At 48.8% G+C, this 136,374-nt stretch overlaps 1 protein-coding gene across 1 annotated transcript; it reads left to right on the top strand.

Annotated features, from left to right (window-relative positions):
* Window positions 1–5,131: 5,131 nt before the first annotated feature.
* LOC122540108 (junctional adhesion molecule-like) lies at window positions 5,132–82,777 on the top strand. The gene is made up of 5 exons (XM_087991020.1): window positions 5,132–5,257; window positions 14,536–14,889; window positions 62,283–62,621; window positions 77,206–77,341; window positions 82,401–82,777. The coding sequence occupies exons 1-4, from the start codon at window positions 5,206–5,208 to the stop codon at window positions 77,328–77,330; spliced, it is 870 nt and encodes a 289-aa protein (XP_087847146.1). The 5' UTR covers window positions 5,132–5,205; the 3' UTR covers window positions 77,331–77,341; window positions 82,401–82,777.
* Window positions 82,778–136,374: the final 53,597 nt, after the last annotated feature.

Raw genomic sequence — 136,374 nt, forward strand, 5'->3', positions numbered from 1 at the left:
ACGGGGAGAATGTGCAAACTCCACACAGTCAGTCGCCCGAGGCTGGAATCGAACCTGCCACCCGTGCCACCCGTAATCTGACAATTATCAAGATGTTTGGCTCATGCCGAGGAAACTGATACTGTTTCTAAATTAATGGGCAAGTAGGTGCAGCTTCCAAGCAGGCAGCCTTACACCCCAACCGTCTGATCCTATTGGATACCCAGCAAATCCCAGTTAGACATAGTATTGGGCCGGGTGTGCCAGACCTGGGGAAGGTACAGGAATCACGGGGGGAGGCCCTGCTGAAGAGCTCAGACTATGGCGTCAAATAGGGTACTCCCTCAATACTCAAACCAGAAGGTGGGTGACCCCTACTAGATTAGTTTGTGTTCCTTCTTTGCTGCTAGTTTAATTGATTATGTGTATTTTGTATACACTTGGACAAGGGGGAAATGGATTATATGTTATTAAAATGGACACTCTGCACCTCCAACCTTGTTGTGAATGACCCTTTCAGGTCCTTCTCACCACCTCAACTGCTGCTGAGGTCACCGAACCTTCTGTCTGGGGTCGTCTTCATCATTGCAAGCTCATCAGGCGAGCTCCTTGCAAGGGGAGAGATGATAAAGATCAAATTTGCCCTGCTGTGTGGACTTGGCATTGCCAGCATTGGTGCACAAGAGGGGACAGTTTACCTGTTGCGATCCTGAGCAAACAGAGACTGTGTACCAACTATGCCAGGGAGATGTTCTTATATACCAAGAAACTGACTCCTTTGACGTGTGGAACAATACCCAGGATGGTTGTCGTGGTGGTCAACTACATCAACAAGATCGAACAGTCCATTTTGGGCGGCACGGTGGCACAGTTGTGAGCACTGCTGCCTCACAGCGCCAGAGACCTGGGTTCAATTCCCGCCTCAGGCGACTGACTGTGTGGAGTTTGCACATTCTCCCCGTGTCTGCGTGGGTTTCCTCCGGGTGCTCTGGTTTCCTCCCACAGTCCAAAGATGTGCAGGTTAGGTGAATTGGCCATGCTAAATTGCCCGTAGTGTTAGGTGCAGGGGTATATGTAGGGGAATGGGTCTGGGTGGGTACGCTTCGGCGGGTCGGTGTGGACTTGTTGGGCCGAAGGGCCTGTTTCCACACTGTAAGTAATCTAATCTAATCTAATTTACAGAACAAGCCCCCATGGTCTTTACCCTGTGAAGGTGTTATGTGTCAGTTTGATTCCAGTTGTACTATGGGTAACCTTGGTAAGCCTTGCCCCCATTCACATGGACCACACCATAAAAGAGAAGGACGCGAAATATTATCCTTCACTAACAATTTGTTTCTCGGAAGGTCATAATAGAATATTTGGTGAGGAGGAAGTGGTTTATTACGCCGTTACTTCAGCAAAAGAGTCTCTGACCCCTTTTATCCCCCAAATCCTAATATGGTGATATGGAACGGCTCTAAAACATTTACAGAAAATAGTATTTCTTTTGATTATTATTTATCCCCACCTGCTACTTGCTTATGGACTTCCTCCAATAAATCTGGGATAATCTATCCGAATTGCTACAATGGCAAAGGATGGGGGTGCACTTATGTAAAAGTATCTAAGACTACCCCCTGTGCTATGATAAAGTATACCAGTCATCACTGCTTCTCTGAAAGACTTCACATCTCATGCGAATGCCTGAAGGAAAAATGTGTCTCTATTAATGCTGGTAGTCAAACCCCTTGGGGGGTGGATAACAACACCCACCTTCATTATGAAACCCCTAATGGCACCGATGTCTACCCAATTACGGGATGGGTGGAACCATGCTGGGATAATAACCACATCCCTTATAAGGAGATGCACCTCATTCAATTAGATGATTTTCACCCTCAGCGCCCAGGACCAACCTGTGTAATCATGGACTATCCACATACTCCAGGAAGTCACAAAGATCAGCCTGCTTCTTATTGGGAAGGTCCCTCTATTATCTATACTAAACCTGGTCAAAATAAAGCACCTAACTACCTTATCTTGAATAAGGTAAGTATTCCTCGTGCTGTAACTGTAGGAACACTTTTTCCAACCACTGTTCCCTGTCCAATTATTTGGCAACAAGATTGGAATTTCCCTGTCAAATGTTCATTCTCTCCTGAGTTTTGCACAGAATGAAAAATCCAAAGGCTTTGCATAAAAGTCAGACCCACTCTTCGGGATATGCAGCTCTTAGTGTTTTTTTCTCTAGGAGGAGCTGCAGGATTAATTCATCATCAAAACTGTAATTATATCGTTTGTGGTCTCACCCTTTTGGGTAATGAGTCAACTGCTGCTTTATCGGAAATTAGGGACATGTTTCAGAATTGCGCCTATTTACCCAAAACCACTATGCTCTCGATTACATACTTGTGAAGAAAGGTGGAGTCTGCCCTATAGTCAAAGGAAAATGCATCATGGGGGTCACTGATCTTATCGAAAACATCACTAGACATACTGATAACATTCACACTTCTGTCAACCCGAATGAATGAAGGTGCAGGATGGGTAGACTGGGGCTTTGGTTCATGGTACAACTGGCCAATCAATATGGCTATGTATGCTGCTATTGTTTTAGTTGGTCTTTTTGTTGGTATTTCTATTAGAATCATAGAATCATTGAATCCCTAGAGTGTGGAAACAGGCCATTCGGCCCAACAAAACCACACCGATCATCCAAACAGCAACCCACCCAGACCCATTCCCTTATCCTATTACTCTACATTTAGCCCTGACCAATGTACCCAACCAACACATCCCTGAACGTGATGGGAAATTTATTATGGCCAACTCACCCCTCCTGCACATCCCCGGATCTTGGGAGGAAACCGGCGCACCCAGAGGAAACCCACACAGACAGCTGCCCAAGGCTTGAATCAAATCTGTGTCCCTGGCAGCGTGAGGCAGCAGCGCTAACCACTGAGCCACAGTGCCACTGTGAAAAACACCCATGCCACCTTTGGCTCTGAATAAATCTTACAGCAATGGAGTTGAACAGGAAAATTGTGGCCACGATGAAGATGCAGTCTGTTTGTCCAGGATGCTTTAACAATTCCTACTACATGGTCAGCTGATGTTGGGTTTTACCACTGAAAAGCTTCATTTGCTGTGTTATCCCATGCACCTCCTGTGACACTAAATTTTAATTGTAATAGCGTGGGAACCAGTCCAAAGGGCAGTAGAGTAGAAGGAGTGCCCACTTTCTGTGCTATCATTGTGAATGGAGGGCCATGATTAAAATTCTGCCCAAACAGTGAATCTTGTGTGTTTCCGTGACCTTTGCCTGTCTCAGTACCAGGTGGACCCTTAAGCAGTTCAGACACTTGCCCCATGAAATGTACTTCTGTTTATATCATGTTGGTAGCCTTAGTACTACCTATGAGACAGAATCTTGCTGAGGTAATGGGGACCTCACCTACTAGTGACAGACCCCTGCTGCCTCTCTTCAGGAAGGCCCACTGAATCACAAGATACTCGAACAATGATGAACCTACTGTTGGGTTTTCCCCTAGTGTCAAGATCCCAAAGTCTCGCCTACTGAAAGCGACCAGCCAATCAGAAGTGATAGCTCTTATGCTCACCACAGGCTCGGCCATGCCTGCTGCAGATAAAACACCCACCAGAATCTCAGGATTGTCAAACAACACACGCCACAGGTAATATTGGAAAGTGGAAGGATTTTTGCAGGATGCAGGTTGGGGACAATATGGGATAGAGGACTCAGCAAGAGGAGAAAGGCATTGACTCTCAGTGGACCTTCCATCCCAGGTCCAATCCCTCGATCAGACACTTTGATCAAGGTCACAAGCTAGCCAGACAATTTCAGCTTTTAAAACCAGTACCAGTTGGATGAGGCCCTTGCATTCTCATTAACTGGCCAATAAAAAGCCTCAATTAACAGTAAGGTCAACCATTTGTCTTTCAACCTAGAATGTAATTCCAGTGGAGGCAGTAAAGTGACTGAGCTCATGAAAGCCACCAATCCTCCCTATTCATTGACCTTTCCGACTATAAGAGTTCCCTTAGATATATAAAGGGCAAAAGTGAGGCAAAAGTGGACATTGGGCTGCTGGAAAATGATGCTGGAGAGATAGTAGTGGGGAACAAGGAAATGGCTGAGGAGCTGAATAATTATTTTGCTTCAGTGTTCACGATGGAAGACACAAGTAATATCCCAAAAATTCAAGAGAGTGAGGGGGCAGAGCTGAATGTAGTGGCCATCACTCAGGAGAAGGTGCTGGGAAACCTGAACAAAGATCAGAAGAATTCACCAAAGGTCATCAGACAGCACCTTCCAAACCCATGACCACTTCCATTGAGAAGGACAAGGGCAGCAGATACATAGGAACACCACCCCCTTGCAAGTTCCCTCCAAGCCACTCCCCATCCCGACTTGGAAATATATCACCGTTCCATCACTGCCAATGGGTCAGATTCCTGGAATTCCCTCCCCAAGGGCATTGTGGGTCAACCCACAGCACATGGACTGCAGCGGGTCAAGAAGGCAGCTCACCCCCACCTTCACAAGGGGCAACTAGGGACGGGGAATAACTGCTGGACCCAGCCAGTGACCTTCGTGGCCCTTGTAAATAAAACACATTGTTGTGGTTCTGGAGATCCATACAGGTTAGACCAATACATTGCCTTCTTTAAATGACACAAGGGATCCAGATGGGAGTTTACAACAGCAACAACACTTTCATGGTCATCCTTAAACCTCTCATTCCAGATTTTAATAGATTGGAATTCCACGACCTGGAATGGTGAGGTTTGAACTCAGATTCATGGGTGTCTGGATTAGGAATCTACTGTTTATACCAGGACACCTTGCCCAGTGTAACAGGATGTTAATGTGACAGGAACCCAGTGATGGAACGATGTCTCCGTGACCATTCCTGACCCTGCCTGATCCTCACACACTCAGTAACACAGGATGTATGATCTCGAAGAGTAACATGGACACCAACTCATTTTATCTCCAACCTAAGGGCAGCTGCAGGCCTATGATTGAGCATTGATATTTCAAAGAATTCAAAGAGTCTGTAACATCTTTCTTCCCTTTAATAGTTCCTTCCTCTTCCTGCAGTTCTGTGAAAACACAGAAACATTACACCATCGGATCTGACTCTGCCTCTGCTACATTTGTTGGTGAGATTTCTCTCCTGTGAAGTGCAGCAGCTAGACTGACAGGATTGTTACCCTGGAATGATGTGCAGAGTGCTCTGGGTGATAGTGCTGTCCCTCTGTGTCGCTCTGGGTGAGTATGGGCTTCAGTTTAGTGAGGGAGCTGTCATGGGTCTAGTTCATTAACAATGCGAAGCCACAGATGTACAGCAGGAACTGGGTGTTTATCAGGCAGTTAATTCCAGTATCTGTTCAATCCGGTTCAACCATTCCCTGTTTGTGCTGTCTATCCAAGAGTGGCATTCAGACCTGACCTTTATTCTAAACCTCGAATGCTTCAGTGTCAACTCACAGGGTTTATTGTGGCCCTTTGTCAAATTATTACTTGGTTATTATTCGACTGTGGGATGTGGGAGTCGCTGGCTGGGCCAGACTTTGTTGCCCGTCCCTAGTTGCCCCTTGTGAAGGTGGGGGTGAGCTGCCTTCTTGAATCCCTGCTGTGGGTTGACCCACAATGCCCTTAGGGAGGGAATTCCAGGATTCTGACCCAGTGGCAGTGATGGAATGGTGATATATTTCCAAGTCGGGATGGGGAGTGGAGGGGAACTTGCAGGGTGTGGTGGTCCCATGTATCTGCTGCCCCTGTCCTTCTCGATGGAAGTGGCTGTGGGATTGGAAGGTGGGTCATGAACGATGGTTAGGACTCAGCTGTCAGACAATCCCACAGTTGATGTGGTTGGTTCTTTCCTGACAGAGGGTTGAGCAGATCAGTCAGGCACAATCTCCACTTTCTGAATCCACAGTGAGTGCAGTAGGAACAGGGCGGCTACTGACAGTCAATGGGTCACTGTGGGACCACCCAGGAGACTAAAGCTGGATCCAGGGTGATTCTTCACACACCATCACTGGAACCGATATTCTGTCTTTTATCTCAGCACTTTGTGTGATCTGAGTGGGCACCAACTGGCTGTCACATTTTCCAACTGCTCAATCAATACTTCACTTAAAAAGCAACAGCAAAGGTCTTCAAAGCTTCCTCAGGATGTGAATGGTGCTATTTAAATGCAATGTACTGTGGAGACTGGTATTGACGGTCAGTTCCAGTATTGCCCACAATTGTAAACAGATGTGTTTGTGACAGGTTAGTGTGGAGTGGGTCCAGCAACGTCCTCTCTCTCTCACTTTCTCTCTTCATGAAGGTGATTCTGAAAGACAGGATTGATATGTATTTGGATTAGGGATAGTGTGAGGGAAATCGTTTCTCACAAACTTGGTTGAGTTTTTTGAGTAGGTATTGAACATGGAATATTTCAGCGCAGTACAGGCCCTTCAGCCCTCGATGTCACACCAACCTGTGAATCCAATCTGAAGCCCATCTAACCCTCACTATTCCATGTTCATCCATATATTTATCCAATGACCATTTAAATGCCCTTCAAGTTGGCGAGTCTATTACTGCTGCAGGCAGGCCATTCCACACCCCGACTACTCTCTGAGGAAAGAAACTACCTTTGACCTCTGTCCTATATCTATCACCCCTCAATTTAAAGCTATGCCCCCTCATGCTCGCCATCACCATCCGAGGAAAAAGGCTCTCCCTGTCCACCCGATCTAACCCTCTGATTATCTTATATGCCTCAATTAAGTCACCTCTCAACCTTCTTGTTTCCAACAAAAACAACCTCAAGTCACTCAGCCTTTCCTTGTAAGATCTTCCCTCCATACCAGGCAACATCCCAGTAAATCTCCTCTGAACCCTTTCCAAAGCTTCCACATCTTTCCAATAATGCATTGACCATAACTGTACAAATACTCCAAGTGCGGTCGCCCAGAGTTTTGTACAGCTGCAGTATGATCTCATGGTTCCAGAACTCAATCCCTCTACCAATAACAGCTAACACACTGTATGCCTTCTTAACAACCCTATCAACCTGGGTGGCAACTCTCAGGGATCTATGTCCCTGGACACCGAGATCTCTCTGCTCAGTTACACTGCCAAGAACCATTCCATTAGCCCAGTACTCTGTATTCCTGTTACTCCTTCCAAAGTGAATCACCTCACACTTTTCCACATTAAACTCCATTTGCCACCTCTCAGCTCTGCAGCTTATCTATGTACCTCTGTAACCTACACCATCCTTCCTCACTATCCACAACTCTGCCGACTTTAGTGTAATCTGCAAATTTACTAAACCACCCTTCTCTGCCCTCATCCAGATCATTTATAAAAATGACAAACAGCTGTGGCCCCAAAACAGATCCTTGCGGGACCCCCATAAGTCCCTGAACTCCAGGATGAACATTTCCCATCAACCACCACCTTCTGTCTTCTTTCAGCTAGCCAATTTCTGGTCCAAACAGCTAAATCACCCCCCCATCTCATGCCTCAGTATTTTGTGCAATAACCTACCATGGGGAACCTTATCAAACACCTTACTGAAATCCATATCAACCACTTTACCCTCATCCACCTGTTTTGTCACCTTCTCAAAGGACTCAATAGGGTTTGTGAGGCACAACATTCTCTTCCCAAAACCGTGTTGACCATTCCTAATCAATTCTTCCTCTCTTGATGATTATAAATCCGATCTCTTATAATCCTTTTCCAACACCTTACCTACAACCGAAGTAAAGCTCACTGATCTATAATTACCAGGGTTGTCTCTCCTCCCCTTCTTAAACAAGGGAACAACATTTGCTATCCTCTAGTCTTCTGGCACTATTCCTGTAGACAATGATGACATAAAGATCAAAGCCAAAGGCTCAGCAATCACCTCCCTGGCTTCCCAGAGAATCCGAGGATAAATCCCATCCAGCCCAGGGAATTTATCTATTTTCACACTTCCCAGAGTTTCTAACACCTTCTCCTTGTGAACCACAATCCCATCTCGTCTAATAGCCTGTATCTCAGGAGTCTTCTCAATAATATTGTCTTTTTCCAGTGTGAATACTGATGAAAAATATTCATTTAACGTTTCCCCTATCTCCACTGACTCCATGCACACCTTCCTATTCTAATCTTACTCTAGTCTTTCTTTAATTCCTGATATGCCTGTAGAAAGCTTTAGGGTTTTCCTTGATCCTCTCCACCAATGACTTCTCAAGACCCTTCCTGGCTTTCCTTAGCTCTCTCTTTAGGTCTTTCCTGCCTAACTTGTAACTCTCAAGTGCCCGAACTGAGCCATCACATCTCATCCTAACATAAGCCTCTTCTTCCTCTTGACAAGTGATTCAACTTCCTCAGTAAACCCCTGCTCCCTTGCGTGACCACTTCCTTCCTGCCTGACAGGCACATGCTTATCAAGGACACGCAGTAGCTGTTCCACATTTCTATTGTGCCTGTCCCCTGCAGTTTAGTTCCCCATCCCATGCATCCTAAATCTTGCCCTAATCACATTGCAATTGTCTTTCCCCCAGCTCTCACCCTTGCCCTGTGGTATATACCTCTCCCTTTCCACCTCGACAGTAAACGTAACCAAATTGTGGTCTATCTCGCCAAAGTGCTCACCTACATCCAAATCTAATATCTGGCCAAGTTCATTCCCCAGTACCAAATCCAAGCTGGCCTCACCCCTTGTTGGCCTGGCTACATACTGTATCAGAAAAAAAAACCCTCCTGCACACATTGGACAAAGACTGACCCATCTAAAGTACTCGAACTATCGTATTCCCAGTCAATATTTGGAAGTAACCAAGAGGATTGATGAACACAGAGCAGTAGACATTGTTTACTTAGAGACAGTGATGTCTGCAGATGCTGGAGATCAGGGTTGAGAGTGTGTTGTGGGAAAAGCACAGCAGGTCAGGCAGCATCCGAGGATCAGGAAAATCGACCTTTCGGGCCAGACCCCTTCATCAGGAATGAGGCGAGAATGTTTACTTGGAGTTCAGTAAAGCCTTTGACAAGGTTCCACATGCCAGGCTAATTAGTAAAATTAGATCACATGGGATTCAGGGTGAGCTTGGCAATTGGGTACGAAATAGACTTGACGGTAGGAGACAGAGGGTCATGGTGAAGGGTTGTTTTTCAGACTGGAGGCCTGTGACCAGCGGTGTACCACAGGGGTCAGTGCTGGGCCCACCATTGGTTGTCGTTATATCAATGATTTAGATGAGAATACAAAAGGCATGGTTAGTCAGTTTGTGGGTGACACGGAGACTGACGCTGTAGTGGATACTGGAGAAGATTATGGGCGGCACGGTGGCACAGTGGTTAGCACTGTTGCCTCACAGCGCCAGAGACCTGGGTTCTCTTCCCGCCTCAGGCGACTGACTGTGTGGAGTTTGCACATTCTGCCCGTGTCTGCGTGGGTTTCCTCCGGGTGCTCCGGTTTCCTCCCACAGTCCAAAGATGTGCAGGGCCAGGTGAATTGCCCGTAGTGTTAGGTATGGGGTAAATGTAGGGGTATGGGTGGGTTCGCTTCGGCGGGTCGGTGTGGACTTGTTGGGCCGAAGGGCCTGTTTCCACACTGTAATGTAATATGTAATATATAATTATCACAGATTACAGGGAGATCTTGATCAATTGGGTCCATGGGCTGAAGTGTGGGAGATGGAGTTTAATTTGGGTAAACGAGGGGTATTCCATTTTGATAAAACAAACCAGGGGAGGGATTATACAATTAAAAACAGGGCCTTGGGTAGTGTTGTTCGACAGAGACCATTGGGCTCTGATATGTAATTCTTGGATGTTTGCGTCACATAGAGACAGGGTGGTTAAGAAGGAGGTTAGTGCACTTGCCTTTATTGCTCAGACCCTTGTGTATAGGAGCTGGGGTGTCATGTGGCGGTTGTACAGGACATTGGTGAGACCTCTTCTGGAATATTGTGCCCAGTTCTGGTCACCCAGTTCTAGGAAGTTCATTGTTAAATTGGAGAGGGTTCAGAAAAGGTTTCCCAGGATATTGTCAGGCACGGTGGCTTTGAGTGATAAAGAGAGGCTGGATAGGCTGGGACTTTTTACACTTGAGTGTAGGAGGCCGAGGGGTGACCTGACAGAGGGGTATAATATCACGAGGGGTATACACAGCATGAACAGTAAAAGCCATTCCCCTGGGGTGAGGGAGTTTCACGAGTGAGGGATATACTTGTAAGGTGAGATTTAAGATTTTTAAAATTTAAGAAAGACTTGAGTGGCATCTTTTACCCACAGAGGATGGGGGGGAGGTAGGGGGGAGTGGGGGAGTCGTGTGTGGAATGAACTCCCTGGGGAAGTGATGGATATGGGTACACTTACAACATTCAGCAGGCATTGAGACAAGGACATGAATAAGAAATGTTTCAGAGGGATATGGATCAGGAGCAGACAGATGGGACTAGTTTAGTTTGGGATTGTGTTGGCATGGACTGATTGGACAAAACGTCTGGTTTCGTGCTGTATGACACTTTCTCTCTCCTCTCTCTCTCTGTCAGTCTGTCTCTCTTTCTCACTCTCTCTCCACCCTCTCTCCCGCTCCTCTCTCTCTCACTTTCTGTCTCTCTCTTTCTCTCGATCTCTCTCTCTCACACACACACACACTCTCCCTCTCTCTCTGTCTCTCTCTCTGTCTCTCTCTCTCTGTCTGTCTCTCTCTCACTCTCTCTCTCACTCTCACTCACTCTCTCTCTGTCTCTCTCTCACTCTCTCCCCCCTCTCTCTCTCCCCCTCTCTCTCTCTCCCCCCTCTCTCTCCACCCTCTCTCTCTCTCCCCCTCTCTCTCTCCCCCCTCTCTCTTTCCCCACCTCTCTCTCTCACCCCTCACTCTCTCTCCACCCTCTCTCTCTCCCCCCTCTCTCTCTCCACTCTCTCTCTTCCCCCCTCCCTCTCTCTCCCCTCCTCTCTCTCTCCACCCTCTCTCTCCACCCTCTCTCTCTCCACCCTCTCTCTCTATCCCCCCTCTCTCTCTCCCCCCTCTCTCTCCCCTCCTCTCTCTCCCCCCCTCTCTCTCCCCTCTTTCTCTCTCTCCCCATCTCTCTCTCTCTCCCCCCTCTCTCTCTCTCCCCCCTCCCCCTCCTCTCTCTCTCTCTCCCCCCATCTCTCTCTCCCCCCTCTCTCTCTCCCCTCTCTCTCTCCCCATCTCTCTCTCTCCTCTCTCTCCCCATCTCTCTCTCTCTCTCCCCATCTCTCTCTCTCTCCCCTCTCTCTCTCCCCATCTCTCTCTCTCCTCTCTCTCTCTCCCCATCTCTCTCTCTCTCCCCCATCTCTCTCTCTCTCCCCTCTCTCTCTCTCCCCATCTCTCTCTCCTCTCTCTCTCTCCCCCCATCTCTCTCTCTCTCCTGTCTCTCTCTCTCCCCATCTCTCTCTCTCTCCCCCATCTCTCTCTCTCTCCCCTCTCTCTCTCTCCCCATCTCTCTCTCTCCTCTCTCTCTCCCCATCTCTCTCTCTCTCTCCCCATCTCTCTCTCTCTCTCCCCATCTCTCTCTCTCCTCTCTCTCTCCCCCCATCTCTCTCTCTCTCTCCTGTCTCTCTCTCTCCCTCTCTCTCTCCCTCTCTGTCTTGTCTGTCTCTCTCTCCCTCTCTGTCTCCCACCTCCATAACCAGCGCTCCTCAAACATTCCAGAAGATTCCCCTTGCCTCGGAATCTACTCAGTCACCATTATCCATGCGGCTGATGCAGCTGCTATCCCCACGCTGATTGATGATGTCACTTACGCCCCCCATCATGGCCACTCCCACAACCGCTTCCGCCCCTCACAATTCCTCATGCATCACATGTGACATCACTTCCGCCTCTCACATCATCGCTGATGTCACATGCTCGGTGACTTCCGCCACCCCTACTGCTGTGGTCACCACCACTTCCGCCCCCACCAGCGCCACTCACCTGCATTCTGCTGACACGCCCCCCACAGACCCCACTGTCACTATCCCCACCCCCCAGAACCCCAAGGGGAACACTACCCCTGCTCATGACTCTACCCCCATTCCCCCCACCATCAGACCCACTCCAGGTACTGGCTCCGACCCCACTCCCAGCTCTACACCCACACCAGCTCCCAGCTCCCAGCCCTGCCGAGTTTTCACTATCCCCCAGACCTCCCCCTCACTGAGGACGAACGATCAGTCCTCAGCAAAGGACTCACCTTCATCCCCCTCCGTCCACGCATCAATGAATTTAATACACGCCGTGACATCGAACACTTCTTCCGTCGCCTCCGCCTCCGAGCTTACTTTTACAATCAGGGCCCCCGCCCACCTTCCGAGGACCCCTTCGCCCACCTCCAACACACCACATCCACCTGGACACCCCGCGCTGGCCTATTACCTGCCCTCGACCTCTTCATTTCCAACTGCTGCCGGGCCATTAACCGCCTCAACCTGTCTACCTCCCTCCCCCACTCCAACCTCTCACCCTCACAACGCGCAGCCCTCCAATCCCTCTGCTCCAATCCCAACCTCACCATCAAGCCAGCGGATAAAGGGGGCGCAGTGGTAGTCTGGCGCACTGACCTCTACACCGCTGAAGCCAAACATCAACTCGAGGACACCTCTTCCTACTGCCCCCTCGACCATGACCCCACCCCCCATCACCAAACCATCATCTCCCAGACCATACAGAACCTCATCACCTCAGGAGATCTCCCACCCACAGCTTCCAACCTCATAATCCAGGAACCCCACACTGCCCGGTTCTACCTCCTTCCCAAGATCCACAAGCCTGACCACCCTGGCCGATCCATTGTCTCAGCATGCTCCTGCCCCACTGAACTCATCTCTACCTACCTCGACACTGTCCTATCCCCCCTAGTCCAGGAACTCCCCACAGACGTTCGAGACACCACCCACGCCCTCCACCTCCTCCAAGACTTCCGTTTCCCCGGCCCCCAACGCCTCATCTTCACCATGGATATCCAATCCCTCTACACCTCCATCCGCCATGACCAGTGCCTCCAAGCCCTCTGTTTTTTCCTCTCCAGACATCCCCAACAGTACCCTTCCACCCGACACTCTCATTTGTTTGGTCGAACTGGTCCTCACCCTTAACAATTTCTCCTTCGAATCCTCCCACTTCCTCCAGACCAAAGGGGTAGCCATGGGCACACGTATGGGCCCCAGCTATGCCTGTCTCTTTGTTGGCTACGTAGAGCAGTTGATCTTCCGTAATTACACCGGCACCACTCCCCACCTCTTCCTCTGCTACATTGATGACTGCATTGGTGCCACCTTGTGCTCCCGCGAGGAGTGTTGAGCATTTCATCAACTTCACCAACACATTGCACCCTGACCTTAAATTTACCTGGACCACCCCTGACACCTCCCTCCCCCTCCTGGACCTCTCCAGCTCCATTAATGATGACCGACTTGACACTGACATGTTTTACAAACCCACCAACTCCCACAGCTACCTGGATTACACCTCTTCTCACCCTACCTCTTGCAAAAATGCCATCCCGTATTCCCAATTCCTCCGCCTCCGCCGTATCTGCTCCCAGGATGACCAGTTCCACCACAGAACACACCAGATGGCCTCCTTCTTTAGAGACCGCAATTTCCCTTCCCACGTGGTTAAAGATGCCCTCCAACGCATCTCGTCCACATCCCGCACCTCCGCCCTCAGACCCCAACCCTCCAAACGCCTCTGGTGCTCACCTTCCACCCTACCAACCTTCGCATAAACCAAATCATCCGCCGACATTTCCGCCACCTCCAAACAGACCCCACCACCAGGGATATATTTCCCTCCCCACCCCTTTCCGCCTTCCGCAAAGACCGCTCCCTCCGTGACTATCTGGTCAGGTCCACGCCCCCCTACTACCCACCCTCCCGTCCTGGCACTTTCCCCCTCATCTTCCGCCTCGGAACACTTCAACCCCAGGGCATCAATGTGGACTTCAACAGTTTCCTTATTTCCCCTTGCCCCACCTCACCCTAGTTCCAAACTTCCAGCCCGCACCGACCCCATGACTTGTCCGGACTTGTCCTACCTGCCTATATCCTTTTCCACCTATCCACTCCACCCTCTCCTCCCTGACCTATCACCTTCATCCCCTCCCCCACTCACCCATTGTACTCTATGCTACTTTCCCCCACCCCCACCCTCCTCTAGCTTATCTCTCCACGCTTAAGTCTCACTGCCTTTTTTACTGATGAAGGGCTTTTGCCCGAAACGTCGATTTCGAAGCTCCTTGGATGCTGCCTGAACTGCTGTGCTCTTCCAGCACCACTAATCCAGTGATAGGGGGAGTTATGGGATAGTTCTGTCACGATGGGATGAATGGCCTCTTTCTGTGCCTGAAGTAGCCAGTGTCACTGTTAGCTCAAAGATAAAAGCTCCCGTTGTGGGGCAGTGAGGGAGGGGCAGGGGGAGGGGGAGGCAGCTGATTGGTCGTCAGCCTCATGGAGAGACAGGAGGTTTGATGAAACTCTCTCAGAAATTCCTGTCGGCTGACTGGCTGCTTTCCCTGTTTTATTCTCATGTTTAAATCCCTCAGGAATGATGACAAACCCAAAGGTTATTCTCAATCCGAGTCTAATCAGGGTCGCAGCGGGCAGCTCAGTGCAGTTACAATGTGCTATCGTAAATGGCAGTGTGCAACACATTGGTGTAACGTGGAATAAGGCGACATCAGCTTCCAGCCCTGAGATCCTGACACATTCCCAATCGGATGGGGTTACCAAAGGTCACAGCAACAAAAAGAAATTCCAATCTTTCAGAGATCTCAACTATAACAGCTACATTCTCACCATCAAAGACATAGAGAGAAGCGACAATGGCCAGTATTATTGTGACATTGTTGGAAAGAACATGACCGAAAACAGACAGAGGATTGATGTAATGGTACAAGGTAAGGGATCTTTATATCAGATTTTACACTCACTCTCCTCTGGAGATCTGCTGCTCAGCACTGGGTCAGTTACATTGCATTGGGGATCTGTCAGATATCACTGGATCATTTACACTGACTGCCCTGGGAATCTGTCAGATATCACTGGATCATTTACACTGACTGCCCTGGGAATCTGTCAGATATCACTGGATCATTTACACTGACTGCCCTGGGAATCTGTCAGATATCACTGGATCATTTACACTGACTGCCTGGGAATCTGTCAGACATCACTGGATCATGTCAGATATCACTGGATCATTTACACTGACTGCCCTGGGAATCTGTCAGATATCACTGGATCATTTACACTGACTGCACTGGGGAATTTGTCAGATATCACTGGATCATTTACACTGACTGCCCTGGGGAAACTGTCTGATATCACTGGATCATTTAGACTGACTGTCCTGGGGAATCTGTCAGATATCACTGGATCATTTACACTGACTGCTCCGGGAATCTGTCAGATATCACTGGATCATTTACACTGACTGCTCCAGAAATTTGTCAGACATCACTGGATCATTTACACTGACTGCCCTGGGAATCTGTCAGATATCTCTGGATCATTTAGACTGACTGCTCTGATAATCTGTCAGATATCACTGGATCATTTACACTGACTGCTCTGGGAATCTGTCAGATATCACTGGATCATCTACACTGACTGCTCTGGAAATTTGTCAGATATCTTTGGATCAGTTAGACTGACTGCTCTGATAATCTGTCAGATATCACTGGATCATTTACACTGACTGCTCTGGGATTCTGTCAGATATCACTGGATCATTTACACTGACTGCTCTGGGAATCTGTCAGATATCACTGGATCAGTTACTCTGACTGCCCTGGAAATCTGTCAGACATCACTGGATCATGACAGATATCACTGGATCATTTAGACCGACTGCCCAGGGAATCTGTCCAATATCACTGGATCATTCACACTGACTGCCCTGGGAATCTGTCAGACATCACTGGATCATGTCAGATATCACTGGATCATTTGGACTGACTGCCCAGGGAATCTGTCAGATATCACTAGATCATTGAGGCTGACTGCTCTGATAATCTGTTCGATATCACTGGATCATTTAGACTGACTGCTCCGGGAATCTGTCTGATATCACCGGATCATTCACACTGACTGCCCTGGGAATCTGTCAGACATCACTGGATCATGTCAGATATCACTGGATCATTTAGACTGACTGCCCAGGGAATCTGACAGATATCACTGGATCAGTGAGGCTAACTGCTCTGATAAACTGTTCGATATCACTGGATCATTTAGACTGACTGCTCCGGGAATCTGTCTGATATCACTGGATCATTTACACTGACTGCTCCGGGAATCTGTCTGATATCACTGGATCATTTACACTGACTGCCGTGGGAATCTGTCTGATATCACTGGATCATTTACACTGAATGCCCTGGGGAATCTGTCAGATATCACTGGATCATTTACACTGACTGCTCCGGGAATCTGTCAGATATCACTGGATCATTTACACTGACTGCTCTGGGAATCTGTCAGATATCACTGGATCATTTACACTGACTGCCCTGGGGAAACTGTCTGATATCACTGGATCATTTACACTGACTGCCCTGGGGAAACTGTCTGTTATCACTGGAACATTTAGACTGACTGCTCTGATAATCTGTTAGATATCACTGGATCATTTACACTGACTGCTCTGGGAATCTGTCAGACATCACTGGATCATCTACACTGACTGCTCTGGAAATTTGTCAGATATCTCTGGATCATTTAGACTGACTGCTCTGATAATCTGTCAGATATCACTGGATCATTTACACTGACTGCCCTGGGGAATCTGTCAGATATCACTGGATCATTTACACAGACTGCTCCGGGAATCTGTCAGATATCACTGGATCATTTACACTGACTGCTCTGGGAATCTGTCAGATATCACTGGATCATTTACACTGACTGCACCGGGGAATTTGTCAGATATCACTGGATCATTTACACTGACTGCCCTGGGGAAACTGTCTGATATCACTGGATCATTTAGACTGACTGCTCTGATAATCTGTCAGATATCACTGGATCATTTACACTGACTGCTCTGGGAATCTGTCAGATATCACTGGATCATTTACACTGACTGCACCGGGGAATTTGTCAGATATCACTGGATCATTTACACTGACTGCCCTGGGGAAACTGTCTGATATCACTGGATCATTTAGACTGACTGCTCTGATAATCTGTCAGATATCACTGGATCATTTACACAGACTGCTCTGGGAATTTGTCAGATATCTCTGGATCATTTAGACTGACTGCTCTGATAATCTGTCAGATATCACTGGATCAGTTGCACTGACTGCTCCGGGAATCTGTCAGATATCACTGGATCATTTACACTGACTTCTCTGGGAATCTGTCAGACATCACTGGATCATTTACACTGACTGCTCCGGGAATCTGTCTGATATCACTGGATAATTTACACTGACTGCTCTGGGAAATTTGTCAGACATCACTGGATCATTTACACTGACTGCCCTGGGAATCTGTCAGATATCACTGGATCATTTAGACTGACTGCTCTGGGGAATCTGTCAGTTATCACTGGATCATTCACACTGACTGCCCTGGGAATCTGTCAGACATCACTGGATCATGTCAGATATCACTGGTTCATTTAGACTGACTGCCCAGGGAATCTGTCAGATATCTCTGGATCATTTAGACTGACTACTCTGATAATCTGTTAGATATCACTGGATCATTTACACTGACTGCTCCGGGAATCTGTCAGATATCACTGGATCATTTACACTGACTGCTCTGGGAATCTGTCAGATATCACTGGATCATTTACACTGACTGCTCTGGGAATCTGTCAGATATCACTGGATCATTTGCACTGACTGCTCCGGGAATCTGTCAGATATCACTGGATCGTTTACACTGACTTCTCCGGGAATCTGTCAGATATCACTAGATCAGTTACACTGACTGCTTCGGGAAACTGTCCGATATCACTGGATCAATCACACTGACTGCCCTGGGAATCTTTCAGACATCAGTGGATCATGTCAGATATCACTGGTTCATTTAGACAGACTGCCCAGGGAATCTGTCAGATATCTATGGATCATTTAGACTGACTACTCTGATAATCTGTTAGATATCACTGGATCATTTACACTGACTGCTCCGGGAATCTGTCAGATATCACTGGATCATTTACACTGACTGCTCCGGGAATCTGTCAGATATCACTGGATCGTTTACACTGACTGCTCCGGGAATCTGTCAGATATCACTGGAACATTTAGACTGACTGCTCTGATAATCTGTTAGATATCACTGGATCATTTACACTGACTGCTCTGGGAATCTGTCAGATATCACTGGATCATTTAGACTGACTGCCCAGGGAATCTGTCAGATATCACTGGATCATTGAGGCTGACTGCTCTGATAATCTGTTTGATATCACTGGATCATTTAGACTGACTGCTCCGGGAATCTGTCTGATAACACTGGATCATTTACACTGACTGCCCTGGGGAATCTGTCAGATATCACTGGATCATTTACACTGACTGCTCCGGGAATCTGTCAGATATCACTGGATCATTTAGACTGACTGCCCTGGGGAAACTGTCTGATATCACTGGAACATTTAGACTGACTGCTCTAATAATCTGTTAGATATCACTGGATCATTTACACTGACTGCTCTGGGAATCTGTCAGATATCACTGGATCATCTACACTGACTGCTCTGGGAATCTGTCAGAATTCACTGGATCATTTACACTGACTGCTCCGGGAATCTGTCAGATATCACTGGATCATTTACATTGACTGCTCTGGGAATCTGTCAGATATCACTGGATCATTTACACTGACTGCCGTGGGGAAACTGTCTGATATCACTGGAACATTTAGACTGACTGCTCTAATAATCTGTTAGATATCACTGGATCATTTACACTGACTGCTCTGGGAATCTGTCAGATATCACTGGATCATCTACACTGACTGCTCTGGGAATCTGTCAGAATTCACTGGATCATTTACACTGACTGCTCCGGGAATCTGTCAGATATCACTGGATCATTTACATTGACTGCTCTGGGAATCTGTCAGACATCACTGGATCATTTACACTGACTGCCCTGGGGAAACTGTCTGATATCACTGGATCATTTAGACTGACTGCTCTGATAATCTGTTAGATATCACTGGATCATTTACACGACTGCTCTGGGAATCTGTCAGATATCACTGGATCATCTACACTGACTGCTCCGGAAATTTGTCAGATATCTCTGGATCATTTAGACTGACTGCTCTGATAATCTGTCAGATATCACTGGATCATTTACACTGACTGCTCCGGGAATCTGTCAGATATCACTGGATCATTTACACTGACTGCTCTGGGAATCTGTCAGATATCACTGGATCATTTACACTGACTGCACCGGGGAATTTGTCAGATATCACTGGATCATTTACACTGACTGCCCTGGGGAAACTGTCTGATATCACTGGATCATTTAGACTGACTGCTCTGATAATCTGTCAGATATCACTGGATCATTTACACTGACTGCTCTGGGAATCTGTCAGATATCACTGGATCATTTACACTGACTGCACCGGGGAATTTGTCAGATATCACTGGATCATTTACACTGACTGCCCTGGGGAAACTGTCTGATATCACTGGATCATTTAGACTGACTGTTCTGATAATCTGTCAGATATCACTGGATCATTTACACAGACTGCTCTGGGAATTTGTCAGATATCTCTGGATCATTTAGACTGACTGCTCTGATAATCTGTCAGATATCACTGGATCAGTTGCACTGACTGCTCCGGGAATCTGTCAGATATCACTGGATCATTTACACTGACTTCTCTGGGAATCTGTCAGACATCACTGGATCATTTACACTGACTGCTCCGGGAATCTGTCTGATATCACTGGATAATTTACACTGACTGCTCTGGGAAATTTGTCAGACATCACTGGATCATTTACACTGACTGCCCTGGGAATCTGTCAGATATCACTGGATCATTTAGACTGACTGCTCTGGGGAATCTGTCAGTTATCACTGGATCATTCACACTGACTGCCCTGGGAATCTGTCAGACATCACTGGATCATGTCAGATATCACTGGTTCATTTAGACTGACTGCCCAGGGAATCTGTCAGATATCTCTGGATCATTTAGACTGACTACTCTGATAATCTGTTAGATATCACTGGATCATTTACACTGACTGCTCCGGGAATCTGTCAGATATCACTGGATCATTTACACTGACTGCTCTGGGAATCTGTCAGATATCACTGGATCATTTACACTGACTGCTCTGGGAATCTGTCAGATATCACTGGATCATTTGCACTGACTGCTCCGGGAATCTGTCAGATATCACTGGATCGTTTACACTGACTTCTCCGGGAATCTGTCAGATATCACTAGATCAGTTACACTGACTGCTTCGGGAAACTGTCCGATATCACTGGATCAATCACACTGACTGCCCTGGGAATCTTTCAGACATCAGTGGATCATGTCAGATATCACTGGTTCATTTAGACAGACTGCCCAGGGAATCTGTCAGATATCTATGGATCATTTAGACTGACTACTCTGATAATCTGTTAGATATCACTGGATCATTTACACTGACTGCTCCGGGAATCTGTCAGATATCACTGGATCATTTACACTGACTGCTCCGGGAATCTGTCAGATATCACTGGATCGTTTACACTGACTGCTCCGGGAATCTGTCAGATATCACTGGAACATTTAGACTGACTGCTCTGATAATCTGTTAGATATCACTGGATCATTTACACTGACTGCTCTGGGAATCTGTCAGATATCACTGGATCATTTAGACTGACTGCCCAGGGAATCTGTCAGATATCACTGGATCATTGAGGCTGACTGCTCTGATAATCTGTTTGATATCACTGGATCATTTAGACTGACTGCTCCGGGAATCTGTCTGATAACACTGGATCATTTACACTGACTGCCCTGGGGAATCTGTCAGATATCACTGGATCATTTACACTGACTGCTCCGGGAATCTGTCAGATATCACTGGATCATTTAGACTGACTGCCCTGGGGAAACTGTCTGATATCACTGGAACATTTAGACTGACTGCTCTAATAATCTGTTAGATATCACTGGATCATTTACACTGACTGCTCTGGGAATCTGTCAGATATCACTGGATCATCTACACTGACTGCTCTGGGAATCTGTCAGAATTCACTGGATCATTTACACTGACTGCTCCGGGAATCTGTCAGATATCACTGGATCATTTACATTGACTGCTCTGGGAATCTGTCAGATATCACTGGATCATTTACACTGACTGCCGTGGGGAAACTGTCTGATATCACTGGAACATTTAGACTGACTGCTCTAATAATCTGTTAGATATCACTGGATCATTTACACTGACTGCTCTGGGAATCTGTCAGATATCACTGGATCATCTACACTGACTGATCTGGGAATCTGTCAGAATTCACTGGATCATTTACACTGACTGCTCCGGGAATCTGTCAGATATCACTGGATCATTTACATTGACTGCTCTGGGAATCTGTCAGATATCACTGGATCATTTACACTGACTGCCGTGGGGAAACTGTCTGATATCACTGGAACATTTAGACTGACTGCTCTAATAGTCTGTTAGATATCACTGGATCATTTACACTGACTGCTCTGGGAATCTGTCAGATATCACTGGATCATCTACACTGACTGCTCTGGGAATCTGTCAGAATTCACTGGATCATTTACACTGACTGCTCCGGGAATCTGTCAGATATCACTGGATCATTTACATTGACTGCTCTGGGAATCTGTCAGACATCACTGGATCATTTACACTGACTGCCCTGGGGAAACTGTCTGATATCACTGGATCATTTAGACTGACTGCTCTGATAATCTGTTAGATATCACTGGATCATTTACACGACTGCTCTGGGAATCTGTCAGATATCACTGGATCATCTACACTGACTGCTCCGGAAATTTGTCAGATATCTCTGGATCATTTAGACTGACTGCTCTGATAATCTGTCAGATATCACTGGATCATTTACACTGACTGCTCCGGGAATCTGTCAGATATCACTGGATCATTTACACTGACTGCTCTGGGAATCTGTCAGATATCACTGGATCATTTACACTGACTGCACCGGGGAATTTGTCAGATATCACTGGATCATTTACACTGACTGCCCTGGGGAAACTGTCTGATATCACTGGATCATTTAGACTGACTGCTCTGATAATCTGTCAGATATCACTGGATCATTTACACTGACTGCTCTGGGAATCTGTCAGATATCACTGGATCATTTACACTGACTGCACCGGGGAATTTGTCAGATATCACTGGATCATTTACACTGACTGCCCTGGGGAAACTGTCTGATATCACTGGATCATTTAGACTGACTGCTCTGATAATCTGTCAGATATCACTGGATCATTTACACAGACTGCTCTGGGAATTTGTCAGATATCTCTGGATCATTTAGACTGACTGCTCTGATAATCTGTCAGATATCACTGGATCAGTTGCACTGACTGCTCCGGGAATCTGTCAGATATCACTGGATCATTTACACTGACTTCTCTGGGAATCTGTCAGACATCACTGGATCATTTACACTGACTGCTCCGGGAATCTGTCTGATATCACTGGATAATTTACACTGACTGCTCTGGGAAATTTGTCAGACATCACTGGATCATTTACACTGACTGCCCTGGGAATCTGTCAGATATCACTGGATCATTTAGACTGACTGCTCTGGGGAATCTGTCAGTTATCACTGGATCATTCACACTGACTGCCCTGGGAATCTGTCAGACATCACTGGATCATGTCAGATATCACTGGTTCATTTAGACTGACTGCCCAGGGAATCTGTCAGATATCTCTGGATCATTTAGACTGACTACTCTGATAATCTGTTAGATATCACTGGATCATTTACACTGACTGCTCCGGGAATCTGTCAGATATCACTGGATCATTTACACTGACTGCTCTGGGAATCTGTCAGATATCACTGGATCATTTACACTGACTGCTCTGGGAATCTGTCAGATATCACTGGATCATTTGCACTGACTGCTCCGGGAATCTGTCAGATATCACTGGATCGTTTACACTGACTTCTCCGGGAATCTGTCAGATATCACTAGATCAGTTACACTGACTGCTTCGGGAAACTGTCCGATATCACTGGATCAATCACACTGACTGCCCTGGGAATCTTTCAGACATCAGTGGATCATGTCAGATATCACTGGTTCATTTAGACAGACTGCCCAGGGAATCTGTCAGATATCTATGGATCATTTAGACTGACTACTCTGATAATCTGTTAGATATCACTGGATCATTTACACTGACTGCTCCGGGAATCTGTCAGATATCACTGGATCATTTACACTGACTGCTCCGGGAATCTGTCAGATATCACTGGATCGTTTACACTGACTGCTCCGGGAATCTGTCAGATATCACTGGAACATTTAGACTGACTGCTCTGATAATCTGTTAGATATCACTGGATCATTTACACTGACTGCTCTGGGAATCTGTCAGATATCACTGGATCATTTAGACTGACTGCCCAGGGAATCTGTCAGATATCACTGGATCATTGAGGCTGACTGCTCTGATAATCTGTTTGATATCACTGGATCATTTAGACTGACTGCTCCGGGAATCTGTCTGATAACACTGGATCATTTACACTGACTGCCCTGGGGAATCTGTCAGATATCACTGGATCATTTACACTGACTGCTCCGGGAATCTGTCAGATATCACTGGATCATTTACACTGACTGCCCTGGGGAAACTGTCTGATATCACTGGAACATTTAGACTGACTGCTCTAATAATCTGTTAGATATCACTGGATCATTTACACTGACTGCTCTGGGAATCTGTCAGATATCACTGGATCATCTACACTGACTGCTCTGGGAATCTGTCAGAATTCACTGGATCATTTACACTGACTGCTCCGGGAATCTGTCAGATATCACTGGATCATTTACATTGACTGCTCTGGGAATCTGTCAGATATCACTGGATCATTTACACTGACTGCCGTGGGGAAACTGTCTGATATCACTGGAACATTTAGACTGACTGCTCTAATAATCTGTTAGATATCACTGGATCATTTACACTGACTGCTCTGGGAATCTGTCAGATATCACTGGATCATCTACACTGACTGCTCTGGGAATCTGTCAGAATTCACTGGATCATTTACACTGACTGCTCCGGGAATCTGTCAGATATCACTGGATCATTTACATTGACTGCTCTGGGAATCTGTCAGACATCACTGGATCATTTACACTGACTGCCCTGGGGAAACTGTCTGATATCACTGGATCATTTAGACTGACTGCTCTGATAATCTGTTAGATATCACTGGATCATTTACACGACTGCTCTGGGAATCTGTCAGATATCACTGGATCATCTACACTGACTGCTCCGGAAATTTGTCAGATATCTCTGGATCATTTAGACTGACTGCTCTGATAATCTGTCAGATATCACTGGATCATTTACACTGACTGCTCCGGGAATCTGTCAGATATCACTGGATCATTTACACTGACTGCTCTGGGAATCTGTCAGACATCACTGGATCATTTACACGGACTGCTCCGGGAATCTGTCTGATATCACTGGATCATTTACACTGACTGCCCTGGGAATCTGTCAGATATCACTGGATCATTTAGACTGACTGCTCTGGGGAATCTGTCAGATATCACTGGAGCATTTACACTGACTGCCCTGGGAATCTGTCAGACATCACTGGATCATGTCAGATATCACCGGTTCATTTAGACTGACTGCTCTGGGAATCTGTCAGATATCACTGGATCATTTACACTGACTGCCCTGGGGAAACTGTCTGATATCACTGGATCATTTACACTGACTGCCCTGGGGAAACTGTCTGATATCACTGGAACATTTAGACTGACTGCTCTGATAATCTGTTAGATATCACTGGATCATTTACACTGACTGCTCTGGGAATCTGTCAGATATCACTGGATCATTTACACTGACTGCTCCGAGAATCTGTCAGATATCACTGGATCATTTACACTGACTGCTTTGGGAATCTGTCAGATATCACTGGATCATTTACACTGACTGCACTGGGGAATTTGTCAGATATCACTGGATCATTTACACTGACTGCCCTGGGGAAACTGTCTGATATCACTGGATCATTTAGACTGACTGCTTTGATAATCTGTTAGATATCACTGGATCATTTACACTGACTGCTCTGGGAATCTGTCAGATATTTTGAACTTGCAGCGTTGGTTGGTACCTGGGACTTCGATGTTGTGGCTATTACGGAGACATGGCTAGAACAGGGACAGGATTGGCTGTTGCAGGTTCCGGGATTTAAATGTTTTAGTAGGTTTAGAGGTGGGGGTAAAAGAGGGGGAGGTGTGGCATTGCTTGTCAAAGATAGTATTACAGCGGTGGAAAGGACGATGGATGAGGACTTGCCATCTGAGGTAGTTTGGGCTGAGGTTAGGAATAGGAAAGGCGAGGTCACCCTGTTAGGAGTCTTTTACAGGCCTCCTAATAGTCCTAGAACCATTGAAGAAAGGATTGGGAAGGTGATTCAGGAGATGAGTGACAGTAATAGGGTGGTTGTTATGGGGGACTTTAACTTTCCTGATATTGATTGGGAAAGCTATAGCTCAAGTTCGTTAGATGGGTCAGTGTTTGTTCAATGTGTGCAGGAGAGTTTCCTGACACAATATGTAGACAGGCCAACAAGAGGTGAGGCCATACTGGATTTGGTTCTGGGTAACGAACCAGGCCAGGTGTTAGAATTAGAGGTAGGTGAGCACTTTGGGGATAGTGACCATAATTCGGTGATTTTTACACTCGTGATGGAGAGGGATAAGTGTGTACTACAGGGCAAGAATTATAGCTGGGGTAAGGGAAATTATGATGCGGTGAGGCATGACTTAGGATGTGTGGCTTGGAAAAGTAGACTCCAAGGCAAGAGTGTAAATGATATGTGGAACTTGTTCAAGGGGCAACTATTGAGTGTCCTTGATAATTATGTACCGGTCAGGCAGGTAGGAAAGGGTCGTGCGAGGGAGCCGTGGTTTAATAAGGAATTGGAATCCCTTGTTAAATGGAAGAGGGCGGCCTATCTCAAGATGAGACGTGAAGGTTCAATTGGGGCGATTGAGAGTTATAGGGTAGCCAGGAAGGACCTGAAGAGAGAGCTAAAAGCAGCAAGGAGGGGACATGAAAGGTCCTTAGTAGATAGGATTAGGGAAAACCCTAAGGCTTTCTATAGGTATGTTAGGAATAAAAGAATGACTAGGGTAGGAATAGGTCCAGTCAAGGATAGTAGGGGGAAGTTGCGTGTGGAGGCGGAAGAGATTGGGGAGACACTGAATGAATACTTTTCTTCAGTATTCACTCAGGAACAGGGCATTGTTGTCGATGAGAATACTGAGGCACAAATAAGTAGAATGGATGGCTTTGAGGTATGTAGAGAAGAGGTGTTGGAAATCCTGGAAAAGGTGAAAATAGATAAGTCCCCTGGGCCTGATGGCATTTATCCTAGGATTCTCTGGGAAGCAAGGGAGGAGATTGCAGAGCCATTGGCCTTGATTTTTATGTCCTCTTTGTCTACAGGAGTAGTCCCAGAAGACTGGAGGATAGCAAATGTGGTTCCCTTGTTCAAAAAGGGGAGTAGGGATAGCCCTAGTAACTATAGGCCGGTGAGTCTCACTTCTGTTGTGGGCAAAGTCTTAGAGAGAATTGTAAGGGATAGGATTTATGCACATCTAGATAGGAATAATGTGATCAAGGATAGTCAGCATGGTTTTGTGAAGGGCAAGTCGTGCCTCACAAACCTTATTGAATTCTTTGAAAAGGTGACGAAGGAGGTTGATGAGGGGAAAGCGGTAGATGTGGTATATATGGATTTTAGTAAGGCGTTTGATAAGGTTCCCCATGGTAGGCTACTGCAGAAAATACGGAGATATGGCATTGAGGGTGAGTTGGAGGTTTGGATTAGGAATTGGCTGGATGGAAGAAGACAGAGGGTAGTAGTTGATGGCAATGTTTCTTCATGGAGTGCCGTCACTAGCGGTGTTCCGCAAGGATCTGTTTTGGGACCATTGCTGTTTGTCATTTTTATAAATGACCTGGAAGAGGGGTTAGAAGGTTGGGTGAGCAAGTTTGCGGATGACACGAAAGTCGGAGGAGTTGTTGACAGTGAGGAAGCATGTGGCAGGTTACAGCAGGATATAGAGAAGCTGCAGAGCTGGGCAGAAAGGTGGCAGATGGAATTCAATGTAGCTAAGTGCGAGGTGATTCACTTTGGGAAGAATAACAAAAAGATGGGGTACTGGGCTAATGGTCGGATACTTGGTAGTGTGGATGAGCAGAGGGATCTTGGTGTCCATGTACACAGATCTCTGAAAGTTGCCACCCAGGTAAATAGTGCGGTGAGGAAGGCATATGGCGTACTGGCTTTTATTGGTAGAGGAATTGAGTTCCGGAGTCCTGAGGTCATGATGCAGTTGTATAAGACTCTGGTACGGCCGCATCTGGAATATTGTGTGCAGTTTTGGTCGCCATACTATAGGAAGGATGTGGAGGCATTGGAACGGGTGCAGAGGAGGTTTACCAGGATGTTGCCTGGTATGGAAGGAAAATCGTATGAGGAAAGACTGAGGCACTTGGGGCTGTTTTCACTAGAGAAAAGAAGGTTTAGGGGTGACTTGATTGAGGTGTACAAGATGATTAGGGGGTTAGATAGGGTCGACAGTATGAACCTTTTCCCGCGTATTGAGTCGGGTATTACAAGGGGGCATAGCTTTAAATTAAGGGGGAGTAGATATAGGACTGATGTTAGGGGTAGGTTCTTCACTCAGCGAGTCGTTAGTTCATGGAATGCCCTGCCAGTAACAGTGGTGGACTCTCCCTCTTTATGGGCATTTAAGAGGGCATTGGATAGGTATATGGAGGATAGTGGGTTAGTGTAGTTTAGGTGGGCTTGGATCGGCGCAACATCGAGGGCCCAAGGGCCTGTACTGCGCTGTATTCTTCTATGTTCTATGTTCCATGTTCTATATCACTGGATCATCTATACTGACTGCTCCAGACATTTGTCAGATATCTCTGGATCATTTAGACTGACTGCTCTGATAATCTGTCAGATATCACTGGATCATTTACACTGACTGCACCTGGAATCTGTCAGATATCACTGGATCATTTACACTGACTGCTCTGGGAATCTGTCAGATATCACTGGATCATTAACACTGACAGCTCCGGGAATCTGTATGATATCACTGGATCATTTACACTGACTGCCCTGGGAATCTGTCAGACATCACTGGATCATGTCAGATATCACCGGTTCATTTAGACTGACTGCTGTGGGGAATCTCTCAGATATCTCGGGATCATTTTGACTGACTGCTCTGGGAATCTGTCAGATATCACTGGATCATTTACACTGACTGCCCTGGGGAAACTGTCTGATATCACTGGATCATTTACACTGACTGCCCTGGGGAAACTGTCTGATATCACTGGAACATTTAGACTGACTGCTCTGATAATCTGTCAGGTATCACTGGATCATTTACACTGACTGCTCTGGGAATCTGTCAGATATCACTGGATCATTTACACTGACTGCTCCGAGAATCTGTCAGATATCACTGGATCATTTACACTGACTGCTCTGGGAATCTGTCAGATATCACTGGATCATTTACACTGACTGCACTGGGGAATTTGTCAGATATCACTGAATCATTTACACTGACTGCCCTGGGGAAACTGTCTGATATCACTGGATCATTTAGACTGACTGCTCTGATAATCTGTTAGATATCACTGGATCATTTACACTGACTGCTCTGGGAATCTGTCAGATATCACTGGATCATCTACACTGACTGCTCCGGAAATTTGTCAGATGTCTCTGGATCATTTAGACTGACTGCTCTGATAATCTGTCAGATATCACTGGATCATTTACACTGACTGCACCTGGAATCTGTCAGATATCACTGGATCATTTACACTGACTGCTCTGGGAATCTGTCAGACATCACTGGATCATTTACACTGACTGCTCTGGGAATCTGTCAGATATCACTGGATCATTTACACTGACTGCTCTGGGGAATCTGTCAGATATCACTGGATCATGTCAGATATCACTGGTTCATTTACACTGACTGCCCTGGGAATCTGTCAGACATCACTGGATCATGTCAGATATCACTGGTTCATTTACACTGACTGCCCAGGAAATCTGTCAGATATCTCTGGATCATTTAGACTGACTACTCTGATAATCTGTTAGATATCACTGGATCATTTACACTGACTGCTCCTGGAATCTGTCAGATATCACTGGATCATTTACACTGACTGCTCTGGGAATCTGTCAGATATCACTGGATCATTCACACTGACTGCTCCGGGTATCTGTCTGATATCACTGGATCATTTACACTGACTGCTCCGGAAATTTGTCAGACATCACTGGATCATTTACACTGACTGCCCTGGGAATCTGTCAGATATCACTGGATCATGTCAGATATCACTGGTTCATTTACACTGACTGCCCTGGGAATCTGTCAGACATCACTGGATCATGTCAGATATCACTGGATCATCTACACTGACTGCTCCGGAAATTTGTCAGATATCTTTGGCTCATTTAGACTGACTACTCTGATAATCTGTTAGATATCACTGGATCATTTACACTGACTGCTCCGGGAATCTGTCAGATATCACTGGATCATTTACACTGACTGCTCTGGGAATCTGTCAGATATCACTGGATCATTCACACTGACTGCTCCGGGTATCTGTCTGATATCACTGGATCATTTACACTGACTGCTCCGGAAATTTGTCAGACATCACTGGATCATTTACACTGACTGCCCTGGGAATCTGTCAGATATCACTGGATCATTTAGACTGACTGCTCTGGGGAATCTGTCAGATATCACTGGATCATTCGCACTGACTGCCCTGGGAATCTGTCAGACATCACTGGATCATGTCAGATATCACTGGATCATTTAGACTGACTGCCCTGGGAATCTGTCAGATATCACTGGAGCATTTACACTGACTGCCCTGGGAATCTGTCAGACATCACTGGATCATGTCAGATATCACCGGTTCATTTAGACTGACTGCTGTGGGGAATCTGTCAGATATCTCTGGATCATTTTGACTGACTGCTCTGGGAATCTGTCAGATATCACTGGATCATTTACACTGACTGCCCTGGGGAAACTGTCTGATATCACTGGATCATTTACACTGACTGCCCTGGGGAAACTGTCTGATATCACTGGAACATTTAGACTGACTGCTCTGATAATCTGTTAGATATCACTGGATCATTTACACTGACTGCTCTGGGAATCTGTCACATATCACTGGATCATTTACACTGACTGCTCCGAGAATCTGTCAGATATCACTGGATCATTTACACTGACTGCTCTGGGAATCTGTCAGATATCACTGGATCATTTACACTGACTGCACTGGGGAATTTGTCGGATATCACTGGATCATTTACACTGACTGCTCTGGGAATCTGTCAGATATCACTGGATCATTTACACTGACTGCTCTGGGAATCTGTCAGATATCACTGGATCATTAACACTGACAGCTCCGGGAATCTGTATGATATCACTGGATCATTTACACTGACTGCTCCGGAGATTTTCAGACATCACTGGATCATTTACACTGACTGCCCTGGGAATCTGTCAGATATCACTGGAGCATTTACACTGACTGCCCTGGGAATCTGTCAGACATCACTGGATCATGTCAGATATCACCGGTTCATTTAGACTGACTGCTGTGGGGAATCTCTCAGATATCTCTGGATCATTTTGACTGACTGCTCTGGGAATCTGTCAGATATCACTGGATCATTTACACTGACTGCCCTGGGGAAACTGTCTGATATCAGTGGATCATTTACACTGACTGCCCTGGGGAAACTGTCTGATATCACTGGAACATTTAGACTGACTGCTCTGATAATCTGTCAGGTATCACTGGATCATTTACACTGACTGCTCTGGGAATCTGTCAGATATCACTGGATCATTTACACTGACTGCTCCGAGAATCTGTCAGATATCACTGGATCATTTACACTGACTGCTCTGGGAATCTGTCAGATATCACTGGATCATTTACACTGACTGCACTGGGGAATTTGTCAGATATCACTGGATCATTTACACTGACTGCCCTGGGGAAACTGTCTGATATCACTGGATCATTTAGACTGACTGCTCTGATAATCTGTTAGATATCACTGGATCATTTACACTGACTGCTCTGGGAATCTGTCAGATATCACTGGATCATCTACACTGACTGCTCCGGAAAATTGTCAGATATCTCTGGATCATTTAGACTGACTGCTCTGATAATCTGTCAGATATCACTGGATCATTTACACTGACTGCACCTGGAATCTGTCAGATATCACTGGATCATTTACACTGACTGCTCTGGGAATCTGTCAGACATCACTGGATCATTAACACTGACAGCTCCGGGAATCTGTATGATATCACTGGATCATTTACACTGACTGCTCTGGAGATTTGTCAGACATCACTGGATCATTTACACTGACTGCCCTGGGAATCTGTCAGATATCACAGGATCATTTAGACTGACTGCTCTGGGGAATCTGTCAGATATCACTGGATCATGTCAGATATCACTGGTTCATTTACACTGACTGCCCTGGGAATCTGTCAGACATCACTGGATCATGTCAGATATCACTGGTTCATTTACACTGACTGCCCAGGGAATCTGTCAGATATCTCTGGATCATTTAGACTGACTACTCTGATAATCTGTCAGATATCACTGGATCATTTACACTGACTGCTCCGGGAATCTGTCAGATATCACCGAATCATTTACACAGACTGCTCTGGGAATCTGTCAGATATCACTGGATCATTTACACTGACTGCTCTGGGAATCTGTCAGATATCACTGGATCATTTACACTGACTGCTCCGGGAATCTGTCAGATATCACTGGATCATTTACACTGACTGCTCTGGGAATCTGTCAGATATCACTGGATCATTTACACTAACTGGCCAGGGAATCTGTCCGATATCACTGGATCATTCACACTGACTGCCCTGGGAATCTGTCAGACATCACTGGATCATGTCAGATATCACTGGATCATTTACACTGACTGCACTGGGGAATTTGTCAGATATCAGTGGATCATTGAGGCTGACTGCTCTGATAATCTGTTCGATGTCACTGGATCATTTAGACTGACTGCTCCGGAAATCTGTCCGATATAACTGGATCATTTACACTGACTGCCCTGGGAATCTGTCAGATATCACTGGATCATTTACACAGACTGCTCCGGGAATCTGTCTGATATCACTGGATCATTTAGACTGACCGCTCTGATAATCTGTCAGATATCACTGGATCATTTACACAGACTGCTCTGGGAATCTGTCAGATATCACTGGATCATCTACACTGACTGCTCCGGAAATTTGTCAGATATCTTTGGCTCATTTAGACTGACTGCTCTGATAATCTGTCAGACATCACTGGATCATTTACACTGACTGCTCCGGGAATCTGTCAGATATCACTGGATCATTTACACTGACTTCTCTGGGAATCTGTCAGACATCACTGGATCATTTACATTGACTGCTCCGGGAATCTGTCTGATATCACTGGATCATTTACACTGACTGCTCCGGAAATTTGTCAGACATCACTGGATCATTTACACTGACTGCCCTGGGAATCTGTCAGATATCACTGGATCATTTAGACTGACTGCTCTGGGGAATCTGTCAGATATCACTGGATCATTCGCAATGACTGCCCTGGGAATCTGTCAGACATCACTGAATCATGTCAGATATCACTGGATCATTTAGACTGACTGCCCTGGGAATCTGTCAGATATCACTGGATCATTTACACTGACTGCTCCGGGAATCTGTCAGATATCACTGGATCATTTACACAGACTGCTCTGGGAATCTGTCAGATATCACTGGATCATTTACACTGACTGCTCTGGGAATCTGTCAGATATGACTGGATCATTTACACTGACTGCTCCGGGAATCTGTCAGATATCACTGGATCGTTTACACTGACTGCTCCGGGAATCTGTCAGATATCGCTGGATCATTTAGACTAACTGGCCAGGGAATCTGTCCGATATCACTGGATCATTCACACTGACTGCCCTGGGAATCTGTCAGACATCACTGGATCATGTCAGATATCACTGGATCATTTACACTGACTGCACTGGGGAATTTGTCAGATATCACTGGATCATTGAGGCTGACTGCTCTGATAATCTGTTCGATATCACTGGATCATTTAGACTGACTGCTCCGGAAATCTGTCCGATATAACTGGATCATTTACACTGACTGCCCTGGGAATCTGTTAGATATCACTGGATCATTTACACAGACTGCTCCGGGAATCTGTCTGATATCACTGGATCATTTAGACTGACTGCTCTGATAATCTGTCAGATATCACTGGATCATTTACACAGACTGCTCTGGGAATCTGTCAGATATCACTGGATCATCTACACTGACTGCTCCCGAAATTTGTCAGATATCTTTGGCTCATTTAGACTGACTGCTCTGATAATCTGTCAGATATCACTGGATCATTTACACTGACTGCTCCGGGAATCTGTCAGATATCACTGGATCATTTACACTGACTTCTCTGGGAATCTGTCAGATATCACTGGATCATTTACACTGACTGCTCCGGGAATCTGTCTGATATCACTGGATCATTTACACTGACTGCTCCGGAAATTTGTCAGACATCACTGGATCATTTACACTGACTGCCCTGGGAATCTGTCAGATATCACTGGATCATTTAGACTGACTGCTCTGGGGAATCTGTCAGATATCACTGGATCATTCGCACTGACTGCCCTGGGAATCTGTCAGACATCACTGGATCATGTCAGATATCACTGGATCATTTAGACTGACTGCCCTGGGAATCTGTCAGATATCACTGGAGCATTTACACTGACTGCCCTGGGAATCTGTCAGACATCACTGGATCATGTCAGATATCACCGGTTCATTTAGACTGACTGCTGTGGGGAATCTGTCAGATATCTCTGGATCATTTTGACTGACTGCTCTGGGAATCTGTCAGATATCACTGGATCATTTACACTGACTGCCCTGGGGAAATTGTCTGATATCACTGGATCATTTACACTGACTGCCCTGGGGAAACTGTCTGATATCACTGGAACATTTAGACTGACTGCTCTGATAATCTGTTAGATATCACTGGATCATTTACACTGACTGCTCTGGGAATCTGTCAGATATCACTGGATCATTTACACTGACTGCTCCGAGAATCTGTCAGATATCACTGGATCATTCGCAATGACTGCCCTGGGAATCTGTCAGACATCACTGAATCATGTCAGATATCACTGGATCATTTAGACTGACTGCCCTGGGAATCTGTCAGATATCACTGGATCATTTACACTGACTGCTCCGGGAATCTGTCAGATATCACTGGATCATTTACACAGACTGCTCTGGGAATCTGTCAGATATCACTGGATCATTTACACTGACTGCTCTGGGAATCTGTCAGATATGACTGGATCATTTACACTGACTGCTCCGGGAATCTGTCAGATATCACTGGATCGTTTACACTGACTGCTCCGGGAATCTGTCAGATATCGCTGGATCATTTAGACTAACTGGCCAGGGAATCTGTCCGATATCACTGGATCATTCACACTGACTGCCCTGGGAATCTGTCAGACATCACTGGATCATGTCAGATATCACTGGATCATTTACACTGACTGCACTGGGGAATTTGTCAGATATCACTGGATCATTGAGGCTGACTGCTCTGATAATCTGTTCGATATCACTGGATCATTTAGACTGACTGCTCCGGAAATCTGTCCGATATAACTGGATCATTTACACTGACTGCCCTGGGAATCTGTCAGATATCACTGGATCATTTACACAGACTGCTCCGGGAATCTGTCTGATATCACTGGATCATTTAGACTGACTGCTCTGATAATCTGTCAGATATCACTGGATCATTTACACAGACTGCTCTGGGAATCTGTCAGATATCACTGGATCATCTACACTGACTGCTCCGGAAATTTGTCAGATATCTTTGGCTCATTTAGACTGACTGCTCTGATAATCTGTCAGATATCACTGGATCATTTACACTGACTGCTCCGGGAATCTGTCAGATATCACTGGATCATTTACACTGACTTCTCTGGGAATCTGTCAGATATCACTGGATCATTTACACTGACTGCTCCGGGAATCTGTCTGATATCACTGGATCATTTACACTGACTGCTCCGGAAATTTGTCAGACATCACTGGATCATTTACACTGACTGCCCTGGGAATCTGTCAGATATCACTGGATCATTTAGACTGACTGCTCTGGGAATCTGTCAGATATCACTGGATCATTCGCACTGACTGCCCTGGGAATCTGTCAGACATCACTGGATCATGTCAGATATCACTGGATCATTTAGACTGACTGCCCTGGGAATCTGTCAGATATCACTGGAGCATTTACACTGACTGCCCTGGGAATCTGTCAGACATCACTGGATCATGTCAGATATCACCGGTTCATTTAGACTGACTGCTGTGGGGAATCTGTCAGATATCTCTGGATCATTTTGACTGACTGCTCTGGGAATCTGTCAGATATCACTGGATCATTTACACTGACTGCCCTGGGGAAATTGTCTGATATCACTGGATCATTTACACTGACTGCCCTGGGGAAACTGTCTGATATCACTGGAACATTTAGACTGACTGCTCTGATAATCTGTTAGATATCACTGGATCATTTACACTGACTGCTCTGGGAATCTGTCAGATATCACTGGATCATTTACACTGACTGCTCCGAGAATCTGTCAGATATCACTGGATCATTTACACTGACTGCTCTGGGAATCTGTCAGATATCACTGGACCATTTACACTGACTGCACTGGGGAATTTGTCGGATATCACTGGATCATTTACACTGACTGCCCTGGGGAAACTGTCTGATATCACTGGATCATTTAGACTGACTGCTCTGATAATCTGTTAGATATCACTGGATCATTTACACTGACTGCTCTGGGAATCTGTCAGATATCACTGGATCATTTACACTGACTGCTCTGATAATCTGTTAGATATCACTGGATCATTTACACTGACTGCTCTGATAATCTGTCAGATATCACTGGATCATTTACACTGACTGCCCTGGGAATCTGTCAGATATCACTGGATCATTTACACTGACTGCTCTGGGAATCTGTCAGACATCACTGGATCATTAACACTGACAGCTCCGGGAATCTGTATGATATCACTGGATCATTTACACTGACTGCTCCGGAGATTTTCAGACATCACTGGATCATTTACACTGACTGCCCTGGGAATCTGTCAGATATCACTGGAGCATTTACACTGACTGCCCTGGGAATCTGTCAGACATCACTGGATCATGTCAGATATCACCGGTTCATTTAGACTGACTGCTGTGGGGAATCTCTCAGATATCTCTGGATCATTTTGACTGACTGCTCTGGGAATCTGTCAGATATCACTGGATCATTTACACTGACTGCCCTGGGGAAACTGTCTGATATCAGTGGATCATTTACACTGACTGCCCTGGGGAAACTGTCTGATATCACTGGAACATTTAGACTGACTGCTCTGATAATCTGTCAGGTATCACTGGATCATTTACACTGACTGCTCTGGGAATCTGTCAGATATCACTGGATCATTTACACTGACTGCTCCGAGAATCTGTCAGATATCACTGGATCATTTACACTGACTGCACTGGGGAATTTGTCAGATATCACTGGATCATTTACACTGACTGCCCTGGGGAAACTGTCTGATATCAGTGGATCATTTAGACTGACTGCTCTGATAATCTGTTAGATATCACTGGATCATTTACACTGACTGCTCTGGGAATCTGTCAGATATCACTGGATCATCTACACTGACTGCTCCGGAAATTTGTCAGATATCTCTGGATCATTTAGACTGACTGCTCTGATAATCTGTCAGATATCACTGGATCATTTACACTGACTGCACCTGGAATCTGTCAGATATCACTGGATCATTTACACTGACTGCTCTGGGAATCTGTCAGACATCACTGGATCATTAACACTGACAGCTCCGGGAATCTGTCAGATATCACTGGATCATTTACACTTACTGCTCTGGGAATCTGTCAGATATCATTGGATCATTTACACTGACTGCTCCGGGAATCTGTCAGATATCACAGGATCATTTAGACTGACTGCTCTGGGGAATCTGTCAGATATCACTGGATCATGTCAGATATCACTGGTTCATTTACACTGACTGCCCTGGGAATCTGTCAGACATCACTGGATCATGTCAGATATCACTGCTTCATTTACACTGACTGCCCAGGGAATCTGTCAGATATCTCTGGATCATTTAGACTGACTACTCTGATAATCTGTCAGATATCACTGGATCATTTACACTGACTGCTCCGGGAATCTGTCAGATATCACTGGATCATTTACACAGACTGCTCTGGGAATCTGTCAGATATCACTGGATCATTTACACTGACTGCTCTGGGAATCTGTCAGATATCACTGGATCATTTACACTGACTGCTCCGGGAATCTGTCAGATATCACTGGATCGTTTACACTGACTGCTCTGGGAATCTGTCAGATATCACTGGATCATTTACACTAACTGGCCAGGGAATCTGTCCGATATCACTGGATCATTCACACTGACTGCCCTGGGAATCTGTCAGACATCACTGGATCATGTCAGATATCACTGGATCATTTACACTGGCTGCACTGGGGAATTTGTCAGATATCAGTGGATCATTGAGGCTGACTGCTCTGATAATCTGTTCGATATCACTGGATCATTTAGACTGACTGCTCCGGAAATCTGTCCGATATAACTGGATCATTTACACTGACTGCCCTGGGAATCTGTCAGATATCACTGGATCATTTACACAGACTGCTCCGGGAATCTGTCTGATATCACTGGATCATTTAGACTGACTGCTCTGATAATCTGTCAGATATCACTGGATCATTTACACAGACTGCTCTGGGAATCTGTCAGATATCACTGGATCATCTACACTGACTGCTCCGGAAATTTGTCAGATATCTTTGGCTCATTTAGACTGACTGCTCTGATAATCTGTCAGACATCACTGGATCATTTACACTGACTGCTCCGGGAATCTGTCAGATATCACTGGATCATTTACACTGACTTCTCTGGGAATCTGTCAGACATCACTGGATCATTTACACTGACTGCTTCGGGAATCTGTCTGATATCACTGGATCATTTACACTGACTGCTCCGGAAATTTGTCAGACATCACTGGATCATTTACACTGACTGCCCTGGGAATCTGTCAGATATCACTGGATCATTTAGACTGACTGCCCTGGGGAATCTGTCAGATATCACTGGATCATTCGCAATGACTGCCCTGGGAATCTGTCAGACATCACTGAATCATGTCAGATATCACTGGATCATTTAGACTGACTGCCCTGGGAATCTGTCAGATATCACTGGATCATTTACACTGACTGCTCCGGGAATCTGTCAGATATCACTGGATCATTTACACAGACTGCTCTGGGAATCTGTCAGATATCACTGGATCATTTACACTGACTGCTCTGGGAATCTGTCAGATATGACTGGATCATTTACACTGACTGCTCCGGGAATCTGTCAGATATCACTGGATCGTTTACACTGACTGCTCCGGGAATCTGTCAGATATCACTGGATCATTTAGTCTAACTGGCCAGGGAATCTGTCCGATATCACTGGATCATTCACACTGACTGCCCTGGGAATCTGTCAGACATGACTGGATCATGTCAGATATCACTGGATCATTTACACTGACTGCACTGGGGAATTTGTCAGATATCACTGGATCATTGAGGCTGACTGCTCTGATAATCTGTTCGATATCACTGGATCATTTAGACTGACTGCTCCGGAAATCTGTCCGATATAACTGGATCATTTACACTGACTGCCCTGGGAATCTGTCAGATATCACTGGATCATTTACACAGACTGCTCCGGGAATCTGTCTGATATCACTGGATCATTTAGACTGACTGCTCTGATAATCTGTCAGATATCACTGGATCATTTACACAGACTGCTCTGGGAATCTGTCAGATATCACTGGATCATCTACACTGACTGCTCCGGAAATTTGTCAGATATCTTTGGCTCATTTAGACTGACTGCTCTGATAATCTGTCAGACATCACTGGATCATTTACACTGACTGCTCCGGGAATCTGTCAGATATCACTGGATCATTTACACTGACTTCTCTGGGAATCTGTCAGACATCACTGGATCATTTACACTGACTGCTCCGGGTATCTGTCTGATATCACTGGATCATTTACACTGACTGCTCCGGAAATTTGTCAGACATCACTGGATCATTTACACTGACTGCCCTGGGAATCTGTCAGATATCACTGGATCATTTAGACTGACTGCTCTGGGGAATCTGTCAGATATCACTGGATCATTCGCACTGACTGCCCTGGGAATCTGTCAGACATCACTGGATCATGTCAGATATCACTGGATCATTTAGACTGACTGCCCTGGGAATCTGTCAGATATCACTGGAGCATTTACACTGACTGCCCTGGGAATCTGTCAGACATCACTGGATCATGTCAGATATCACCGGTTCATTTAGACTGACTGCTGTGGGGAATCTCTCAGATATCTCTGGATCATTTTGACTGACTGCTCTGGGAATCTGTCAGATATCACTGGATCATTTACACTGACTGCCCTGGGGAAACTGTCTGATATCACTGGATCATTTACACTGACTGCCCTGGGGAAACTGTCTGATATCACTGGAACATTTAGACTGACTGCTCTGATAATCTGTCAGGTATCACTGGATCATTTACACTGACTGCTCTGGGAATCTGTCAGATATCACTGGATCATTTACACTGACTGCTCCGAGAATCTGTCAGATATCACTGGATCATTTACACTGACTGCTCTGGGAATCTGTCAGATATCACTGGATCATTTACACTGACTGCAAAGGGGAATTTGTCAGATATCACTGGATCATTTACACTGACTGCTCCGGGAATCTGTCAGCTATCACTGGTTCATTAACACTGACTGCACTGGGGAATCTGTCAGATATCACTGGATCATTTACACTGACTGCCCTGGGGAAACTGTCTGATATCACTGGAACATTTAGACTGACTGCTCTGATAATCTGTTAGATATCACTGGATCATTTACACTGACTGCTCTGGGAATCTGTCAGATATCACTGGATCATCTACACTGACTGCTCTGGAAATTTGGCAGATATCTCTGGATAATTTACACTGACTGCTCTGATAATCTGTCAGATATCACTGGATCATTTACACTGACTGCTCCGGGAATCTGTCAGATATCACTGGATCATTTACACTGACTGCTCCGGGAATCTGTCAGATATCACTGGATCATTTACACTGACTGCTCTGGGTATCTGTCAGATATCACTGGATCATTTACACAGACTGCACTGGGAATTTGTCAGATATCACTGGATCATTTACACTGACTGCCCTGGGGAAACTGTCTGATATCACTGGATCATTTAGACTGACTGCTCTGATAATCTGTTAGATATCACTGGATCATTTACACTGACTGCTCTGGGAATCTGTCAGATATCACTGGATCATCTACACTGACTGCTCCGGAAATTTGTCAGATATCTCTGGATCATTTAGACTGACTGCTCTGATAATCTGTCAGATATCACTGGATCATTTACACTGACTGCTCCGGGAATCTGTCAGATATCACTGGATCATTTACACTGGCTTCTCTGGGAATCTGTCAGACATCACTGGATCATTTACACTGACTGCTCCGGGAATCTGTCTGATATCACTGGATCATTTACACTGACTGCTCCGGACATTTGTCAGACATCACTGGATCATTTACACTGACTGCCCTGGGAATCTGTCAGATATCACTGGATCATTTAGACTGACTGTCCTGGGAATCTGTCAGACATCACTGGATCATGTCAGATATCACTGGATTATTAACACTGACTGCCCTGGGAATCTGTCAGATATCACTCGATCATTCGCACTGACTGCCCTGGGAATCTGTCAGACATCACTGGATCATGTCAGATATCACTGGATTATTAACACTGACTGCCCTGGGAATCTGTCAGATATCACTCGATCATTTAGACTGACTGCTCTGGGGAATCTGTCAGATATCACTGGATCATTTACACTGACTGCCCTGGGAATCTGTCAGACATCATTGGATCATGTCAGATATCACTGGTTCATTTAGACTGACTGCCCAGGGAATCTGTCAGATATCTCTAGATAATTTAGACTGACTACTCTGATAATCTGTTAGATATCACTGGATCATTTACACTGACTGCTCCGGGAATCTGTCAGATATCACTGGATCATTTACACTGACTGCTCCGGGAATCTGTCAGATATCACTGGATCATTTACACTGGCTGCTCCGGGAATCTGTCAGGTATCACTGGATCAGTTACACTGACTGCTCCGGGTATCTGTCCGATATGACTAGATCATTCACACTGACTGCCCTGGGAATCTGTCAGACATCACTGGAACATGTCAGATATCAGTGGAACATCTACACTGACTGCTCCGGAAATTTGTCAGATATCTCTGGATCATTTAGACTGACTGCTCTGATAATCTGTCAGATATCACTGGATCATTTACACTGACTGCTCCGGGAATCTGTCAGATATCACTGGATCATTTACACTGACTGCTCTGGGAATCTGTCAGACATCACTGGATCATTTACACTGACTGCTCTGGGAATCTGTCAGATATCACTGGATCATTTACACTTACTGCTCTGGGAATCTGTCAGATATCATTGGATCATTTACACTGACTGCTCCGGGAATCTGTCAGATATCACTGGATCGTTTACACTGACTGCTCCGGGAATCTGTCAGATATCACTGGATCAGTTACACTGACTGCTCCGGGAAACTGTCCGATATCACTGGACCATTCACACTGACTGCCCAGGGAATCTTTCAGACATCAGTGGATCATGTCAGATATCACTGGTTCATTTAGACTGACTGCCCAGAGAATCTGTCCGATATCACTGGAACATTTAGACTGACTGCTCTGATAATCTGTTAGATATCACTGGATCATTTACACTGACTGCTCTGGGAATCTGTCAGATATCACTGGATCATTTAGACTGACTGCTCCGGGAATCTGTCTGATAACACTGGATCATTTACACTGACTGCCCTGGGGAATCTGTCAGATATCACTGGATCATTTACACTGACTGCTCCGGGAATCTGTCAGATATCACTGGATCATTTACCCTGACTGCACTGCGGAATCTGTCAGATATCACTGGATCATTTACACTGACTGCCCTGGGGAAACTGTCTGATATCACTGGAACATTTAGACTGACTGCTCTAATAATCTGTTAGATATCACTGGATCATTTACACTGACTGCTCTGGGAATCTGTCAGATATCACTGGATCATCTACACTGACTGCTCTGGAAATTTGTCAGATATCTCTGGATCATTTAGACTGACTGCTCTGATAATCTTTCAGATATCCCTGGATCATTTACACTGACTGCTCTGGGAATCTGTCAGATATCACTGGATCATTTACACTGACTGCACTGGAGAATCTGTCAGATATCACTGGATCATTTACACTGACTGCCCTGGGGAAACTGTCTGATATCACTGGATCATTTACACTGACTGCTCTGGGAATCTGTCAGATATCTCTGGATCATTTACACTGACTGCTCCGAGAATCTGTCAGATATCACTGGATCATTTACACTGACTGCTCTGGGAATCTGTCAGATATCACTGGATCATTTACACTGACTGCACTGGGGAATTTGTCAGATATCACTGGATCATTTACACTGACTGCCCTGGGGAAACTGTCTGATATCACTGGATCATTTAGACTGACTGCTCTGATAATCTGTTAGATATCACTGGATCATTTACACTGACTGCTCTGGGAATCTGTCAGATATCACTGGATCATCTACACTGACTGCTCCGGAAAATTGTCAGATATCTCTGGATCATTTAGACTGACTGCTCTGATAATCTGTCAGACATCACTGGATCATTTACACTGACTGCTCCGGGAATCTGTCAGATATCACTGGATCATTTACACTGACTGCTCTGGGAATCTGTCAGACATCACTGGATCATTTACACTGACTGCTCTGGGAATCTGTCAGATATCACTGGATCATTTACACTTACTGCTCTGGGAATCTGTCAGATATCATTGGATCATTTACACTGACTGCTCCGGGAATCTGTCAGATATCACTGGATCATTTACACTGACTGCTCCGGGAATCTGTCAGACATCACTGGATCATTAACACTGACAGCTCCGGGAATCTGTCAGATATCACAGGATCATTTAGACTGACTGCTCTGGGGAATCTGTCAGATATCACTGGATCATATCAGATATCACTGGTTCATTTACACTGACTGCCCTGGGAATCTGTCAGACATCACTGGATCATGTCAGATATCACTGGTTCATTTACACTGACTGCCCAGGGAATCTGTCAGATATCTCTGGATCATTTAGACTGACTACTCTGATAATCTGTCAGATATCACTGGATCATTTACACTGACTGCTCCGGGAATCTGTCAGATATCACTGGATCATTTACACAGACTGCTCTGGGAATCTGTCAGATATCACTGGATCATTTACACTGACTGCTCTGGGAATCTGTCAGATATCACTGGATCATTTACACTGACTGCTCCGGGAATCTGTCAGATATCACTGGATCATTTACACTGACTGCTCTGGGAATCTGTCAGATATCACTGGATCATTTACACTAACTGGCCAGGGAATCTGTCCGATATCACTGGATCATTCACACTGACTGCCCTGGGAATCTGTCAGACATCACTGGATCATGTCAGATACCACTGGATCATTTACACTGACTGCACTGGGGAATTTGTCAGATATCAGTGGATCATTGAGGCTGACTGCTCTGATAATCTGTTCAATGTCACTGGATCATTTAGACTGACTGCTCCGGAAATCTGTCCGATATAACTGGATCATTTACACTGACTGCCCTGGGAATCTGTCAGATATCACTGGATCATTTACACAGACTGCTCCGGGAATCTGTCTGATATCACTGGATCATTTAGACTGACCGCTCTGATAATCTGTCAGATATCACTGGATCATTTACACAGACTGCTCTGGGAATCTGTCAGATATCACTGGATCATCTACACTGACTGCTCCGGAAATTTGTCAGATATCTTTGGCTCATTTAGACTGACTGCTCTGATAATCTGTCAGACATCACTGGATCATTTACACTGACTGCTCCGGGAATCTGTCAGATATCACTGGATCATTTACACTGACTTCTCTGGGAATCTGTCAGACATCACTGGATCATTTACACTGACTGCTCCGGGAATCTGTCTGATATCACTGGATCATTTACACTGACTGCTCCGGAAATTTGTCAGACATCACTGGATCATTTACACTGACTGCCCTGGGAATCTGTCAGATATCACTGGATCATTTAGACTGACTGCTCTGGGGAATCTGTCAGATATCACTGGATCATTCGCAATGACTGCCCTGGGAATCTGTCAGACATCACTGAATCATGTCAGATATCACTGGATCATTTAGACTGACTGCCCTGGGAATCTGTCAGATATCACTGGATCATTTACACTGACTGCTCCGGGAATCTGTCAGATATCACTGGATCATTTACACAGACTGCTCTGGGAATCTGTCAGATATCACTGGATCATTTACACTGACTGCTCTGGGAATCTGTCAGATATCACTGGATCATTTACACTGACTGCTCCGGGAATCTGTCAGATATCACTGGATCGTTTACACTGACTGCTCCGGGAATCTGTCAGATATCGCTGGATCATTTAGACTAGCTGGCCAGGGAATCTGTCCGATATCACTGGATCATTCACACTGACTGCCCTGGGAATCTGTCAGACATCACTGGATCATGTCAGATATCACTGGATCATTTACACTGACTGCACTGGGGAATTTGTCAGATATCACTGGATCATTGAGGCTGACTGCTCTGATAATCTGTTCGATATCACTGGATCATTTAGACTGACTGCTCCGGAAATCTGTCCGATATAACTGGATCATTTACACTGACTGCCCTGGGAATCTGTCAGATATCACTGGATCATTTACACAGACTGCTCCGGGAATCTGTCTGATATCACTGGATCATTTAGACTGACTGCTCTGATAATCTGTCAGATATCACTGGATCATTTACACAGACTGCTCTGGGAATCTGTCAGATATCACTGGATCATCTACACTGACTGCTCCGGAAATTTGTCAGATATCTTTGGCTCATTTAGACTGACTGCTCTGATAATCTGTCAGATATCACTGGATCATTTACACTGACTGCTCCGGGAATCTGTCAGATATCACTGGATCATTTACACTGACTTCTCTGGGAATCTGTCAGACATCACTGGATCATTTACACTGACTGCTCCGGGAATCTGTCTGATATCACTGGATCATTTACACTGACTGCTCCGGAAATTTGTCAGACATCACTGGATCATTTACACTGACTGCCCTGGGAATCTGTCAGATATCACTGGATCATTTAGACTGACTGCTCTGGGGAATCTGTCAGATATCACTGGATCATTCGCACTGACTGCCCTGGGAATCTGTCAGACATCACTGGATCATGTCAGATATCACTGGATCATTTAGACTGACTGCCCTGGGAATCTGTCAGATATCACTGGAGCATTTACACTGACTGCCCTGGGAATCTGTCAGACATCACTGGATCATGTCAGATATCACCGGTTCATTTAGACTGACTGCTGTGGGGAATCTCTCAGATATCTCTGGATCATTTTGACTGACTGCTCTGGGAATCTGTCAGATATCACTGGATCATTTACACTGACTGCCCTGGGGAAACTGTCTGATATCACTGGATCATTTACACTGACTGCCCTGGGGAAACTGTCTGATATCACTGGAACATTTAGACTGACTGCTCTGATAATCTGTCAGGTATCACTGGATCATTTACACTGACTGCTCTGGGAATCTGTCAGATATCACTGGATCATTTACACTGACTGCTCCGAGAATCTGTCAGATATCACTGGATCATTTACACTGACTGCTCTGGGAATCTGTCAGATATCACTGGATCATTTACACTGACTGCAAAGGGGAATTTGTCAGATATCACTGGATCATTTACACTGACTGCTCCGGGAATCTGTCAGCTATCACTGGTTCATTTACACTGACTGCACTGGGGAATCTGTCAGATATCACTGGATCATTTACACTGACTGCCCTGGGGAAACTGTCTGATATCACTGGAACATTTAGACTGACTGCTCTGATAATCTGTTAGATATCACTGGATCATTTACACTGACTGCTCTGGGAATCTGTCAGATATCACTGGATCATCTACACTGACTGCTCTGGAAATTTGGCAGATATCTCTGGATAATTTACACTGACTGCTCTGATAATCTGTCAGATATCACTGGATCATTTACACTGACTGCTCCGGGAATCTGTCAGATATCACTGGATCATTTACACTGACTGCTCCGGGAATCTGTCAGATATCACTGGATCATTTACACTGACTGCTCTGGGTATCTGTCAGATATCACTGGATCATTTACACTGACTGCACTGGAGAATCTGTCAGATATCATTGGATCATTTACACTGACTGCCCTGGGGAAACTGTCTGATATCACTGGATCATTTAGACTGACTGCTCTGATAATCTGTTAGATATCACTGGATCATTTACACTGACTGCTCTGGGAATCTGTCAGATATCACTGGATCATTTACACTGACTGCTCCGGAAATTTGTCAGATATCTCTGGATCATTTAGACTGACTGCTCTGATAATCTGTCAGATATCACTGGATCATTTACACTGACTGCTCCGGGAATCTGTCAGACATCACTGGATCATTTACACTGGCTTCTCTGGGAATCTGTCAGACATCACTGGATCATTTACACTGACTGCTCCGGGAATCTGTCAGATATCACTGGATCATTTAGACTGACTGCTCTGGGGAATCTGTCAGATATCACTGGATCATTCGCACTGACTGCCCTGGGAATCTGTCAGACATCACTGGATCATGTCAGATATCACTGGATCATTTAGACTGACTGCCCTGGGAATCTGTCAGATATCACTGGAGCATTTACACTGACTGCCCTGGGAATCTGTCTGATATCACTGGATCATTTACACTGACTGCTCCGGACATTTGTCAGACATCACTGGATCATTTACACTGACTGCCCTGGGAATCTGTCAGATATCACTGGATCATTTAGACTGACTGCCCTGGGAATCTGTCAGACATCACTGGATCATTTAGACTGACTGCCCTGGGAATCTGTCAGATATCACTGGATCATTTAGACTGACTGCCCTGGGAATCTGTCAGACATCACTGGATCATTTACACTGACTGCCCTGGGAATCTGTCAGATATCACTGGATCATTTAGACTGACTGCCCTGGGAATCTGTCAGATATCACTGGATCATTTAGACTGACTGCCCTGGGAATCTGTCAGATATCACTGGATCATTTACACTGACTGCCCTGGGAATCTGTCAGACATCACTGGATCATGTCAGATATCACCGGTTCATTTAGACTGACTGCTGTGGGGAATCTCTCAGATATCTCTGGATCATTTTGACTGACTGCTCTGGGAATCTGTCAGATATCACTGGATCATTTACACTGACTGCCCTGGGGAAACTGTCTGATATCACTGGATCATTTACACTGACTGCCCTGGGGAAACTGTCTGATATCACTGGAACATTTAGACTGACTGCTCTGATAATCTGTCAGGTATCACTGGATCATTTACACTGACTGCTCTGGGAATCTGTCAGATATCACTGGATCATTTACACTGACTGCTCCGAGAATCTGTCAGATATCACTGGATCATTTACACTGACTGCTCTGGGAATCTGTCAGATATCACTGGATCATTTACACTGACTGCAAAGGGGAATTTGTCAGATATCACTGGATCATTTACACTGACTGCTCCGGGAATCTGTCAGCTATCACTGGTTCATTTACACTGACTGCACTGGGGAATCTGTCAGATATCACTGGATCATTTACACTGACTGCCCTGGGGAAACTGTCTGATATCACTGGAACATTTAGACTGACTGCTCTGATAATCTGTTAGATATCACTGGATCATTTACACTGACTGCTCTGGGAATCTGTCAGATATCACTGGATCATCTACACTGACTGCTCTGGAAATTTGGCAGATATCTCTGGATAATTTACACTGACTGCTCTGATAATCTGTCAGATATCACTGGATCATTTACACTGACTGCTCCGGGAATCTGTCAGATATCACTGGATCATTTACACTGACTGCTCCGGGAATCTGTCAGATATCACTGGATCATTTACACTGACTGCTCTGGGTATCTGTCAGATATCACTGGATCATTTACACAGACTGCACTGGGAATTTGTCAGATATCACTGGATCATTTACACTGACTGCCCTGGGGAAACTGTCTGATATCACTGGATCATTTAGACTGACTGCTCTGATAATCTGTTAGATATCACTGGATCATTTACACTGACTGCTCTGGGAATCTGTCAGATATCACTGGATCATCTACACTGACTGCTCCGGAAATTTGTCAGATATCTCTGGATCATTTAGACTGACTGCTCTGATAATCTGTCAGATATCACTGGATCATTTACACTGACTGCTCCGGGAATCTGTCAGATATCACTGGATCATTTACACTGGCTTCTCTGGGAATCTGTCAGACATCACTGGATCATTTACACTGACTGCTCCGGGAATCTGTCTGATATCACTGGATCATTTACACTGACTGCTCCGGACATTTGTCAGACATCACTGGATCATTTACACTGACTGCCCTGGGAATCTGTCAGATATCACTGGATCATTTAGACTGACTGCTCTGGGGAATCTGTCAGATATCACTGGATCATTCGCACTGACTGCCCTGGGAATCTGTCAGACATCACTGGATCATGTCAGATATCACTGGATTATTAACACTGACTGCCCTGGGAATCTGTCAGATATCACTCGATCATTTAGACTGACTGCTCTGGGGAATCTGTCAGATATCACTGGATCATTTACACTGACTGCCCTGGGAATCTGTCAGACATCATTGGATCATGTCAGATATCACTGGTTCATTTAGACTGACTGCCCAGGGAATCTGTCAGATATCTCTAGATAATTTAGACTGACTACTCTGATAATCTGTTAGATATCACTGGATCATTTACACTGACTGCTCCGGGAATCTGTCAGATATCACTGGATCATTTACACTGACTGCTCCGGGAATCTGTCAGATATCACTGGATCATTTACACTGACTGCTCCGGGAATCTGTCAGGTATCACTGGATCAGTTACACTGACTGCTCCGGGTATCTGTCCGATATGACTAGATCATTCACACTGACTGCCCTGGGAATCTGTCAGACATCACTGGAACATGTCAGATATCAGTGGAACATCTACACTGACTGCTCCGGAAATTTGTCAGATATCTCTGGATCATTTAGACTGACTGCTCTGATAATCTGTCAGATATCACTGGATCATTTACACTGACTGCTCCGGGAATCTGTCAGATATCACTGGATCATTTACACTGACTGCTCTGGGAATCTGTCAGACATCACTGGATCATTTACACTGACTGCTCTGGGAATCTGTCAGATATCACTGGATCATTTACACTTACTGCTCTGGGAATCTGTCAGATATCATTGGATCATTTACACTGACTGCTCCGGGAATCTGTCAGATATCACTGGATCGTTTACACTGACTGCTCCGGGAATCTGTCAGATATCACTGGATCAGTTACACTGACTGCTCCGGGAAACTGTCCGATATCACTGGACCATTCACACTGACTGCCCAGGGAATCTTTCAGACATCAGTGGATCATGTCAGATATCACTGGTTCATTTAGACTGACTGCCCAGGGAATCTGTCCGATATCACTGGAACATTTAGACTGACTGCTCTGATAATCTGTTAGATATCACTGGATCATTTACACTGACTGCTCTGGGAATCTGTCAGATATCACTGGATCATTTAGACTGACTGCTCCGGGAATCTGTCTGATAACACTGGATCATTTACACTGACTGCCCTGGGGAATCTGTCAGATATCACTGGATCATTTACACTGACTGCTCCGGGAATCTGTCAGATATCACTGGATCATTTACCCTGACTGCACTGCGGAATCTGTCAGATATCACTGGATCATTTACACTGACTGCCCTGGGGAAACTGTCTGATATCACTGGAACATTTAGACTGACTGCTCTAATAATCTGTTAGATATCACTGGATCATTTACACTGACTGCTCTGGGAATCTGTCAGATATCACTGGATCATCTACACTGACTGCTCTGGAAATTTGTCAGATATCTCTGGATCATTTAGACTGACTGCTCTGATAATCTTTCAGATATCCCTGGATCATTTACACTGACTGCTCTGGGAATCTGTCAGATATCACTGGATCATTTACACTGACTGCACTGGAGAATCTGTCAGATATCATTGGATCATTTACACTGACTGCCCTGGGGAAACTGTCTGATATCACTGGATCATTTAGACTGACTGCTCTGATAATCTGTTAGATATCACTGGATCATTTACACTGACTGCTCTGGGAATCTGTCAGATATCACTGGATCATTTACACTGACTGCTCCGGAAATTTGTCAGATATCTCTGGATCATTTAGACTGACTGCTCTGATAATCTGTCAGATATCACTGGATCATTTACACTGACTGCTCCGGGAATCTGTCAGATATCACTGGATCATTTACACTGACTGCTCTGGGAATCTGTCTGATATCACTGGATCATTTACACTTACTGCTCCGGAAATTTGTCAGACATCACTGGATCATTTACACTGACTGCCCTGGGAATCTGTCAGATATCACTGGATCATTTAGACTGACTGCTCTGGGGAAACTGTCAGATATCACTGGATCATTTACACTGACTGCCCTGGGAATCTGTCAGACATCACTGGATCATGTCAGATATCACCGGTTCATTTAGACTGACTGTCCAGGGAATCTGTCAGATATCTCTGGATCATTTAGACTGACTGCTCTGGGAATCTGTCCGATATCACTGGATCATTTACACTGACTGCCCTGGGGAAACTGTCTGATATCACTGGATCATTTACACTGACTGCCCTGGGGAAACTGTCTGATGTCACTGGATCATTGAGGCTGACTGATCTGATAATCTGTTCGATATCACTGGATCATTTAGACTGACTGCTCCGGAAATCTGTCCGGTATAACTGGATCATTTACACTGACTGCCCTGGGAATCTGTCAGATATCACTGGATCATTTAGACTGACTGCCCAGGGAATCTGTCAGATATCACTGGATCATTGAGGCTGACTGCTCTGATAATCTGTTTGATATCACTGGATCATTTAGACTGACTGCTCCGGGAATTTGTCTGATAACACTGGATCATTTACACTGACTGCCCTGGGAAATCTGTCAGATATCACTGGATCATTTACACTGACTGCTCCGGGAATCTGTCAGATATCACTGGATCATTTACACTGACTGCTCTGGGAATCTGTCAGATATCACTGGATCATTTACACTGACTGCACTGGGGAATCTGTCAGATATCACTGGATCACTTACACTGACTGCCCTGGGAAACTGTCTGATATCCCTGGAACATTTGGCTGACTGCTCTGATAATCTGTTAGATATCACTGGATCATTTACACTGACTGCCCTGGGAATCTGTCAGATATCACTGGATCATTTAGACTGACTGCCCAGGGAATCTGTCAGATATCACTGGATCATTGAGGCTGACTGCTCTGATAATCAGTTTGATATCACTGGATCATTTAGACTGACTGCTCCGGGAATCTGTCTGATAACACTGGATCATTTACACTGACTGCCCTGGGGAATCTGTCAGATATCACTGGATCATTTACACTGACTGCTCCGGGAATCTGTCAGCTATCACTGGTTCATTTACACTGACTGCACTGGGGAATCTGTCAGATATCACTGGATCATTTACACTGACTGCCCTGGGGAAACTGTCTGATATCACTGGAACATTTAGACTGACTGCTCTGATAATCTGTTAGATATCACTGGATCATTTACACTGACTGCTCTGGGAATCTGTCAGATATCACTGGATCATCTACACTGACTGCTCTGGAAATTTGGCAGATATCTCTGGATCATTTACACTGACTGCTCTGATAATCTGTCAGATATCACTGGATCATTTACACTGACTGCTCCGGGAATCTGTAAGATATCACTGGATCATTTACACTGACTGCTCTGGGAATCTGTCAGATATCACTGGATCATTTACACTGACTGCTCCGGGAATCTGTCAGATATCACTGGATCATTTACACTGACTGCTCCGGGAATCTGTCAGATATCACTGGATCATTTACACAGACTGCACTGGGAATTTGTCAGATATCACTGGATCATTTACACTGACTGCCCTGGGGAAACTGTCTGATATCACTGGATCATTTAGACTGACTGCTCTGATAATCTGTTAGATATCACTGGATCATTTACACTGACTGCTCTGGGAATCTGTCAGATATCACTGGATCATCTACACTGACTGCTCCGGAAATTTGTCAGATATCTCTGGATCATTTAGACTGACTGCTCTGATAATCTGTCAGATATCACTGGATCATTTACACTGACTGCTCCGGGAATCTGTCAGATATCACTGGATCATTTACACTGACTGCTCTGGGAATCTGTCAGATATCACTGGATCATTTACACTGACTGCTCCGGGAATCTGTCAGATATCACTGGATCATTTACACTGACTGCTCCGGGAATCTGTCAGATATCACTGGATCATTTACACAGACTGCACTGGGAATTTGTCAGATATCACTGGATCATTTACACTGACTGCCCTGGGGAAACTGTCTGATATCACTGGATCATTTAGACTGACTGCTCTGATAATCTGTTAGATATCACTGGATCATTTACACTGACTGCTCTGGGAATCTGTCAGATATCACTGGATCATCTACACTGACTGCTCCGGAAATTTGTCAGATATCTCTGGATCATTTAGACTGACTGCTCTGATAATCTGTCAGATATCACTGGATCATTTACACTGGCTTCTCTGGGAATCTGTCAGACATCACTGGATCATTTACACTGACTGCTCCGGGAATCTGTCTGATATCACTGGATCATTTACACTGACTGCTCCGGACATTTGTCAGATATCACTGGATCATTTACACTGACTGCTCTGGGAATCTGTCAGATATCACTCGATCATTTATACTGACTGCTCTGGGGAATCTGTCAGATATCACTGGATCATTTACACTGACTGCCCTGGGAATCTGTCAGACATCACTGGATCATGTCAGATATCACTGGTTCATTTAGACTGACTGCCCAGGGAATCTGTCAGATATCTCTAGATAATTTAGACTGACTACTCTGATAATCTGTTAGATATCACTGGATCATTTACACTGACTGCTCCGGGAATCTGTCAGATATCACTGGATCATTTACACTGACTGCTCTGGGAATCTGTCAGACATCACTGGATCATTTACACTGACTGCTCCGAGAATCTGTCTGATATCACTGGATCATTTACACTGACTGCTCCGGAAATTTGATAGACATAACTGCATCATTTACACTGACTGCCCTGGGGAATCTGTCAGATATCACTGGATCATTTAGACTGACTGCTCTGGGGAATCTGTCAGATATCACTGATTCATTTAGACTGACTGCCCTGGGAATCTGTCAGACATCACCGGATCATGTCAGATATCACTGGTTCATTTAGACTGACTGCCCAGGGAATCTGTCAGATATCTCTGGATCATTTAGACTGACTACTCTGATAATCTGTTAGATATCACTGGATCATTTACACTGACTGCTCCGGGAATCTGTCAGATATCACTGGATCATTTACACTGACTGCTCCGGGAATCTGTCAGATATCACTGGATCAGTTACACTGACTGCTCCGGGAATCTGTCCGATATCACTGGATCATTCACACTGACTGCCCTGGGAATCTGTCAGACATCACTGGATCATGTCAAATATCACTGGATCATTTAGACTGACTGCCGAGGGCATCTGTCAGATATCACTGGATCATTGAGGCTGACTGCTCTGATAATCTGTTCGATATCACTGGATCATTTAGACTGACTGCCCCGCGAATCTGTCCGATATCACTATATCATTCACACTGACTGCCCTGGGGAATCTGTCAGATATCACTGGTCCATTTAGACTGACTGCCCAGGGAATCTGTCAGATATCACTGGATCATTGAGGCTGACTGCTCTGATAATCTGTTTGATATCTCTGGATCATTTAGACTGACTGCTCTGGGAATCTGTCAGATAACACTGGATCATTTACACTGACTGCCCTGGGGAATCTGTCAGATATCACTGGAGCATTTACACTGACTGCTCCGGGAATCTGTCAAATATCATTGGATCATTTACACTGACTGCTCTGGGAATCTGTCAGATATCACTGGATCAGTTACACTGACTCCCTGGGGAATCTGTCAGATATCACTGGATCACTTACACTGACTGCCCTGGGGAAACTGTCTGATATCACTGGAACATTTAGACTGACTGCTCTAATAATCTGTTAGATATCACTGGTTCATTTACACTGACTGCTCTGGGAATCTGTCAGATATCACTGGATCATCTACACTGACTGCTCTGGAAATTTGTCAGATATCTCTGGATCATTTAGACTGACTGCTCTGATTATCTGTCAGATATCACTGGATCATTTACACTGACTGCTCCCGGAATCTGTCAGATATCACTGGATCATTTACACTGACTGCTCCGGGAATCTGTCAGGTATCACTGGATCAGTTACACTGACTGCTCCGGTTATCTGTCTGATACCACTGGATCATTCACACTGACTGCCCTGGGAATCTGTCAGACATCACTGGATCATGTCAGATATCACTGGGTCATTTAGACTGACTGCACAGGGAATCTGTCAGATATCACTGGATCATCGAGGCTGACTGCTCTGATAATCTGTTCGATATCACTGGATCATTTAGACTGACTGCTCCTGGAATCTGTCCGATATCACTGGATCATTCACACTGACTGCCCTGGGAATCTGTCAGACATCACTGGATCATGTCAGATATCACTGGATCATTTAGACTGACTGCCCAGGGAATCTGTCAGATATCACTGGATCATTGAGGCTGACTGCTCTGATAATCTGTTTGATATCACTGGATCATTTAGACTGACTGCTCCGGGAATCTGTCTGATAACACTGGATCATTTACACTGACTGCCCTGGGGAATCTGTCTGATATCACTGGATCATTTACACTGACTGCCCTGGGAATCTGTCTGATATCACTGGATCATTTACACTGACTGCCCTGGGGAATCTGTCAAATATCACTGGATCATTTACACTGACTGCACTGGGGAATCTGTCAGATATCACTGGATCATTTACACTGACTGCCCTGGGGAATCTGTTAGATATCACTGGATCATTTAGACTGACTGCTCTGGGGAATCTGTCAGATATCACTGGATCATTTACACTGATTGCCCTGGGGAATCCGTCAGATATCACTGGATCACTTACACTGACTGCCCTGGGGAATCTGTCAGATATCACTGGATCATTCACACTGACTGCCCTGGGAATCTGTCTGATATCACTGGACATTTACACTGACTGCCCTGGGGAATCTGTCAGATATCACTGGATCATTTACACTGACTGCTCCGGGAATCTGTCAGATATCACTGGATCATTTACACTGACTGCTCCGGAAATTTGTCAGATATCTCTGGATCATTTAGACTGACTGCTCTGATAATCTCTCAGATATCACTGTATCATTTATACTGACTGCTCTGGGAATCTGTCAGATACCATTGGATCATTTAGACTGACTGCTCTAATAATCTGTTAGATATCACTGGATCATTTACACTGACTGCCCTGGGGAATCTGTCAGATATCACTGGATCATTTACACTGACTGCTCCAGGAATCTGTCAGATATCACTGGATCATTCACACTGACTGCTCTGATAATCTGTCAGATATCACTGGATCATTTACACTGACTGCCCTGGGGAATCTGTCAGATATCACTGGATCATTTACACTGACTGCCCTGGGGAATCTGTCAGATATCACTGGATCATTTACACTGACTGCTCTGGGAATCTGTCAGATATCACTGGATCATTTACACTGACTGCCCTGGGGAATCTGTCAAATATCACTGGATCATTTATACTGACTGCCCTGGGGAATCTGTCAGATATCACTGGATCATTTACACTTACTGCTCTGATAATCTGTTAGATATCACTGGATCATTTGCACTGACTGTCATAGAGTCATAAGGTCATAGAGATATACAGCACCGAAACTGACCCTTCGGTCCAACCCATCCATGCTGACCAGATATCCCAACCCAATCTAGTCCCACCTGCCAGCACCCGGCCCATATCCTGCCAAACCCTTCCTATTCATATACCCATTCAAATGCCTCTTAAATGTTGTAATTGTACCAGCCTCCACCACATCCTCTGGCAGCTCATTCCATACACGTACCACCCTCTGTGTGAAAAAGTTGCCCCTTCGATCTCTTTTATATCTTTCCTCTCTCACACTAAATCTATTCCCCTGTAGTTCTTGACTTCCCCAGCCCGGGGAAAATACCTTGTCTATTTACCCTATCCATGCCCCTCATAATTTTGTAAACCTCTATAAGGTCACCCCTCATCCTGGTAAATCTTTTCTGAACACTTTCAAGTTTCACAACATCTTTCCGATAGGAAGGAGACCAGAATTGCATGCAATATTCCAACAGTGGCCTGACCAATGTCCTGCACAGCCGCAACATGACCCCCCAACTCCTGTACTCAATACTCTGACCAATAAAGGAAAGCATAACATACACCTTCTTCACTATCCTATCTACCTGCGACTCCACTTTCTCTGAACCCGCTTCCTGATCCCTGTCCCTGATCCCTGATCCCTGATCCCTGACCCTGGTTTCTCTATCCCTGATCCCTGTCCCTGATCCCTGTCCCTGATCCCTCATCCCTGTCCCTGATCCCTGTCCCTGATCCCTGTCCCTGATCCCTCACCCCTGTCCCTGATCCCTGTCCTTGATCCATGTCCCTGATTCCTGTCCCTGATCCCTGATCTCTGTCCTTGATCCCTGTCCCTGATCCCTGTCCCTGATCCCTCATCCCTGTCCTTGATCCCTGTCCCTGATCCCTGTCCCTGATCCCTCATCCGTGTCCTTGATCCCTGTCCCTGATCCCTCATCCCTGTCTCTGATCCCTGTCCCTGACCCCTGTCCCTGATCCCTCATCCCTGTCTCTGATCCCTGTCCCTGACCCCTGACCCCTGATCCCTGATCCCTGATCTCGATCCCTGATCCCTGTCATGATCCCTGCCCCGATCCCTGTCCTTGATCCTTGATCCCTGATCCCTGTCCCTGATCCATGTCCCTGATCCCTGATCCCTGTCTCTGATCCATGTCCCTGATCCCTGATCCTTGATCCCTGATCTCTATCCCTGGTCCCTGATCCCTGTCCCTGATCCCTGATCCCTGTCCCTGATCCCTGTCCCTGACCCCTGATCCGTGACCCCTGAACCCTGTCCCTGACCCCTGATCTCTATCCCTGATCTCTTTCCCTGACCCATCCGTGATCCCTGTCCCTGATCCCTGTCCCTGATCTCTATCCCTGATCCCTGACCCATGATCCCTGATCCATGTCCCTGATCCCTGTCCCTGATCCCTGATCCCTGATCCATGTCCCTGATCCGTCCTTGATCCATGTCCCTGATCCCTGCCCTGATCCCTGATCCTTGATCCCTGATCCCTGATCCATGTCCCTGATCCCTGTCCCTGATCCATGTCCCTGATCCCTGTCCCTGATCCCTGATCCCTGATCCATGTCCCTGATCCCTGTCCCTGATCCCTGATCCCTGTCCATGTCCCTGATCCCTGTCCCTGATCACTGTCCCTGATCCCTGTCCCTGATCCCTGATCCCTGTCCCTGATCACTGTCTCTGATCCCTGATCTCTATCCTTGATCCCTGATCCCTGTCCCTGATCCCTGATCCCTGTCCCTGATCCCTGTCCCTGATCCATGTCCCTGATCACTGTCCCTGATCCCTGATCCCTGTCCCTGATCCCTGATGCCTGTCCTTGATCCTTGATCCGTGATCCCTGACCCCTGATCCCTGATCTCTATCCCTGATACCTGTCCCTGATCTCTGTCCATGACCCATCCCTGATCCCTGATCCCTGCTCACTCACATTCCCATTCCTGTTACCTTTCCCCATCATCAAGCCCCTCTGAAAGCCTTTGCTGATGAATGCATTATAAACCCATAAAAGGATTTGCAGTGGGTTTTAGAAGTGGTGATCTTTTTTAGTGCCTTCCCCTAACGGTGCTACCATAAGCAAGGCTTGTGTCAGTAACTGCCTGTGACTCGTGGTGACAGGATTCCTCAGGGTGGGGAAAGGTTCTGGGGCATTGAGGGGCACATTGCCTCTGGAAAGGGGTGCTGGGAGTCCCTAGTTATTCCCACATGCAGCACACTGCCTTTATTCCCTTCCAGCTCCTCCCGTTTCACTCTGTGATCCCCACCTCCCTCAGACTGAACTGGCCCCAATGCGGACCTCATTCCTTTTGGGAATGACAGCTGAGATTTTAAAGTCCTGCTGACACTTTGAGTGATCAGCCACAGAGAGTCTACGTTCTCTGCCTTCAGAACTTTCACAGCAGCCTGCAAATTTGGGCATTGTTTATTCGGTTTGGTCACTGCCTGAGTGGTCACATCTCACTCAGTGTGAACCTTATAATTCTCAGTAAACCTCTCACGTCAGCTCGGAGACTGGCACATGTGCAACATATTTACCTGCTTCCTTCCTCCTCTTCTGTCACTTTCTCACATAATCTTTCCTTCTCTGTCTAACTTCTCAGTTAACTGCTTGTTTCCTTCATTAGATTAGATTACTTTACAGTGTGGAAACAGGCCCTTCGGCCCAACAAGTCCACACCGACCCGCCGAAGCGCAACCCATGCAGACCCATTCCCCTACATTTACCCCTTCGCCTAACACTCCGAGCAATTTAGCACGGCCAATTCACCTAACTGCACATCTTTGGACTGTGGGAGGAAACCGGAGCACCCGGAGGAAACCCACACAGACACGGGGAGAATGTGCAAACTCCACACAGTCAGTCGCCTGAGGCGGGAATTGAACCCGGGTCTCTGGCGCTGTGAGGCAGCAGTGCTAACCACTGTGCCACTATGCTGCCCACCACGGCAACTTCTCAGTTTCAAACTCTTTCCCCCTTCATTGCTCCAAACAACTGCCTATTGCTGAAGCTTAATGAAGCTTAGAAACACGCTTTCCCAGCTCCCTATCTGTTTCTGCCCAACACTTCACTCCAGCAGACCCCAGGCCTGGTGCTAATTTACTGCGAGACTCAGCTCACTGGGGCCAGTTCTCATTTACATAGTTTCGAAACATCTCTTCCCACTCTTGGCAATCTGTCATGTGTTCCTCTTAACTCACTCGCTGACTTCTGAGGGATAGGAAAAGAGACCAGAGTCACTTCATAAATACTGCTGTCGCACTCAGCAAATACCTGATTCATTTCCAATTACTGAGCAATCCAGCTCCATCATACAAGGTTGGGAGTGAGTTTGTCTTCAGAGCAATGTACAGTCACGTCCCACTGAAGGCCTACCCAGGGACACCAAAACCTACAACATGAACTGCAGCCTTTTACCCAGGTGTTCTTCCCCTGTGTGACTGAGAAAGGACAGGGAGATGACTCAGACTTCAATTCTAAAAATTCTTTTCTTTATTTAACCCCTTTAGGTACCAGTGCACAACATTAAACTTACATTTGGTGCAACATTTACTTCTTCCTTTATCAAACTGAACATCTACATTTAACTCACTTCATTTAATCTCACCCTACTTGAACTTATTTCACATTTAACCCTATCCCTAACATGAACTGGATAGGTTTGGCTGAAATTAAATGCCAGCTGGATTTGTGTGAAGTGGCCAATGTTGCTCTCTGTGTTGATCTCACCTCATGGTCCTTTGCTTTCTCTGATGGTGACTTCAGGGAACACACTTCTCAAATATTGGTCTCGAAGGCTTCCCCTGAGAAAATCTTTCCTTCTGCTAACTTATCTCAGATATCTGCTCCTTTTCCAGAAAGTTCTCTGGCACTCAGACAATGAATCGACCAAACCCTGATCATAATGATCAATCCCAGCCAATGGTGTTCACGGGGGACAACGTTCAGATGTTTCTCCTGAGTAGTAACAGCCACATTCCATATAAGGTAATATGGTGCCAGAATGGCGAGAGACGACCATGACACTTGCCTTATTTGGTCAACACAAGAAACAACACATCACAGCACAGCCTCACTGCAGATCTAACCAAGGTCAGAGTTTAAACTAGCTTGACCTAAATTCCCAGCATGCTTGATTGGAGCTCTGAACCATTTCTACTGCTGGCCCCATGACCACACATTCCCACTGACCCTCAATGATCTTTCACCCAATTATTAAACAAGAACCTATCCACCTCTGAGTCATAGAGTCATACAGTCTGACAACACAGAGACAGGCCCTTCGGCCCAAACTGGTCCATGCTGACCAAAGTGTCCATCCACGCTAACCCCATTCCCCTGCACTTGGCCCAGATCCGTTCCTATCCATGTATTTGTCCAAATGCCTTTTAAATGTTGTTAATGTACCCACCTCAATGACGTCCACTGGCAGCTCATTCCATATGAGTCCCACCCTCTGTGTAAACAGGTTACCCCTCAGGTTCCCTTTTATTCTTTCCCCTCCAACATAAACTGATGTCCTCTAGTCCCTGGGAAAAAGACTCTGCTTTAACAATATCCAAGGAATCTGCTTCCACCATCTTGCCAGGAAAAGACTTCCAAAAATTCACAATCCTGTGAGAGAAAGGATTTTGCCTAATCTCTGTTTACAAAGAGTGACCCCTGAGTTTTAATCAGTGACCTCTAGTTCTAGATTCTCCCAAAAAGGGGAACAGGCTCCTCCCCTCCACCTTGGAGATTTCTCCTGATCTTTTATATTTTCATTAACGTACCTCTTACTCTTTTAATGTCTTTACAATTCCACAGCTAATGTTCCTGACTCAATACTCTGTAGCTAATGCTCCTGACGAGTTAATCCACAATTAATACTCCTGGCCAATTACTCCCCAGTTAATGCCCCTGCCCAATTACCCCACAGTGAATACTCCCGGTTAGTTACTCTTCAGTTAATGCTCCTGGCTAATTACTTTACAGCTCATGGTCCAGTTTAAATCCTGATCATTGATGGTTTTATTTTGTGAAACAGTAAGGCGAGGTTGAAGCAACTTTCTGTGACAGTCTTACAGATTATTCTTGTTTTTAAATACTGTGCCTGAGCTCAACGGACCATCCCTTTAAACAGGCCCAATGCTGCTTTCTGGATCTGATCTTTCGATTTGTTTCTGTTCCAGGTGAAAGATTTGCTGTGCTCACTCAGACCCCGATACTGAATGTCAGAGTGGGTCAAACCGCCCAGTTACACTGCTCTATGCAGGATATCGATTTGGGAGTGAGTGATGTGCACTGGTACCGACGCAGTCCGACAGGTTATCAAAGGATTGTGACACACCGTGTGGATGGAGATTTGTTAGTGAATAAAGATTTTCAGGGCCGTTTTAATTCGATCAGAAATAACACCGGTCTTGTTGTCACACTAACAATCACAAACAGTCAGCCTGAAGATGCGACTGTGTATTACTGTACAGTGTGGTCCAATGTGTACGGGACAGGGACCCAGCTGAATATCATCAGTAAGTACGTTTTATCGCTTAGTGTGTGCGGGTGTCTGTGTGTGTGGGTGTCTGTGTGTGTGTGTGTGTGTGCGGGTGTCTGTGTGTGTGTGTGTGTGTGTCTGTGTGTGTGTGTGTGTGTGTGTGCACATATGTGTGTATATGTGCGGGTGTGTGTGCGTAAGTGCGGGTGCGCGAGCATATATGTGTGTGTGTGCGTGCGTGCAGGTGCGCGTGCATATATGTGTGTGTGTGCGCGTGTGCGGGTACCTGTGCATGTATGTATGTGTGCGTGCGCGTGCATCTATGCCTGTGTGCGGGTGCGCGTGCATGTATATGTCTGTGTGTGAGCGTGTGCGTGTGTGCGCGTGCGCGTGCATATATGTGTGCGTGTGTGCGGGTGCATACATGTGTGTGTGTGTGCGGGTGCGCGTGCATATGCGTGTGTGCGCGTGAGCGTGCGTGCGGGTGCGCGTGCATATATGTGTGTGTGCGCATTTGCGTGCATGCGGGTGCATATTTGTGTGTGTGTGCGCGTGTGCGTGTGTGCGGGTACGGATGCATATATGTGTGTGTGTGCACGTGTGCGTGCGGGTGCGCGTGCATATATGTGTGTGTGCGCGTGTGCGTGCGGGTGCACATGCATATATAAGTGTGTGTGCACGTGAGCGTATGTGCGGGTGCGCGTGCATACATGTGTGTGTGTGCGCGTGCATATGTGTGTGTGTATGGGTGCGCGTGCATATGTGTGTGTGCGTGCGTGCAGGTGCATATATGTCTGTGTGCGTGTGTGCGGGTGTGCGTGCATATATGTGTGTCTGCGCGTGTGCGTGTGTGTGGGTGCGCGTGCATATACGTGTGTGTGCGTGTGGGTGCGCGTGCATATATGTGCGTGTTTGCGGGTGCGCGTGCATATATGTGTGTGTGTGCGCGTGTGCGTGGGTGCGCATGCATATATATGTGTGTGTGTGCGCGTGTGCATGTGTGCTGGTGCGCGTGCATATGTGTGTGTGCGTGCGTGCAGGTGCATATATGTCTGTGTGCGTGTGCGCGGGTGTGCGTGCATATATGTGTGTGAGTGCGTGTGTGCCTGTTTGCGGGTGCGCGTGCATATGTGTGCGTGGGTGCGCATGCATATATATGTGTGTGTGTGCGCGTGTGCATGTGTGCGGGTGCGCGTGCATATATGTGTGTGTGTGCGTGCGGGTGCATATATGTGTGTGTTTGAGCGCGTGTGCGTGTGTGCGGGTACGCATGCATATGTGTGTGTGTGCGCATGTGCGTGCGTGCGGGTGCATATATGTGTGTGCGGGTGTGCTTGCATATATGTGTGTGTGTGCGTGTGCGTGGGTGCGCGTGCATATATGCGGGTGCGCGTGCATATATGTGTGTATGTGCGCGTGTGCATGCGTGCGGGTGCATATATGTGTGTGGGCGTGTGTGCGTGCGTGCGGGTGCACGTGCATATATGTATGTGTCTGCGCGTGTGCGTGTGTGTGGGTGCGCGTGCATATACGTGTGTGTTCGTGCGGGTGCGCGTGCATATATGTGTGTGTGTGCGGGTGCGCATGCATATATGTGTGTGTGTGCGCGTGTGCGTGGGTGCGCATGCATATATATGTGTGTGTGTGCGCGTGTGCATGTGTGCTGGTGCGCGTGCATATATGTGTGTGTGTGCGTGCGGGTGCATATATGTGTGTGTTTGAGCGCGTATGCGTGTGTGCGGGTACGCGTGCATATGTGTGTGTGTGCGTGTGTGCGGGTGCACGTGCATATATGTGTGTGTGTGCGCGTGTGCGAGCGTGCGGGTGCGCGTGCATATATGTGTGTGTGCGCATGTGCGTGTGTGCAGGTGCATATATGTGTGTGTGTGCGCGTGTGCGTGTGTGCAGGTGCGCATGCATATATGTGTGTGTGTGCGCGTGTGCGTGCATATATGTGTGTGTGTGCACGTGTGCGTGCGTGCAGGTGTGCGTGCATATAAGTGTGTGTGTGCGTGCGGGTGCACGTGCATATATGTGTGTGTGTGTGCGTGCGCGTGTGTGTGACTCTGTGAGTGTGAGTGTGCTCCCCCACTCACCCATTGTACTCTATGCTACTTTCTCCCCACCCCCACCCTCCTCTAGCTTATCTCTCCACGCTTCAGGCTCACTGCCTTTATTCCTGATGAAGGGCTTTTGCCCGAAACGTCGATTTTGCTGCTCGTTGGATGCTGCCTGACCTGCTGTGCTCTTCCAGTACCACTAATCCAGAATCTGGTTTCCAGCATCGGCAGTCATGGTTTTTACCCACTGGGGAGATGGGTCTCAGTGCAGCACATTGGCTTTGGAAGACCATTGGGGAGCTGTGTCCTGGTGCAGCACGTTGGTATTGGGAAGGCCATTGGGGAGCTGGGTAACAGTGCAGCACGTTGGCATTGGGAAGGCCTTGGGATAGCTGTCTGTCTGCAGCACATTGGCATTGGGAAAGCCATTGGGGAGCTGGGTCTCATTGCAGCACGTTGGCTTTGGGAAGGCCATTGGGGAGCTGGGTCTCATTGCAGCACGTTGGCATTGGGAAGGCATTGGGGAAATGGGTCTTCCTGCAGCACATTGGCTTTGGGAAGGCCATTGGGGAGCAGGGTCTCACTGCAGCACATTGGCTTTGGAAAGGCTATTGGGTAGTTGGGTCTCAGTGCTGCAAGTTGGCATTGGGAAGGCCATTGGGTCTCACTGCAGCACATTGGCTTTGAGAAGGCCATTGGGTAGATGGGTCTCAGTGCAGCACGTTGGCATTGGGAAGGCCATTGGGGAGCTGGGTTTCCCTCCAGCACATTGGCTTTGGGAAGGCCATTGGGGAGATGGGTATCGGTGCAGCACATTGGCATTGGAAATCTGTGTCCTGGTGCAACACGTTGGCATTGGGGCGGCCATTGGGGAGCTGGATCTAGCTGCAGCACATTGGCATTGGGAAGGCCATTGGGGAGCAGGGTCTCACTGCAGCACATTGGCATTGGTAAGGCCATTGGGGAGCTACGTCCTGGTGCAGCACATTGGTATTGGGAAGGACATTGGGGAGCTGGGTCATGGTGCAGTACATTGGCATTGGGAAGGCCATTGGAGAGCTGGGTCTCAGTGCATCACATTAGCATTGGGAAGGCCATTGGGTGGATGGGTATCGTTGCAACACTTTGGCATTAGGAAGCCCATTAGGGAGCTGGGTCCTGGTGCAGAACGTTGGCATTGGTAAGGCTATTGGATAGTTGGGTCTCAATGCAGCAAGTTTGCATTGGGAAGGCCATTGGGCAGCTGGGTCTCCCTCCAGCACATTGGCTTTGGAAAGGCCTTTGGGTAGATGGGTCTCAGTGCAGCACATTGGCTTGGGAAGGCCATTGGGGAGCTGTGTCGCACTGCAGAACGTTGGCTTTGGGAAGGCCATTGGGGAGATGGGTCTCCCTGCATCACATTGGCTTTGGGGAGCTGGTTCTAGGTGCAGCATATTGGCTTTGGGAAGGCCAAAGGGGAACTGGGTCTCAGTGCTGCACATTCACAATCGGAAGGCCAATGGGGAGCTATGTATCGGTGCAGCAAATTGGCTTTGGGGAGTTGTGTCCTGGTGCAACACATTGGCATTGGGGAGGCCATTGGGGAGATGGGTCTCCCTGCAGCGCGTTGGCTTTGGGAAGGCCATTGGGGAGCTGGGTCTCAGTGCAGCACGTCGGCATTGGGAATGCCATTGGGGAGCTGTGTCTCACTGCAGCACCTGAGCATTGGGAAGGCCTTTGGGTAGCTGTCTCACTGCAGCAGATTGGCATCAAGAAGGCTTTTGGGTAGCTGTCTCACTGCAGCACATTGGCATTGGTAAAGCCATTGGGGAGCTGGATCTCACTGCAGCACATTGGCTTTGGGAAGGCCATTGGGGAGATGGGTCTCCCTGCAGCACGTTGGCTTTGGGAAAGCTATTGGGGAGATGGGTCTCACTGCAGCACATTGGCTTTGGGAAGGCCATTGGGGAGCTGGGTCTCAGTGCAGCACGTCGGCATTGGGAATGCCATTGGGGAGCTGTGTCTCACTGCAGCACCTGAGCATTGTGAAGACCTTTGGGTAGCTGTCTCACTGCAGCACATTGGCTTTGGGAAGGCTATTAGGTAGTTGGGTCTCAGTGCAGCAAGTTGACATTGGGAATGCCATTGTGGAGCTGGGTCTCCATCCAGCACATTGACATTGGGAAGGCCATTGGGGAGCTGGGTCTCCCTGCAGCACATTGGCTTTGGGAAGGCCATTGGGGAGATGGGTCTCCTGCAGCACGTTGGCTTTGGGAAGGCTATTGGGGAGCAGGGTCTCACTGCAGCATGTTGGCTTTGGGAAGGTTATTGGGTAGCTGGATCTCCCTGCAGCACATTGGCTTTGGGAAGGCTATTGGGTAGCTGGGTCTCCCTGCAGCACATTGGCATTGAGAAGGGCTTTGGGTAGATCTGTCTCAGTGCAGCACGTTGGCATTGGGGAGCTGGGTCGAGCTGCAGCATATTGGCATTGGGAAGGCCCATTGGGTAGCTGGGTCTCCCTGCAGCACATTGGCATTGAGAAGGGCTTTGGGTAGATCTGTCTCAGTGCAGCACGTTGGCCTTGGGGAGCTGGGTCTCAGTGCAGCACGTTGTCAATCGGAAGGCCATTGGGGAGCTGGGTATCGGTGCAGCACGTTGGCTTTGGGAAGGCCATTGGAGAGATGGGTCTCCCTACAGCACGTTGGCTTTGGGAAGGCTATTGGGGAGATAGGTCTCACTGCAGCACATTGGCTTTGGGAAGGCTATTGGTTAGTTGGGTCTTAGTGCAGCACGTTGGCATTGGGGAGCTGCGTCTAGCTGCAGCACATTGGCAATCGGAAGGCCATGGGGAGCTGGGTATCGGTACAGCACATTGGCATTGGAAAGCTCTGTCCTGGTGCAACACGTTGGCATTGGGAAGACCATTGGGGAGCTGGGTCATGGTGCAGTACGTTGGCATTAAGAAGTCCATTGGGGAGCTCTATCCTGGTTCAGTACATTGGCATTGGGAAGGCCGTTAGGGAGCTGGGTCTCACTGCAGCACATTGGCTTTGGGAAGGCCATTGGGGTGATGGGTCTCCCTGCCGCACTTTAGCGTTGGGAAGGCTATTGGGGAGATGGGTCTCACTGCAGCACATTGGCATTGGGAAGGCCGTTAGGGAGCTGGGTCTCACTGCAGCACATTGGCTTTGGGAAGGCCATTGGGGTGATGGGTCTCCCTGCCGCACTTTAGCGTTGGGAAGGCTATTGGGGAGATGGGTCTCACTGCAGCACATTGGCATTGGGAAGGCCAATTTGGGGAGCTCGGTCTCGCTGCAGCACATTGGCATTGCGGAGGCCATTGGGGAGATGGGTCTCCCTGCAGCGCGTTGGCTTTGGGAAGGCCATTGGGGAGCTGAGTCTCAGTGCAGCACGTCGGCATTGGGAATGCCATTGGGGAGCTGTGTCTCACTGCAGCACCTGAGCATTGGGAAGGCCTTTGGGTAGCTGTCTCACTGCAGCAGATTGGCATCAAGAAGGCTTTTGGGTAGCTGTCTCACTGCAGCACATTGGCATTGGTAAAGCCATTGGGGAGCTGGATCTCACTGCAGCACATTGGCTTTGGGAAGGCCATTGGGGAGATGGGTCTCCCTGCAGCACGTTGGCTTTGGGAAAGCTATTGGGGAGATGGGTCTCACTGCAGCACATTGGCTTTGGGAAGGCCATTGGGGAGCTGGGTCTCAGTGCAGCACGTCGGCATTGGGAATGCCATTGGGGAGCTGTGTCTCACTGCAGCACCTGAGCATTGTGAAGACCTTTGGGTAGCTGTCTCACTGCAGCACATTGGCTTTGGGAAGGCTATTAGGTAGTTGGGTCTCAGTGCAGCAAGTTGACATTGGGAATGCCATTGTGGAGCTGGGTCTCCATCCAGCACATTGCCATTGGGAAGGCCATTGGGGAGCTGGGTCTCCCTGCAGCACATTGGCTTTGGGAAGGCTATTGGGGAGATGGGTCTCCTGCAGCACATTGGCTTTGGGAGGGCCATTGGGCAGCTGGGTCTCACTGCAGCACGTTGACTTTGGGAAGGCTATTGGGGAGATCGGTCTCCTGCAGCACATTGGCTTTGGGAGGGCCATTGGGCAGCTGGGTCTCACTGCAGCACGTTGACTTTGGGAAGGCTATTGGGGAGATGGGTCTCCTGCAGCACATTGGCATTGGGAAGGCCAATTTGGGGAGCTCGGTCTCGCTGCAGCACATTGGCTTTGGGAAGGCCATTGGGCAGATGGGTCTCACTGCAGCGCGTTGGCTTTGGGAAGGCCATTGGGGAGCTGGGTCTCAGTGCAGCACGTCGGCATTGGGAATGCCATTGGGGAGCTGTGTCTCACTGCAGCACCTGAGCATTGGGAAGGCCTTTGGGTAGCTGTCTCACTGCAGCAGATTGGCATCAAGAAGGCTTTTGGGTAGCTGTCTCACTGCAGCACATTGGCATTGGTAAAGCCATTGGGGAGCTGGATCTCACTGCAGCACATTGACATTGGGAAGGTCATTGGGTGGATGGGTATTGGTGTGGCACATTGGCATTGGGAAGGCTATAGGGTAGCTGGGTCTCCCTGCAGCACATTGGCATTGGGAAGGCCATTGGGGAGCTGGGTCTCAGTGTATCACATTGGCATTGGGAAGGCCATTGGGGAGCTGGGTCTCAGTGCATCACGTTGGCATTGGGGAGCTGTATCTCAGTCCAGCACGTTGGCATTGGGAAGACTCTTGAAGAGCTGGGTCTCAGTCCTGCATATTGGCTTTGGGAAGGCCATTGGGGAACTGGGTCTCAGTGCAGTACATTGGCATTAGGAAGGCATTGGGGAGCTGGGTCTCAGTGCAGAACGTTGGCATTAGGAAGGCCATTGGAAAGCTGGGTCTCCCTGCAGCACATTGGCATTGGGGAGGCCATTGGGGAGCTGGGTCATGGTGCAGTACGTTGGCATTAGGAAAGCCATTGGGGAGCTATGTCCTGGTTCAGTACGTTGGCATTGAGAAGGCTAGTAGGGAGTTGGGCCTCAGTGCAGCACAATGGTGTTGGGAAGGTTATTGAGGAGCTGTGTCCTGGTGCAGCACGTTGTTATTGGGATGGCCATTGGGGAGCTGGGTCATGGTGCAGTACGTTGGCATTAGGAAAGCCATTGGGGAGCTATGTCCTGGTTCAGTACGTTGGCATTGAGAAGGCTAGTAGGGAGCTGGGCCTCAGTGCAGCACAATGGTGTTGGGAAGGCCATTGAGGAGATGTGTCCTGGTGCAGTAAATTGGCATTAGGACGGCCATTAGGGAGCTGGGTCATGATGCAGTACGTTGGCATGAAGAAGGCCATTGGGCAGTTGGGTCTCAGTGCAGCACATGGGCTTTGGGAAGGCCATTGGGTGGATGGGTGTCAGTGTAGTACGTTAGCATTAGGAAGGCCATTGCGGAGCTTGGTCTCAGTGCAGTACGTTGGCATTAGGAAGGCCATTGGAGAGCTGGGTCTCAGTGCAGTACGTTGGCATTAGGAAGGCCATTGGAGAGCTGGGTCTCAGTGCAGTACGTTGGCATTAGGAAGGCCATTGGGTGGATGGGTCTCAGTGCAGTACGTTAGCATTAGGAAGGCCATTGGAGAGCTGGGTCTCAGTGCAGTACGTTGGCATTAGGAAGGCCATTGCGGAGCTTGGTCTCAGTGCAGTACGTTGGCATTAGGAAGGCCATTGGAGAGCTAGGTCTCAGTGCAGTACATTGGCATTGGGAAGGCCATTGGAGAGATGGGTCTCACTGCAGCACATTGACATATGGAAGTCCATTGGGGAGCAGTGTGTCAGTGCATAAAGATGGCATTGGGAATGCCATTGGGGAGCTGTGTCCTGATGCAGCACGATGGCATTGGGAAGGGCATTGGGTGGATGGGTATCGGTGCAACACTTTGGCATGAGGAAGGCTCTCAGTGCAGCACGATGGTGTTGGGAAGGCCACTGGGGAGCTGTGTCCTGGTGCAGTACATTGGCGTTGGGAAGGCTACTGTGGCACTGAGACTCAGTGCAGCACGTTGTCATTGGGAAGGCCATTGGGCAGTTGGGTCTCAGTGCAACACGTGGGCTTTGGGAAGGCCATGGGGTGGATGGGTGTCGGTGTAGCACTTTGGCATTAGGAAGGCCATTGGGTGGATAGGTGTCAGTGCAGTACGTTAGCATTAGGAAGGCCATTACGGAGCTTGGTCTCAGTGCAGTACGTTGGCATTAGGAAGGCCATTGGGGAGCTGGGTCTAGGTGCAGCAAATTGACATTGGGAAGGTCATTGGGTGGATGGGTATTGGTGTGGCACATTGGCATTGGGAAGGCTATAGGGTAGCTGGGTCTCCCTGCAGCACATTGGCATTGGGAAGGCCATTGGGGAGCTGGGTCTCAGTGTATCACGTTGGCATTGGGAAGGCCATTGGGGAGCTGGGTCTCAGTGCATCACGTTGGCATTGGGGAGCTGTATCTCAGTCCAGCACGTTGGCATTGGGAAGACTCTTGAAGAGCTGGGTCTCAGTCCTGCATTTGGCTTTGGGAAGGCCATTGGGGAACTGGGTCTCAGTGCAGTACATTGGCATTAGGAAGGCATTGGGGAGCTGGGTCTCAGTGCAGAACGTTGGCATTAGGAAGGCCATTGGAAAGCTGGGTCTCCCTGCAGCACATTGGCATTGGGGAGGCCATTGGGGAACTGGGTCTCAGTGCAGTACGTTGGCATTAGGAAGGCATTGGGGAGCTGGGTCTCAGTGCAGTACATTGGTATTGGGATGGCCATTGGGGAGCTGGGTCATGGTGCAGTACGTTGGCATTAGGAAAGCCATTGGGGAGCTATGTCCTGGTTCAGTACGTTGGCATTGAGAAGGCTAGTAAGGAGTTGGGCCTCAGTGCAGCACAATGGTGTTGGGAAGGTTATTGAGGAGCTGTGTCCTGGTGCAGTAAATTGGCATTAGGAAGGCATTGGGGAGCTGTTTCCTGGTTCAGTACGTTGGCATTAGGAAGGCCATTAGGGAGCTGGGTCATGATGCAGTAAGTTGGCATTAGGAAGGCCATTGGGGAGCTGGGTCTCAGTGCAGCAATTTGACATATGGAAGTCCATTGGGGAGCAGTGTGTCAGTGCATAAAGATGGCATTGGGAATGCCATTGGGGAGCTGGGTCACACTGCAGCACATTGGCATTGGGAATGCCATTGGGGAGCTGCGTCCTGATGCAGCACGTTGGCATTGGGAAGGGCATAGGGTGGATGGGTATCGGTGCAACACTTTGGCATGAGGAAGGCTCTCAGTGCAGCACGATGGTGTTGGGAAGCCCACTGGGGAGCTGTGTCCTGGTGCAGTACATTGGCGTTGGGAAGGCTACTGTGGCACTGAGACTCAGTGCAGCACGTTGTCATTGGGAAGGCCATTGGGCAGTTGGGTCTCAGTGCAACACGTGGGCTTTGGGAAGGCCATTGGGTGGATGGGTGTCGGTGTAGCACTTTGGCATATGGAAGTCCATTGGGGAGCAGTGTGTCAGTGCATAAAGATGGCATTGGGAATGCCATTGGGGAGCTGCGTCCTGATGCAGCACGTTGGCATTGGGAAGGGCATTGGGTGGATGGGTGTCGGTGTAGCACTTTGGCATTAGGAAGGCCATTGGGTGGATGGGTGTCAGTGCAGTACGTTAGCATTAGGAAGGCCATTGGGGAGCTGGGTCTCAGTGCAGTACTTTGGCATTGGGAAGGCTATTGGGTAGCTGGGTCTCCCTGCAGCACGTTGGTATTGGGAATGCCTTTGGGGAACTGGGTCTCAGTGCAGCACATTGGCTTTGGGAGGCCATTGGAGAGCTGGGTCTAGGTGTAGCAAATTGACATTGAGAAGGTCATTGGGTGGATGGGTATCGGTGTGGCACATTGGCATTGGGAAGACTCTTGAAGAGCTGGGTCTCAGTCCTGCACATTGGCATTGGGACGGCCATTGGGGATCTGGGTCTCAGTGCAGTACGTTGGCATTGAGAAGGCCATTGGGGAGTTTGGTCTCAAGGCAGCACGTTGGTATTGGGAAGGCCATGGGGAGCTGGCTCTTGGTGATGATGGAGACTGTGTCATTGATTCCTGAGGGAGGAGGAGGTGTGACTTGCTGCAGACCTTCAGCCTGTTCCTGTTGGAGCCACAACTGAATGGTTCCAATTCCAGGAGGCACTCGAGGTGCTGCAGGGCTCCCTGGAGAGAGACAGGACACTGCCTGCTCTGGCCTGTGACAGTGTTACAATGGCTGGGCACAGACAGCACACTCTCCCCACCTCTCCCTGCCGTCCCCTACCCCCGACACCCCCTCACCACTCCCCAAAACCCCCACACCCCTGAACCACACCCCCTCACCCACTCCCACACACCATCCTTCCCCATCCCCACCCCCTCCTTGTTCTGAGAGCCCTGAAAGTCTCCCCATGCATGTCCTGCTGGAATGCTGTGTGTGAATGTATGGACCAGGCCCCTGGGGACACCACAACCAGCCCAAAAAATCCGATTGACCAGGATGGAATAATGGCACTGCCAGGGGTACTGGGCGTCGGCATAGCACACATACCCACTGGCAGTGGCTCAGGGCGTACAGCAGAAAATCAGAAAGAAATTGAAGACCAACTTGCATCAGCTGTGGCCAATCGAGAATTTGATTAATCAGCTGCATGAGGGGTCCATGTGGTAGTGTCCCTACCCATAGGCTGGGAGTCTCAGGTTCAAGTCCCACCTACTCCAGAGGTGTGTAATAACACTAATGAACACCCACTAATGTGGGCGGCACGGTGGCACAGTGGTTAGCACTGCTGCCTCACAGCGCCAGAGACCCGGGTTCAATTCCTGCCTCAGGCGACTGACTGTGTGGAGTTTGCACGTTCTCCCCGTGTCTGCGTGGATTTCCTCCGGGTGCTCCGGTTTCCTCCCACAGTCCAAAGATGTGCAGGTTAGGTGAATTGGCCATACTAAATTGCCCGTAGTGTTAGGTAAGGGGTAAATGTAGGGGTATGGGTGGGTTGCGCTTCGGCGGGGCGGTGTGGACTTGTTGGGCTGAAGGGCCTGTTTCCACACTGTAAGTAATCTAATCTAAACAGATTGGTTAGAAAAATAAGTCAAATAAAAGAAACACATCAGCATGAGGTCCTGTAGGGACAGAACTAAAGATAAGACATTGACATTGACAGAGCACAGGGGTGGTACAGTGGCTCAGTGGTTAGCACTGCTGCCTCACAGCGCCAGGGACCCGGGTTCGTGGATAAACGGTACACTAACAGCAGGAACAGTCCCTTTCTGTGCTGCTGCTGCTGACATGTAACAAGAGTGTGAATTGGCTGTTTGTGTGTGGGAGGTTTCAACTAAACTCACCACAGAAATTCACAATTTAATCAATTCATATTAACTACCTTTTTAACAATGTGGCAGGCCTTAAAGATTAACGCGGCAACATGCAAACTCTCATTTCTTTTGGGTTTAACTTGTTGGAAACGGTGGAAACGCAAGCTCTTTAGTTATTTTATTTTTCTCCCGCCTTTTGCTCTCTGTCTCTTATTTTGATCTTTGTTTCCTTCTCCTCATCTCTTTGTTTTTGAGCGTGATTTAGCATTGAATTTACACATTGTAATGTATCCATCCACCTCTGCCCGTATACCGCTAATTTCTTCACCCTTCAGTGAGATTACCTGTGCTGTACATTCACGTCCTGAGACCACTTCCCTTGTCGTGATCTTACTGTTTCCACGTCAGACAATCCAAAGGCAAACTGTTAAACATGCCATGAGCATTCTATTATGCGGTGACCAGGACTGTGCGTAATATTCCAAATGTAGCCTAATCCAAGTTTTTAACAGCTGCAACATGACTTGCCAATGTTTATATTGAATGTCCCGAACACAGGAGGAAGTGTGCCGTGTGCCTTGTTCACCGTCTTACCCACTTGCGTTGCCTCTTTCGGGGAGTTATGGCTGTCCACCCCGAGATCCCTCATTCATGTACGGACCTCAATTTGCTTTCTCCCGGCTGTCTCCTGAATCTTGTCAACCCCTCAGCCTTAGCTCCATCGTTACCACAAGACCTGAGCTCTGCAAAGTTGTTTCTGTTTCTGATCGTTTTTTTAATGTCTTCCGCATTCACATAGAATTCAGGCAATTTGGTTTGAGTTTTTGATAATTATTTCTGTAAAAAATGCTGAGAAAAATTAATTTGTTTCTTTAGGTCTTTGTCCTTCCGCAACAGTCTGTTCATTACTCACAAAGACTCTGAGATTATTAATTTATTTTTATTTTTGAGCACCATTTCCTAAAATCCATTGCGTCAAAGTTACCGATTGCTATTCCAAGGATTTTATTTGATCTTTTCCCCCTCACAGCCTTCAGACCATCATTAAGACCTGTGCACTTTGAGCATGTTCCATGTGGCCCTTCGGAAAAAAGAGGCTGCTGAACCAATTACATAACACGGGAGTTAAATGATCCTGAAAGCACAGTTCCAAAGTGTTTCCTGGACAAAAACACTGTTCTAAAGCAATAAAACCGCGGGTTTTGACTTTAAACAGGCTTCGAGAGTGTGGCGCTGGAAAAGCACAGCAGGTCAGGCACCATCCGAGGAGCAAGAGAATCAATGTTTAGGGCAAAAGCCCTTCATCGGGAATTCCTGATTTACCAAATTCCTGATGAAGGGCTTTTGCCCGAAACATCAATTCTCTTGCTCCTCGGATGCTGCCTGACCTGCTGTGCTTTTCCAGCACCACACTCTCAGCTTTCATCTCCAGCATCTGCAGTCCTCACTTTCTCCTTTAAAAAGGCTTCCCTGCGTCCAGACATCACTCAGTCCTGTCATTGTCCTCCAAACTGAGCAAACATGTGAACACAAAGCCGACAGTTTGTCGTTATTCCACCCCTTCCAGCATGAACACCACCCACAGGTAGAAAGTTTAAATTTCAACATGACTCCAACTGGTAGAGTGTACAGATTTTATAATGGAGCCATAGGAACAAGAATCTCATTATACATTGGGCAGACACAGCATCACATTTCCCGAAATCCAGCGAGTCAGACACATGACCCTTGAGAGCTGGTCCCACAAAAAGGACTCCAGGGCTCTTGCTCGCGATTGACAAGATCGGATTCACTGAACTAAGAGAGATCCGGCAATTTTGTGAATGAACAGAATGATCCAAAAAAATCTTGGAAATTCTCAAAGCCCTGTTCAAGATAAGAATTTAGTGTCAGGATTATGAGATCCCAAGTCGTGTCATACAGACCACTTCCCCAATAGGCTATTGACCTGTTTTGGACGGTGCCTCTTCAGTATTTCTGACCAGAATTGTTGGTTTATCCAAAAAAAGGGATTGTATTCCCTGGCCCTGTGACTGGGCCTTATTCAGAGAATGTCCCATTCTCTGAATAATCTTTCCTTTTGCTTTAAACTGGCCTATACTTTGTGAAAATCCCACCTTTGATCTGGCTCTGAGGTTTGGGGGTTTAGGGGCTGCGGATAGGGCTGAGGTGGGGTAGGTGTGGGGTGGTATTAGGTTAGACCCCACCAGATCTGTCCCTTCACCTGTGACTATGCTTTCCTGCTGCACACTGTTTCAGGTCGGGACATACAGCTGCCTTTCTGGCTCTGTGTTCCTGCAGGCTGTTACACCTTCAATGTCTGGGTGAGCCCAGCTCAGTCTTGGTACAATTTCTCTTTGCCTCCTAACCACGAGGCCCTCTCCAGTTGCTGAATGTGATGACTATTCTGCTGCTGCCATGTTCCATTGATGTGTGTGAGGTCGAATTGTAGAATGTGTCCCAAAGTAATGATGCTGGAGTCCATGGAGGATCCCTTCCATTCCAACCTGATTGATCCACATTCTCTCAACAACAGCTCAGATCTCTACCCCCTTCTCTCACAGCATCATCCCATCCTTGTACACTCCCATTATATTCCGCTCTTGTTAATCCCATTACTCTGCAAAACCTATGACCTTTCCTCCCTTGACTGACCCCACTTCAACACGTGGACCATTTTGACTCTTCCAGCTGTTAACTGTTAGAACAAGGCACTTGGAAATGTTTAAGGTAATCTGGCAGGGCCAAAGTGGTTTTCAAAAGGAAAATCATGTTTAACTAATTTATTGGAGGTCTTTGAAGAAATAAGTTGTGTTGGAGATAAAGGTGAAGCAGTGGATGTATTGTATTTAGATTTTGTTCAGATTGGCACACCACACGTTATAACTTACCAAACAAAAATGACCCCTACTCTCTGTTTGCCAGCTGATCTTTGATCCATACTGATACGTTAGCCTGGACGCCAGCAGTGTTTGAATTCCACACCTTGACGTCACCCCTTATCGAATGCCTTCTGGAAATCTAAACCCAGTCTATCCATTGGCTCCTCTTTAGCTGTAACACGGGTTAAACATGATTTTCTTTCTCTAAGTTTGATCCTGTCCATGTTTTAGTTAATTTGGATGTTGAGTCCTCTGTTTGAGATGTTGTCGTGTTGTGCCTTACAATGATCACAGCCCATCAGTCGTGACCATGTGTTTCTCCTTTAACCTGCTCCATGTTTACACCTTGTTCATCTTTTGCAGAGGCTCCGATTCCAGATTTATTCCCGATTTTTCTGGGCCGTCTCTTGCTTCTCCTGCTGTTTCTCATTGTCGCTGTCATCGTTTTGCTCAATGTAAACCAACAGGCATGTTTCACAAGCAAATAAAGATGGAGCAGGTAAATAGAGTTCATTATTGACTCTTCGATGGCTACAGCCCAGAAGGAGGCCCTTTCGCTCCTCATATCTGTGACGGCCAACAAGGATCTGATGAGACTAATCCCATTTTTCCTCAGAGGAGAACAGAACATTAAATCCTCAGAGGGTGCCAAGGAATCATGTGGAGCTGGTCTGGCCTTGGGTAGGCTGTGGAACAGAAAGACTTAGGGCTTCAGAGACATCACTCTTCGAAGTTTGCATCCCATGTTGATAGGGTGGTTATGAAGGCATTTAGTACACTTGCTTTCATTGCTCAGAGCTTTGAGTACAGGCGTTGGGAGGTTATGTTGAGGCTGTACAGGATGTTGGTGAGAACCCTTCTTGAGCACTGTGTCTCATTCTGGTCGTCCTGTTATAGGAAGGATATTATTAACCCGGAGAGGGTTCTGAAGAGAATTACCAGGATGTTGTTGGGAATGGAGAGTTTGGGGTAAAAGGTGAGGCTGGATTCACTTGGGCTTTTCTCACTGGAGTGTAGCAGGATGAGGGGTGACCTCAGTGAGTTCATAAAATCATGAGGGGCATCAATAAGGTGAATGGCAGGTGTCTTTACCCTAGGGTGGAGGAGTTCAAGACCAGGGGTGAGAGGAGAAAGATTTACAAAAGACAGGAGGGACAATTATTTTGCACAGAGAGTGGTTCATGTGTGAAATGAATGTCCAGAGCAAGTGGTGAATGGGACACAGTTGCAATGTTTAGAAACCATTCAGATAAGTGCACGAATAAGAAATGTTTCGGAGGGATATGGGCCAGGTACAGGCAGGTGGGATTAGTTTAGTTTGGAGCTGTGGTCAGCAAGGACTGGTCAGACTGAAGGTGTATGACTCGATGGGTCTAAGCATGAGATCTCCAGTCTTTTTGAGGCAAGTTTTTCCAATGATGAAGGTAACAACCCCACCTCTCATCTCCTTAAAATATTTGCTAAGCAAAAATTAAATTGTTATCATTATTTCCAAGAGATCACATGACAAGAAGCGTTTTGCAATCCAGGGAGTCTCCAAATAGCACAACATGCTGCACTTTCGCCAAGTGGGCTTGGTATATTGACTCATATTCCAAACAATATACGTCAGGATTAGGAAATAGAAGGAGTTACTCGTGTTTGCAGTGGATAGTCTCCGATGTGCTGTTACACTCTAGGACACAACATTAGTGAATATGTGATGGAGCCTGGATTCTCATGTGGATTGCATGAATCAACTTGGGAAATATAACTTGGATGGCGCATTCCGAGAGTTTATTTGGGATAATGCTGAAGAGCAGAGGGTTCGAACACTGAGCAGGGAGTTTTAACCTGGCAATATGCAATGGACAAGATTAATGAAGGGCCTCATCATAAATGAACCTCTGGGGAATAGTGATCATAACGTGATACAAATTTATGTCAATTTGGAGGCAGAGAAGTGTGGAAATAACGTTATTTTCAGAAAGTTGAACAGCAGATATGACGGGGGTATAAGGCTGGCTAAAGTGTATTGGGAAAATGCATTACTCAGCAAAGAAACAGCATTAGACTTTGAAGGAGATATTTCATAAATCTCAGCAGGCGGGGGAAGCCATTCAGCCCCTTAGGTCTGTTCTGTCATTCAGTCAGCAGATGGTTGATCTGATCATTCTCAGCTCCATTTTCTTCTTGTACCCCATGACCCTTGGGTTCCCTGCCCTGATTAAAACTCTGTCTCACCCCAAATCCCCCGACTCGACAGCACTATGAAGGAAATCATTCCACAGCCCACAGATGGACTATCCTCAGTGAGGAGAAGTTCCTCACCTCTGTCTTAAAAAGCAACCCCTTACCCTGAGATGATGCCATCTGCTCTGAGCCTCTCCCCCCCAGGGGAAACATCCTTCGCACGCTGACACTGTCACACCCCCAAAGCTAACTGGCCTGGACTGACTGGTTCTTCGCTCCGTTTTATTTCGAGACAAAGTTGGGATGTTGGTTGTTTTCCAACCCTCTAGGCCTTTTCCAAATTTCAAAGGTTCCTGGAAGATTACTCCCAGTGCATTCACTACCATGGTCGTTACTTCCTTCAATGTTCTCGGATAAATGCCATCAGGTCCAGGGGACTTATCGGTCTTTAGCCTCATTGGTTTGTCCTCCCTGCTCCCCACCGTGTTCCCATCAGCCCTCAGCCCTGGAACCGGTTCCACAGCCGGGGAGACCGCCTCAATTCACTCCCATTTGTCTGACGATTACTCCCACAATCTCCTGCCGTTCAGGAAGAATAGCACAGCCCTGTCCTGCCCTTCCTGTTTCCATCCCAGACACCGATCAGGAACTGATGGGGAAAGGAGAGCCCCACAATCAGAGGCTTCCTGTTCACTGCTTCAGGAAATTTCCACATCAGGTTTAATTGTTCATCTTCCTAACTCCATGGTCAGAGTTTCAATAAAATATCCCAGACCACACTGCACAGTGTCAGCTGCTACAGGGCCCAGAGAGAGTGAGTGCCTGTGGGGGAGAGGGAGAGAGAGAGAGAGAGAGAGAGAGCAGGAAAGGAAAAGGGGACAGCAGGAGGCTGGCACTGAACTGGACAGGAAATAACAGGCTGAAAATGTGTTGCTGGAAAAGTGCAGCAGGTCAGGCAGCATCCAAGGAACAGGAGAATTGACGTTTCGGGCATGAACCCTTCTTCAGGAATGAGGAAAGTGTGTCCAGCAGGCTAAGATAAAAGGTCGGGAGGAGGGACTTGGGGGAGGGGCGTTGGAAATGCGATAGGTGGAAGGAGGTCAAGGTGAGGGTGATAGGCCAGAGTGGGGGTGGGCGCGGTGAGGGGGGAGTATACAGAAGGGAATGGGCAGGGGGGAGTATACAGAGAGAATGGGCAAGGGGGTGTATACAGAGGGAATGGGCAGGGGGGTGTATACAGGGGGAATGGGCAGGGGGGAGTATACAGGGGAATGGGCAGGGGGAGTATACAGGGGAAAGGGCAGGGGGGAGTATACAGGGGGAATGGGCAGGGGGGAGTATACAGGGGGAATGGGCAGGGGGGAGTATACAGGGGGAATGGGCAGGGGGGAGTATACAGGGGAAAGGGCAGGGGGGAGTATACAGGGGGAATGGGCAGGGGGGAGTATACAGGGGGAATGGGCAGGGGGGGGTATACAGGGGGAATGGGCATGGGGAAGTATACAGGGGGAATGGGCAGGGGGGAGTATACAGGGGGAATGGGCAGGGGGGAGTATACAGGGGGAATGGGCGGGGGGGAGTATACAGGGGGAATGGGCAGCGGGGAGTATACAGGGGGAATGGGCAGGTGGGAGTATACAGGGGGAATGGGCAGGGGGGAGTATACGGGGGAATGGGCAGGGGGGAGTATACGGGGGAATGGGCAGGGGGGAGTATACAGGGGGAATGGGCAGGGGGGAGTATACAGGGGGAATGGGCAGGGGGGAGTATACAGAGGGAATGGGCAGGGGGGAGTATACAGGGGGAATGGGCAGGGGGGAGTATACAGGGGGAATGGGCAGGGGGGAGTATACGGGGGAATGGGCAGGGGGGAGTATACAGGGGGAATGGGCAGGGGGGAGTATACAGGGGGAATGGGCAGAGGGGAGTATACGGGGGAATGGGCAGGGGGGAGTATACAGAGGGAATGGGCAGGGGGGAGTATACAGGGGGAATGGGCAGGGGAGAGTATACAGGGGGAATGGGCGGGGGGAGTATACAGGGGGAATGGGCAGGGGGGAGTATACAGGGGGAATGGGCAGGGGGGAGTATACAGGGGGAATGAGCAGGGCGGAGTATACAGGGGGAATGGGCAGGGGAGAGTATACAGGGGGAATGGGCGGGGGGAGTATACAGGGGGAATGGGCAGGGGGGAGTATACAGGGGGAATGGGCAGGGGGGAGTATACAGGGGGAATGAGCAGGGGGGAGTATACAGGGGGAATGGGCAGGGGGGAGTATACAGGGGGAATGGGCAGGGGGGAGTATACAGGGGGAATGAGCAGGGGGGAGTATACAGGGGGAATGGGCAGGGGAGACTATACAGGGGGAATGAGCAGGGGGGAGTATACAGGGGGAATGGGCAGGGGGAGTATACAGGGGGAATGGGCAGAGGGGGAGTATACAGGGGGAATGGGCAGGGGGGAGTTTTCGGGGGAATGGGCAGGGGGGAGTATACAGGGGGAATGGACAGGGGGAGTATAGAGGGGGAATGGGCAGGGGGGTGTATACAGGGGGAATGGGCAGGGGGGAGTATACAGGGGGAATGGGCAGGGGGGAGTATACAGGGGGAATGGGCAGGGGGGAGTATACAGGGGGAATGGGCAGAGGGGAGTATACGGGGGAATGGGCAGGGGGGAGTATACAGGGGGAATGGGCAGAGGGGAGTATACGGGGGAATGGGCAGGGGGGAGTATATGGGGGAATGGGCAGAGGGGAGTATACGGGGGAATGGGCAGGGGGGAGTATACAGGGGGAATGGGCAGGGGGGAGTATACAGGGGGAATGGGCAGGGGGGAGTATACGGGGGAATGGGCAGAGGGGGGTATACGGGGGAATGGGCAGGGGGGAGTATACAGGGGGAATGGGCAGGGGGGAGTATACAGGGGGAATGGGCAGGGGGGAGTATACAGGGTGAATGGGCAGGGGGGAGTATACAGTGGGAATGGGCAGAGGGGAGTATACGGGGGAATGGGCAGGGGGGAGTATACAGGGGGAATGGGCAGGGGGGAGTATACAGGGGGAATGGGCAGGGGGGAGTATACAGGGGGAATGGGCAGGGGGGAGTATACAGGGGGAATGGGCAGAGGGGAGTATACGGGGGAATGGGCAGGGGGGAGTATACAGGGGGAATGGGCAGGGGGGAGTATACAGGGGGAATGGGCAGGGGGGAGTATACAGGGGGAATGGGCAGGGGGGAGTATACGGGGGAATAGGCAGGGGGGAGAGGAGAGTATTCAACAGACAGTGGGCAGTGAGCATTCAAGTTATTCGGACAGAATTAAATTCAGACCTTTTTAACAATAAATCAAGTGCCACTGACGATCTGATGTTTGTGTGATGTTGCAGGAGATGATGGGCAGGTGCATTACGCTGAACTCCAATTCCGACAGGTCACCCAGCGCCCACCCAGGACACAGACAGTGACAGATCCAGACTCCGAGTACGCGGCTGTCAAACACACATAGTCTCCTGGATGTATCCATCACTATTGCTGCAGGTAACCCACTCTCTGGATCCTCACCTCCCCAATTACTGAGCAGCATCCAACCCAGACTCTGTAAAACCTGAGATGGCTGAGCACTCAGACCCTCTCAGATCCTGAGATTATTGGGCACACAGACCCTCCCAGACCCTGAGATTACTAGGCACTCAGACCCTCACAGACCCTGGGATTACTGGGCACTCAGACCCTCCCAGACCCTGAGATTATTGGGCACTCAGACCCTCCCAGACCCTGGGATTACTGGACACTCAGACCCTCCCTGACCCTGAGATTACTGGGAACTCAGACCCTCCCTGACCCTGAGATTACTAGGCACTCAGACCCTCACAGACCCTGGGATTACTGGGCACTCAGACCCTCCCAGACCCTGAGATTATTGGGCACTCAGACCCTCCCAGACCCTGTGATTACTGGGCACTCAGACCCTGGGATTACTGGGCACTCAGACGTTCCCAGACCCTGAGATTACTGGGTACTCAGACCTTCCCAGACCCTAAGATTACTGGGCACTCAGACCTTCCCTGACCCTGAGATTACTGGGCACTCAGACCCTCACAGACCCTGACATTACTGGGCACTCAGACCCTCACAGACACTGACATTACTGGGCACTCAGACCCTCTCAGACCCTGAGATTACTGGGCACTCAGACCTTCCCAGACCCTGAGATTACTGGGCACTCAGACCCTCCCAGACCCTGAGGTTACTGGTGCTCAGACCCTCTCAGACCCTGAGATTACTGGGCACTCAGACCCTCCCAGACCTTGAGATTACTGGGCGCTCAGACCCTCTCAGACCCTGGGATTACTGGGCACTCAGACCCTCTCAGACCCTGAGATTACTGGGCACTCAGACCTTCCCAGACCCTGAGATTACTGGGCACTCAGACCCTCTCAGACCCTGAGATTACTGGGCACTCAGACCTTCCCAGACCCTGAGATTACTGGGCACTCAGACCTTCCCAGACCCTGAGATTACTGGGCACTCAGACCTTCCCAGACCCTGGGATTACTGGGCACTCAGACCTTCCCTGACCCTGAGATTACTGGGCACTCAGACCTTCACAAACCCTGACATTACTGGGCACTCAGACCTTCGCAGACCCTGAGATTACTGGGCACTCAGACCCTCCCAGACCCTGAGGTTACTGGTGCTCAGACCCTCTCAGACCCTGAGATTACTGGGCACTCAGACCCTCCCAGACCTTGAGATTACTGGGCGCTCAGACCCTCTCAGACCCTGGGATTACTGGGCACTCAGACCCTCTCAGACCCTGAGATTACTGGGCACTCAGACCTTCCCAGACCCTGAGATTACTGGGCACTCAGACCTTCCCTGACCCTGAGATTACTGGGCACTCAGACCTTCCCAGACCCTGAGATTACTGGGCACTCAGACCTTCCCTGACCCTGAGATTACTGGGCACTCAGACCTTCCCAGACCCTGAGATTACTGGGCACTCAGACCCTCCCAGACCCTGAGATTACTGGGCACTCAGACCCTCACAGACCCTGAGATTACTGGGCACTCAGACCTTCCCAGACCCTGAGATTACTGGTCACTCAGACCTTCCCAGACCCTGAGATTACTGGGCACTCAGACCCTCCCAGACCCTGGGATTACTGGGCACTCAGACCTTCCCAGACCCTAAGATTACTGGGCACTCAGACCTTCCCTAACCCTGAGATTACTGGGCACTCAGACCCTCCCTGACCCTGAGATTATTGGGCACTCAGACCCTCCCAGACCCTGGGACTACTGGACACTCTGACCCTCCCTGACCCTGAGATTACGGGGCACTCACACCTTCCCAGGCCCTGAGATTATTGGGCACTCAGACCCTCCCAGACCCTGGGACTACTGGACACTCTGACCCTCCCTGACCCTGAGATTACTGGCCAGTCAGACCCTCCCTGACCCTGAGATTACGGGGCACTCAGACCCTCCCTGTCCCTGGGATTACTGGGCACTCATATCCTCCCAGACCCTGAGATTATTGGGCACTCAGACCCTCCCAGACCTTGAGATTATTGGGCACTCAGACCCTCCCAGATCCTGAGATTACTGGGCACTCAGACCCTGGGATTACTGGGCACTCAGACCTTCCCAGACCCTGAGATTACTGGGTACTCAGACCTTCCCAGACCCTAAGATTACTGGGCACTCAGACCTTCCCAGACCCTGAGATTACTGGGCACTCAGACCTTCCCAGACCCTAAGATTACTGGGTACCCAGACCTTCCCAGACCCTGAGATTACTGGGCACTCAGACCTTCCCTGACCCTAAGATTACTGGGCATTCAGACCTTCCCTGACCCTGAGATTACTGGGCACTCAGACCGTCACAGACCCTGAGATTACTGGGCACTCAGACCTTCCCAGACCCTGAGATTACTGGGCACTCAGACCCTCACAGACCCTGAGATTACTGGGCGCTCAGACCCTCTCAGACCCTGAGATTACTGGGCACTCAGACCCTCCCAGACCCTGAGATTACTGGGCGCTCAGACCCTCCCAGACCCTGAGATTACTGGGCACTCAGACCTTCCCTGACCCTGAGATTACTGGGCACTCAGACCTTCCCAGACCCTAAGATTACTGGGCATTCAGACCTTCCCTGACCCTGAGATTACTGGGCACTCAGACCGTCACAGACCCTGAGATTACTGGGCACTCAGACCTTCCCAGACCCTGAGATTACTGGGCACTCAGACCCTCACAGACCCTGAGATTACTGGGCGCTCAGACCCTCTCAGACCCTGAGATTACTGGGCACTCAGACCCTCCCAGACCCTGAGATTACTGGGCGCTCAGACCCTCTCAGACCCTGGGATTACTGGGCACTCACACCTTCCCAGACCCTGAGATTAGTGGGCACGCAGACCTTCTCAGACCCTGAGATTACTGGGCACTCAGACCTTCCCAGACCCTGAGATTACTGGGCACTCAGACCTTCCCTGACCCTGAGATTACTGGGCACTCAGACCCTCTCAGACCCTGAGATTACTAGGCACTCAGACCCTCCCAGACCCTGAGATTACTGGGCGCTCAGACCCTCTCAGACCCTGGGATTACTGGGCACTCACACCTTCCCAGACCCTGAGATTAGTGGGCACTCAGACCTTCTCAGACCCTGAGATTACTGGGCACTCAGACCTTCCCAGACCCTGAGATTACTGGGCACTCAGACCTTCCCTGACCCTGAGATTACTGGGCACTCAGACCCTCCCAGACCCTGAGATTACTGGGCACTCAGACCCTCACAGACCCTAAGATTACTGGGCACTCAGACCCTCACTGACCCTGAGATTACTGGGCACTCAGACCTTCCCAGACCCTGAGATTACTGGGCACTCAGACCTTCCCAGACCCTGAGATTCCTGGGCACTCAGACCTTCCCAGACCCTGAGATTACTGGGCACTCAGACCTTCCCAGACCCTGAGAGTCCTGGGCACTCAGACCTTCCCAGACCCTGAGATTACTGGGCGCTCAGACCCTCCCAGACCCTGGGATTACTGGGCACTCAGACCTTCCCAGACCCTGACCGTCCCTGACCCCGGGATTATTGGATTGTCCCATGAGGAGAGATTGTGGAGACTGGGTCGTTATTCTCTTGTGTTTGAAAGAATGAGGAGATCTCCATGAAACCCCCACTTTCTCACATTGATTGATGGGGCAGGTGTGGATCCAATGTTACTCCCGTTGGGATTTACAACCAGGGAGCTCCGTCCCAGGATTCCGGGGCAGCTCTTTTCTATCTGAGATGCGGAGGAATTTCTTCATCCAGGGAGGGAGGGAGATGAATCCTTGGAATTCTGTTTCCCAGAGGCCGTGGAAGCTCAATCTTTGAGGAAATTCCCGACTGAAATTGTTAGTTTTCTCATTTTTAATGGATCTTCGGGATTGTGAAGGCGTATGATGCTGAGGTGCAGGATCAGCCATGATTATATACTGAACATATCAACATCTCTCAGCAACTGACTGCATCCCTCTCACAACCTGCCCTTCCACCTATTTTCGTGATTTGGAAATGTTCCTCTCGTTCATTCATTTCCTTTTTCTTGGCCATTAATGTACATTGGGAAAAGCTGTGGTCCCAGCATTGAATCCTGAGGAACCCATTGGTCATGGAGCACCATCGTGTAAAAGAGACCCTTACCCCCCTCACCATTTCCTGCTCATGAGCTAATTCTCTCGTCCCACCAATATTCTCCCTCCAACCCCACGGGCTCTGATCTTGTGGCTTTACCTTTTGTGAGGTTCCTCATCAAACACCTTCTGAAAGCTGAGAGAGTGCTGCTGGAAAAGCACAGCAGGGTCAGGCAGCATCCGAGGAGCAGGAGAGTCAACGTTTCGGACATAAGCCTTTCATCAGGAATGCTCATCCATTTTGTATCGGGCTGTCCCATTGGCTGTTTTCCTGTTCAATGATTATTTCAAACTGATAACCAATGGACCCACTGTCTCTCTGCAGCTCCCTGTTTTAGGATGAAGTCAGGGCCTGGGGCACTCTCTACCTTTCGCCCCATTAGTTTGTCTCATGGTGATGGTAGTTAATTCCTCCCTCCCCCAACCCCCCCATATTCTTTCATCTCAATGGGATGTTTAAAGTGTCCATCACCATGAAGATTGATGCAAAATCTCTGTTTAACTCCTCTCCCATTTCCTTTTTCCCCAAATCCGTTTCCCCAGATTCGTTTTCTAAGGGGCCTGTGTGAACTTTGACCTCTCTCTTTCTTTTTATACATTTAAAGAAGCTCATCCTCCTGTCCCTGACCACTGACCCTGTTCGAGGTTGTTAATCTGAGGGGTGTGGCTGCTTTCTGAAGCAGTTCACTCTCATGTAAATCTCCCCCCACCCCTCCCTGATGGTCTGGGCTCATCAAACTGTGAGCCAGAGTTCCTCAAACAGCCAACACCAGTGACCAGTGTGCTCCCCATGAGCCACAGGAAGGTCCTCCAGCTCCCACCTCATGCAGTTCCAATCCCGCACCGAGCTCTGCCTCTCTGTGTTAATGTCTTTGTTCTGAATTTGTTTCATTTTAAGCATTTCCTCTTGTTTATTTTTAGTTTGTAATTGGTCAATAGTTCCGCTATTTACTCTCTGTCTGAAAGTGACTGATAATAGAGTGAAATTGTGACGGGTTTTCTCGCTGATGCTGATGTTGTGGGATTTGGAACTATCTCATTAAAGCTAACCACTGGATAACTTCCAACAGGCTCACAGTGTTCCGTGAATTCAGGGGTTTGGGAATAATTGGATCGTCTGGAGTGATTGAGGATGGGAATGAGGAATCTGTGTCGATGAAAGCATTTGTGGAGAAAGCTATTCCCAGATCCCAATCACCTGACCCAATGAGATTCGGCAATAAAACGCCGGGGGGAGAGTTGAGGATGTGGGTGGGGATTGGGAGGGGGGTGGGGGGAAAGCATCCTTATTCATGTTGTGAGTGAAGCTCAGAATGGATCAGATTGGCACCTCAACAAGGAAGGGGTCGGTGGGGAGGAGGAACGTGGGTGGGTGGTATTGGGGGTGGGTGGGTGAGGGGCTAGGCTTGGTGGGGGATGGAGGGATTGTTGGTGACAGGCTCCAAACCTTCATTCTCCTCCATTCTGTGAAAGGCAGCTCCTGGGGAGGGGGGCTCTGTGACCGAGTCAGTCTGACAGGTAAGGTCAAGGCAGATTCCCCCCATAGCCAACCGTCCCCCATCCTGCCCCCAGGATTTCTCACAGAGTTGGGTCACTCCCCATCGCCTGGGGCAGAAGGAGCGATTCTGCTCCCTCAAGGGACAGACATCCAGCCGGATACCCCCTTCCTTTTGAAAGTTGGGTTCAAACCCCGGCCTTGATCTGCAAACCCAAGGCGGACATTTACAAATCTTCACGGAGAGATAGGGAGAGGGGAAAAGGGATAGAGTGGGAGGGATTATGATGGAGAAGGAGGGAATGGGAAAGACAGGGAGGGAATGGAGAGAGTGGGGAGGAATGGGATCGAGAGAGGGGAAATGGGATAGAGAGGGAAAGGGGTAGGGGTGGAATGGGATAGACAGAGGGAAAGGGATAGAGAAGGAATGGGGTAAAGAGTGAGGGAACGGGATAGAGAGGGAGGGAATGGGATAAAGAGAGAGGGAATGGGATAGAGGGAGAGGGAATTGATAGAGGGGGAATGGGATAGAAAGGAAAGGAAGGGAATGGGATAGAGAGGGAGGGAATGGGAGAGAAAGAGGGTGAATGGGATAGTGAGTGAGGGAATTGGACAGAGAGAAGGAGGGAATAGTACAGAGAGGGAGGGAATGGGATAGAGAGTGAGAGAATGGGATAGAGAGGGAGGGAAAGGGTTAGAGGGGGCAATGGATGGAGAGTGATGGAATGGGATGGGGGAATGGGATAGAGTTGGAGAGAATGGTATAAAGAGGGAGGGAATGGGAGAAAGAGAGAGACAGGGGTGAATGGGACAGTGAGTGAGGGATTTGAACAGAGAGAGGGAGGGAATGGGAATGAGAGGGTGGGAATGTGATAGAGAGAGGAGGGAATAGGTTAGAGAGTGAGGGAATTGGACAGAGAGAGGGGGCAATGCGATAGAGAGTGAGGCAATGGGATGGAGAGGGAAGAATGGGAGAGAGATGGCTGATGGGAAGAGGGAAACCATCGAAGTCTGTGCTTGTTGGGAAAAAGCTGAATAGAATTGGTTTGAATTGCAGGAATGGAAAGGAATAGCTGTAATTTATTGGGTAAATTTCTTTGCTGCCATGTTTTGGAAAGCCGACCTGAAAGCACTTAGTTTCAATGCTTTCAGAAAAACAAAATAACCCCCTGAATCTAACGATGAGTAAAACTGCAAAACTCCTGTTTGATCCAGCTGTGGGGGATATCCCGGAGACTCGACAAGGATTGAAGGAGGTTGTGCAGTGACGGTGCGGTGTGCTCAGGAACAGCAAGGATGTGATGGTTTACACAGGCCGATGGATCCCAGAGACACTGGGAATCTGAAAGGGATCCTTTCTAACCTGTGGCACAGAGTCTTGTAGCAAACTCAACACCAGGGAACCTGCTGGCATCTACTGGAGAACAAGAGGAACTGTCTGAATATCTGCGGTCTGTACTCCCTCCCTCCCCCGCCCCTTCCTGAGGATTATTCCAACAGAGCCAAGTCAGGGCCTTGCATCTTTAACAGCCAACTTTGATTTTAAAATGCTGATCTGTGCTTCCCATCTGTCCAGTCAGACTGTACTGATATCTATTAATACCTGTGGAAAGTTACAGGCGATGCAGCACCTGACTGGCATTGCTGACTAGCTCCGTTGGCTGGATAGCTGCTTGGGACAGGGGCTGGCAGATACAGTGTGGGTCCAATTCCTTCTCAACGTGGCCCCCTTAACGCTAGCCCATCCCCACCCCCAGCCGAGCTATGGTGACCCTTAGAGTAATACCCCCAGCTGTTCTCTCCCTCAGTCACTAATCTTAGAATCATAGAATCCTGACAGTGTTGAAACAGGCCCTTCAGCCCAAAAAACAAGCCCACACCGACCCTCCAAAGAGTATCCCACCCAGACCCTTCCCCTAACCTATTACACTACACCTACTATGGTGACTTCACGATGCACCTCAGATCTGACAGACATGAAGTCTTCCCCATCCCTGTCATTACCATCAAATGTAGCCCCTCAGGGTGAATATTAGTCCCTCCTGGGGACAGGGTGAATGTAAGGCCCCCATTCAGCCTGAGTTCAGGGGGCTGCAGCGTTTGACCATCTGCTGTGTGGATAAACAAACTCAGGCCATTCACCAGTGACTCCTTGTGGCTGATATCCCCACATTCCTATCACTCTCAGGAGCTCCCTCAGAAAAACCCGATCAATCTCAATCTTGCGGGGCGGTGGGGGGACAGGGGGCTACGGTTTTCACTGTGTAACAAAGTAATTCCTGACTTCACTCCTGAATCACTTTGCTCCCAAACTTTAAACCAACACCAACTCCAACATCAGAGGAAGTCATTGCCCCCCTCTCCCACCCACTGGTCCACTACAAGTGGACCGACCCTTCCCCTCAACCTTTAACAATTACAGCAAACCAGGTGTCATCCAGGAACCCTGCCCTAATAACACATCCCCCTCAGGGTCATGTTGAGCTGAAAATGTGTTGCTGGAAAAGCGCAGCAGGTCAGGCAGCATCCAAGGAACAGGAGAATCGACGTTTCGGGCATAAGCCCTTCTTCAGGAAACATTCCTGAAGAAGGGCTTATGCCTGAAACATTGATTGGCTTCACTTACTGGAATTCAGAAATTGAGTAGTGACCCTGGCCTGGGGAGGTGGGCACTGGACTCCTAAATTGATGTGTGACTTTTAAGCTGCCATGTCTGGGCCTGAGGAAATTGGTGGGAAAGTAAGTGAACTGGCAGCCGGAAATTCGGTCCTAAACAGCGTGGACTGGAAGTCGTCACCTGTGCGAAATTAATTACCTGAACTTTTACCTTAACTTGGCCCAGGCGTGATTCACCTTGAGCCAGAACTGCTGTCACAAACCTGTTCTAGCCAGGAGAAAGGCAGTCGGGTAGAGAAAGTTAGGCACAGTACAGATTAGATTAGATTACTTACACCGTGTGGGTGGCACGGTGGCACAGTGGTTAGCACTGCTGCCTCACAGCGCCAGAGACCCGGGTTCAATTCCCGCCTCAGGCGACTGACTGTGTGGAGTTTGCACGTTCTCCCCGTGTCTGCGTGGGTTTCCTCCGGGTGCTCCGGTTTCCTCCCACAGTCCAAAGATGTGCAGGTCAGGTGAATTGGCCATACCAAATTGCCCGTAGTGTTAGATTAGGGGTATGGGCGGGTTGCGCTTCGGCGGGTCGGTGTGGACTTGTTGGGCTGAAGGGCCTGTTTCCACACTGTAATGTAACCTAATCTAAAAAAATCTAGTCTACAGGAGAGACCACTCATCAAATTCTCGCTTTACTCCTGATACACCCACAGCTGGAACAACATTGACTCGGGTCCAGCTGTGTTGTACTGTCCTGTGGTTTCTAAGTGTTTGTTTGGGGTGTGTTTGCTTGTTCTGTCCTTACTAAGTGCTTTGGCTGTGTTTGTTCAGCACTGAAGAGTTTGTTTACTTTGTGGTCAGCGATGACACACTTGAGTAACTTTTATTGCCTAGCCTGTCAATCACTCACTGCCTGTGTTCTGTTAGCTCTCTATCACTCTCTATCTAAACCTAAAATACAGCACTTAGAAATCATCCCAAGATGTCCAGGGCGCCATAGGGGGCACAGCCATCCACCGTCCGCTGGGAGATGTCAGCTGTGGGAGCTGGGCAACCCCAAACACGTGGTGAGAACAGCCCGGAGCCGAAAATGAACAAGAGTACCCTGAAAAGGCATGGTCAATACTTAGACAAGGTAGGAGATGCTCTTGTTACACCTTGGTCACCGGCAGACACTGTGCTAAAAGACACAGGGACCAGCCATTACATTATCCCCTTCACAAGGGACCTTTACACCTGGTCCCATGGGAACCGGCTCCGGCAAAATTGATTACTGGACCACGGCCATTGCAGGGGGGCACGGGGATCCCTCATGGGACACTGTCTACATGTTGCAGCATCTGGCAAAATGTCAGGACATTGGCAAACATCACCAGCCCCCTAAAGTTAAAGCCTGCAGCAACCCAGTGTCTGCAGAAAACAGACAACCCCCTGCCAGACTTCACTGCCCGCTTCAGGGAGGTCTGGGTCTCTCCACCAGGCATCCCCAACACAGACAATGAGAAGCTGGCTGGACAGACCCTCGTCAATCGCATGCTCACTACACATGCCCATGTTTACAAGCTACACAACCTCACCGACAAAGTCCTGGGGGGGACACCTGAACCACACGCAATAACCTGGATAGGAATGGACCGTCCACCACAACAAGACAGACAGGGGGCAATCCCCCGAATTGCATAGCCAGACTAGTACAGAGACCCACCCCAGGGACACAGCCAGACTAGTACAGAGACCCGCCCCAGGGACACAGCCAGACTAGTACAGGGACCCACCTCAGGGACACAGCCAGACTAGTACAGGGACCCACCCCAGGGACACAGCCAGACTCGTACAGAGACCCACCCCAGGGACACAGCCAGACTAGTACAGGGACCCGCCCCTGGGACACAGCCAGACTAGTACAGAGACCCGCCCCAGGGACACAGCCAGACTAGTACAGAGACCCGCCCCAGGGGCACAGCCAGACTAGTACAGAGATCCACCCCAGGGACACAGCCAGACTAGTACAGAGACCCGCCCCAGGGACACAGCCAGACTAGTACAGAGACCCGGCCCAGGGACACAGCCAGACTCGTACAGAGACCCACCCCAGGGACACAGCCAGACTAGTACAGAGACCCACCCCAGGGACACAGCCAGACTAGTACAGAGACCCACCCCAGGGACACAGCCAGACTAGTACAGGGACCCGCCCCAGGGACACAGCCAGACTAGTACAGAGACCCACCCCAGGGACACAGCCAGACTAGTACAGAGACACACCCCAGGGACACAGCCAGACTAGTACAGAGACCCACCCCAGGGACACAGCCAGACTAGTACAGGGACCCACCCCAGGGACACAGCCAGACTAGTACAGAGACCCGCCCCATGGACACAGCCAGACTAGTACAGAGACCCGCCCCAGGGACACAGCCAGACTAGTACAGAGACCCGCCCCAGGGACACAGCCAGACTAGTACAGGGACCCACCCCAAGGACACAGCCAGACTAGTACAGGGACCCACCCCAGGGACACAGCCAGACTAGTACAGGGACCCACCCCAGGGACACAGCCAGACTAGTACAGAGACCCACCCCAGGGACACAGCCAGACTAGTACAGAGACCCACCCCAGGGACACAGCCAGACGAGTACAGAGACCCACCCCAGGGACACAGCCAGACTAGTACAGGGACGCACCCCAGAGACACAGCCAGACTAGTACAGAGACCCGCCCCAGGGACACAGCCAGACTAGTACAGAGACCCGCCCCAGGGACACAGCCAGACTAGTACAGGGACCCGCCCCAGGGGCACAGCCAGACTAGTACAGAGACCCACCCCAGGGACACAGCCAGACTAGTACAGGGACCCGCCCCAGGGACACAGCCAGACTAGTACAGAGACCCACCCCAGGGGCACAGCCAGACTAGTACAGAGACCCGCCCCAGGGACACAGCCAGACTAGTACAGAGACCCACCCCAGGGGCACAGCCAGACTAGTACAGAGACCCACCCCAGGGACACAGCCAGACTAGTACAGGGACCCGCCCCAGGGACACAGCCAGACTAGTACAGAGACCCACCCCAGGGGCACAGCCAGACTAGTACAGAGACCCACCCCAGGGGCACAGCCAGACTAGTACAGGGACCCATCCAGGGACACAGCCAGACTAGTACAGAGACCCACCCCAGGGACACAGCCAGACTAGTACAGAGACCCACCCCAGGGACACAGCCAGACTAGTACAGAGACCCACCCCAGGGACACAGCCAGACTAGTACAGGGACCCACCCCAGGGACACAGCCAGACTAGTACAGGGACCCACCTCAGGGACACAGCAAGACTAGTACAGGGACCCACCCCAAGGACACAGCCAGACTAGTACAGAGACCCACCCCAGGGGCACAGCCAGACTAGTACAGAGACCCACCCCAGGGGCACAGCCAGACTAGTACAGGGACCCACCCCAGGGACACAGCCAGACTAGTACAGAGACCCGCCCCAGGGACACAGCCAGACTAGTACAGAGACCCGCCCCAGGGACACAGCCAGACTAGTACAGAGACCCACCCCAGGGACACAGCCAGACTAGTACAAAGACCCACCCCAGGGACACAGCCAGACTAGTACAGAGACCCACCCCAGGGACACAGCCAGACTAGTACAGGAAACAACCCCAGGGACACAGCCAGACTAGTACAGAGACCCACCCCAGGGACACAGCCAGACTAGTACAGAGACCCACCCCAGGGACACAGTCAGACTAGTACAGAGACACACCCCAGGGACACAGCCAGACTAGTACAGGGACCCACCCCAGGGACACAGCCAGACTAGTACAGGGACCCGACCCAGGGACACAGCCAGACTAGTTCAGAGACCCACCCCAGGGACACAGCCAGACTAGTACAGAGACACACCCCAGGGACACAGCCAGACTAGTACAGGGACCCACCCCAGGGACATAGCGAGACTAGTACAGAGACCCACCCCAGGGACACAGCCAGACTAGTACAGAGACCCGTCCCAGGGACACAGTCAGACTAGTACAGAGACCCGCCCCAGGGACACAGCCAGACTAGTACAGAGACCCGCCCCAGGGACACAGCCAGACTAGTACAGAGACCCACCCCAGGGACACAGCCAGACTAGTACAGAGACCCACCCCAGGGACACAGCCAGACTAGTACAGGGACCCACCCCAGGGGCACAGCCAGACTAGTACAGAGACCCACCCCATGGACACAGCCAGACTCGTACAGGGAACAACCCCAGGGACACAGCCAGACTAGTACAGACACCCACCCCAGGGACACAGCCAGACTAGTACAGAGACCCACCCCAGGGACACAGCCAGACTAGTACAGGGACCCGCCCCAGGGACATAGCCAGACTAGTACAGAGACCCACCCCAGGGACACAGCCAGACTAGTACAGAGACCCACCCCAGGACACAGCCAGACTAGTACAGGGAACAACCCCAGGGACACAGCCAGACTAGTACAGAGACCCGCCCCAGGGACACAGCCAGACTAGTACAGAGACCCACCCCAGGGACACAGCCAGACTAGTAAAGGGACCCGCCCCAGGGACACAGCCAGACTCATACAGGGACCCACCCCAGGGACACAGCCAGACTAGTACAGGGACCCACCCCAGGGACACAGCCAGACTAGTACAGAGACCCACCCCAGGGACACAGCCAGACTAGTGCAGGGACCCGCCCCAGGGACACAGCCAGACTAGTACAGAGACCCACCCCAGGGGCACAGCCAGACTTGTACAGAGACCCACCCCAGGGACACAGCCAGACTTGTACAGAGACCCACCCCAGGGACACAGCCAGACTAGTACAGAGACCCACCCCAGGGGCACAGCCAGACTAGTACAGAGACCCACCCCAGGGACACAGTCAGACTAGTACAGAGACCCACCCCAGGGACACAGCCAGACTAGTACAGGGACCCACCCCAGGGACACAGCCAGACTAGTACAGAGACCCACCCCAGGGACACAGCCTGACTAGTACAGGGACCCGCCCCAGGGACACAGCCAGACTAGTACAGAGACCCACCCCAGGGACACAGCCAGACTAGTACAGAGACCCACCCCAGGGACACAGCCAGACTAGTACAGGGACCCGCCCCAGGGACACAGCCAGACTAGTACAGAGACCCGCCCCAGGGACACAGCCAGACTCGTACAGAGACCCACCCCAGGGACACAGCCAGACTAGTACAGAGACCCACCCCAGGGACACAGCCAGACTAGTACAGAGACCCGCCCCAGGGACACAGCCAGACTAGTACAGAGACCCGCCCCAGGGACACAGCCAGACTCGTACAGAGACCCACCCCAGGGGCACAGCCAGACTAGTACAGGGACCCACCCCAGGGACACAGCCAGACTAGTACAGGGACCCACCCCAGGGATACAGCCAGACTAGTACAGGGACCCACACCAGGGACACAGCCAGACTAGTACAGAGACCCACCCCAGGGACACAGCCAGACTAGTACAGGGACCCACCCCAGGGACACAGCCTGACTAGTACAGAGACCCGCCCCAGGGACACAGCCAGACTAGTACAGGGACCCACCCCAGGGACACAGCCAGACTAGTACAGGGACCCGCCCCAGGGATACAGCCAGACTAGTACAGAGACCCGCCCCAGGGACACAGCCAGACTAGTACAGGGACCCACCCCAGGGACACAGCCAGACTAGTACAGAGACCCACCCCAGGGACACAGCCAGACTAGTACAGAGACCCACCCCAGGGACACAGCCAGACTCGTACAGAGACCCACCCCAGGGACACAGCCAGACTAGTACAGAGACCCGCCCCAGGGACACAGCCAGACTCGTACAGAGACCCACCCCAGGGACACAGCCAGACTAGTACAGAGACCCACCCCAGGGGCACAGCCAGACTCGTACAGAGACCCACCCCAGGGACACAGCCAGACTAGTACAGAGACCCACCCCAGGGTCACAGCCAGACTAGTACAGAGACCCACCCCAGGGACACAGCCAGACTAGTACAGGGACCCACCCCAGGGACACAGCCAGACTAGTACAGAGACCCACCCCAGGGACACAGCCAGACTAGTACAGGGACCCACCCCAGGGACACAGCCAGACTAGTACAGAGACCCGCCCCAGGGACACAGCCAGACTAGTACAGGGACCCACCCCAGGGACACAGCCAGACTAGTACAGGGACCCACCCCAGGGATACAGCCAGACTAGTACAGAGACCCACCCCAGGGGCACAGCCAGACTTGTACAGAGACCCACCCCAGGGACACGGCCAGACTCATACAGGGACCCGCCCCAGGGACACAGCCAGACTAGTACAGAGACCCATCCCAGGGACACAGCCAGACTAGTACAGGGACCCGCCCCAGGGACACAGCCAGACTAGTACAGAGACCCGCCCCAGGGACACAGCCAGACTAGTACAGAGACCCACCCCAGGGACACAGCCAGACTAGTACAGGGAACAACACCAGGGACACAGCCAGACTAGTACAGAGACCCGCCCCAGGGACACAGCCAGACTAGTACAGAGACCCACCCCAGGGACACAGCCAGACTCGTACAAAGAACAACACCAGGGACACAGCCAGACTAGTACAGAGACCCACCCCAGGGATACAGCCAGACTAGTACAGAGACCCACCCCAGGGGCACAGCCAGACTAGTACAGAGACCCACCCCAGGGACACAGCCAGACTAGTACAGAGACCCACCCCAGGGACACAGCCAGACTAGTACAGAGACCCACCCCAGGGACACAGCCAGACTAGTACAGAGACCCGCCCCAGGGACACAGCCAGACTAGTACAGGGACCCACCCAAGGGACACAGCCAGACTAGTACAGAGACCCGCCCCAGGGACACAGCCAGAGTAGTACAGAGACCCATCCCAGGGACACAGCCAGACTAGTACAGAGACCCGCCCCAGGGACACAGCCAGACTCGTACAGAGACCCACCCCAGGGACACAGCCAGACTCGTACAGAGACCCACCCCAGGGGCACAGCCAGACTAGTACAGAGACCCACCCCAGGGACACAGCCTGACTCGTACAGGGAACAACCCCAGGGACACAGCCAGACTAGTACAGAGACCCGCCCCAGGGACACAGTCAGACTAGTACAGAGACCCGCCCCAGGGGCACAGCCAGACTAGTACAGAGACCCACCCCAGGGGCATAGCCAGATTAGTACAGGGATCCACCCCAGGGACACAGCCAGACTAGTACAGAGACCCACCCCAGGGACACAGCCAGACTAGTACAGAGACCCGCCCCAGGGACACAGTCAGACTAGTACAGAGACCCAGCCCAGGGACACAGCCAGACTAGTACAGAGACCCGCCCCAGGGACACAGCCAGACTAGTACAGAGACCCGCCCCAGGGACACAGCCAGACTAGTACAGAGACCCACCCCAGGGACACAGCCAGACTAGTACAGGGACCCACCCCAGGGACACAGCCAGACTAGTACAGAGACCCACCCCAGGGACACAGCCAGACTAGTACAGAGACCCACCCCAGGGACACAGCCAGACTAGTACAGAGACCCGCCCCAGGGACACAGCCAGACTAGTACAGGGACCCACCCCAGGGACACAGCCAGACTAGTACAGAGACCCACCCCAGGGACACAGCCAGACTAGTACAGGGACCCACCCCAGGGACACAGCCAGACTAGTACAGAGACCCACCCCAGGGACACAGCCAGACTAGTACAGGGAACAACCCCAGGGACACAGCCAGACTAGTACAGAGACCCACCCCAGGGACACAGCCAGACTAGTACAGAGACCCACCCCAGGGACACAGCCAGACTAGTACAGAGACCCACCCCAGGGACACAGCCAGACTAGTACAGGGAACAACCCCAGGGACACAGCCAGACTAGTACAGAGACCCACCCCAGGGACACAGCCAGACTAGTACAGAGACCCGCCCCAGGGACACAGCCAGACTAGTACAGAGACCCGCCCCAGGGACACAGCCAGACTCGTACAGGGACCCACCCCAGGGACACAGCCAGACTAGTACAGAGACCCACCCCAGGGACACAGCCAGACTAGTACAGAGACCCACCCCAGGGACACAGCCAGACTAGTACAGGGACCCGACCCAGGGACACAGCCAGACTAGTACAGAGACCCACCCCAGGGACACAGCCAGACTAGTACAGAGACCCACCCCATGGACACAGCCAGACTAGTACAGAGACCCGCCCCAGGGACACAGCCAGACTAGTACAGATATCCACCCCAGGGACACAGCCAGACTAGTACAGAGACCCGCCCCAGGGACACAGCCAGAGTAGTACAGAGACCCGCCCCAGGGACACAGTCAGACTAGTACAGAGACCCACCCCAGGGACACAGCCAGACTAGTACAGAGACCCGCCCCAGGGACACAGCCAGAGTAGTACAGAGACCCACCCCAGGGACACAGCCAGACTAGTACAGAGACCCACCCCAGGGACACAGCCAGACTAGTACAGAGACCCACCCCAGGGACACAGCCAGACTCGTACAGGGAACAACACCAGGGACACAGCCAGACTAGTACAGAGACCCACCCCTGGGACACAGCCAGACTAGTACAGAGACCCGCCCCAGGGGCACAGCCAGACTAGTACAGAGACCCACCCCAGGGACACAGCCAGACTCGTACAGGGAACAACACCAGGGACACAGCCAGACTCGTACAGGGAACAACACCAGGGACACAGCCAGACTAGTACAGAGACCCACCCCTGGGACACAGCCAGACTAGTACAGGGACCCACCCCAGGGGCACAGCCAGACTAGTACAGAGACCCACCCCAGGGACACAGCCAGACTAGTACAGAGACCCACCCCAGGGGCACAGCCAGACTAGTACAGGGAACATCCCCAGGGACACTGCCAGACTAGTACAGAGACCCACCCCAGGGACACAGCCAGACTAGTACAGAGACCCACCCCAGGGACACAGCCAGACTAGTACAGGGACCCGCCCCAGGGACACAGCCAGACTAGTACAGGGAACAACCCCAGGGACACAGCCAGACAAGTACAGAGACCCACCCCAGGGACACAGCCAGACTAGTACAGGGAACAACCCCAGGGACACAGCCAGACTAGTACAGAGACCCGCCCCAGGGACACAGCCAGACTAGTACAGAGACCCACCCCAGGGACACAGCCAGACTAGTACAGGGAACAACCCCAGGGACACAGCCAGACTAGTACAGAGACCCACCCCAGGGACACAGCCAGACTAGTACAGAGACCCACCCCAGGGACACAGCCAGACTAGTACAGAGACGCACCCCAGGGACACAGCCAGACTAGTACCGAGACCCACCCCAGGGACACAGCCAGACTAGTACAGGGACCCGCCCCAGGGACACAGCCAGACTAGTACAGAGACCCACCCCAGGGGCACAGCCAGACTAGTACAGGGACCCACCCTAGGGATACAGCCAGACTAGTACAGAGACCCACCCCAGGGGCACAGCCAGACTAGTACAGGGACCCACCCCAGGGACACAGCCAGACTAATACAGAGACCCACCCCAAGGACACAACCAGACTAGTACAGAGACCCACCCCAGGGACACAGCCAGACTAGTACAGAGACCCACCCCAGGGACACAGCCAGACTAGTACAGGGACCCACCCCAGGGACACAGCCAGACTAGTACAGAGACCCACCCAAGGGGCACAGCCAGACTCGTACAGAGACCCGCCTCAGGGACACAGTCAGACTAGTACAGAGACCCGCCCCAGGGACACAGCCAGACTCATACAGAGACCCACCCAAGGGGCACAGCCAGACTCGTACAGAGACCCACCCCAGGGGCACAGCCAGACTCATACAGAGACCCACCCAAGGGGCACAGCCAGACCAGTACAGGGACCCGCCCCTGGGACACAGCCAGACTAGTACAGGGACCCACCCCAGGGACACAGCCAGACTAGTACAGAGACCCATCCCAGGGACACAGCCAGACCAGTACAGAGACCCACCCCAGGGACACAGCCAGACTAGTACAGAGACCCATCCCAGGGACACAGCCAGACTAGTACAGAGACCCATCCCAGGGACACAGCCAGACTAGTACAGAGACCCACCCCAGGGACACAGCCAGACTAGTACAGAGACCCACCCCAGGGACACAGCCAGACTAGTACAGGGACCCACCCCAGGGACACAGCCAGACTAGTACAGAGACCCACCCCAGGGACACAGCCAGACTAGTACAGAGACCCATCCCAGGGACACAGCCAGACCAGTACAGAGACCCATCCCAGGGACACAGCCAGACTAGTACAGAGACCCACCCCAGGGACACAGCCAGACTAGTACAGAGACCCATCCCAGGGACACAGCCAGACCAGTACAGAGACCCATCCCAGGGACACAGCCAGACTAGTACAGAGACCCACCCCAGGGACACAGCCAGACTAGTACAGAGACCCATCCCAGGGACACAGCCAGACTCGTACAGAGACCCACCCCAGGGACACAGCCAGACTAGTACAGAGACCCATCCCAGGGACACAGCCAGACTAGTACAGAGACCCGCCCCAGGGACACAGCCAGACTAGTACAGAGACCCACCCCAGGGACACAGCCAGACTAGTACAGAGACCCACCCCAGGGACACAGCCAGACTAGTACAGAGACCCACCCCAGGGGCACAGCCAGACTAGTACAGAGACCCACCCCAGGGGCACAGCCAGACTAGTACAGAGACCCACCCCAGGGACACAGCCAGACTAGTACAGAGACCCACCCCAGGGGCACAGCCAGACTAGTACAGAGACCCACCCCAGGGACACAGCCAGACTAGTACAGAGACCCACCCCAGGGACACAGCCAGACTAGTACAGAGACCCACCCCAGGGACACAGCCAGACTCGTACAGGGAACAACACCAGGGACACAGCCAGACTAGTACAGAGACCCACCCCTGGGACACAGCCAGACTAGTACAGAGACCCGCCCCAGGGGCACAGCCAGACTAGTATAGGGACCCGCCCCAGGGACACAGCCAGACTAGTACAGAGACCCACCCCAGGGACACAGCCAGACTCGTACAGGGAACAACACCAGGGACACAGCCAGACTAGTACAGAGACCCACCCCTGGGACACAGCCAGACTAGTACAGGGACCCACCCCAGGGGCACAGCCAGACTAGTACAGAGACCCACCCCAGGGACACAGCCAGACTAGTACAGAGACCCACCCCAGGGGCACAGCCAGACTAGTACAGGGACCCACCCCAGGGACACAGTCAGACTAGTACAGAGACCCACCCCAGGGACACAGCCAGACTAGTACAGAGACCCACCCCAGGGACACAGCCAGACTAGTACAGAGACCCACCCCAGGGACACAGCCAGACTAGTACAGAGACCCACCCCAGGGACACAGCCAGACTAGTACAGAGACGCACCCCAGGGACACAGCCAGACTAGTACCGAGACCCACCCCAGGGACACAGCCAGACTAGTACAGGGACCCACCCCAGGGGCACAGCCAGACTAGTACAGGGACCCACCCTAGGGATACAGCCAGACTAGTACAGAGACCCACCCCAGGGGCACAGCCAGACTAGTACAGGGACCCACCCCAGGGACACAGCCAGACTAATACAGAGACCCACCCCAAGGACACAGCCAGACTAGTACAGAGACCCACCCCAGGGACACAGCCAGACTAGTACAGAGACCCACCCCAGGGACACAGCCAGACTAGTACAGGGACCCGCCCCAGGGACACAGCCAGACTAGTACAGGGACCCACCCCAGGGACACAGCCAGACTCATACAGAGACCCACCCAAGGGGCACAGCCAGACTCGTACAGAGACCCACCCCAGGGGCACAGCCAGACTCATACAGAGACCCACCCAAGGGGCACAGCCAGACTCGTACAGAGACCCACCCCAGGGACACAGCCAGACCAGTACAGGGACCCGCCCCTGGGACACAGCCAGACTAGTACAGGGACCCACCCCAGGGACACAGCCAGACTAGTACAGAGACCCACCCCAGGGACACAGCCAGACTAGTACAGAGACCCGCCCCAGAGACACAGCCAGACTAGTACAGAGACCCATCCCAGGGACACAGCCAGACCAGTACAGAGACCCATCCCAGGGACACAGCCAGACTAGTACAGAGACCCACCCCAGGGACACAGCCAGACTAGTACAGAGACCCACCCCAGGGACACAGCCAGACTAGTACAGAGACCCACCCCAGGGACACAGCCAGACTAGTACAGAGACCCACCCCAGGGGCACAGCCAGACTAGTACAGAGACCCACCCCAGGGGCACAGCCAGACTAGTACAGAGACCCACCCCAGGGACACAGCCAGACTAGTACAGAGACCCACCCCAGGGGCACAGCCAGACTAGTACAGAGACCCACCCCAGGGACACAGCCAGACTAGTACAGAGACCCACCCCAGGGACACAGCCAGACTAGTACAGAGACCCACCCCAGGGGCACAGCCAGACTAGTACAGAGACCCACCCCAGGGACACAGCCAGACTAGTACAGAGACCCACCCCAGGGGCACAGCCAGACTAGTACAGAGACCCACCCCAGGGGCACAGCCAGACTAGTACAGAGACCCACCGCAGGGACACAGCCAGACTAGTACAGAGACCCACCCCAGGGGCACAGCCAGACTAGTACAGAGACCCACCCCAGGGGCACAGCCAGACTAGTACAGAGACCCACCCCAGGGACACAGCCAGACTAGTACAGAGACCCACCCCAGGGACACAGCCAGACTAGTACAGGGACCCACCCCAGGGACACAGCCAGACTAGTACAGAGACCCACCCAAGGGGCACAGCCAGACTCGTACAGGGACCCGCCCCAGGGACACAGCCAGACTAGTACAGAGACCCGCCCCAGGGACACAGCCAGACTAGTACAGAGACCCGCCCCAGGGACACAGCCAGACTAGTACAGAGACCCACCCCAGGGACACAGCCAGACTAGTACAGAGACCCGCCCCAGGGACACAGCCAGACTCGTACAGAGACCCGCCCCAGGGACACAGTCAGACTAGTACAGAGACCCGCCCCAGGGACACAGCCAGACTCATACAGAGATCCACCCAAGGGGCACAGCCAGACTAGTACAGAGACCCACCCCAGGGACACAGCCAGACTCGTACAGGGACCCACCCCAGGGACACAGCCAGACTCGTACAGAGACCCACCCCAGGGACACAGCCAGACTAGTACAGAGACCCACCCCAGGGACACAGCCAGACTAGTACAGAGACCCACCCCAGGGACACAGCCAGACTAGTACAGAGACCCACCCCAGGGACACAGCCAGACTAGTACAGAGACCCACCCCAGGGACACAGCCAGACTAGTACAGAGACCCACCCCAGGGACACAGCCAGACTAGTACAGGGACCCGCCCCAGGGACACAGCCAGACTAGTACAGAGACCCACCCCAGGGACACAGCCAGACTAGTACAGAGACCCACCCCAGGGACACAGCCAGACTAGTACAGAGACCCACCCCAGGGGCACAGCCAGACTAGTACCGAGACCCACCCCAGGGACACAGCCAGACTAGTACAGAGACCCACCCCAGGGACACAGCCAGACTAGTACAGGGACCCACCCCAGGGACACAGCCAGACTAGTACAGAGACCCACCCCAGGGACACAGCCAGACTAGTACAGAGACCCACCCCAGGGACACAGCCAGACTAGTGCAGGGACCCACCCCAGGGACACAGCCAGACTAGTACAGAGACCCACCCCAGGGACACAGCCAGACTAGTACAGAGACCCACCCCAGGGACACAGCCAGACTAGTACAGAGACCCACCCCAGGGACACAGCCAGACTAGTACAGGGCCCCCCCCCCCAGGGACACAGCCAGACTAGTACAGGGACCTACCCCAGGGACACAGCCAGACTAGTACAGGGACCTACCCCAGGGGCACAGCCAGACTAGTACAGAGACCCACCCCAGGGACACAGCCAGCCTAGTACAGGGACCTACCCCAGGGACACAGCCAGACTAGTACAGAGACCCACCCCAGGGGCACAGCCTGACTCGTACAGAGACCCGCCCCAGGGACACAGCCAGACTAGTACAGAGACCCACCCCAGGGACACAGCCAGACTCGTACAGGGACCCACCCCAGGGACACAGCCAGACTCGTACAGAGACCCGCCCCAGGGACACAGCCAGACTAGTACAGAGACCCACCCCAGGGACACAGCCAGACTCGTACAGGGACCCACCCCAGGGACACAGCCAGACTAGTACAGGGACCCACCCCAGGGACACAGCCAGACTAGTACAGAGACCCACCCCAGGGACACAGCCAGACTAGTACAGAGACCCACCCCAGGGACACAGCCAGACTAGTACAGAGACCCGCCCCAGGGACACAGCCTGACTCATACAGGGACCTATGGGATGGTTTTCAAGGACTGTGTTGGAACTGTGACAAACCAGGACACTTGGTTTGATGCTGCCTGGTTCCCACGCTAGCAGGGACGGTCAGGGCCCTCCATCACCCCTCACTCCCCACATCCATAGCCCCCCCACCCCACAGTATCAGCCTCACCACGCTGCCTACACTATGACTGATCCGTTCCCCCGTGTCCCTGAACCTCACTGGGGCTGCTGCGAGAGGGAGTTTCTACAGCATTCCCAATACTCCTCTCCAGCTCCCCATGGGAAATCCGGATGATGGGTGTGGGAGTAGGGGGGGGGGAGGTGCAGCTCTTCTCCTTTCCGGTGGATTCCGGGGTCACCCACCCGTCTGCGCCTCCCTCTGTGGAACTTTCCCCGAATTCCAAGACTGTCCGTACAGTCGGGATTTCGGGAATGCCCATGACAGAGTCACTCTCCCAAACCGTGAACTTTAGTATCGGACCCAGCCACTGTCCCTGATGTGTCCATCATTTATGCTACTTGCCCCCAGTTACCCTCCTGGGCAGACAGACTTGAAACAAACTAAATGCCAGCACTCACTGTTCCCAGGAGGGTCTCACACTGGAGATCCCAGACACCCACTATTCCATGTTGCAGACGGCAATCACTCGCAGCCCGGAACCCCCGAACCAGACAAGCCCCTGCTATGCCTGGTCCTGCCCCACCACCCCCACCCACACTCTTCTTGACCCCCTCCTTTCCCTGTAATCAACGGCCCCTTCATCCCCCACTTTATCTGTCCTCCGCTGAGTGGTACTGACAGGCCGTTTTGTCTGTCAGTGTCACTGTACAGCTTCTTGTCCCCAGGAACCAGTATCAGCAAATGCTGCAGTCACAGACCCTCCTCTCACCCTCCCCTCCCCACTAGCACTCATTGGCCTGTACTTTGTGGGAGCACAGGGAGTGGCAGCAGAGGTACAGCTTAGCAAGCAACAGGCTGCTCTGTTCTGCAACCACCCGACAGCTGTCCCGCACATCCCTCTCATTGTTCAGAGCCTGTGGGTCCCTAAGGATTGACGCCACATGATGGTACACCTCAGGGAGCGCCCTCTCCACTTCATGCCCCTCAGTCAAGCCCACACCCCAATCAGTGCCCATCCACCAGGTCCAACCTGGGGACTAGTTCATGGTCAAATCACTAGAAAAAGATTCTCTCTCCCCAAGGAGGAATGGCCAGGAATTGATCCTAACGACGACCCGGACAGCTGTGAAACTGGTAGGATGGCCCGAATGGCCACATGCCACTCGCTGCAAGAGGGCTCCACAACCAATGACCAGGGACCACACAGAGGCAGGCACCACTCCGACCACTGAGGATGGATCCAACTGCTCACGACAGCCATCACCATCAGTACCCTCGGCCTGATCTCTCTGACCATCACACTGGGGCTCTATGGTAAACAGGGACAAGGGGCAGCACCTTCCATTCCCACTGTGACCTACGGGCCAACACCTTCCTCAAAATGGCCCATGGGTATGCCCAGCGATTTAATCAGACCCACTGCTGGGTCTGCACTAGGGTCCCTGTCCACTCTCATGGGGTCGTACCCTTCACCTCAACATCTCTGACATGGCGGAGTGGTGGCTACACCCAGACAGATTCCCTGACGTTATTACACTGGCCATGCCCAACTCCGGGGACAACAGCCCTGCCCGCCGGGGGTCTGCAGGGTACCACCTGGACAAATGTAAAGGGTGGTTTTACCCGGCCTGCAACCCCTCCCATGAGCCCCCAGCCCTGACCATTGCTGACACACACGGGCCACCCGCGGGATCCATCTGTTTAAAAAGCACACAGCCATCCGGATGGGAGACTGGCTGGAGCCTGTGCACTGACTCCCTGCTCCTAACTCCCACAGCACGAAGATCCACTGCAGAAGGCAGCATTTTAAATCTACAGGTCCTCAACAGGCCCAGCTAGAACACCACCATCCTCACATCTGGACAGGGACCCAGACCCGCCATCTCCGACCCTACAATGCCACCTATTCTATCTGTGGCCTACTCCTGGCTGCCGTTATCCCGGACTGGGAGCTGTTATGTCGGGTACGCCATACCATTCACATATCATTCCCAGTCCCCTCCCTTCCCAAAGCCCATGACCCACAGCAGATGAGTCCTCGCTGCCATTGAAGCAGCTCTCCACCTGATGTCACCCCACTTTCCAACCCTGCGGTTACAGGTAGAAACCCACAAACTCGCCGCCAAACCAGTGGAGGTGGCAAACTCCACAGCAGATGCACTCACCCAGCTGAATGTGGAGGCTGTTACCATCTGAACTGTGGCCCTGCAGAACAGGATGGCCCTGGGCTACCTGCTCACTGTGAAAGGGGGCACATGTGCCCTTACTGGTGCTGACTGCTGCACTGACATTCCTGACCCCAGCGAAAACATCACAGACCTGGCCCAACATATCCGGCTGGCAGCTTCTGTCCTGCACAGTCAGAACTCCCAATGGGACTGGGCAGCCTCCTGGCTGGGGTCATGGGCACAGCCCTACACACAGGGACTGATAGCCCTCATTGCTATCATTGCTGGCCTTATAGTGCTAGCCATGGCCCTCTGACTGTGCTACTCACGCCTATGTGCAATCCTGTTACCCTCTGCCACTAAGCTAGCACAGAGATCCACTGGGAGAATTTCCCTGCCCCTGGGATAGCCTCTGCTGGGCCAGACTCGGACACTGACAGCCACCTATCCGATACAGAGCACCCCCACCCCCCCCCCCCACCCCCCAACCTGACAATCCCCCTGGCTCTGGCTACATTGCCCCCTTCTTGTCCCTCCCTTAAGCAAAACAAAAAAAGGGGGAACTGTGGGAAAAGATTTGCTAACCCACGATAGGCCCACAAAAGCAATATTTGCCAAACTGTACCAGAACACCCAGAATTCCTGAGCAGCTCACGGCCGGATCAGAAAGGGGAATACACTGTAAGCTCCCATGGACATGACAGAGCACCACAGATATGTTAAAGCCCCAAGGGCAGTTTCACAACCCAGCAATACCAAAGCCACACAAAGAGCAGGTCAGTCAGCGAGGCACCAGCAAATCTGATCTACCTGTAACACACTGTCAGTTCTGTGTCAGCCTGGGCAATTTCTCTTCCAGCGATATCGCTTGCAATAAACTGTTTGTCAATTTCACTTCAAGCGGTGTTTTGTAATCTCTAACCTATTGGGCAAATTTCTCCGACAATCCCAAATGCAGGAGAGAGGTGAAGGCTGGAATAAGGAAGTGTTATGAAGATGAGGGTGTACCTTTCAGAGTCCAAAGATAGAACATAGAACATTGCAGTACAGGCCCTTCGGCCCTCGATGTTGTGCCAACCTGTCATACCAATCAGAAGCCCATCCCACCTACACTATTCCATGTACGTCCGTATGCTTGTCTAATGACAACTTAACTGCACTTAAAGTTGGCGAATCTACTACCATTGCAGGCAAAGCATTCCATACCCTTACTACTCTCTGAGTAAAGAAACTACCTCTGACATCTGTTCTATATCTATCACCCCTCAATTTAAAGCTATACCCCCTCGTGCTCGCCATCACCATACTTGGAAAAAGGCTCTCCCTGTCCACCCTATCTAACCCTCTGATTATCTTATATGTCTCTATTAAGTCACCTCTCAACCTTCTTCTCTCTAACGAAAACAGCCTCAAGTCCCTCAGCCTTTCCTCGTAAGACCTTCCCTCCATACCAGGCAACATCCTAGTAAATGTCGTCTGCACCCTTTCCAAAGCTTCCACATCCTTCTTATAATGCGGTGACCACAACTGTACACAATACTCCAAGTGCGGCCGTACCAGAGTTTTTTACAGCTGTAGCATAACCTCATGGTTCCAGAACTCAATCCCTCTATTAATAAAAGCTAAAACACTGTATGCCTTCTTAACAACCCTGTCAACCTCGGTGGCAACTTTCAAGGATCTGTGTACCTGGACACCGAGATCTCTCTGCTCATCTACACTACCAAGAATCTTACCATTAGCCCAGTACTTTGCATTCCGGTTACTCCGACCAAAGTGAATCACCTCACACTTGTCCGCATTAAACTCCGTTTGCCACCTCTCAGCCCAGCTCTGCAGCTTATCTATGTCTCTCTGTAACCTACAACATCCTTCGTCACTATCCACAACTCCACTGATCTTAGTGTCGTCTGCAAATTTACTAACCCACCCTTCTATGCCCTCATCCAGGTCATTTATAAAAATGATGAACAGCAGTGGACCCAACACCGACCCTTGCGGTACACCACTGGTAACCAGACTCCAGGATAAACATTTCCCATCAACCACCACCCTCTGTCTTCTTTCAGCAAGCCAATTACTCATCCAAACTGCGATATCTCCCACAATCCCATTCCTCCGCATTTTGTACAATAGCCTACTGTGGGGAACCTTATCGAATGCTTTGCTGAAATCCATGAAATCTATGATACGAAAGTCGGAGGAGTTGTTGACAGTGAGGAAGGATGTGGCAGGTTACAGCAGGATATAGAGAAGCTGCAGAGCTGGGCAGAAAGGTGGCAAATGGAATTCAATGTAGCTAAGTGTGAGGTGATTCACTTTGGGAAGAATAACAAAAAGATGGGGTACTGGGCTAATGGTCGGATACTTGGTAGTGTGGATGAGCAGAGGGATCTTGGTGTCCATGTACACAGATCTCTGAAAGTTGCCACCCAGGTAAATAGTGCGGTGAGGAAGGCATATGGCGTACTGGCTTTTATTGGTAGAGGAATTGATTTCCGGAGTCCTGAGGTCATCATGCAGTTGTATAAGACTCTGGTGCGGCCGCATCTGGAATATTGTGTGCAGTTTTGGTCGCCATACTATAGGAAGGATGTGGAGGCACTGGAACGGGTGCAGAGGAGGTTTACCAGGATGTTGCCTGGTATGGAAGGAAGATCGTATGAGGAAAGACTGAGACACTTAGGGCTGTTTTCATTAGAGAAAAGAAGGTCTAGGGGTGACTTGATTGAGGTGTACAAGATGATTAGGGGGTTAGATAGGGTTGACAGTGTGAACCTTTTCCCGCGTATGGAGTCGGGTATTACAAGGGGGCATAGCTTTAAATTAAGGGGGGGTAGATATAGGACTGAAGTTAGGGGTAGGTTCTTCACTCAGCGAGTTGTAAGTTCATGGAATGCCCTGCCAGTAGCAGTGGTGGACTCTCCCTCTTTATGGGCATTTAAGCGGGCATTGGATAGGTATATGGAGGATAGTGGGTTAGTATAGGTTAGGTGGGCTTGGATCGGCGCAACATCGAGGGCCAAAGGGCCTGTACTGCGCTGTATTGTTCTATGTTCTATGTTCTATGTACACCACAGCAACCAGTTTACTCTCATCTACCTGTTTGGTCATCTTCTCAAAGAACTCAATAAGGTTTGTGAGGCACGACCTACCCTTCACAAAACCGTGCTGACTATCCCTAATCAAATTATTCTTTTCTTGATGATTATAAATCCTATCTCTTATAACCTTTTCCAACACTTTACCAACAACTGAAGTAAGGCTCACTGGTCTATAATTACCAGGATTGTCTCTACTCCCCTTCTTGAACAGGGGAACCACATTTGCTATCCTCCAGTCTTCTGGCACTATTCCTGTAGACAATGATGATTTAAAGATCAATGCCAAAGGCTCGGCAATCTCCTCCCTGGCTTCCCAGAGGATTCGAGGATAAATCCCATCCGGACCAGGGGACTTATCCATTTTCACACTCTGCAGGATTTCTAATACCTCCTCCTTGTGAACCTCAATCCCACCCAGTCTAGTAGCCTGTATCTCAGTAATCTCCTCGACAACATTGTCGTTTTCTAGAGTGAATACTGTTGAAAGATATTCATTTAGTGCTTCCCCTATCTCGTCAGACTCCACAAGCAACTTCCCACTACTATCCTTGATTGGCCCTAATCTTACTCTCGTCGTTCATTTATTCCTTAAATACCTGTAGAAAGCCTTAGGGTTTACCCTGATCCTATCCACCAACAACTTCTCATGTCTCCTCCTGGCTCTTCTGAGCTCTCTCTTTAGGTCTTTCCTAGCTACCTTGTAACCCTCAAGCGCCCTAACTGAGCCTTCACAGCTCATCCTAACATAAGCCTTCTTCTTCCTCTTGACCAGAGATTCCACTTCCTTCATAAACCACGGCTGCTGCGCTCTACAGCTTCCTCACTGCCTGACAGGTACATACTTACCTAGGACACACAGTAGCTTTTCCTTGAATAAGCTCCACATTTCTAATGTGCCCATCCCCTGCCGTTTCCTTCTCCATCCTATGCTTCCTAAATCTTGCCTAATCGCATCGTAATTGCCTTTTCCTCAAGCTGTAACTCTTGCCCGGTGGTATACACCTATCCCTTTCTATCACTAAAGTAAACATAACAGAATTGTGATCACTATCACCAAAGTGCTCACCTACCTCCAAGTCTAACACCTGGCCAGGATCATTGCCCAGTAACAAATCTAATGTGGCTTCGCCCCTTGTTGGCCTGTCTACATACTGTGTCAGGAAGCCCTCCTGCATGCACTGGACAAAAACTGACCCATCTATAGTACTCATACTATAGTGTTCCCAATCAGGTTAGGTGAATTGGCCATGCTAAATTGCCCACAGTCAGTGGTAAATGTAGGGGAGGGGAATGGGTCTGGGTGGGTTACTCTTCAGAGGATCACTGTGGACTTGTTGGGCCGAAGGGCCTGTTTCCATACTGTGGGGAATCTAATCTAAGCGTAATGCGTAGTTACTGGCAGGTATCTTTATCAGAGACAATGAAAGAAATTTCTGCATTTGTGGGCGGCACGGTGGCACAGTGGTTAGCACTGCTGCCTCACAGCGTCAGAGACCCGGGTTCAATTCCCGCCTCAGGCGACTGACTGTGTGGAGTTTGCACATTCTCCCCGTGTCTGCGTGGGTTTCCTTCGGGTGCTCCGGTTTCCTCCCACAGTCCAAAGATGTGCAGGTCAGGTGAATGGCCAGACTAAATTGTCCGTAGTGTTCGGTAAGGGGTAAATGTCGGGGTATGGGTGGGTTTCGCTTCGGCGGGTCAGTGTGGACTTGTTGGGCCGAAGGGCCTGTTTCCACACTGTAAAGTAATCTAATCTAATCTAACCCCAAATGGGTACAGCAGTTTAAAGTGATGGCATTTGGAATGAAGAATGTACCCATCACATTCCAAAGCCTCATGACCAGAGTTATGGCTGGGTTAACAAACTGTGCAGTTGGTCTGGACAATGTAATGATCTGGACACATCACATGATACAGTTGGCAGAGCTCTTTGAACAACTACGTTTGGACTGGAGGCCTGTGACTAGTGGAGTGCCTCAGGGATTGATGCTGGGCCCAGAGCTGGTTGTTACCTGTATCAATGATTTGGATGAGAATGTCCAAGGGCTGGTTAGTAAGTTTATCGATGACGCTAAAATCGGTGGTATTGTGGACAGTGAGGAAGGTTATCATCAGGACTTTGATCAGCTGGGGAAGTGGGCTGAGAAATGGCAAATTGAGTTTAATATAGATGTGTGAGCTCTTGCATTTTGGAAAGTCAAATGAATGTAGGAGTTTAATGGTGAATGGTCGGGCCTTCAGGAGTGTAGTGGAACAGAGCGACCTTGGATTTCAGGTACGTGGTTCTCTGAAAGTGGAGTCCCAGGTAGACAGGGCAGTGGAGAAGGCTTTTGGCACACTGGCCTCCATCAGTCAGGCAATTGAGTATAGGAGTTGGGGAATTATGTTGCAGTTATACATGATGTTGGTGAGAATACAGTGGAGCATTGTGTTTAGTTTTGGTCACCTTGCCATAGGAAGGACGTTATCAAACTGGAAACGGTGCAGAAGAAAATGACAAGAATTTTGCCAGGACTCAAGGGTCTGAATAATAAGGAGCGGTTGGACAAGCTCGGACCTTTTTTCTTTCGAGCGTATGAGACTGAGCGGGGATCTTACAGAAATGTGTAATATCATCCTATCATTGGGTAGGATGAATGCACTCAGCCTTTTTCCCAGGGTTGGGGAATCGAGGACTAGAGGGCATCAGTTTGAGGTTAGAGGGGAAAGAATAAAAGGTTATCTGAGGAGCAACTTTTTACACAGAGGGTGGTACGCATATGGAATGAGCTGCCAGCGGAAGTTGTTGAAGCAAGTACATTAATAACATTTAAAAGGCATTTGAACAAATACATGGATAGGAAAGGATTAGAAGGAGATGGGCCAAGTGAAGGGAAATGGGTTCGTGCACACAGATATTTTGGTCGGCATGGACCAGTTTGGGACAAAGGGCCAGTCTCTGTGCTTTAGGACTCTCTGACTCTTTCTGACTCGATGACAGCTGAACAGAAAAAGGAGTGAATAACGATCAGGCTGGGAAGGTGATTCGTTGTTAATGGAGACTGTTAGTGGCTAACAATGGGTCGTGTGTAATGGCAGACTATTCAAAGTTTGTGCGAAGATTTGTAGTTCGGGTGCTCGTTGTTGTGGTTCTGTTCGCCGAGCTGGGAATTTGTGTTCAGACGTTTCGTCCCCTGTCTAGGTGACATCCTCAGTGCTTGGGAGCCTCCTGTGAAGCGCTTCTGTGATCTTTCCTCCGGCGTTTGTAGTGATTTGTATCTGCCGCTTCCGGTTGTCAGTTCCAGCTGTCCATTGCAGTGGCCGGTATATTGGGTCCAGGTCGATGTGCTTATCGATTGAATCTGTGGATGAGCGCCATGCCTCTAGGAAATCCCTGGCTGTTCTCTGTTTGACTTGTCCTATAATAGTAATGTTGTCCCAGTCGAATTCATATTGCTTGTCATCTGCGTGTGTGGCTACGAAGGATAGCTGGTCGTGTCGTTTCGTGGCTAGTTGATGTTTGTGGATGTGGATCGTTAGCTGTCTTCCTGTTTGTCCTGTGTAGTGTTTTGTGCAGTCCTTGCATGGGATTTTGTACACTACATTGGTTTTGCTCATGCTGGGTATCAGATCCTTCGTCCTGGTGAGTTGTTGTCTGAGAGTGGCTGTTGGTTTGTGTGCTGTTATGAGTCCTAGTGGTCGCAGTAGTCTGGCTGTCAGTTTGGAAATGCTCCTGATGTATGGTAGTGTGGCTAGTCCTTTGGGTTGTGGCATGTCCTCATTCCGTTGTCTTTCCCTTAGGCATCTGTTGATGAAATTGCGAGGGTATCCGTTTTTGCGAATACCTTGTATAGGTGTTCCTCTTCCTCTTTTTGCAGTTCTGGTGGACTGCAGTGTGTTGTGGCCCTTTTGAACAGTGTCTTGATGCAACTTCTTTTGTGTGTGTTGGGGTAGTTTCTTTCGTAGTTTAGGACTTGGTCTGTGTGTGTGGCTTTCCTGTATACCTTTGTGGTGAATTCTCCGTTCGGTGTTCTCTGTACCATCACATCTAGGAATGGGAGTTGGCTATCCTTTTCTTCCTCTCTAGTGAATCGGATTCCTGTGAGTGTGGCGTTGATGATCCGGGGTGTGTTTTCTATCTCTGTGTTTTTAATGATTACAAAGGTGTCATCCACATATCTGACCCAGAGTTTGGGTTGAATTTGTGGTAAGACTGTTTGTTCTAACCTTTGCATTACTGCTTCTGCTATGAGTCCCGAGATCGGTGAGCCCATGGGTGTTCCGTTGATTTGTTCGTATATCTGGTTGTTGAATGTGAAGTGTGTTGTGAGGCACAAGTCCAGCAGTTTAAGTATGCTGTCTTTGATGATAGGTTCACCATCCTGTTGTCTGTTATGTCTGTCCAGTAGGTTGGCTATTGTTTCTCTGGCTAGGGTTTTGTCGATAGAGGTGAACAGTGCCGTTACATCGAATGAGACCATAGTTTCTTCCTTGTCTGTGTGTATATTTCTGATGATGTCCAAGGATTCCTGTGTTGCTTGTATAGAGTGTCTGGATCCACTGATCAGGTGTTTCAGTTTCTGCTGTAGTTCTTTAGCCAGTTTGTGTGATGGTGTCCCTGGCAGTGATACTATGGGTCTGAGTGGGATGTCTGGTTTGTGCACAATAAGCACATCGACCTGGACCCAATATACCGGCCACTGCAGCGGACAGCTGGAACTGACAACCGGAAGCGGCAGATACAAACCACTATAAATGCCGGAGGAAACATCACAGAAGCACTTCACAGGAGGCTCCCAAGCACTGAGGGTGTCATCTAGACAGGGGACGAAATGTCTGCAACACAAATTCCCAGCTCGGCGAACAGAACCACAACAATGGCAGACTATGTGATAACAAGGCCAGGTGTGTGAGGTAGGGGGCTGGGACATGGGGGAGATCAGGTCCTAAAGTTACTGAATTCGATATTGAGTGCGGAGGGCTGCAGGATCCCCGAGGGGAAGGTGAGGTGCTGTTCTTCCAGCTTGTGCTGAGCTTCACTGGAGCACTGCAGCCAGCCTGAGACAGAGATGTTGGCCGGGAACAGGGTGGGGGGGGGTTACAGTGACAGGAAACTGGAAGCTCAGGGTCTGTTTTGTGGGCAGAACGCAGATGTTCTGTGAAGGGGTCACCCAGTCTACACTTTGCTCCCCCCAGTGTAGGGGAGAACACATTGTGAGCAGCGAGTGCAGTTGACTGGATTGTGGGAAGGGCAGGGAAAGTGCTGCTTCACCTGGAAGGTGTGTTTGGGCCCTTGGATCCCGAGGAGGGACATGAGCAGGTGGGACACCTTTGGGGGGTGCAGGGGAAGGTGCCTGGGGATGTGGGGGGTGTTGGGAGTGAAGGAGGAGTGGATCAGGGTGTCCCAGAGGGAATGGTCTCTGCAGTGAGGGGAGAGGGATATGTGTCTGGTGGAGGCATCTCACTGGAGGTGGTGGACATGGTAACTGATGATCCTCTGGATGTGGATGCTGCAGGGGATGGGAGGGAAGGACAAGGGGAAATCCTGCCGCTGCTGAGGGAGGGAGGAGAGCACACTGACGGGAGCAGACACGGGACTGCTGGGTAAGTGAGGCTTCATATTTGGGTGGTTGCTTCACCCAAAACACTACTCGGATCGTGTCTCCCACCTGTCCTCCTCCACGAACCAAGACAAGGTGACGAGTTGTTATTTTTTAGTTTTTCAGTTGTCTCTTTGGGAATTTAGGAGAGTGGGAATGGAGGTTAGGGCAGTATGAATGTTCCTCCTACAGAACGTGGGAGGTAATGGTCACAGCAAGTTACCCTGTTGACTCCATCTGCAGGAAGTGCCCCCAACTCCAGCTCCTCGAGAACCGCGTTAGGGAACTGGAGCTGGAGCTGGAAGAACTTCAGATCATTCGGATGGCAGAGGGGGTTAATGAGAGGAGTTACAGGGAGGTCACTCCTCAGGTACAAGAAAAAGGCAGATGGGTTACAGTCAGGGGATGGAAAGGGAACCGGCAGATGATGCAGGGATCCCCTGTAGCCGTTCTCCTCAATAACAAGTATACAGTTTCAGATACTGTTGAGGGGTTGACTTTCCAGGGGTAAGCCATGGGGTACAGGTCTCTGGCACAGAGTCTGTCCCTGTCGCTCAGGAGGAAGGAGGGAGATGAGCAGAGTATTAGTCATTGGGGACTCTACAGTTGATGGGAATTGGGGGGGGGCGGAGATAGGAGATTCTGTGGGAACGAGAGAGACTCACGGTTGATGTGTTGCCCCCCAGGTGCCAGGGTTCGTGATGTCTCTGATCATGTTTTTGGGATCCTTGCGGAAGAGGGGGAGCAGCCCCAAGTCATGGTCCACATAGGCATAAATGAGATAGGTAGGAAGAGAGATGGGGGTTTCAGGCAGGAATTCAGGGAGCTAGGGTGAAAGTTGTTATCTCTGGTTTGTTGCCAGTGCCACAGTGCAAGGCGACGAATAGGGAGAGAGAGGAGTTGAACACATGGCCACAAGGTTGGTGCAGGAGGGAGGGTTTTGGATTCCTGGATAATTAGGGCTCATTCTGGGGTAGGTGGGACCTCTACAAACAGGATGGTCTTCACCTGAACCAGAGGGGTACCAATATCCTTGGGGGTGGGGGGGTTTTCTAATGCTCTTTGGGAGGGTTTAAACTAACTCAGCAGGAGGATGGGAACTGAAATTGCAGTTCAACTATATGGGAGGTTGAGAGTAATGAGATCAAAAATATGGTTTCAACATTGCAAAAGTGTACCAGCAAGCAGGAAGTTGGTTTGAAGTGTGTCTACTTCAACGCCAGGAGCACCCGGAATAAGGTGGGTGAATTTGCAGCATGGGTTGGTACCTGGGATTTCGATTTTGTGGCCATTTCGGAGACATGGATAGAGCAAGGACAGGAATGGTTGTAGCAGATTAAGGGGTTAGAGGTTTCAGTAAGAACAGAGAAGATGGTAAAAGAGGGGGAGGCGTGGCATTGTTAGTCAAGGACAGTATTACTGTGGCAGTATTTTGGGAAAGGACATTTGAGGAGTCATCCACTGGGGTAGTATGAGATGAGGTTAGAAACAGGAAAGGAGAGGTCACCCTGTTGGGAGTTTTCTATCAGCCTCCGAATTGTTCCAGAGATGTAGAGGAAAGGATAGAAAAGATGATCCTCGATAGTAGCGAGAGTGACAGGGTAATTGTTGTGGATTCTTTAACTTTCCAAATATTGACTGGGAATACCATAGTTCAAGTGATTGCAGGCCTCTTGCTGAGATATTTGTATCATCGATAGTCACAGGTGAGGTGCTGGAAGACTGGAGGTTGGCAAACGTGGTGCCACTGTTTAAGAAAGATAGTAAGGACAAGCCAGGGAATTATAGATTAGTGAGTCTGACCTCGGTGGTGGAGGGAATCCTGAGGGACAGGACGTACATGTATTTGATTAGGGATAGTCAACATGGCTTTGTGCGTGGGAAATCATGTCTCACAAACTTGATTGAGTTTTTTGAAGAAATTACAAAGAAGATTGATGAGGGCAGAGCTGTAGATGTGAGCTATATGGACTTCAGCAAAGTGTTTGACAAGGTTCCCCATGGGAGACTGATTAGCAAGGTTAGACCTCATGGAATACAGGGAGAACTAGCCATTTGGATACAGAACTGGCTCAAAGGTAGAAGACAGAGGGTGGTGGTGGAGGGTTGTTTTTCAGACTGGAGGCCTGTGACCAGTGGAGTGCCACAAGGATCGGTGCTGGGTCCACTACTTTTCATCATTTATATAAATGATTTGGATGTGAGCATAAGAGGTACAGATAGTAAGTTTGCAGATGACACCAAAATTGGAGGTGTAGTGGACAGCGAAGAGGGTTACCTCAGATTACAACAGGATCTGGACCAGATGGGCCAATGGGCTGAGAAGTGGCAGATGGAGTTTAATTCAGATAAATGCAAGGTGCTGCATTTTGGGAAAGCAAATCTTAGCAGGACTTATACACTTCGTGGTCTGCATGGACGAGTTGGACAGAAGGGTCTGTTTCCATGCTGTATATCTCTATGACTCTATGACTAAGTATTTTAGATGGGTCAGTTTTTGTCCAATGTGTGCAGGAGGGTTTCCTGACACAGTATGTAGGCAGAGACTAGATTAGAGTGGGTGCTGGAAAAGCACAGCATCTGAGGAGCAGGAAAATCGATGTTTCAGGCAAAAGCCCTTCATCAGGAATAGAGGCAGTGTGCCTGCACAGTGGAGAGATAAATGAGAGCAGGGTGGGGGTGGGGAGAAGGTAGCAAAGAGTACAATAGGTGAGCGGTGGTAGGGATGGAGGTGATAGGTCAGAGGGGAGGGTGGAGTGGAGAGGTGAAAGGAAGATGGGCAGGTAGGACAGGTCATGAGGACAGTGCTGAGCTGGAAGGTTGGAACTGGGCTAAGGTGGGGGGAAGGGAAATGAGGAAACTGGTAAAGTCCACATTGATGCCCTGGGGTTGAAGGGTCCCAAGGCGGAAGATGAGGCGATCTTCCTCCAGGCGTCTGGTGGTGAGGGAGCGGTGGTGAAGGAGGCCCAGGACTTGCATGTCCTCAGCAGAATGGGAGAGGGAGTTGAAATGTTGGGCCACAGGGCGGTGTGGTTGATTGGTGTGGGTGTCCCGGAGATGTTCCCTAAGACCACGGAAGGAGGACATACCACAACCAAAAGGACTAGCCACAATACCATACATCAGGAGCATCTCGGAACTGACAGCCAGACTACTGCGACCACTAGGACTCATAACGGCACACAAACCAACAGCCACTCTCAGACAACAACTCACCAGGACGAAGGATCTGATACCCAGCATGAGCAAAACCAATGTAGTGTACAAAATCCCATGCAAGGACTGCACAAAACACTATATAGGACAAACAGGAAGACAGCTAACAATCCGCATACATGAACATCAACTAGCCACGAAACGACACGACCAGCTATCCTTAGTAGCCACACACGCAGACAACAAGCAACATGAATTCGACTGGGACAACACTATTATCATAGGGCAAGCCAGACAGAGAACAGCCAGGGAATTCCTAGAGACATGGCATTCATCCACAAACTCCATTAACAAACACATCGACCTGGACCCAATATACCAACCACTACAGCGGACAGCTGAAACTGACAACCGGAAGCGGCAGGGACTGACCACTATAAACACCGGAGGAAACATCAAAGAAGTGCTTCGCAGGAGGCTCCCAAGCACTGATGATGTCGCCTAGCCAGGGGACGAAACGTTTGCAACAAAAACTTCCAGCTCGGCGAACAGAACCACAACAGCAGAACAGGCCCTTAGACCCATGATGTTGTGCCGAGACTTAATCCTAATGTAAAATATAGTAACTTAACCTACGCACCCTTCAACTCACTGCTACCCAAGTGCATGTCCAGCAGTTGCTTAAATGTCCCCAGTGACTTCGCTTCCACCACCACAGCTGGCAACGCATTCCATGCACTCACAACTCTCTGCGTAAAGAACCTACCTCTGATGTCTCCTTTATACCATCCTCCTAATATCTTCAAACCATGACTTCTTGTACCAGTCAATCCTGCCCTGGGGAAAAGTCTCTGGCTGTTGACTCTATCTATTCCTCTCATTACCTTGTACACCTCGATCAGGTCACCTCTCTTCCTCCTTCTCTCCAGAGAGAAAAGTTCGAGCTTACTCAACTTCTCTTTGTAAGACAAGCCCTCCAGTCCAGGTAGCATCCTGGTAAACCTTCTTTGCACCCTCTCCAAAGCCTCTGTATCTTTCCTAAAGTAGGGTGACCAGAACTGGACACAACATTCCAAGTGTGGTCTCACCAGGGATTTGCAGAGCTGCAGCAAAACCTCACGACTTTGTAGAGGAATAAGACAGTTCTATTTTCTGGGTCTGTAGATCGGAAGAAGCCAAAATGGCCTTTAGGAGAGTGATATGCTCTTCTTGTTGAATGTGGGAGTTTAGGGAGAGTTTACAGGTTACTGGGGATTATATCTGCAATAAATGCCATTGGTTGTGAATCCTATCAGATTGAATGGAACGGTTGGACCGACAGTTAGAGGTAATGAGGAATTTACAACAGCTAGTGGGAATGATGGATGGCAGTTATAGGAAGGGAGAAAAGCTGCAGATACAATCAGGTAGGTGGGTTAACCCCAGGAAGGGTAGGAGAGGGAGGCAGGTAGTGTAGGAGTCTCCTGTGGTTATCCCCATTTCAAACAAGTATGCTGTTTTGGAAAATGTACGGGGCGATGGACTCTCAGGGCAATGTAGCACCAACAGCCAAGTTTCTGGGATATCATAGCAATTACAGAAACATGGCTCAGGGATGGGCAGGACTGACAGCTTAATTTCCAGGACACAAATGTTACAGGAAGGATAGAAAGGGAGGCAAGAGAGGAGGGGGAGTGGCACTTTTGATAAGGGATAGCATTACAGCTGTGCTGAGGGAGGATATTCCCGGAAATACATCCAGGGAAGTTATTTGGGTGGAACTGAAAAATAAGAAAGGGATGATAACCTTATTAGGATTGTATTATAGACCCCCTCACAGTCAGAAGGAAATTGAGAAACAAATTTGTAAGGAGATCTCAGCTATCTGTAAGAATAATAGGGTAGTTATGGTAGGGGATTTTAACTTTCCAAACATAGACTGGGACTGCTATAGTGTTAAAGGTTTAGATGGAGAGGAATTTGTTAAGTGTGTACAAGACAATTTTCTGATTCAGTATGTGGATGTACCTACAAGAGAAGGTGCAAAACTTGACCTACTCTTGGGAAATAAGGCAGGGCAGGTGACTGAGGTGTCAGTGGGGAAGCACTTTGGGGCCAGTGACTATAATTCTATTAGATTTAAAATAATGATGGAAAAGGATAGACCAGATCTAAAAGTTGAAGTTCTAAATTGGAGAAAGGCCAATTTTGATGGTATTAGGCAAGAACTTTCAAAAGCTGATTGGGGGCAGATGTTCGCAGGTAAAGGGATGGCTGGAAAATGGGAAATGAGATAACGAGAAATGAGAAATGAGATAACGAGAATCCAGAGAAAGTATATTCCTGTCAGGGTGAAAGGAAAGACTGGTAGGTATAGGGAATGCTGGATGACTAAAAAAATTGAGGGCTTGGTTAAGAAAAAGAAGGAAGCATATGTAAGGTATAGACAGGATAGATCGAGTGACTCTTTAGAAGAGTATAAAGGAAGTAGGAGTATACTTAAGAGGGAAATCAGGAGGGCAAAACGGGGACATGAGATAGCGTTGGCAAATAGAATTAAGGAGAATCCAAAGGGTTTTTACAAATATATTAAGGACAACAGGGTAACTAGGGAGAGAATAGGGCCCCTCAAAGATCAGCAAGGCCGCAGAAGATGGGGGAGATACTAAATGAGTATTTTGCATCAGTATTTGCTGTGGAAAAGGATATGGAAGATATCGACTGTAGGGAAATAGATGGTGACATCTTACAAAATGTCCAGATTACAGAGGAGGAAGTGCTGGATGTCTTGAAATGGGTAAAGGTGGATTAATCCCCAGGACCTGATCAGGTGTACCCGAGAACTCTGTGGGAAGCTAGACAAGTGATTGCTGGGCCTCTTGCTGAGATATTTGTATCATCGATAGTCACAGGTGAGGTGCCGGAAGACTGGAGGTTGGCTAACGTGGTGCCACTGTTTAAGAAGGGTGGTAAGGACAAGCCAGGGAACTATAGACCAGTGACCTTGGTGGTGGGCAAGTTGTTGGAGAGAACCCTGAGGGATGGGATGTACATGTATTTGGAAAAGCAAGGACTGATTCAGGATAGTCAACATGGCTTTGTGCATGGGAAATCATGTCTCACAAACTTGATTGAGATTTTTGAAGAAGTAACAAAGAAGATTGATGAGGGCAGAGCTGTAGATGTGATCTATATGGATTTCAGTAAGGCGTTCGACAAGGTTCCCCATGGGAAAGTGGTTAGCAAGGTTTGATCTCACGGAATACAGGGAGCACTAGCCATTTGGATACAGAACTGGCTCTAAGGTAGAAGACAGAGGGTGGTGGTGGAAGATCATTTTTCAGACTGGAGGCCAGTGACCAGTGGTGTGCTACAAAGATCGGTGCAGGGCCCTCTACTTTTTGTCATTTAGATAAATGATTTGGATGCGAGCATAAGAGGTACAGTTAGTAAGTTTGCAGATGACACCAAAATTGGAGGTGTAGTGGACAGCGAAGAGGGTTACCTCAGATTACAACAGGGTCTTGATCAGATGGGCCAATGGGCTGAGAAGTGGCAGATGGAGTTTAATTCAGATAAATGCAAGGTGCTGCATTTTGGGAAAGCAAATCTTAGCAGGACTTATACACTTAATGGTAAGGTCCTCAGGAGTGTTGCCGGACAAAGAGACCTTGGAGTGCAGATTCATAGCTCCTTGAAAGTGTAGTCACAGGTAGATAGGATAGTGAAGAAGGCGTTTGGAATGCTTTTATTTATTGGTCAGAGTATTGAGTACAGGAGTTGGGAGCTCAAGTTGCAGCTATACAAGACAGTGGTTAGGCCACTGTTGGAATATTGCATGCAATTCTGGTCTCCTTCCTATTGGAAAGATGCTGTGAAACTTGAAAGGGTTCAGACAAGATTTACAAAGATATTGTCAGGGTTGGAGGATTTGAGTTATCAGGAGAGGTTGAATAGGTTGGGGCTGTTTTCCCTGGAGCATCGGAGGCTGAGGGGTGACCTTATAGAGGTTTATAAAATCATGAGGGGTATGGATAGGGTAAATAGAGAAGGCATTTTCTCTGTAGTGGGGGAGTCCAGTATTAGAGTGCATAGGTTTAGGGTGAGAGGGGAAAGGTATAAAAGAGACCTAAGGGGCAATACTTTCATGCAAAGAATTGTGAGTGTATGGAATGAGCTGCCAGAGGATGTGGTGGAGGCTGGTACAATTACAGCATTTAAGAGGCATTTGGATGGGTATATGAATAGGAAGGGTTTGGAAGGATATAGGTCAGGTGCTGGCAGGTGGGACTACATTGGGTTGGGATATCTGGTCGGCAGGGACGAGTTGGACCGAAGGGTCTGTTTCCGTGCTGTACATCTCTATGACTCTATGACCCGATGACACAATGAGATAGTGAGGAAAGAGGTCAATCTGAGACTGGTGCTGCTGGGAAAAGGGGCGAGTCAAACAGTCAGGGCAGGCAGGGACAACGCAGAGAACAAGGTAGGACTGATAAATTAAACTGCATTTATTTCAAAGCTGAAAATGTGTTGCTGGAAAAGCGCAGCAGGTCAGGCAGCATCCAGGGAACAGGAGAATCGACGTTTCAGGCATAAGCCCTTCTTCAGAAACGTCGATTCTCCTGTTCCCTGGATGCTGCCTGACCTGCTGCGCTTTTCCAGCAACACATTTTCAGCTCTGATCTCCAGCATCTGCAGACCTCACTTTCTGCATTTATTTCAATGCAAGGGGCCTAACAGCGAAGACAGATGAACTCAGGACAGAGTTAGGAACATGGGACTGGGATAACATAGGAATTACAGAAACATGGCTCAGGGATGGGCAGGACTGGCAGCTTAATGTTCCAGGATACAAATGCTACAGGAAGGATAGAAAGGGAGGCAAGAGAGGAGGGGGAGAGACGTTTTTGATAAGGGATGGTATTACTGCTGTACCTAGGGAGAATATTCCTGGGAATACATCCAGGGAAGTTACTTGGGTGAAACTGTGGAATAGGAAATGGATAACCACCCTATTGGGACTGTACTATTGTTATGAAGATGTGGATGTACTGTACCTTTTAGAGAGTTAAAAGCTCGCAGAACTACCTGATAGCACCAAGTGTTCTCACCAAGATACAATGTAAATGTTTGGGTCAGCAGCTCTGATTGTCCGAAGACGAAAAAATACAAATTTGAATTCGGCCGATCAGTTTAAATTATACCCCAAAAATATATCAAACTCCAATCAAGTTTGAATTTAGTATATTGACAATATTAAAAGCCAATGACAGAATCCGATGGTTGGGGATATAAGACCGGGAAAAATTGAATATTTGAGGAAGAACTGCCAAATGACCAACAGATATAGACTGCTAGTCAGAACTCCCAGAGAGGTACCTGCCCAGAGAAGGAGATGGTACAGGGAAATACATCAACACTGACCTGGAGAGCTAATCTACAAAGAGAAGATTCGAGAGCTGGCTGGTTTTGAAATTTGAATTTCAGTAAATCTTAATCAGGGGCTTTTATCAGACTAGTATTGTAGAAGGAAAGGTAAAAGATAGGTTAGAGGAAGGAGTTGTAAATAGTTGTTCGTTAATTATTCTCTGTTATACTTTAATAAATAAAGTTGTTAATTTTTACTTTAAAATAGTTCTTGGCCTCTCAAATTTTCACAGATTACTTCACGGGATTAATCTTTTCTGTGTTGGTTTAAAATTAGCAGGGCAGGCATACCCGTGTTGTGACAGATTGGGGGCTCGTCTGGGTATTGAATTGGTTTAGACAGATTTGAATAGATTTGGGGGTGCGAAAAATCCCAGCAGATTTAAACACTTGCAGGTTCATGTCCTAGATCTGGATGTAGGTTTGCTCAGTTGTCTGAAAGGTTCATTTTCAGACGTTTTGACACCATACCAGGTAACATCTTCAATGAGCTTCCAGATGAAGCACTGCTGATGATTCTTGCTTTCTATTTATACATTTGGGTTTCTTTGATTGGTGATGTCATTTGTGTGGTGATGTCATTTCCTATGGTGATGTCATTTCCTGTTCTTTTTCGCAGAGGTGGTAAATCGGTCCAAGTCAATGTGGTTGTTGATAGAGTTCCAGTTGGAATGCCAGGCTTCTAAGAAAAATCATGCGTGTCTCTGTTTGGCTTGTCCTAGGATGGATGTGTTGTCCCAGTCGAAGAGATGTCCTTCCTCATCTGCGTGTAAGGATCCTAGTCAGAGAGGGTCATGTCGTTTTGTGGCAAGTTGATGTTCAGGTATCCTAGTGGCTAGTTTTCTGCCTGTTTGTCCAATGTAGTGTTTGTTGCGGTCCTTGTATTTTGTAAATGATATTAGTTTTGCTTGTCTGTATAGGATCTTTCAAGTTCATTAGCTGCTGTTTTAGTGTGTTGGTGGGTTTGTGGGCTACCATGATGCCAAGGGGTCTGAGTATTCTGGCAGTCATTCCTGAGCTGTCTTTAATGTAGGGGAGAGTGGCTAGGGTTTCTGGACGTGTTTTGTCTGCTTATTTGGGTTTGTTGCTGAGAAATTGGCGGACTGTGTTCGTTGGGTACTCTTTCTTTTAGAATACACGGTATAGGTGATTTTCCTCTGCTCTATGTAGTTCCTCTGTGCTGCAGTGTGTGGTGGCTCGTTGAAATAATGTTCTGACACAGCTTCATTTGTGGGTGTTGGGATGATTGCTTCTACAGCAATCTGTAACAATCGCTAATGTCCTAGATCTTTAAGTAAAACGTAGGTGACTTGTGATTGATTAAATTAAAAGTGAGAGAAATGGCTCTTAAAGTTGCTGACGAGGTTCTGGGGTTTGAAGATGATTCTCAAATTTGCCAAGAAAATTTAGAAGGAAAGAAAAAGGCCATACTTTTAGAGTTAGTGAAGAAGTTAGATTTGGGTTAAAGAAGGGACAAAAGTAAAGCTGAAATTGTAAGGGAGTTACTCAAACACTGCTGTGAGTCAGAGAGAGGTATAAAAACTCAAATTATAATTGAGGAAAATGGAGTTAGAAGATCAACAAAGGGAGAGAGAAAGAGAGAGATTATTCTGCTGGAGGGAGTTTAAAAACTCGCTTCCAGAGATGGTAAGAATTCAAGCGGACGAACAGAAAGTTCAGGAAGTGAGAAGGGCAACAGAATTAGCAGATAAATACATATTGGTGCATAAGACAAGCTTCTGGCCAGAATTTTGTCCTGTGAGGGACAGAAGTTGGGAGAATGGGTGATCTTACACTACGAAACAAAGAGTAGAGAGCACCGGTAAGTGTTTACCGCAGGTTGGAAAAGAAGCCCAAGAGGGTGGAAAGGAGGTGAAATGCCTTAGGTGTTTCCACTGTGGTAAAGTGGGACACATAAAATCACAGTGCTGGTCGTTAAAGAAAGGCACTATGGGAAAAGATGCAGCAAAAGAAGCTAAGCCAGTGACATTTGTGAAAGTAGGAAAGAAGTGAGTCGCTGCAGGAGAGTGTATAGCATCGGCAGGGGCTCGGTGTGGAATTAGTGCCTGATTTCTATAAAGAATTTAACGTTCCCTTATGTAAGATCAGGATGGAATGCCAACTCAAGACTGGGGAAGTTACAGTGGGAATGGTTGACAGAGTGTCCGTTCCAGGAATTCAGTTTGTTCTTGGGAATGATTTGGTAGGATCCAAGGTGGGAGTGGCACCCCTTGTTGTGGAGAAGTCCAAGGAGGACCAAGGAACTGAGGAGTTAAAGCAAATATCCTGGTATTTTTCCAGACTGTGTGGTAACCAGATCCCACAAGCATAAGTCACATCATGAAGCGAAACGTAAGGAGAAAGCTGAAGGAGTTGAGGTTCAGTTAGCGGATACCCTGCTTGATGTAATGGTGCAGGGAAAACCTGAACAGGCAGAGGGTCAGACAGAAGTGTTTAGTCCTGAAAGGCTAAGAGACTTGCAAAGAAAGAAAAGACAATAAAGATATATATATGGATACTTACTCTGAAAAGGAGGCAGAGAATATTCCTGAGGGTTATTATCTGGAAGATAGAATGCTGAGATGAAAATGGAGACGATGGCAGGTTAGTGCAGAGGAGAAATGGGCCGAAGTGCACCAGATTGTGTTGCCGGTAGTGTAGACAGTAAGTGTTACAGGTAGCACATGAACTAATGTAGGAGGTTACCTAGATATACGAAAGACTCAATACTAAGATACAAAAACATTTTTATTGGCATGAAATGCAAAAGGATGTGGCTAACTTTTGCCGTACATGTCATACATGCCAAATGGTAGGTAAGCCACAGGCAGTAGCACATTTGTTGCCAATTCCGGCATTTGAAGAATCTTTCACTGGGTTATAATTGATTGTGTAGGTCCCCTCCTGAGAACTAAAACTGAGAACCAATACTTGTTAACCATAATGGATGTGTCTACCAGATTTCCGGAGGCAATTCCATTACGGAGTGTGAAGACAAAAAAGGTGGTAGAGGAGTTAGTAGCTTTCTTCACACGGTATGGGCTACCCAGAGAGATTCAGTCGGACCATGCGTCTATATTTACCGTTAGGCTGTTTAAGGAGGTCATGGATAGCTTAGGCATACAGCACTTTAAATCAAGTGTGTATCATCCTGAACCGAAGGGAGCTTTAGAAAGGTGGCATCAGACCTTGAAGACAATGTTGGGAGCATACAGTCAGGATTACCCAAATGATTGGGATAAAGATATCCCTTCACATTGTTTGCCATTAGAGGTGCCCCAAATGAGTCTACTCAGTTTACTCCCTTCGAGTTAATATTCGGGCATGAAGTGAGAGGCCCTTTGAAATTAGTTAAAGAAAAACTGACAGGACCAAAGTCAGATATCTCACACTTAGATTATGTATTGGAGGTGAGGGAGAGATTAAATCGAGGAGGTGAGTTAGTTAGACAGCATCTAAAGAGGGCACAGCATAGAATGAAGCAGATGGCAGATAAAAACTCTGAGACTCGGACGTTTTCCCGAGGGGATACTTGTTAGTACTGTTACCAGTGATAGGAGATCCCTTCAAAGCCAGGCTTAGTGGCCCAATCAAATTGAGAAAAACTTGAGTAAGGTGAACTATCTAGTAAAGATGCCAGATAGAAAACAAAAGGTGTTGAGTATGTCATATGCACATGTTGAAACCGTATTATACTAGCGAGAAAAAAACTGGAGAAACAGGTGTTAGTTACCGTCCTGTGGAGGGAGGAATCCAATTCAGATGATGTGGATTTTGATGTGCCTCAAAATAGATTAAAAAATGAAGAAGTCTTTGAGGAGTGGGAATAGGTTAGTAAGCTATCTGTCTCAGGAGATAGCATGCAGCTGAAAGATTTGTTCCTGCAGAATAAGGACATATGTAAGAATCAGACAGGGAGGACTAATGCTATTGTACATGAAGTACCCGTAGGGAATACTGCTCTGATAAAACAACACCCCTATTGGCTGAATCCTTTCAAAGCCGGACAGGTCCAGATGGAGGTGGAGATCTTGCTGGACAAGGACGTCGAACCAAGCCAGAGTGAGTGGAGTTCACCAATCATCTTAGTTCCCAAACTGGACAGGACTCAATGATTCTGCGTGGATTATTGGAAGGTCAGTGTTGTTTGCAAAATCGGACTCATACCCAATTCCAAGATTGGAGGACTGTATCGAGAAGGTTAGACAAGCCAGTTACATCACCAAGTTGGACTTAATGTGTGGTTACTGGCAGGTACCTTTATCAGAGACAGTGAAAGAAATTTCTGCGTTTGAAAGTTGCCACTCAGGTGGATAGAGCTTGTAAGAAGGCATATGGTGTATTAGCGTTCATTAGCAGAGGGATTGAATTCAAGAGTCGTGAGGTGATGTTGCAGCTGTACAGGACCTTGGTTAGGCCACATTTGGAGTACTGTGTGCAGTTCTGGTCACCTCACTTTAGGAAAGATGTGGAAGCTTTGGAGAGGGTGCAGAGGAGATTTACCAGGATGTTGCCTGGAATGGAGAATAGGTCGTACGAGGATAGGTTGAGAGTGCTAGGCCTTTTCTCATTGGAACGGCGAAGGATGAGGGGTGACTTGATAGAGGTTTATAAGATGATCAGGGGAATAGATAGAGTAGACAGTCAGAGACTTTTTCCCTGGGGACAACAGAGTGTTACAAGGGGACATAAATTTAAGGTGAAGGGTGGAAGGTATAGGGGGGATGTCAGGGGTGGGTTCTTTACCCAGAGAGTGGTGGGGGCATGGAATGCGCTGCCTGTGGGAGTGGCAGAGTCAGAATCATTGGTGACCTTTAAGCGGCAATTGGATAGGTACATGGATGGGTGCTTAAGCTAGGACAAATGTTCGGCACAACATTGTGGGCCGAAGGGCCTGTTCTGTGCTGTATTGTTCTATGTTCTAGTTCTATGTTCTACCCCAAATGGCCAATATCAGTTTAAGGTGATGCCCTTTGGAATGAAGAATGCACCCGCCACATTCCAAAGCCTCCTGAACAGAGTTGTGGCCGGGTTAACACACTGTGCGGTCTATTTGGACGATGTGGTGATCTTTAGTAAGTCCTGGAAAGATCACATGGTACAGTTGGCAGAGCTCTTTGAACGACTGTGAGAAGCAACACTGGTGATAAACTTAAATAAAACAGAATCCGCAAAAGCAGCGGTGATGTTCTTGGGACATGACATTGGTCATGAAAGGCTAACCCCACAGAACGCAAAGTTGAAGGCCATTGAGGAACTTCCACAAACAACCTCGAAGAAAGAGGTGCTTCGATTCTCGGGACGAAGCGGATTCTATCGGAAGTTTGTTCCAAACTGCAGCAATGTAGTGGCATCATGAACCAATTTGCTGAAGAGCTACACAAAGTTTTGGTGGACAGAACAACGCCAGGAGGCATTCGACCATTTGAAATCGATATTAATCACCAAACCAATTTTAGCTGCACCAAACATTTCAAAACCTTTTAAAGTCACCATCGGTGCCAGTGACGTTGGAGTTGGAGCTGTACTCCGACAGGAAGATGAGGATGGCATTGATCTGCCGGTTGGTTACTTTTCAAAGAAGATCAGCACCCACCAGAGGAAATACTCCACCATTGAAAAGGACCTGTTGAGTTTGGTACTGGCCTTACGGCATTTTAATGTGTATGTCACAAGCAACGTGTCAGAGACAGCGGTGCACACGGTGGTGTCACAATCCACTTACATTCTTAGAATGCTTTAAGGACAAGAAAGTGAGACTATTTTGTTAGCCTTATAGAACATGGAATATAGAACGCTACAGTGCAGTACACATCCTTCAGCCCTCGATGTTGCGCCGACCTGTGAAATTAATCGAATGCCCACCTAATCTACACGGTTCCATTATTATCCCAATGTAGGTCCAATGCCCATTTAAATGCCCTGAACGTTGGCGAGTTTACTCCTGTTGCAGGCAGGCCGTTTGACCCCTACGACTCTCTGAGTAAAGAAACTACCCCTGATATCTGTCCTAAGCCTGTCACCCCTCAATTTGAGCTATGTTCCCGTGTGTTAGCCATCACCATCCGAGGAAGAAGGCTTGAGTAACTCCCCTCTCAACCTTCTTCTTTCCAATGAAAACAGCCTCCGTTCCCTCCGCCTTTCCTTGTAAGACCTTCCCTCCATATCAGGCAACATCCCAGTAAATCTCCTCTGAACCCTTTCCAAAGCTTCCACATCCTTCCTATAATGTGGTGACCAGAACTGTACACAATACTCCAGGTGTGGCCTTACCAGTGTCTTGTACAGCTGAAGCATAACCTCATGGCTGCAAAACTCAATCCCCCTCTAATTAACGCCAACACACCATATACCTTCTTAACACTCCTATCAACCTGGGTGGCAACTTTCAGGGATTTATGCACCTGGACACCGAGATCTCTCTGTTCATCTACACTGCCAAGAATTTTACCATTAGCCCAGTACTCTGCGTTTCTGTTACTTCTTCTGAAGTGAACTACCTCACCCTTTTCCGCATTAAACTCCATTTGCACTTCCCAGCCCAGCTCTGCATTTTATCTATGTCCCTCTGTAAGCCGTAACATTTTTCGGCACTATCCACAACTCTGCCTACTTTAGTGTCATCCACAAATTTACTAACACATCCTTCTCCGCCCAAATCAAGATCATTTATAAAAATGGCAAACAGTAGTGGCCCCAAAACCGATCCTTGTGGTACCCCACTAGTAACTGAACATTTCCCATCAACCATCACCCTCTGTCTTCTTTCAGCTGGCCAATTACTGATCCAAGCCACTAAATCACCCTCAATCCCAAAACTCCATATTTCATGCCTTACTGTGGGGAACCTTCTCAAACACCTTACCGAAAACCATATACACCACATCAACTGTTTTACCCTCATCCACCTGTTTGCTCACTTTCTCAAAGAACTCAGTAAGGTTTGTGAGGCACAACCTACCCTTCACAAAACCGTGTTGACTATCCCTAATCAAATTATTCCTTTTCAGATGATTATAAAGCCTATCTCTTATAACCTTTTCCAACACCTTACCCCCAACCGAAGTAAGGCTCACAGGTCTATGATTACCAGGGTTGTCTCTACTCCCCTTCTTGAACAAAGGAACAGCATTTGCTATCCTCCAGTCTTCTGGCACTATTCCTGTAGACAATGATAACATAAAGATCAATGCCAAAGGTTCGGCAATCTCCTCCCTGGCTTCCCAGAGAATCCGAGGATAAATTCCATCCAGCCCAGGGGAATTATCTATTTTCAGATCTTCCAAATTTGGTAAAACCTCCTCTTTGTTAACCACAATCCCATCTAATCTAGTAGCCTATATCTCACGAACATTGCCCTTTCCAATGTGAATACTGACAAAAAATATTTATTGAGCACTTCCCCTTTGTCCTCAGATTCCATACACAACTTCCCACTACAATCTTTGATTGGCCCTAGTCTTACTCTAGTCATTCTTTTATTCCTGATATACCTATAGAAGCCTTGGGGTTCTCCTTGATCCTATCCGCCAACAACTTCTCATGTCCCCTCCTGGCTCTTCTTAGCCCTCTCTTTCGATCTTTTCTGATGAACTTATAACTCTCAAACTCTCTAACTGAGCCTTCACGCCTCATCCTCGCATAAGACTTCTTTGGTAAACCATGGCTCCCTCTCTCAACAACTACCTCCATGCCTGATATATACTTATCAAGGACCCACCTTCATTTTTTTTCAGCGGGGAGCTGTTATGAAGATGTAGGTGTACTGTACCTCTAAGAAAGTTAAAAGCTGTTCCTTGAATAAGCTCCACATTTCAAGTGTGCCTGTCCCTGCAGTTTCCTTCCCCATCGTATGCATCCTAAATCTTGCCTAATCACATCATAGATTAGATTTTTAGATTAGATTACCTGCAGTGTGGAAACAGGCCCTTCGGCCCAACAAGCCCACACTGACCCTCCGAACAGCAACCCACCCAGGCCCATTCCTCTACATTTGCCCCTTCACCTAACACTACAGGCAATTTAGCATGGCCAATTCACCTAAGCTGCACATTTTTGGACTGTGGGAGGAAACCAGAGCATCCAGAGGAAACCCAAGCAGACACGGGGAGAATGTGCAAACTCCACACAGAGAATTGAACCCGGGTCTCTGGCGCTGTGAGACAGCAGTGCTAACCATAATTGCCTTTCCCCCAGTTGTACCTCTTTCCCTGCGGTATATACCTATCCCTGCCCATTGCTATTGTAAACATAACCGAATTGTGGTCACTATCACCAAAGTGCTCACCTACCTCCAAATCTAACACCTGGCCGGGTTCATTCCCCAGCACCAAATCAAATGTGGCCTCGTCCCTTGTTGGCCCATCTACATACTGTGTCAGGGAACCCTCCTGCACACATTGATCAAAAACTGACCTATCTAAACTACCAGAATTCTAGTACTTCCAGTCAATATTGGGAAGTTAAAGTCCCCATAAAAACTACCCTGTTACTCTCACTCCCATTGAGAATCGTCTTTGCTAACCTTTCCTCTACGTCCCTGGAACAATTCGGAGGCTGATAGAAAACGCCCAACAGGGTGACCTCTCCTTTCCTGTTTCTAACTTCAGCCCAAACTACCTCAGTGGATGAGTCCTCAAACGTTATCTCAGCTGCTGTAATACTACCGTTGATTAACAATGCCACACCCCTCCCCCCTTTTACCATCTTCTCTGTTCTTACTGAAACATCTGAATCCCGGAACCTGCAAAAACCATTCCTGTCCCTGCTCTAGCCATGCATCTGAAATGGCCACAACATCAAAGTTCCAGATACCAGCCCAGTGTTATGTTACAGACTTTTAATTTAAAAATCATACATGTTGCTGTTTGTAAGAATGTAGTCACAGATAAGTTATCGTGGATTTAACTGATAAAGTTGAGCTGAGATTTGGAGATTTTTAATGTTATATATACACAGTTATATGGGAGACCTGGAGAACAAATCTACAGAGGAAGATGTTAGGTTAATGTGTTTAAAGAATAGAATAAGAAGCGAAGCCATATTTTCATTATGCTGGTTCACATTTTCTTAAGGGAGGAGGTATTATGAAGATGTGAGTGTACTGTACCTTTAAGAAAGTTAAAATCTAGCAGAACTACCTGACAGCACCAAGTGTTCTCAACAAGATATAATGTAGCACGTGGCCCAGCAGTTATTGTAGCTGGTTGCCTGGACACAAAAAATAAATTTGAGTTAGGCCAATCAGTTTAAAATTATACCCCAAAAAATACCAAACTCCAATCAAGTTTGAATTTAGTATATTGACAATATTAAAAGCTAATGACAGAATCTGATGCTCTGGGGGTATAAGACTGGGAAAAATTGAACAGTTAGAGGAGAACTGTTTGGGCGGCACGGTGGCACAGTGGTTAGCACTGCTGCCTCACAGCGCCTGAGACCCGGGTTCAATTCCCGCCTCGGGCGACTGTCTGTGTGGAGTTTGCACGTTCTCCCCGTGTCTGCGTGGGTTTCCTCCGGGTGCTCCGGTTTCCTCCCACAGTCCAAAAGATGTGCAGGGTCAGGTGAATTGGCCATGCTAAATTGCCCGTAGTGTTAGGTAAGGGGTAAATGTAGGGGTATGGGTGGGTTTCGCTTCGGCGGGTCGGTGTGGACTTGTTGGGCCGAAGGGCCTGTTTCCACACTGTAATCTAATCTAATCTAATCTAATCTAAACTGCCAAAGGACCAATATCTGTAGACTGCTGGTGAGAACTCTCTGAGAGGTACCTGTCAAGAGAAGGAGTTTGTACAGAGAAACACATCAAGACTGACCTGGAGGACAAATCTACAGAGGAAGATGTCAAGAGAAGACTCAGCTGCTGGCTGGTTTTGAAATTTGAATTTTTCACTAAATCTTATTCGGGGTTTTATCAGACGAGTATTATTGAGGGGAAAGTACAAGATAGGTTTGAGAAAAGAATTGTGAATAGTTGTCAGTTAATTATTCTCTGTGATACTTTAAGAAATAAAGTTATAGAGTCTAAGAGTCATAGAGATGTACAGCACGGAAAGAGACCCTTCGGTCCCGCCCGTCCATGCCGACCAGATATCCCAACCCAATCTAGTCCCACCTGCCAGCACCCGGCCCATATCCCTCCAAACCCTTCCTAATCATATACCCATCCAAATGCCTCTTAAATGTTGCAATTGTACCAGCCTCCACCACATCCTCTGGCAGCTCATTCCACACACATACCACCCTCTGTGTGAAAAAGTTGACCCTTAGGTTACTTTTATATCTTTCCCCTCTCACCCTAAACCTATGCTCTCTAGTTATGGACTCCCCACCCCGGGGAAAATACCTTGTCTATTTACCCTATCCATGCCCCTCATAATTTTGTAAACCTCTATAAGGTCACCCCTCAGCCTCCGACGCTCTAGGGAAAACAGCCCCAGCCTGTTCAGCCTCTCCCTGTAGCTCAGATCCTCCAACCCTGGCAACATCCTTGTCAATCTTTTCTGAACCCTTTCAAGTTTCACAACATCTTTCTGATAGGAAGGAGACGAGATTTGCATGCAATATTCCAACAGTGGCCTAACCAATGTCCTGCACAGCTGCAACATGGCCTCCCAACTCCTGTACTCAATACTCTGACCAATAAAGGAAAGCATACCAAACGCCTTATTCACTATCCTATCTACCTGTGACTCCATTTTCAAGGAGCTATGAACCTGCATTCCAAGGTCTCTTTGTTCAGCAACACTTCCTAGGACCTTACCATTAAGTGTATAAGTCCTGCTCAGATTTGCTTTCCCAAAATGCAGCACCTCGCATTTATCTGAATTAAACTCCATCTGCCACTTCTCAGCCCATTTGCCCATCTGATCCAGATCCTGTTGTAATCTCAGGTAACCCTCGTCACTGTCCACTACACCTCCAATTTTGGTGTCATCTGCAAACTTACTAACTGTACCTCTTCTGCTCACATCCAAATCATTTACGTATATGACAAAAAGTGACCGGCCAGAAAGTTCTACTGAAAGAATCTTAATATTTATAAAATTAGTAATAGAGAATTTGCTTGCCCCAGGGTTATGACAGGTGAAGCTCCATTTGATAAGCCCTGGACCAATACTGAGATCCGCATTACGCTTCAAGAAGTCCCGAATCCGTTCGAGTGCCCAATATTAGTTTTAATTGGCTGGTACAAATCTGCTGGGGATTTAATGAATTTTGCTTACATGACACATTGGGTAACTATTAAAGACTCCGCTGTATTTCCCCTGGATTGTGGGTAAATGCAGAGGCACGAAAAACATCCCTTGAAAATATTGTTAAAATCACAAATGGAATGGCTGAGAGGTATTTAGATTTTGCAAACGTGCTTAAGCAACAATGTGCGACAGCCAGGATTTATGAGACTGAACTCCCAAGCTAAAAATATTGTGTGTGTGTCTCTGTGTGTGTGTGTGTGTCTGTGTGTGTGTCTGTGTGTGAGTGTGTGTGTGTCTGTGTGTGTGTGTGTCTGTGTGTGTGTGTGTGTGTGTCTGTGTGTGTGTGTGTGTGTCTGTGTGTGTGTCTG

Source organism: Chiloscyllium plagiosum, unplaced genomic scaffold (genome assembly GCF_037043375.1).
Source record: "Chiloscyllium plagiosum isolate Xiang-an unplaced genomic scaffold, Cpla_swu_hap1 HiC_scaffold_10, whole genome shotgun sequence".
Classification (NCBI taxonomy): Eukaryota; Metazoa; Chordata; class Chondrichthyes; order Orectolobiformes; family Hemiscylliidae; genus Chiloscyllium; species Chiloscyllium plagiosum.

Bases quoted from the DNA above. Each gene is read 5' to 3' on its own strand.
- LOC122540108 (XM_087991020.1), top strand. From the start codon at position 5,206: ATGATGTGCAGAGTGCTCTGGGTGATAGTGCTGTCCCTCTGTGTCGCT. The intron at 14,890-62,282 runs GTAAGGGATCTT...TTTCTGTTCCAG, and splicing joins GATTGATGTAATGGTACAAG to GTGAAAGATTTGCTGTGCTC. The intron at 62,622-77,205 runs GTAAGTACGTTT...CATCTTTTGCAG, and splicing joins GACCCAGCTGAATATCATCA to AGGCTCCGATTCCAGATTTA.